The sequence below is a fragment of the Ascidiella aspersa genome, chromosome 3, assembly GCF_963924565.1.
Source record: "Ascidiella aspersa chromosome 3, kaAscAspe10.2, whole genome shotgun sequence".
Lineage (NCBI taxonomy): Eukaryota > Metazoa > Chordata > Ascidiacea > Phlebobranchia > Ascidiidae > Ascidiella > Ascidiella aspersa.
In genome coordinates this window covers 21,115,324-21,236,058 of record NC_139449.1, presented here as the reverse complement: position 1 = coordinate 21,236,058, position 120,735 = coordinate 21,115,324, and the positions used below count along the sequence as shown (strand labels likewise).

At 36.6% G+C, this 120,735-nt stretch overlaps 10 protein-coding genes and 1 long non-coding RNA gene across 12 annotated transcripts; 10 read left to right on the top strand and 1 right to left on the bottom strand.

Moving 5' to 3' along the window:
* The first annotated feature begins 8,162 nt into the window (after positions 1–8,162).
* Positions 8,163–28,600, top strand: LOC146160765 (uncharacterized). Its single transcript, XM_083385013.1, has 26 exons — positions 8,163–8,453; positions 9,306–9,359; positions 9,541–9,667; positions 10,264–10,431; positions 13,798–13,967; positions 14,382–14,406; positions 15,410–15,529; positions 16,790–16,839; positions 17,369–17,531; positions 17,981–18,148; positions 18,926–19,214; positions 19,440–19,589; positions 19,821–19,938; positions 21,141–21,274; positions 21,622–21,722; positions 22,312–22,467; positions 23,069–23,245; positions 23,784–23,861; positions 24,285–24,440; positions 25,424–25,485; positions 25,557–25,688; positions 25,938–26,022; positions 26,572–26,930; positions 27,299–27,404; positions 27,478–27,624; positions 27,828–28,600. Exons 1-26 carry the CDS (start codon positions 8,163–8,165, stop codon positions 28,457–28,459), a joined length of 4,218 nt encoding a protein of 1,405 aa, XP_083241139.1. The 3' UTR covers positions 28,460–28,600.
* Positions 28,601–31,348: 2,748 nt separating this feature from the next.
* LOC146160764 (sorting nexin-8-like) lies at positions 31,349–43,660 on the top strand. Its single transcript, XM_083384153.1, has 15 exons — positions 31,349–31,378; positions 31,776–31,889; positions 32,529–32,656; positions 33,980–34,112; positions 34,413–34,600; positions 35,216–35,333; positions 36,302–36,423; positions 37,677–37,757; positions 38,051–38,211; positions 40,708–40,840; positions 41,097–41,165; positions 41,473–41,586; positions 41,758–41,793; positions 42,011–42,160; positions 42,569–43,660. Exons 2-15 carry the CDS (start codon positions 31,874–31,876, stop codon positions 42,677–42,679), a joined length of 1,560 nt encoding a protein of 519 aa, XP_083240279.1. The 5' UTR covers positions 31,349–31,378; positions 31,776–31,873; the 3' UTR covers positions 42,680–43,660.
* Positions 43,661–45,887: 2,227 nt separating this feature from the next.
* On the top strand, positions 45,888–49,240 carry LOC146160763 (chromodomain Y-like protein). The gene is made up of 9 exons (XM_083384744.1): positions 45,888–45,947; positions 46,017–46,161; positions 46,231–46,410; positions 46,490–46,593; positions 47,705–48,109; positions 48,187–48,365; positions 48,434–48,644; positions 48,717–48,860; positions 48,956–49,240. Exons 1-9 carry the CDS (start codon positions 45,915–45,917, stop codon positions 49,112–49,114), a joined length of 1,560 nt encoding a protein of 519 aa, XP_083240870.1. The 5' UTR covers positions 45,888–45,914; the 3' UTR covers positions 49,115–49,240.
* Positions 49,241–50,236: 996 nt separating this feature from the next.
* LOC146160762 (COX assembly mitochondrial protein 2 homolog) lies at positions 50,237–51,894 on the bottom strand. The gene is made up of 3 exons (XM_083385587.1): positions 51,748–51,894; positions 50,750–50,821; positions 50,237–50,681 (listed from the first exon to the last, which is right to left on the bottom strand). Exons 1-3 carry the CDS (start codon positions 51,817–51,819, stop codon positions 50,562–50,564), a joined length of 264 nt encoding a protein of 87 aa, XP_083241713.1. The 5' UTR covers positions 51,820–51,894; the 3' UTR covers positions 50,237–50,561.
* Positions 51,895–54,364: 2,470 nt separating this feature from the next.
* Positions 54,365–82,689, top strand: LOC146160761 (unconventional myosin-Va-like). Its single transcript, XM_083385422.1, has 42 exons — positions 54,365–54,519; positions 54,825–54,947; positions 55,184–55,355; positions 55,540–55,684; positions 56,219–56,375; positions 57,137–57,280; positions 57,457–57,538; positions 59,017–59,124; positions 59,189–59,301; positions 60,273–60,404; positions 60,505–60,638; positions 61,048–61,129; positions 62,209–62,349; positions 62,457–62,587; positions 62,699–62,777; positions 63,387–63,389; positions 64,503–64,673; positions 64,773–64,870; positions 65,373–65,486; positions 66,060–66,195; positions 67,027–67,184; positions 67,468–67,657; positions 68,323–68,439; positions 68,700–68,789; positions 69,584–69,808; positions 70,193–70,286; positions 70,537–70,664; positions 71,275–71,397; positions 72,072–72,218; positions 72,676–72,789; positions 73,191–73,310; positions 73,537–73,655; positions 74,682–74,781; positions 75,103–75,274; positions 76,183–76,368; positions 76,850–77,004; positions 77,281–77,370; positions 77,765–77,915; positions 78,432–78,565; positions 79,598–79,755; positions 80,643–80,817; positions 81,403–82,689. Exons 1-42 carry the CDS (start codon positions 54,493–54,495, stop codon positions 81,649–81,651), a joined length of 5,487 nt encoding a protein of 1,828 aa, XP_083241548.1. The 5' UTR covers positions 54,365–54,492; the 3' UTR covers positions 81,652–82,689.
* Positions 82,690–84,484: 1,795 nt separating this feature from the next.
* LOC146160760 (uncharacterized) lies at positions 84,485–84,934 on the top strand. The gene has a single exon (XM_083385012.1). The coding sequence runs from the start codon at positions 84,485–84,487 to the stop codon at positions 84,932–84,934; it is 450 nt and encodes a 149-aa protein (XP_083241138.1).
* Positions 84,935–86,534: 1,600 nt separating this feature from the next.
* Positions 86,535–90,377, top strand: LOC146160759 (uncharacterized). Of its 2 annotated transcripts, none has more exons than XM_083385612.1 (4): positions 86,535–86,675; positions 87,871–87,979; positions 88,441–88,538; positions 89,725–90,377. In XM_083385612.1, the coding sequence occupies exons 1-4, from the start codon at positions 86,669–86,671 to the stop codon at positions 89,988–89,990; spliced, it is 480 nt and encodes a 159-aa protein (XP_083241738.1). In that variant the 5' UTR covers positions 86,535–86,668; the 3' UTR covers positions 89,991–90,377. The 2 variants fall into 2 exon arrangements, with proteins under 2 accessions (XP_083241738.1, XP_083241737.1); XM_083385611.1 differs by lacking the exon at positions 86,535–86,675 and adding an exon at positions 87,434–87,636 and having other exon boundaries at positions 89,725–90,375.
* Positions 90,378–93,282: 2,905 nt separating this feature from the next.
* LOC146160758 (contactin-associated protein-like 5) lies at positions 93,283–97,912 on the top strand. The gene is made up of 8 exons (XM_083385011.1): positions 93,283–93,510; positions 93,609–93,702; positions 93,871–94,026; positions 94,246–94,362; positions 94,535–94,689; positions 94,997–95,132; positions 96,620–96,802; positions 97,867–97,912. The coding sequence occupies exons 1-8, from the start codon at positions 93,295–93,297 to the stop codon at positions 97,869–97,871; spliced, it is 1,062 nt and encodes a 353-aa protein (XP_083241137.1). The 5' UTR covers positions 93,283–93,294; the 3' UTR covers positions 97,872–97,912.
* A 2,671-nt stretch (positions 97,913–100,583) lies between these two features.
* On the top strand, positions 100,584–101,253 carry LOC146160757 (uncharacterized). Its single transcript, XR_014494688.1, has 3 exons — positions 100,584–100,698; positions 100,935–101,028; positions 101,121–101,253. It is a non-coding gene; the product is annotated as an uncharacterized LOC146160757 (long non-coding RNA).
* A 117-nt stretch (positions 101,254–101,370) lies between these two features.
* Positions 101,371–106,188, top strand: LOC146160756 (contactin-associated protein 1-like). Its single transcript, XM_083385010.1, has 6 exons — positions 101,371–101,427; positions 102,421–102,565; positions 103,252–103,406; positions 104,128–104,266; positions 105,439–105,621; positions 105,942–106,188. Exons 1-6 carry the CDS (start codon positions 101,371–101,373, stop codon positions 105,944–105,946), a joined length of 684 nt encoding a protein of 227 aa, XP_083241136.1. The 3' UTR covers positions 105,947–106,188.
* A 3,794-nt stretch (positions 106,189–109,982) lies between these two features.
* Positions 109,983–117,501, top strand: LOC146160755 (uncharacterized). Its single transcript, XM_083385009.1, has 11 exons — positions 109,983–110,119; positions 110,507–110,672; positions 111,018–111,164; positions 111,500–111,629; positions 112,010–112,124; positions 112,687–112,831; positions 114,144–114,276; positions 116,025–116,150; positions 116,464–116,603; positions 116,696–117,018; positions 117,390–117,501. The coding sequence occupies exons 1-11, from the start codon at positions 109,983–109,985 to the stop codon at positions 117,499–117,501; spliced, it is 1,674 nt and encodes a 557-aa protein (XP_083241135.1).
* The last annotated feature ends 3,234 nt before the right edge of the window (positions 117,502–120,735 follow it).

Genomic DNA, 120,735 nt, shown 5'->3' with positions numbered 1-120,735 from the left:
AAAACGACGATCCTATAAATAACAAATATTTCTTATGGTAGTAGAAAAAACATAGGGCATTTATCTACCTTTTTCTATACTGATTTTTCGCCACCTAAACTGATTTCTAAATAGTAATTAAAATCCTGTCCTGTTTATATTTGCCTTTCAACACGGTCAACAAAGTAACAAAGCACTGAATTCTTTATTACTCTTACTTACACCATATACGACAGCTGCAAAGCACAGCGTTGTTCTATTGTCAAAATATTGCGAATAACGAGCTACCTTGCCTTAACAGCTGCATATTGCGACTAAAAGTGAGTCGGACTATTTCAAAGTGGATGAGCTATTCCTTAAATTACTACCGGTAGATGGCAGTATTGAACCGTTACGAAAGCTGTATTTTGGCGTGCGCAACGTTATTGACAGTTTTACACAATAAGTAAATTACGTATGGCGGCAAAATTCTAATTCAATTGTAGAAATTTTATTTGGACCAAATAAGATAAAAACAGTCTTACAGCTACAAATTATAAAATCGTATCCCGACTTGGCAGTAAGGTGTAGGGGTTTTAGGGCCAGTGCTTCGCACCTTGGATCCGAACACGTAAAACTCATAGTTAAAAACATGAGTAAAAACAGGATCAGGCTTTAGTTTAGAAGGAAAATATATTTCACCAAGTGACATCGTCAATTCCTGCAAGAGTACAAATATATAAATAAAATCAGAGCGCAGCCATCAACAAACTTTGTTTGCTTCTAAACAAAACGTCTGATCCTGTTTTTACTCATGTTTTGTACTATGAGTTTTACTTGATAATATACGAGTCAGCGAAGCATTGATCGACTGGCTAAAACCTGCCGCCGATGGTTTTGGATTCTATAAAGATACACCCTAATGTTGGATCCGCTAAAACCCTCATAGTTGTGCGTTAAACTAGTTTAACGCGCGATCAGACTTTTATATACAGTTGTATGTCCCACAAGAGATGCTTAGCGTTAATCTAACGCGTCATGTTGTGACATCACCATATCAGCGATTATGAATGCGTGCACTAAATTTTTAAATTTTCTGCGTCTTTTTCCGACGATAAATACCACGTGTCCCCCGCGGGCTAAATTTGCTAGTGTTTTCCTTTCATAGTTTTAGCGTTATCTCGGTTGTCGCCTGATGTCAAACAGCCTGGGCAAATTTAAATCGCGTCAACGATAAACAAATGTCGTAGAATTCGGGATCAGGTTGACAAGTGACGAAATTTGCCTGACAAAGTAGCCCACTATCTCGTCAATCGACGAACTTTCTCCCTTAAATCAGGTATCTTGTCGTTATAATCTGGTTGGCAATATTTTGCGTCCCTTTGGCATCTTCTTGCATTGCGTTGCGCGCAATATAGATTCTATCTGGATTTCTATCGCCTCAGTTGCCTAAAAAATATTCCGACTTCAAATGAAGACCTTTCGTACATTACAATAGTCGTACAAAGAGAACACTGTGCTGTCGGTTAGAAATCAACCAAATCATCTTGCACCGCGAATTTGACCGAGCTTGCCTTACTTATTCAAATGTGCAACTTGTATAACGCATAACGTTGATTTTTTATTGTATGCCGGCAGTCATGCAATCGAAACCTGATTTTCCCGGCTTCCAGTGCCGTTTAGAAATAGCGTTAAGGACACCTCTAAAACGACAGAGTATATTTTGATTACCTGCCCTGACACTTCGACCCTTTGTAACGTAATTGCGCATTCAATTATGAGCGCTTTGGGCGAAGGTAATGCTGTTTGTGTCGGTGCAAAACATGGCGGTTGAACAATTTCTGAAAATCGTCCGTGTGTTTGTCAAAAGTTGGACGCTACCAGTAAGGCTGAGCAGTGGTTTATAGTTTTAGCAATACCATCAGCATATATTTGCGAAATGCAAAGAAAGGCTCCAGTGTATAGAAGCTAGATTCGTACCTTGCAGAAACAATGAAATCCACAGGTTCATCAAAGTATGGTACCGTCTCCTAAACAGGTTTTCTTCCAAACTTGCCCTGTTATTTCTTACTGCATTGTTATAAAATCTGAAAGCTCAAAAAAACAATTATTTGACAAATATTTTGATGGGTTGACAGGTGATTTGGCTTGATATTTGCGACTTGTTGTCAGAAACAAAGTCAACCAGCCTTTCTACTAAACTCGGTGGACTTAATTTAGGTCTGACAACACTTGCAATCCTGTCTATCAATGTAAAAAATGTAACTATAGTTTTAATGACAATTTCTCACTTAGTAAGCGTTTCAATTGTGATTTAGAGGACTGCATGTCCTTAGCCAAAGACAGTGATCTAACAAGCCATTTTGAAATGACACAAGTCCAAGTTAAGTCATTTATAGCGAAAAGCATGATAAGGCACAGTTCAACGTTGTATGCATTTTCCAGGTTTGACCAACGTTGTAGCTTTGTTTATCGATTTCCTAGCAATACTCTGCCGAGAAAGTACCAGAAAAGAAAGAGCAATGACATTGTTTTAAGTTGACTTAGTCTTAAATCACCAAATTTAACTGAAATGTTTTAAATATAACACTTAAATATGAAATCAGTCATTTGCGTAAACGACTTATCTCCCTGTCGAATCATTTTGACCTAAATAAGTTAATTCAATCCATGTAAAAACAGTTACTTAAGTTTCCTTAAGGCAAGTCTTTGCAATACTGTTCGTTGGTGCGCTGACCAGTTTGGAGCTTGGCCTACGTAAATTTTGGACCCGGCGTTTGCAGTAGGTTTTAAACCAAGGTATGGGGTTTGCATGGCTTTTACAGTTATGGACTGATAATGTTCATGCCACCTCGTCACTAAAACATACAAGTCTTTGATTAAAAAACTGGCTTGCAGTTTCAAAAAGGGCTATAATGAGTTTATTTAAATGAGAGAAGTTCGAGATTAAAGAGAATTTTATGCAAACATTTGGTGCCTAAAGTTAGGGAGGGTAAATAAAACACTTAAGATAGAAAAATAGATATTAAGACCCATTGTTAATACTTAGTATCCCCTACGTCCCAGAGAAGTAACCTTATGACTTTTAGAGTCACATCAAATGTAAACAATTCGAACGTTATTTGTCAAAAAGGAAGATGTTATCGCTAACGTCTGAGAAGTGTTTCTTAATGCGAGAGTTTTATAAGATTTCTCGCTAAGATACTGCGATTGCGAATTGCACAATGCAAATAGAGCAAAACGTACCTGATATCTGTTTTAGAAATAAACTTTAGGTCGTTTAAATATTTAAATAGCATGACGATTTTAAGCTTCAAACGTGGGTTTGTTTGTCTTACACTTTGCATTGCACGTTAAACGTTGCGTGATGCTTCCATTCAATGATAAATTGTGGCAAAACACTTAAGCGGAACAGCAAGTGTTTAGCAAAATCCTTTCGAACAAAACATTGTTGATTTTTAATGCTACGAATGTCGTTTTTTGTATATAGAGGGGCATGATGTTTTTAAAGTACAAGCAATATAAGTATAGAAAACTAGCCTACGGTGGAAATGGATAAGTATGTATTTCCGCTACAGGAGTAAGATAGATTTGCACTCAGTTTGGTGTGAATGAAAATTGTTAAAAGTGGCAGAAACTTCCGCATGAAGTGATAGCCTTCCATGACGATCTGTGAAGTAGAAAAGGGTGCGGGTAAGCCCAAAAAATCAGGTTTATAAACCCATGCGCTTATAGTAAAAAAATACGCACAACGTCCTAAATATCGTTTGAAAAGTCATTAAAAAATAAATTTAAAAATCATATTTTGACATTTTAAATCAAGTTTAATATCCATTTGCTAATTTTGGTTGAGGGGAAAACAAACCTTTTTCTCTTACGCCAAACAATGAGGTCCCGTATTTACGGTCTGTCAGATATCTGCGTTACAAGAGGCGTCTTTAAAATGTATTGCGAAAGGCAAACTGTAGAACAGTAATAGGCTTAAAACCAAATTAGAGGCCAACGCTTAAAAGGCGGCTAAAACGCTTTGCATAGTTCGAACAATTTTATTAGGCTCGTTCGGCATTGTCTAAAATAAAATAGGCTGCCAAATCTTTATATATTTGTTTGCCAGAACGACAGTGGAGGAGAAAAAGGTGCGAGTTTTAAACGGAACTATATTGATTAAAGGGCGTCAACGAAATGCGTGAAAAATTAAGGATTAAAACAAATGAAAAGTGAGATGTAGCAAAGTTAAGTAAGTGAGAAAAGCACTGGTAAAAATAAGGTGGTAAGAACACACAAAGAAACGATAAATGAAAGTTGGACCACTAAAACTTGAAATACAGTGTTCATTCTAAGGCAAAAGTTATTTGGAACAGTTACTTAACATCGAAAGTGAAAAACAAGCATCATATAAAGGTTAACGGCATCTAGTTTGTGCTATGAAGGCATTTCAAATGTGATTAAGTGTTTGTAGCTGCGACAAGGCGTGGAAATTGGCTACCGCTAACGACAAATGGAAGCTGTTTCTCCTTGATTTTCTTACTGATGTAGATCGCTTTTGGGTGGTGTATTTGCGCCTGATGACTTAAGCAAACCAACCCAGATCTCGAGGCTAAACGACTGTTTAATGCGATTTGCAACAGTCACTGAGTTGCCGGGCACTTTGCCAGGCACGTATAAACAGCATCTGCCTTGCGAATTCTTTCCAACCTACACGATGTGCTTGCCTTGCATTCTATTATTTGGTAACTAATTAGCTTTAATGATTTCGATTTACCGTTTTCATGACTAGTTGTAAATAAAATAAACAAAATTGTCGTACAACTGTTCCCTTTTCAGAAAACACAACCAATGCTTTTAGTATTTAATCAAAAACAGTTCCTTTGGTAATTGTAATTTATGATCTGTTTTTGAATAATATTATGCCTGGTGTAGCAACAGTTTATATACTTTCAGTATTTATTTGTCACCCACGAAAGGAAAAATTTTACGCAGCTGGTGCGCAAAAATCTCATATATCCGTTACATACTTATCCGTCAACATTGCAATTTTTAGCACGTCGTACCCACGTGTGGAAATTTTGCCCGCCGTAAACTCGTAAGAGAGTTCGATCTTCGCGCCGAACTTGTTCTGCATACATAAATAATTCAAAAAGTCAAACACGTCTTTTCATTACGGTGTTTTTTGTATCCTATTTTTTTTTGTCAACGTTGTTGTTTTTTCGTATCGATGAGTTGTTATGCCATCATTCCACGGAGGATTATGGCGCGACTGATTTACAATAGTGCAGGGCTACTCAACTAGCGGACCGCGGTCCTGCCCTTTTCAGTGTTGAATCCGAACCTTATTTGTCTCAGTATTTACATAGCAATGCGATTTGATGAGTTTTGGTTTGGCAAACAATTGCTGCTGTTCATTGAAAACCCTTTCTTGTAACGGACATTACAGAATTCTCAGTTTAAGCGAAGGACATTATGTAAATTATATACACAATTCCATTTTGTGCGTCTGTAAATTATTTCATGAGAGTTATAATGGGCCTAAGAAAATTATAAATCTTTGTAACTGGACCTTTGCTAAAAACAGTTGAGTAGCCCCGTAATAGTGGCTTCAACGAAGTGGTGCAATAAATATGTGTTACCATTTGCTAAAAGATAACTCTTCAGTCTGTATGGTGTTCCGCTTCGTAGTAAAAATGACAAAAGCAAGCATGGGCGAACTTTAGTTGTCTTTCTTTCATTAAAATTTTCGCGTCGGTAATATTTATCGCAGAGGATCAAAATTTGTGCTTCTGACGTAATCTGAAGCGCGTAAGGTTTTGGGGCGTATACCAACAAACAAACAAGCTATGAAGCGTCATGCCCGTTGCGCTATCCGTTTTTACAATATGCCCACGGTCAGGCTCAGGGTCGGTCACATATAATTTATCGCCAACCGTGGTTACTATTTTGAGGTATGTGGGGCATCTCGGTTATTTGCTATCTTTGCTTTGCGTCACATATTCTGCCAATACAAGGTGTAAACTGTAAGGACGAGTGCGGTTTAAGCGCTTTGCAATGCACCTAACGAAAAAAGTATAGCGTTGAAACGATGCGATGACCTATGTCCGAATGTTGCACAGGCAAGATAAAAGTAAAATGGCGGAAAAAACAGAATTGGCGCTGTCAGTAAACAAGCGTAAACAGATGTTGGAGGAAAAGTTTTAAGAAGTTGTTGCGCTTTTCTGGACTTCGTCACAAACAAGTTGTTTTCCAAGCAAGAGCTCCAAAATTAAATTACGCCTAGCAGCCTAATTACAATCCGTTGTGAACCTTCGACTCAATCTTGTTGCTCGAGGATTACTGGTAAATCGCAGCATTTCTTGTGATCACACGCGCAATGGACTCCGTGGTACACCTAGGCTTTCTTGTGACAATAGCCGTTTGTTTGGGTGAAAGCTATTGATGTCTTTCTTCTGCGGTTAATTGAGATTCCATAATAGCACTTGCACCTAACTGGTGCAAAGAGAGGCAGAGGCAGAATTAAGAGCATAGGAGAAAGAGAAAGAAATGAGCAAGTTCAAACAGGGTCGCCATAAGAAGCGTTAATGTCAAATCATGTCATCATTATAGTTTAATATTATGACGCGGTGAACAAACAGAAATTAAATGAAATCGGTACCCGATTGTTGGTAAGTTTTAAACAATGATGAAAACACATAGATGATAAAAATCATTCACATTTTTTCTATATATTTAATCCATTAAATGATTTGTACGGACCTAACGGAAAGGCCCTCTATGCATATACCCTGGACTTATCTCTGTTACTGAAGTTAGTCCAAAGGTATGTCAAGCTAACTGGGAAATTGATAGAATCTTTGTGTGGTATGAATACCCCGCATGACAGTATTGTTGAGGGCAAGGAAAGAGTAATTTTGGTACAACCGTAGCAACAGCAACAGCAATAAATTGACTGAAGTTACAAAAACATCGGTGTATAAAAGACGATAAGTTAAGCCACTGTAAAAAGAAGCGTGTTTGCACAAGCAAAATATAGGTTAAGTAGATCGGATGACGTTTCGATGTTGTTACGCAGCTAACCCACCCAGGCTATAAGTTGCGAAGAACAGCGCGCCACTGTCCACAGTAAAAAAGTCAGCTCTGGCTCTTGTGAAGACAGGCTCAACACCAGACTATAACTGCCAATCATAGATGCACACTTTTATGACAGCAGACAGGCCGCGGCTGGAGGAAAACCGTTGTAATGAGGCAAAAGTGCGTGCTGCGCTGCACAATGACGTAAAGAAATTGCAGTGACATCGCGTTTTGCGAAGTCACAATGTAAGTGTTTTCGTATGTGGTTTGCGGCGTTTTGCGAGAAAAGCAGCGGTATCCGAGAATTCTTGTTTCAAGTAAAAAAGTCTTTTCGCCATAGAGAAAAGGGAAGAACGCTATAAAACAAGGCCGCATATATACCGCTGCTGAGATTGGTGGATCCAAAACTAGTTACTGCAGCGTATGCGCCCTATACTACGAAGACTAAAGGTTGTTACGTTATATAACATTGCAGGCAACAATTTACGAACAACCATTAATTTGTAAGTTTGAAAATATCGCGTTTCTTTTGTTTAAGCATTAAGCGGATCAGGGAAAAAAATGTTTGAACTGTCGTTACGTGCCTCTGGGTGTGTAAATGAATGCTGAAATATGACAGGCGGCGTATGAATAATTACATCGCGTAGTAAACGTGTTTGGCCTTTTTGTCCGTTTCTTGGCATTGCCATCTTTGGTTCCGGAACAGTTTTTAGTTTGAAAAAATGAAAAGCTAACTTGGGCGGGGCGGTGCGGTGCGGTGCAAAGCTGACAAACGAATTTGCAAAACGCAGCAAATTGTTTTTGTTTCTGTTTTGGGCAGCTTTATCGCAAGGAATATGTTCGTTTAGTTTAGTGATTGCGGCAAGGTGTTACAGTAATTTCTGACTCTCTGTATTTGTAAGTTACGGATAATAGTTTTAAATCATATTTACAATTTAATCCAGTTTTGTTCAATAAATCGACTGTTCGCACTGGTGAATTAATCCTTGATCAATTTTTTTGTCAATTTTCTGCATATGTCTTAAATTGCATTCACTTGCAGGTCACTTGCGCGTTAGAGGAATAATTTACCTAATATTTCAATATATTATGCTTGATTTGCAAAAATAGAACTTTAAAACAACAGACCACAGGGAAGCGACATGCAGGCCATCGTTGATATTACGTTGTGCTTACTATTGCAAGCTTGCATCGCCGTTGCAGCAAAAGTAGACTCTAATACGCCACAAGGCTTCGTAGAGATCGGTTTTGTTAGAAAAGGCAAGTCTTCGGAAGTTAAGGATTTGGAGGAAAAGCTAAGTTTCGATGCAGATCCGTCACTGGAAACCATTAAAGTTGACTCGTTTTGCTTGGCCCTGTCGCGTGGCAATCGTGCTGATAGCTATCTTGATCAGTGGGATGTAATAACTTGTTCCAAGCTCCATGCACGCAAGGTATACTACTATCAAATTTTTATTGTATCGGTGAAACAAATATTATAAGACATAATTGTATTAAATCGCATTCATTTTTCGCATTAATCACGAGTGTGTCCATCCACGCAGTAAACATAAAAGCTTTTCAAGTCGCAATAAGAATATCAAAGCCCTTACAGAAGTAGGTATTATTTTGAACGTTTCGAATAACTCTTTATTCATTTTCAACATCGATGTTGAAAATGAATAAAGAGTTATTCGAAACGTTCAAAATGATACCTTCTTATGTATGGGCTTTGATATTCTTATTACGTCTTACTACAACCTCCAACCATTATGCTCCAAAGTTTATTTTCAAGTCGCGTTTTAAGGTTTTGGAACGGTTCAAAACGTCGCGGATCAGCTAAGTTTTGAAGGCCTTTAAAATATGTTTTACAGTCTGTCGTCACATTATCCAACCGGAATAAATTGGATTGTTAAATAGTATTTTAAAACTTAAATAGTTTGATCCCACGTTTCCACGCTAGCTAATAAATTGCAATTTAGGCAGAAATTGCCCAGCCGGGGCGATTACCGTAACTCGTAATTTGCTGCATTAAGTTGAAAATTAAATTAAAAGTCATTCCTTAATTACTTATCAATGTGCAAAACGCTCGGGTGTTCCTGTTATTCTTGCACATGGCTTATTAAGAAGATCTTTGTTTTTGTTTCATTTTACTATAGTTCTTGCAATTGCTAGTATTTTGATGTGTGGTTTGGTCTAATTGTATTAAAGTCGCTTTATGTTAAATAATATTTATTGTCTCGCATTTGTGCGTCAGTTTGTGTTGCCCCTCGCAAATACCTTTATGAACCCATTTTTTACTGCAGATCGACCACCCCTTCTCACACAATATTGTACGACTGCCAGTTCGACATGACAAAGTAAGATTTTTGAGCCGCTGCAAAGTAAATTGCCTGCCTAATGGCTGTTGTATGGTAATTAACAAAATTAGGAAATTCCCAACAAGACCTATTTCCGTACGAATTATAAAGTCGTGATTGTAACTTGTACAATTTTTGCGTCACACATTTCACTTGGTAAATGTTTTTTTTTTCAATGTAGAAAGCTTGGTTTCTGCTGGGTGTTGCATTTCGGTTGTCAACAAAACGGCCGAAGGTCCTATTGTCATCCGAAATAACCGAACAGATTTCGTCCACATCACAAGTGTTGCAGATGAAATCATCCGAAGGTAAATCACTATCCTTATCAGTATACCCGAACTATACCCGAACAACCTTTATACGCAGTGCAAGCTTCAAGCTTTTACACTCTATATTTAGGCAAAAGTGTTGATGCGATTCTTGATGCGCAATTCACATTTTCTAGTCTCAATTAAAGCCTGACTTTCGATAAGATAACTGTGTGCAAAGTTGACCTCACTTTGTTGTCCGCTTATCACATATAGTCTCGATATCTTCGTCACGACTTTGTAATCCACCAAAACCGCGCGTTTCCATTGGATAAAAAAACAAATAGCCCGCACTACCTCGGATGCTGAGCGTCCTTTTGCAGAAGTTTATTTGTGTTTGTTTTTCGGGTAATTTCTAACGAAGCGTTCGCCTGCAGAAAAACGTTTCGCAGGATTGGGGTGCGGACCATATCCAGATTTCTGCTGTTTTTACGTCGTTTTTGCAAAACTAGATTAACTGGTTTATGAATGGCATGAAATTTGTGGAACACTAACGCAAGTTTGAAAAGTTAGGCCTGTTTTCTTCTGTGCACCCTTAAACACTTAGGGAGAGGTGCCGTTTGACATTAGTTTAACCTTTAACCATCGGTTAACAGGAAATACCATCGTTGCGGCCTTTGTCAAGCTGGTGTGCAATCGTGACTGGTTCGGACCAACTTGTACAATGTTCTGTCAGCCAGTCAGTGAACAGCACGAGTGCGACCCTATCACGGGGGCGATGAGATGCGTTCGCGGAAGAACTGGGCATTCGTGCTTAGACACAGGTGGTAATTGTTTTATAACTAAAAATGTTGCTGTTTTGCGTTCTTATTTACAGAAGTGAATGGGACTACGCGCCTTTTTTTCTGTAAATGATCTCTTAGAAACTAAACCATTACAATACGCATTGTTTTAAGTCTGACGAACGATAATGACACACACGCATATTCTATTATGGGCCGCCGAAGGGGTAAATCCAGTTTTTTATTTATTTTGGGGATGTATCTTTGGGGAAAAAATTAGAGATGATGTCACAAATTTACGCCATAACGCGACGTTGCAAGGTTACATCGAAACGTGACGTCCTAATGAAGTACTCTTTATAACACCACACACTGCCTTGATATAAATCGAATCGCAAAGGTAATGCATGGACTAAAGGTCTTTATATCGTTTTAAGTTGTCAGAATATTATAATTTCACGTTTTTGTGCTATTATGTTTTTTTTTAATCTAAGATAAAACACTAGAAGCAAAAGCGAGATTCTCGCGAAGCGCGAAAATGAAAGAAAGTTGTTAGGGGGATGTGGCAAGCTCCCTTGGGGAACTCGTGTTTCATATGATTTTCTCAGATCAAAAAACAGGGTTTCTATTGTTAACATTTTTTTCTAAAAATGCAGATGATTGCAATTAATTACTTTTTTTATTGCAGCTTTTTCGTCAAAAAGTGGTATTTAAGACTAAAACAAAAACTCAAAATGATGAATGACCCAGGGTAAACAACATGCATATCATTTGAGTTTGAAGTCAACATGTGTAAAAGTGTGTAAAACGGGCCTCTCATAATGTTAGGACAAATAAAATTTAATAAACGAAAAAGCTTTCAAAAAGATTACATGTGTGTTTTATAAATACAATATACACAAGTTTATCCTACATTTTTAATAGATATGTTCCACAAACACATGTTGCAATAAAATCCAAAACTTATAAACCGAAAACAATAAGTGGAGTATTGTTAAACGAACTAATAATTTTTCGTAATGCTTCTCGTTGAAAACATTGAGGGAACTACATAATGTTAACATTACGTTTTGATGGATAAAAATAGTGTTGGCTGAAGTAATATTTAAAAGGCGTGTCGCTAAACTTAGGAAACAACTTATCGGTGCAGCATGTAAAAATGCGGAGCTGCGCTACATTAGGCAGTCTAACAGATCTATGACATGTAGTTTCAATTTGTATCTAAACAACAAACTTATGATGTTTTACAACGTAAACATCTTTATAAACACTTCCTAAAATTAACCAAAAGTTCAAACGCGAACTCAAACAACGACGCATAATACGAACGAACTATACAGTGACAGTGCATTTTTTCTTTGATTGTCGTCTTTTGGCGTCGACTTGGGATAAGTCGAGTCTTCGATTTTCCGCTTTAATCGTAATCGACCTTCTTTAATATTATTTGGAAAATGTTTGACCTAATAATCAACATTAGGTAAGGTAAAGGTATAGATGGAAATATTTTGCAGTACACTATAGTTGTACATGTGGAAAAATATCTTGAGTTTTTTTGCTAGGTAAATAGTTTGCACATTTTATCGCCTACACGGGGTTGGAAGGACAGTAGCCTACGCGTTTCTCTTTTTGTAATTCACAAAATTCCATACAATAGAAACAATTCTTCTATCACAAAAGAGAAAAGCCACTGCTTTTGCAATGCCGTTTCTCCGTTCATGCTCGCAATAATTCCCTTTTGAAGTTTTCCCGTTTGTTTATTGCTTTATTTGCCCTGTAGCGAACCTAAAGCGGGTTCGCATAAAACACCGATTCATCTGTCCTTTGGAGAACTACGCTTTTCGGTCACCCACTGTTTCGTCACAAATTCAAGTTTGAGCATAAACAAACGCACCTTTGATTGCCAATCGCATTTCGTCGGCCGATGCTACACTCAACTTGGGATTAACCGTTCTTTTAAGCTTTAATCTCCGTCGCAAAATCCCGCTCGGAATGCGAAAGGCAATTTCACTCTACCACTCACAACGACCAGTGCGGCTTCGTGGCTGTAATGTTTCTAATGCGGAAATTTATAGGTGTGAGTGGGAGTCAGGCAGTGACTCTTAGCTGAACCGTGCCTATGGTTTTAATTCTGGTAAACAAAGGCTCATCTGCGGTTCACCGCATCACGCATCGGGTTGTGACATTTTACATCCCATTTAAACCTTGCCTTTATTTTATTTTGATTGAAAAAACGTAAACCGACATTGGGCATGTTTTTGATTTGTTTTGTCAACTTTTAAAATTTTCAAGCATTAACGTGGCCTATCCTGTGATGGAAGGTCATGTTTACTGAGTGACTCTACGTTATGCAAGACATTAATATAACTATAATCCATACTTGCTCATACAGAAACGTATAGGCTTTATATAGCACAGGGGTCCTTAAACTGGGGTCCATGGACCCCTTAGGGGGAAAGAGTTTAATTAAAAATAAAACGTTTTTGCACTGAATGTCTCTATTTCTATTTTCCTTTTCACATTTTGTGGACCGAAAACTGCGGATTTTAAAGTCTGTTTGTATTGTGACGTCAATTCATGACGTCATTTTATTAAATTTCTTGCTTACCGTGGTCCACGTGAAGCAAAAAAATTTGGGGGGTCCGCGGTGAAAAAAGTTTAAGAACCCCTGATATAGCACCTAAATATCGTAATCTGAAGTATTGTATTGTTTAGTAAAACCTCAATACACTTGCCCATGAATGTGAAGGAAGACTAAAATGATTATTTAAATGTCACCCAGTTCGTTAACTGATCGAATACAGAAAGGAGATTTCCGTCCAAGTCTGGTTTCCCAACGATCCGCAACGGCTATAGGCTGTCATCATCACAATCATCCTTTTTTTTCTAGAGAGATGCGAAATAATTTGGGTCGTTTATTCTCGCGGTTTTACGATAGACATCGGAATTTGATATAACGGTACTACCGGCCACGGTTTGTTTGTGCGTAATAGATTTTTTATCACGATTTGTCCGTTTAACCGAAGTTCAAGTAACGGAATATAATAAACTTTGCGGAAGTCGCAATAGTGCATTGTTTGTATCAAGTTTACGCTTATCCCCTTTTTCATTTTTTGGAATATTAAAAGGTGAGAGGGCTTACTGATTGTTACTACCGATGCAGTCAAGTCTCCCAATTTGAATTTGTATTAACACTATAGTCACGTCTCAGCAAGCGCCAGCGGTTTAGTGTATGCTATATTGCACCTTTCCCAAGAATGTTTTGTCTTGTTTAGGCCTTGAGAAACACGTTATTTTACTCGTTACCTTAAACTGCCCGCACTGCAAATTTAACTAGGAGAGCTAACAACGTTAAACCAAAAAGAGGGCTTCTAAAAATGAGTGCCTTCAACCTAGCCCATTTTATTCCAGTGTTCCTGCCCCGCCATGTTGCCTCGCAATTCATCAAACGACGTCCGAAGCGGGCCAACAGCTGGCACAGAGCCGAGGAGGTTTGGGGAGGAGATATAGAGCGAGAATGTGAGGAGGAGAGCTGCTCCAGGGAGGAGGCAAGAGAGGCCTTCGAAGATGACGCTTTGACGGTAAGAGTAGACAATTTAAACATAATGCAAGGAAACTACTGAACTGTAAAAATATATATTTTTTTTTTTTCAGAAAAGCGATATTTTAAGTTTTTGTACGACCTTGTTGTTTGTTTTCGCATTGACGATAAGGAGAACGTTCGGCTTGAATAGCCTTATTTACAATAATTTTCTTGGCTATTTTTTATGGTTTTACACACTTTTTTACGTGTTTATAGACTGCAAAACCTATGCATGATATGTTTTTTCAATTAACCGCAATGGTTTTGACGGAACAAATGATGTTTTTAATTGTATTAGAATACAACGATTCCATGATAGTCGTGTGTCATATAATACAGGTTCACTATATATATGTTATATTAACTCAAATTCATAATGATTTAATCAATTGATTATGTTTTTTATTTTCAGGACGAATATTGGAGACGGTACATAGGTAAGATTATAACTTATCATGCCAATTATATTTAAAGGCAAAGAAGAAATCTGTGCATTTAGGATGGCTATTAAAAATCAAGCCTCTTGGAGACGACGCTTTTAAATCAATATTCGTTGCCAGCTTTACTACCGGAAATGTTTTACTCATTAGCGATTCTGAGAAAAGAATTTCACACCCCAGTCAAAACAGTAGCGACTCGCTATCATGTTAAATGCTATTCAAAACAAACGACTCGATTTTTATTAACAGAATATGCTTTAATTGAAAACATGTTACACGGTCGAGGCTGAGTATACTGCCCGACGTAACTACTGTAAATTATTACAATTTTGCGTACGTGGTATTGCCTTTTGAGTGACTTGCTGGTTGCCACGTGTCTCGTCTTTGCAGTTTGCCCTGTCCTGATGTGGCGCGTTCTGCATTTGTCTTTCCGCAATCTGAGATAAAAAAACGCTTTTATTTATGAATACGATAATGACCGACACTGTCTGACGTGGCTCTAGTCTTGTCTCCTCTTTAATCAACATGCAGCTTGTAGTCTTTTTACTAGTTGCGAAAGACACAACGACTTTACTTAATGCATAAGTAAACAGAACAATGTCACGCATGTAGTAAAATCTAAAGTTCGCGTATTTATTTGACAACTATATGGAAAATATGTTACAATGCATTTATTGTTCATATTCCATTTAAAAACGTACGTGGCGGCGCAGCTGGGGAGCGAAGCAAGCGCGAACTTTTTTGTTATACCTGTAAACTGTGTTCTTTTCTAATTGTTTGCAATTTTTCTAACATAGGCTTCATAGTGTCATATCTTGAAAGTACTGTGAGATCAATGGTCTAAGGCGAATAAAAGAGTGAAAAAATATGTGTTTTATAGATTAAAATATATTTTTTGTTTTTTGCGCGCGGCGCACCTGGCAAATTTCCATGGCGCATCGTTAAGAAGCGCTGGGATAAGCTGGGATAACCATCAACCGTACGTTGCACTGCATTTCAGATCCAAACCAATGCGATCCCAACCCCTGCTATATGGTCAACACGGTACGTTGTGAGGATAGGCTTGCCAACTACACCTGTCACTGTAAACCTGGCTTTGAAGGAAAGAACTGCGACCACAGTAAGTTGTTATGTAGTAATTTGCGACCAAGAAGGAAGGGGTATTAGAAATATTTTCAACTGAGTGACTCTAACTATTAAATTGTGCTGGGTGCGAAAGTGATGAAACTGCAAAGATTTTACTGCAAATGTTGAAATTAGTCATATATCAGTTTCATTCATAGCGTTTCAATGACTTCTCGGCCACACAACCAAAACACTATTTGAGCCTTAACTTTAACAATATATTGATCAGTTATTAGTTGAAAATTCTAATGAACTCTTTTAGCATGGAATAACTGCAAGTTCATACTGTTCGTTTTTCCTAAAGGCTCTCGCGCCAAAATTGTAAGATCGATTTCGAATTCCGGTTATTCTCATCGTGTGTAGTGGCGGCGGCGAATGCGCTTTACCGCCCTTTGTCGTAATAGCTGGCTGTCGTGACGAATCATTATCGCCACGAATTCTGCACGAATTTCCTCTAATCTGGTCCGACGCGACCTCGCCGTCAATTTCCGCCCACCCTATCTGGAGAACGTTTTCTCCTTGTCGCTTTGTGATTTTACGGGCGCTGAATTAAAACACGTATCGTAAACAGATGACCGACCAATGCTTGTCCATTGCGATCGGACTTCGAGCCACCCGCATGTGACGGACGCGATCTTAAGACGTTTACCTTCGCGTCATAATCGCATTTTGCTTTGCCCGCAAATGGATTGTCTTCTAACGTTAACGTGCATGTACTCACGATTTGCACCGCTTTCCTCGGGCGAGAATTCGTAACGCGCAGAACGAATGCTCATAGAGTCCTGATAAAGATTGACCGCACATTCGCACGAGATTGTCACACGCAGCGCTCGTAAATGGCGACTGTGTGTTATTGTAAGATTTTGGCAGCTCAATAATTGTGGCTAGCATTTTGATTTACCACCTTGTGTCGCCTGTCGGCATAGGCTGAACCTGACAAGGGTCATCGCCATCTATTTTTCCCCCAACATTTATTTTGAAATATACACTTTGTGTTTTTATTCAAATATAGGTGTGTTTCAATTAACGTGTTTATTACAGTTGTGTATTTTTTAAAGTCTTTTATACTTCTTGCAATATCTCCAAAGTTATTCTCCAAACTTTCTGCAATATTTATGCCAAAGTTACTTATGGCGACATAATCACGCCACTTTTTTGACAATGTAAACGTGTATGTCGTCACAGCACGTACTCGGTAAAACAAGCCACATGTTTCGCGACCCATTCTAATTTCCGTTTCTTTTTTTTCTTACAGTGATTGACGTTTGCCAGAGCCAGCCTTGCCAGCACGGAGCCCCTTGCACCGTAAGTAAATGGCGCCACCCTTTAGAGATTTTTGATTGGCACTTCAAAACGCTAGACACTGCTGTCTGAATATATTTCCGGGATGGAAACGTTATAGGCTGTGAAATTTATCCAAAAAACCTTTGAAATGAGTTTCTAGCCGTGTAATTGTTTTGTACATGGTATACTAATTAGTACCAGAGCTTCCCAAACTGGGCATCGAGCATTTTCTAGGGACAATAAGCATGGTTACATAAATTTTACACTAACTGCTATATTTCTATAAATTTTAATCATTTGCGATTTGATATGTGCTGTTTGCTCACGTCAAATATGATGCAAAACACCTAAAATCAATAAATGCATGACAACCAAAATACTATTTTTTAATTTTCAAACCTAGAGGTTCGCGAAAACTTCAAAAAAAATTAAATGATGTCAAAAGTTTGGGAAGTTTTTAACTACATGATTTATTGCATTCCTGAGAATACGTGGATCGCTATGCGTTTCAGCTGTCAACACGGTAAAGATTTGTATATTGATGTTGCAGCGGATTAGCGGGACCTCATTCTCATGCGCATGCGCGAGCGGTTACCGTGGTCACGTTTGTGACGTGAACATCGATGATTGTGTGGAGTCGAGTTGCGGTGAGAGCGGAACTTGTGTTGACGGAGTAAACTCGTACAGCTGCCAGTGTGACTCGGGATTTACCGGTGAGTAAAGCGTTGTCCAACCTGAAGGAGTTAGACCTGGTTTAAATTTCAGGTTTTATGTTGTGCAATCGTTAAGATATATTATTTAACTTGCAAGATCTGTGTCGGTCATTCCATATTGCCTTTATTTTACCACCTTTGCTATATTGTTTAATGAGTTTATTACTGTAACAAATTAGTTTATATGAAAAAAACGCAATACATTGTATAACATGCTTGATTTAAAAAAAGACTTCATTAATACTATTAAACAACAGACTTGGATGCATCAGAGTAACAGAGTTATACCTTACTTCTTGGATAAAAACAGTTGTAAAAATCATTTTTTTGCCTGCAGACCTTATTATAAGATACAAATGATTACACGTTAATTAACCTTGAATTTTTAAATATATCACGTAAATACAACATGGTTTGCGACAAAGCTACAAATATACAATAACACTCAGGGCCACGATGCGAAACTGACATCGACGAGTGTGTGACGTCACCTTGCCTAAATGGTGCGAATTGTAGCGACCACGTTGGCTACCGTACCTGCAACTGCACCGGCGATTACTACGGAGTTGACTGCGAGAATCGCCACAGCCCTTGCCGTAGCGATCCTTGTAGTAACGGTAAATAAAAATAACTTATGAATTGATAATACTTTGTGAATTTGCATATTCCATAGATTTATTTTATCCTGGTAATATTTATTAATTTGCTATTCAAACTTGACAGGCACTATACACTAGACTTCTTGTAACTGTTGAACGTGTTTCTAATGATACGTGCCGAAAATTTATTTTTGGGACATATCTTGTTTAGTTTTTTTATTACATGCCCCGAACAAACTAAAATTACCAGTTGTTTTTGTCCCACTGTGTTTTTGTTGTTTTATATTTTAGTAAATTTTAGTGTACAATTTATCAGCAGAAAAGAGCATAGAAGTTAAACAATTTACAGCTGTCAGATATTTATTTAAACTGTCTTAACGTTCAGTTCTAGTTGTTCGATAGTTGCCGAATGTATTTTAATCAAAACGAATTTGTCTAATAATTGGAAAACATACCAAACAAACTTCAAACTTGTAAACTGTTAAAATAAGGTTACATTTTTGTCAGAGGTTAGTTTAACACATGCAAAATATACCAGCTGTTACATTATAGTAGACCACGGTTAACATGGCCATTGTTAAGATCCCATTTTTCAAACGTGGTGGTGTGCTTTCTTCACAACTTTTCCGATTTACATGATCAACACTTAATTTTTTTATAGAAATAATAAATGTTCGAGGTTAAAATTAAAAGGTCAGGGTTGGTGTTTTCCGATTGATCAAAAAGTTGTGGAAATCAGTCCTTTATGAGCAATTTCACAAGTATAAATTTAATTTATACAATTTTTTCTTTCAGGCGGAGCTTGCATCATGCAACCAGACTTCTCTTTTGTTTGTTCGTGCACCCCTGATCACACGGGGGTGCTATGCGAACACGAAGTCGGCAGCCCATGCGCATATGAGCCGTGCCAGAATGGCGCCAGCTGTTACGTCATCAACAACAACGTCACAGAGAACGACTTCATGTGTACCTGTAACTTCGGTTATGGCGGAAAAACGTGTGACGTTGCGATTGGAGCGTGCGAGTTTTCGGGACACCCCTGTCCCAAGAACGCCACCTGCGTCGACCTGGAAATGCAGTATTTGTAAGAGTTTGTCGAAATATTGATGTTCTTGTACGTGCGCAACAAACAATCTGTTTCTTCTAATTAGCCAGGCTTAGAACACAGGTCATACAACGCAAGCTGGTATTCGCCATTATATTGTTTCATTGTATTTTAAATTAGCTTTAGTATCAGACGGGATATCTTTAAAAAACACTACAGACGGGGTATCTTTAAAAAACATTTTATCATCTTATCGCCTTGCAGATGCGTGTGTCCACTTGGATTTACGGGCGAGTTTTGCAGCGTATCGGGAAACGACAGCGAGGCACTGGAGAGGATTTTCTGTGAGAACAATCCTTGCCAAAACGGGGCGCGGTGCATTCACAATCAAAACAAAACTACCTGTGTCTGCCGGTAAGCGTTATGCGTTATTTAGAATGAGTAAAGATGATTATTTGCTTTCTCGAAAATCATGTTGGAATTATAAAGGAAAGTGTGTATAAATGTGCAGATCATTACCGCTATATTACTGCAATTTGGAAAGATAATTAAATTACAGCCATGCAGATTTCCTTTATTGTTGTAGGCCTATAATGTAAACAAGTAAATATGATGTGCGGTTGATGTATTTTGTTGATTTGGCAGCCTTGGTTTTAATGGGACACATTGCGAGAACGAGATCAACTACTGCAACAGCGATCCTTGTATTAACGGTGGATCTTGCCTTCCCAGCCCCGGTACATTCATGTGCAATTGTGCCAAGGTACGACCTGATAGATAACCTTTGAATGATTAGCTTTTTTATAGTTATTCATTTCCACATTTTGTAAAGGTGTTAGTGCTTTCTAAAATACCCTTTCTTTCAATCCAGGTGGATCCACGAGACCCCTTCTAAAACTGTTTGCTAACTAATCTTGTTAAAGTTTATATTTTGGGGGAATTTTCGCAAATATTTTGCTCGAAGCAAATTGCGCTCATAAAGGATTTAAAAACTTACACGAAATTAACAATGATTTTAAATGATTTTCCATGAACGTCGTTACACTGGGATAGTATTGCGAGTATATAGTGTTGCCGCGTCCACTAAGTTTAATCCAGATGTTGTATGAATTTTTTAATATTATTGGTAAAACAACTTGCAAAACTAGAAACGGATTTAGTAGAGTTGGTGACCATATTCTGCTTGATACATCCTTTGCACTTTTTTTGGTTCAATGTGGATGCTATATGTTTGTTGTACTTATGTTATATTAGGTATGATATGTGTCTAACGGCAATAATAACTTTGGAGCTGTTTTTTTTTCAAAATACCATACACATTACACAATGAATTGTAGCTAATGGTTATTGTCATGTCAAGATATTCCACAAACAAATTTTCTATTTTTACAGCAAACCGAATACAAAAAAGGCTATCATGAAATATAGTTTAGCTTTTAGCAACAGGACTATGGCATGTTCCTAGGATGCCTGTTTCTCAGTTTACCAACAATATCACTTGTTTTTATCCCACTTTCCAGGACAGCTTAATTGACCTCGCGTGCCACCAGCCAAAATCCTTTCTAGGAGAGGCTTCCACAAATATACAACGACCACACTTAGCGATTTTATCGCCAACAATGGGCCATATACACCACACTTGTTAACGAATTTTATCAGCCTAATCTAAAGTTTACATTACTGATTATTGCAACAAGATCGCCGCCATCGATAGCATGGCCTTGTTGTCAAGGTTCTGAATTCCATGAAGTCTAAGTCTGAATACTTGTGAGAATTGTTCACCCGTAGCTCTAAAATAATTCTATTTCTTATTAGTTTGTACGCCAGATAGGATTTAGTGTTTCATTCATTTTTAAGTGTTTTTAAGGTTAAAATAACGTATTAATCGTAAGAAAATAAAAATTCGCTATATTATATTAGGTTTAGCGAATCACTCACAAGTAAAGACGTGTATTTTTTTGGTAGGGTTTCGAGGGAAGATATTGCGAGTTGGACGTCGACGAGTGTTCATATCCGGTTCCAATATGCCACAACAACGCAACTTGCAACAACATTATTGGCTCATTCCAGTGCCTGTGCGGACCGTACCATATTGGAAGGTGGGTTTATTTAACAACTTTTTAATATGTCGAACTGCGAAGTTATTAGAACTCAAACTAAAAATAACGTTGTTTAAAGTTTGACGACTTCTATCTGTGGCATGTAGTCCACTCGTTTATGTACATAACTGAATGGTACGTTTTTGTGAATACAGTCATAAATTTCATGGATTGCCTTAAACTACAAGAATAAATGTGATAAGAAGCTCATATATTGTAACATACCTTATACGTTGTGTTCCTTATGCGTTGTAAAAAAAACGATTATTTGCTGAACCGTTTCTTAAGCCTTATTTTCGTTTCAATCAGCATAAACATAATATGTAAATCGTCTTTTTCCTTCAAAGATTATGTGAAACCGCATTTGATCCATGCGTTTCGGAACCATGTCAACATGGCGGGAAGTGTGTTCATGGAGTTGATGGTTTCGAGTGTCAATGCGTCATCGGTAAGTTATCGCGATCTACTTCAGTTAGATTCTTTTTGTAGACCTTTTTTCTAATTACGGAACCAACGACTCTGTCATGTTAAGAAAGCACGCCATGTAAGACTCAGAATCGAGACTGTTTCGCACGCTCAAATTTATGTAAAGCGTTGATAAATCAAACAATCTTTGATATGTCAAAGAACAACACAAACTGATTTACACTTAACAGACATAATAAAATATAGCTCTTGATACAGAAATATATTTTATGCGCTATAAGATATGTTATGCGCTATGAGGTCATTTTACCGTATCTTAAGTTAATGACAGTTGATCAGTTCATCTTAGTTGGATGTTTTCTGAATAACAGCGATAAAATAAATGTCAACATCAAGTTAATTTGACGACTATGCGAGATTTCTATGCGCTAGATGTTTTGAAGGGTAATCTGCCCTTTACCTCCGTTTGGTGACAACAAACGACCCTGACAGATTTTTTGCTCTTGAAAGCACCAGGAGTATTTTCCTTATATCGATGCAAAATATTAAATCATTGCCTTTCCACCTCGTCGTTTATATACTTTCTTTTTTACGTTATTTGTTTTTCGTAGGTTATGGAAACACTACATGTCAGGATGTGATCAAACCTTGTGAAGATATTACCAATCGGTGTGAGAACGACGCGACATGCACGCCGAGAGAAGATGACCCGAGACAGGCTAACTGTAACTGCACAGTGGGATTCTTCGGCCGTTTCTGCCAGAAAAGTAATATAACTATTCAATTTTTCTCATTTTCGAAATTAATTTATTAGGTGAAAATTTAAATAGCTGTATCCAACCGAATAAGCACCTATATGAGATGTGGTATATGGCCTACTGGTTGCTGATTACATCAGGTTAAAATGGATTTTGTCTGGGCGACACTTGTTGTTGGAATAAACCAACTCGTTATTTATATTTATAGGATGATTGAGTACGGTAACTGATAGCATCACCCAGTGTCATTAATAACAACGTCGCTGTTATAAGGTATGTCGCCACACAACCAACTACTTGCGTCAAGTAAAACAAAACAAACTTACAATGGATAATGCAGTGAGTGAGGTATAGGATTTACTAAACATTTCATACGATTACGCGTTATGTGGGTAACGCTGCAGAACCGAGATAAAAATCAAGCCTGGATGATTTGAAACAAAATGGCGTGGAAATTGTGAACCGCTTAAAAATATTATTACCTTGATGAACCTCTTTATTTTGTTACCTATATATTTATGCTGTTAACCACCGGAAACGCAATCTCATTTTTTAAAACGCGGTGTGTATTGTATCGCTACTTACCATCCGATTGTAATTAATTACGCAGAAATGGATTTTTGTGTTGTCCGTGGCAACGAGACCAGATTGGATGACGTAACAGGGGAGATGGTCCCGGTGCTGGTGCCCCGGACCGACTGTGGTGAGCAGGGCGATTGTGTGAACGATAGAAGTGGCTTTCGGTGCGACTGTTACCCAGGCTGGGTGGGAGACAGATGCCAAACAGGTGAGATGGATATTTCTAGCTTCGGGGATACAGTTTTTTCACACCCAAAATTGTTCTTATGAATTAACATTTTTTTTTCTGTTTCTGCGTTATGACTTCGACACTTGACTAAATCTCCGTGTCGTTTTATCGATGCCAAAAAACCTCCAAATCATTTTTATTTTTAAACGGAAATAAAACCTAATTAATTGTTTCTTTTGGAATAGTACAAACAATATAAAAACATTTTTCGACAGGTTAAATCAGTGGTTTCCAACCTTTTTTGGATTGCGGGACCCTACAGAACTTATAAATAGTTCGCTGAACTCTTGCTTGTTTTTGCGCTGGATATTACTGTAACGTTACCATAAACGTGATTGACACACCACATTAACTGTGCAACACGGTTGAAAAAAACCTTTTTAATATTTGGAACTTTGCCGGGACACCCCGCTTGAGAACAACTAGGCTAAAGGCTAACTCAACGCACCGAGTGGTTTTATTTAAAAAAAAATAATTTACAGTTAGACATCTTTAGCGCATTTTGTTTTGTTTCTAGCGTTTGAACCACCTGTGGTAAACTGTACTACCGAAAAGTGCCAGTGCCCTTCTCGACTCTTAGAGGAATTGCGAACCGGTAAGTGCTATATAATAATGTTGTATGAGTAACTATTAATTTAACAAAAGCGAATTACTGTGGTTCAGCGCTTGCCAATCCATTTTTCGTCGATGTGCATTTTACCAACTGTGTACCACTTTAAACACCTATTTTTTCACGAGCACCCCATTTTAACTTTCATCCTGCTTTAACAAAAAAAGCAAAATCTAATTAACAAAAAGCACAAATCGTAATGCGTGACGGGTATATCTTTAACGCTAAAAGTACCTCGCTGTACGGAATGCAACAATTAGCCAAATGGTTCAATTTTATGTTCGAACAGTTTATGACTTTGAAGTAGCCCAGTATAAAAAGCACACGCCAACCTGAAAAAAGCGTTCTATCGTTAGCACAGTTTTAGTTCCTGTTTAACCCCAATTTATATGTTTATGTACGATTTAGAACACAACGTGACGTCACTGTCGTGTCAGTATGCTCACTATGGCGAAGGAATCTGCGAAACTCCGGTGTGCCTTATTCCGCCGTGTAACGAGTCGAATCTTTTCTGTTCATGGAAATCAAACTGCCTCGACAAATACGCAGTTAGCAAGATGTCAGGTCTGAATCAAAGTTACAATTTGTCTTTATAACATCTAAACCAGCGGTTCTTAACCGGGGTGGGGGTGGGGGCGTAGGGGGTGCCCCCCCCCCCCTAGGGGGACGCCAAGCAATTTCTAGTGGGGCGCGAGCTCTAAGCCAATATCAAATTTTTTTGCAATGATTCTAATGGTTTCGTTAGGGTTGTACACCACTCCTACAGCGCTGTACAAGCTCTGTTTTGCCAACTTTACGATTGAAACTGCAAAAAATTTTCGCGCTCCGCGCGAAGCGTCTGTTATTCTTTTATTTCCTACGTTCTATCCCAAAGTGCCATTGCATGTTTACATAACATCGAAGGTATAACGGCCCCTCTAATTAATAACAATTTTGATAACTTATTGATAAACGTTAGAAGTGATCCCCTATTCGAACTATTTTTTATCAATATTTTATATAGAGTAAGAGGCTAGCAACAGGGGGACTTGAACTTTTTTGCGCAAAACTATAACGTTTTTGCAATATTGCCGTTGTATTGTGTGCCGTCACATCTATTGAAACACGATAACTTAATTTTAAATTTTTGCGCTTGACATTTTAATTTGCGCTCGACATCACCGCCCTACAACTGTGGTCCAGTAAATACCCTCACAATACGTTTGTCAATACCAGCTCGATAAAAATCAATGTGTCGAGCACGAGCAATTTGTTGTGTGTCCAATGTGAAAAGCCTTGTGAATTTACAGTTTAGCGCCAATTCAACCAATTAAACCCAATTTTTTTCGCGATTCGCGCGACCGACAGCTAACTTCACTATTTTCAAGTTTGCTCAGTGATATTTCATTGAAAATGTCGAACTGCTTTTCGTAGGAAAATTACCAAAGGGGGGCGCGGCTCAAAAAAGATTAAGAACCACTAATCTAAACTATGAAAAAAAATTGTTTGCATTCTATATATGATTTGTAATATTTCGGTTATTCAATTTTGGCGACTATTTTATTTAGATGAAGAACAGGCATCCTGTCCTATTCTAGAACTGGTTCTGAACGCGACTCGATTGAAACAGGTAGCGTAAAACTTCGTAAGCCAGGCTTTCCCCCATTGCATATCACAAACGAAATGTTGTAACTATTTCAGGGCACCACGGTTGGTTTGCTATGCGATAAAGTGCGCCGTTTACCAACCACACATCGTTTCCATGATGCAGTCATTATCCAATGCAAAAGTTCTTTCCGAAATGAAGCCAACGCAATAGTTGCTGTACAATTCGTAAGTTTAATAACATAAACGGATGACTGCGAATATTTGGCGATAATATTTGATTATGATATATTGGTAAGTGTATTGGTTGAACTTCCACAGATGTATGTAATGTTTCTGCAACAAGATTTTTGGCAATTTTAGTTTTAAATGCAGATGACAACAAAAGCGTTTTTAAACAACCCTAATCACTTGTCACGAGCACTGGCAAAACGATAATTAATATGTAAATGCAATATACTGTGTTTGGTAATACAGATCAGCATCACGTCGGAAGTGGATGCTTTCGTCATGGCTGTTGACACTTTCCAGCGTTTGGAGGAAGAAATTGGAAAGGACATCGGTATGTGCTTCTAGTTACAAACTTATACTTGTGTGCATTTCAACTGTTTGAAATGAGGCGTGAATCATAGCACAGAGTCCGATTAGCGGCACTTATTTTTGGAGCAACCTTCGATCAGTAGTAAATTTAGGTATTATATCGTATGTTGTTGTTTCTAACGGGGTCATTGACAGTTTTGACTTCGGTGTTCGTCACACCAACGTTTTAGTATCATTGGTTAACACATAATAGACATAATTGAACTGAACAGTTGTGTAATTTTGCATCATTAAGCTGCTTGATAACGGCATCACTCGCAATTTATTTATATATGATGTTTGGTAGGTACTAGAAATGGCATAGGTGCTACACTCCCGTTGCTTTTGTCAACTGCTTCTGTGCTACCCATGAATTGTACAGTATTAAAAAATTATCTATTTCATACCTGTTTCATTTTAACACATAGTGAAAACGCCAAATACTGTATTACTAATGGTGTTACAAACGTATAACCCATAGTCTGCGGTTAAGCGACACTCTCCGAGCAACTTTACTTTATTTGCAATGCAGCTGTTCGAATTCTTGGCGACGAAATCGATCCCTTCTTCGCTCGTACTCTTGTGGCAATTCGCTTCGGCAGGCACCTGGGCCACCTGCAGCGCCACGTCGACAAAATGGTGGACGATCCTGAGCGTAGCGCTGCTTCAGCAGACAACCCATCCGCATCATTGACCGGACCAAACCAGCAAGATCCGGTCATCATCGGAGTGCCGATCGTATTGATCTGTCTGTTTTTCCTGATGCTTTTGTTGCTATTGTTCGTGCGGCGCCGGCGCCAGAAGAAATTGGTGCAGATCAACTTGGTCACCGACCCAGAGTTCGTCAATGATGTTATCGCTGGAGACACAACGTCACAGGACAGGATCGCGGTAAGCCTTGTTGGAAGCTTGGAAAAGTAGTATTACAGATGACAAAAAGGGCCGCATGATAAAGCTTTGTTTAAAAGTTATTTGAGTAATCTTCAGTGGAAAAAGAGTGGCCCAAATAAATGATAAAAGATCCATTATTTTATTTGCATGCGTTTCGGCAAGGGCTTTTGCCATCTTCAGTACGGTAAAATTTTAATTTTTTTTTAATTTTACCGCACTGAAGATGGCATAAGCATCATTTATTTGGGCCACTCTTTTAACTGAAGATTGTGAACAGATCCGTGTTTAGTATTCCTTATTTGAATAGGTGTGTTATTATATTATCTCCGATTTGTTAGCGTCAGAATTATGTAGTTTTTTGATTACAGGTTACCGAGAATCAAGCAATGTGGTCCAAATTTACTGCTAAAAAGAACAAACAGAAGTCGAAGGAAGCTAAATGTTTCGACAATCCAGTTTTTGCTGAAACATCTCGTAAGTTGTAGGATCAATACCCAGGTTTGGTATCGCTATGCATCAAGGTATTTTAATAAATTCTCGAATTTAGATTTATCATCGCGACCAAGTATCCAGAGTAATCCATACGAAAGTTCGGGTTCTCCTTCTCGGGAAAAAATTACAAACGAAAATCCGCTAAAAACGGTAGAACAGTCGACTATTACATACAGCGTCCAGAGTTCACCCACATTTTCAGGTATACTGTTTATTTTTAGGTGTTGCTGGTTTACGAATAAGGTAGAGCCTTTTTTTTGGTTCGCCAGGAAAACCGAAATTAGAGTACAAATTTCAAAGTTTCAAAAACTTCTATTATTACACAATTATTTGCCAATAAAAGCGACATAGCAATCTGCCAACAATATTACGTATTTTTTTAATTCTTATTTTTTACATTTTCAGCCAGGAGCCCTGAAGAGATTTACGCCCAAGGCGACACCGTACCTTACGGCGCCGTTACTCTCGACAGATCAGAAGATTCGCCAAGCAAAACGGCCACCCTGGGACGAACCGACCCCTACGACGTAATCCTTGACTCCCCATATGATATGGCCCAAGACCCAGGCGCGACGGCCAAACCAAAAGATCCGATGCAGCTCGACCCGAAAAGCCTTTACAGCGTTGCGGGCGACGTCTCTCCTATGCGTGGTTCCCCAAGCCTAAGTCCCAGACACGGCTACAATGAGATCGCTAAACCTGGAAGTGGTCGATTGTCGCGAAAAGGCTCCCCCATCGCTATTCCTGCAAAATCGTCCCCCGTCGCCTCTCCAGATCGAAACAGCACAGCGTCGTCTTCCGGTGTCTCCGCTGCCGATTCCGAAGCGAAGGCGAGCAGCTTTGGTGCGCTAGACAGCGTCGATTCAGGCGTGGAAACTGCAAACACTAAGGTATTTTCGGAGGCCGGTGAGTCGGGCGAAAGGTACCAGTCGCCGAGGTCGATATTTCCCGAGCACGGCCACCTGTTCTTTCCAGCCAAAGAAACCGAAATTCCTGAAATCTACCAGGTTCCGCGAAAAGCTAACCCAGTAGACTGAGAATTGATCGATCGTATTTACGTACATTAACATACGTCAAAGTTTAACAGTGCATTTTAAAACATAGCAGTGTTTGTTTTTATCAGTAAACCTGGCAGTTTTGTCTACAAATAGATTCAATAAAAGTATTTCTCCTAAACAACTTCTCAAAACACCAGCAGTGTTCGCCAACTATAATTTTTGATGGAATAGTTTAATTCTTTATTGCAGGGGTTCTTAAACTTTTTTTACCGCGGACCCCTAAAATTTTTTGGGGGCCTTGCGTGGACCACGGTAGGGGGAAAAATTTCAAAAATGACGTTATAAATAGGCGTCACAATACAAATAAACTTTATAAATCTGCTGATTTTGGTCCAAAAATGTGAAAGTGAAACGGAGTCTAACTACATACAGTGCAAAACCGTTTTATTATTAATTAAACTGTTTTCTTCGAGAAATTTGTAACTTTTAAAATATACACTAATATTTCACTTAGGCCTTCACGGACCCCCTAAAACTAGTTCACGGACCCCCAAGGGGTTCATGGACCCCAGTTTAGGAACCCCTGCTTTATTGTATACTGATATTGATGTAAATTTTGGCAAATACGTGTTTGAATATTGTCGATATGGTATGTATCGCTTGCAAATATTTTTTTAAACGCAATTTTTGTCTGCTTTTATTGACATGATGATTAGCCTTTATCTGACGTTGATGTTTTGTATATACGTTCGATGATATAAAAATAGTGCCTTTGTGTTATTCCATTCGTCATCTTGTCCTGCTCTTTTGTAAATTTTCACCACAACTGTGTCTGCTTCGTATTTATTGCTTTTGTGTCGATATCTTCCATCGCGCATTCTCTACTATGACACCACGAGCACTCAAATGAAACGTGTATTATAGGGATTTTTACGTACCTCGTCTTTCCGTCTTCTGTTTGTTTCCGTTTTCTGTAGATTTAAATAAGTAGAAATGTACAGTATATAGTTCGATAGTGGGCCTGTAATGAATTACCTAGTCCTGCACCTAATTTTACTGGTGTACTTAGTTTATCATGTTTCATTCCCTCTTGTTAGGTTGTCGCTTTAGTACTATACCAGATATTAATGTATATGACAACATCAATTGTATTTTGCACGAAACTTATGCGTTAAATGATCAAACATGCATATTATAATCACTTCCACCTTCTCACCATTTAAGCATCATTTATGAAGTTTGAACACATCACGATGTTTTTTTTTGTTTTTTTTTCATATATCGTTTCAGACGTTACAGCAACTTTTAAATGACATCCTTTGTACTGTCCCGTATCACCCAATGGAATAAAAACCGTAAACAGTTTGGTCTTAAGATAAAAAAATAATCCAGAGTTGGTCACACTTTTTCATCAAATAAATTTAGTCAATAATAATGAAAAGCCCGAAGTACAGTAGGCTCTATGGCATGTTGCAAAACGATAACTTTCTCATGCAAATAACCATTTACAAACTTTGCTTGAACAGTGAAAAACCATATATATTTGGCTATGTTTTTATTTTTTATTTTATTTAAAATTACATTCAAGTGTCAGAAATGAAGCCTGTTAGGCCCATATGTGGTGCTATCACCGTAGTTTTGTCCAGTTTTGGTTTAACTTGAGGCTCTTTCCCTCTAATTTTTTTCTTTATAAATGACGTGGATCAGGGCCCCAAAAGACCTCAATCCTTGAGACTTGTGTTACGAGTCCTTATAGGAATGAGCGCTGGGTTAAATAGGTAAAACATAAAATAGACGAAGTTTGTCATAAGGCGTATAAAAATAGCTCGTTGCTCTATGTGGAATTTACCAAACTGATTTTGGCAAACACGCCAAGGGCATTAGGGACGGAATGAGGATTTTTGTTTGTATACGCCCACAACAGCTTTTTCGGTATAAGGTCACACGTTATGTCATAACGTGACGTATAAATTCACGTGCTGTTCTCGAACTAAAATTGATGCGCAATTATGCAACTGAAGTTACTTATTCGCGAAAGAATTGCGTTTATTTGTTTTTATTTTTTTAGACGCATTAAGCACATTAATGTATGTAGTCCTACCCGTACCCTATTGACTCGACAGCTAAATGACTGGACCGAAACCACAGCAAAAGTATATATTGCGCTTATCTTGCTGTACAATTGAATAGGTGTTACTTTAGTTTTACACAGGGAGTCAAACTGTTTGACTTTTTCGGTTCAGGTTCGGTTCGGGTTCAAGGATTTTCTCAGCTTTGGTTCAGTCCCGGTTTCGGTTTCTAGCAATTTAAAAGTTCCAGTTTAGCTCCGGTTCGACCATCGTCATTTCAAAACCGGTTTATAACGTTCCGGTTTGTATACAATATAAGTTGCGTTAAATCTAAAAATGTGGGTCAATAAATGTGGAGAATAATTTTTGAATTGGAAGTCATTTAATCTAAGTTACGTAACTTATTAAAACAATAGCACTCATTATTGAAATATCTGAAAAATAAAACAAATTAACGCTTTATTTAATCAATATTCATATTTTTCTCATAAAATTTCGAGGATGGCGTAACTTGACTCTTTAAAATACAAGTTGTTACGTCATGCTGGAGTGAACTGGTTTTGTTTACAGGTTCGGATTCGGTTAAGGTTCACGTTGTTTTAAATTTTTCGGTTCAGTTCTGGTTCGACTTCTTAGAATCTTACAAAAAACGGTTCAGGTTCGCTTACGGTTCGGAAAAAATTTGCCCAAAACCGGTTCATAAAGTTCCGGTTTGGTTCCGGTTCGACTCCCTGCTTTACATAATATGATATTACATTTATCATTTCTATGATAGCGCTGACATAAAATGACGCCAATTTGCGTAACTATATATCATAATTAAACCTTGTAACTGCAAGTTTAAGATGTGATAAGTTCTCATTTGCAATGTTTAACAAACAGCTTGTAGGTAAGTCGTATTTAATGCTAGGTATATAAGTTCCCAATTATTGCATCATTGTAGTATTTTACTACAAAACAGGGTGCTAGTCTAGAATCCCATGTATTTAATAATATTGCTTAACCTACCTAAACCCAAACGCTAGCCCGCACCCTAACTAAAATAATGTTCATTAAGGTAGGATTCTAGACCAGCCCGGAACGCTGTGGTAGGATTCTAGACCAGCGCCAATTTTTTTGCACGCTTGAATTAATGATTTGGACACCTTATTAAAACTTGATTTGTGCTAGTTTTCCGAACTTCAGGCTTGCATAAAACCTTGATTGCACACCTCACAATTCTCAGCGTGAAGTGCCATGGAATGTTGACTGGCCAACCCCTAGTAACAAAAATATGTGTTTTACAGTATGCCATATTTAAAATGGCTTGCAATGGATAAAAACTGATTAATTGAATTGAAGACATACAATTTTGTTTAAAAAGGCTAAAATTTTACAGCAAGTTATGAATGACCTTACAGGTAAGACTATTATTAAAAAATAATCAAGTTTATTTATAAAATTGCTTACAATGTGTATATAAGATCCTGTATTTATAGAGAAAATATTCATTACAAATGTTTGGATCATTTTTTATACTCTATACTGCATTTCATAATTTTTGCTGCTAAAGATTCAGCACTTGAAAATTTGTTTTTTGTAAATCATGTGTCAAAATTCTGCCATATATCTTCAGGCAGGCTAAAATAACTTAATTTTACTGAAATGTATTCAATTAAAGCACTTAAACATAAGTCAAGTCATTTGCTCAAATAACTTAAGTTCAAGTCAAATCATTTTAAACAAACACGTGAATCAAGTCAATTATGCATTTGAAATCGATGAGTTAAGTACCCTTAAGTCATTACAATACTAGGAGATACTATGTTTCAAATATTGTTAATTGCCTTTTTAAAGTTTTTGACAGAAAGGGACTGGAATTTAATTTGGGTTGGTTTTCCTTAAGCCAATGATTTGAGTTGGCTGTAGGCCTATTATAAGTGTTGTAGGCCTATTATAAGTTTTATAAGTTTTAGTAAACTTTCAAATGCATTACAAAAACTTTTAAATGTAAGAATTATGCCTCACAGTATGTTTAAGACATATCTTTGTTTTCACAGCAAGCGTTCCACCATATTACAGGGATGTGTATGACTCCCTGTGTCCCAATCCAGATGACCAAATTACACAGTCTCTTATGACACAGGTTTTGGCCAAATCTGGTCTTGAAAGATCGATTTTAAGCCAGGTAAGTTAAAGTACATTTAGGTTGTTATTACAGCAAATCCGATGATTGACGACTCTACTTTGTTTAACATATATGGAAAACAGTACACATGTAGACTAGACACTTTTGGGATGTTTAGACCAGGGCTGCACAGCTCAATTCAAGTAAGAAGACTATGTGTAGAGTCCTGAGCGAGACATGCACATGCGCATTGCACAGGACCAAATTTTAAACCAATAAGGCAGACTTCTAAATTGTATAGGTGAATTAGCACTAGCATATAGTGGAATATTCCCCACCACAATTTGTGCGCGGATAATTTGACAGAACCCTTTTAGTGAATTGTTGTATTATGCACTCTGTGTCAATTAAGTGCATGTTTTAGAGCAGGGGTCGGCAACCTTTTTCTAGTCGCGGGCCAAAACCAAACTCAGAAAGGTCTCTGCGGGCCGCACAAAATGTTAACTAATAATTGTGTTTTTAACATGTTAGAAATGTGAATCAGGCAGGCCTCGGATCGTTTTTGCACTTAAAAACGTGTTTAATTACATTTAAGGAGGCAGTAAAGCGTTGACGCAAAGCGCGAAAAAAAGCGTTTGTTTGGTTTAAAATTAGAGTTCACACGTCGTCATCCGTGCAACGAATGAAAAGTGTAATAAAACTACTTTGATGGAACGCGATAACACTTCATCTATAGCTCAGTGTTTGTTAACCTTTTGGGTCAAAGTAGACCTGGCGAGCAAAGCGAGCGCGATTTTTTTTGTTGTATAGGGGCATTTCTTTTAAATTTCTTGCAAGTTTTCATACATTGCCGAAAATGAAAAATAAATAAAACGTTAAAAAATATATGTCCAATATTTTAGAATAAGTACGTTTTTTTCGTTTTTCCGCGACGAACTTGGCAACCTTCCACGGCGCAACGATAATAAAGAACTAATCTAGTTCAAAAGACAGCATCAAAACGTAAACAAACCGGCCGTAAAATGGTCATTCGCGTGAAGCGCGAAAATTTTTTGCTCTTACGTAGTTAAAATAGTCAAAAAGTATGTGAAATAGACTCCTTTCTAATTTATCAAAGAGGCGGCGGCCGGATCAATTTCATCGGCGGGCCGGATCCGGCCCGCGGGCCTTAGGTTACCACCCCTGTTTTAGAGCCTGATCCAGACTCTGGACTCTGCAGAATTGTCAAATTGGCCCGAGTCAGACCAAAGTTTATTTTTTAAGCGAGGCTGACTCGGTCTATATAGTATATCGACATTTACTACAAGTACTATTACCATTATATCATAATAATTTTAATAAACTATTTCTTACAAAGTAGGTTTTTATATTTTTTTCTTCTAGATTTGGAACTTTGTAGAATGCAAAAATGGAACAATCAGTAGAAGTAATCTTTACAAAGCACTTGCTCTTGTTGCTTTTGCACAGCAAGGAAAAAGCATTAGCGAAAAGCTTTTGGATAACTTCTCTGGACAAGGTGTGTTAGTAATATTTTTGTAAACCTATTCCAAACAAATGAATACATAATAAGTTATGCATATTTTATTAAAAAAAAAAAGTTTTTCTACCCAATTGTAATAAAATTTAACTGTGTTTAGGTAATAAGTATATAAATTGAATCAAGGCCAGGGGCAGCATACTAAATGACTTACTAGATGACCCTGAGAAATAAGAATGCCTCTAATATTTTAAGATTTGGCATGTTTATAATGTGATCCCGAATTAAATTTAGGTTGAATTATTAAGTGCATTACCCTCTTTCTTATTTTTGTTTTAGAATTACCTCGTCCAAACTTGGGAGATGTAAGTAACATTCGCTTATTAAGCAACAGCAACAAGAAGTCTCCTACAGAACTACACACCACATATGCAGATTATTGTGGCTATGAAACCATTCAAGTTACCTTGGTCCCAGAAAAGAAAGGAATATTCCTGAAGCACGTTGAGTATGAAGTTTTTAGTAAGGTAAGATATTAGTGACTTCCGGACACCTTAACAAAATTATATAAATATGTTAAGATTTAAATAACTGGAATGCAAACAATAAAAATCTATATAACTGTAAGCTGTCGTCAATTGATTTATGTGAACGAAAATATAATAGAAATTTAAAAAAATTAAAATTGGTAAGTTTGTTGTTTTATTTTGGCAGTTTGATTAGAATAACCTTTTTTATAACCTACTTGATGTTTAAAATTAGAACATGTGTTTGTTATTAATTCTGGTCTGTTTTTAAACTGTACTACTTTTAAAACAATTAAGAATAATTAATGGTAATTGGTAAGATACAACTTTTAGGTTATTAAGTTAGATAATGTTGAAAATTGTAATATTTTTATTTTTTGTATTTGGCAAATGAGTTCTGTTTTATTGTGTTAAACAGTTTCTGTATATTAATTTTTTTTGCTTTGTGAAGCATTTCTGGATGTGTTTATAATTTCAACAGTAAAATCATTTGTGAATTAAAATCATTTAGAAGAGACTCTCTAAAACACTGCCAGCCTAAAGCATTTTAAGCCTACTGGGGTTTAAATATTCTTGTACTTAATCTGTATAGCTAAAACTTGCATGTTTTTTTAGCGCAACAATAGTACAGTCAAAAGAAGATACAACGACTTTGTTGCTTTCTATGAACTAATGCAGCAAATCTTTCCATACCGAGTGGTTCCCAAACTCCCTCCAAAGAAATTGATGTCTTGTATGTCATTATATCTATAATATTCTTCAACTTCTAATTTTTTTGGTATCTCCATTGGTTTGAATAATTATCTGTGTGTAAGAGTAAGAGAAAATCCATACAAAAGGTCATTTAAGATGATTATTTTTAGTGAAAATTTATTAAAAACAATTAAAAAATGCAAAGCTTCCTCAGTTTTTGTGGAAACTTTCCAACATTATTTATTATTATTATTATTATTAAATAACAACCTGTCTTATGTTGACATCTAGACACGAGAGGCAGAACATATGATTTACTTTTGATAAGGTTGTTTTTTCAATTTAATTCTATTTACTGCTCTGATAGTTTTGACGACTGATAGTTCACAGAGGATATATACTTAGTTATTTAATTATGTAGTTATTGAAGGTGTTTAGATAGTAATGTGTGTCACTACTTACGGTGTGGCTTCAAATGGTTTATTGCTGTTAAAGGTGTATTCACAATTTGAAGCATTTCTGTAAATTTACTGACAAAAACTTATTGGTAAATAAATATGTGTTTTATAATACAGTAACTTAGCCTTTTTTACAAGTAGCTGCAATTCAGTGTGAATTTAAGTTTGTAAAAATTTTCCCAGTTGAAAAAGTTGTATTACTGAGTTGGGAGAAAAATAAATGAACTGCTTAAATGTCAAATAAATGTACTACTGGTAGCCTATTGATTTGCTATCAAAGTGATAAACCTCATAATGTTATTACACCAGAAGCTGTATCAAAATATTAAAAAACTTATAACTTAGACTGAATTCTTATCATTACAGCCAGTGTTAAATACCACTGCTCTATCTTTATCCTTTACCGTTTTATTTTATAACTAAGACTTTTATTTTAGTTAATGACAGAACAAGTAACCTACAATTTAATCAACAAACTTAATGCAATACCACTTTGATCACATTTTTCTTTGATATAATATGGTGATTTGAAATGCGTTATTTTTTTCAGCTGATCGTGAGTTTATTGAGGCAAGGCGCAAAGCACTGCGTCGCTTTCTGCAAATTATTGGCCGGCATCCAGCAATGTATGACTGTGGAGTTCTGAGGTTTTTCTTGACATTTACAGGACATGTAAGAAATTCTTTATTCTAAAAACTGCATGACTGACATGTTATATAGTTTGATTTGTGAGTTGGTGAGTATGGTGTTGCTGTTTAATTTGCTGCTGCATTTTTTATGTCTGTATTTGTGAGCTTTTGCAAGCCTCGAGTGGTGTTAGCCTTTAATGTTTGTTTTTTGTAAATCATTAAATCTGCTGGCATATAGAGCAGTGCTGCAACCTGTTTTTGAGAGCACAGTTACGATATTAATCAATCATCAATGCAGATGCATTACTCTTGAAACAAAGTTAGAAATACTATAACTACATTTATATTTAAAACATATTTGTGTAGGTCTTCATTTAGTTATTATTATCTTTACCTTTCTATAACTGATGCAGAAATTATTATCAAATACACTAGTTGAACTTAATGCAAATCCTTTTTTGTATTAATGCAAAATACATATTTGATATGATGTTTCCTTTATTTAGACTTAAAATGTCATGATTTATCATAGTCTAGAAATGTGCATGTCTAACATGAAAGTTAAAGTTTGGACTCTATTCAAATCCTGAATATTTTTTTGCTTTCAATGTAACATTTAGTGTGCCTAGGACTACCCAGCAATAGGCTATTGAACCTATGCCAAAGCAACTTGAACTTAACAAGAGTAATTGACCCACTTGTGTTTGTTAACTGAAAATAGCCCTTGTTAATGTTGAAGCAATTTAGCACTTTATTTATGTGATCTATCTATGTAATTAACCTATGTACATTTCATCTGTACCAGTAAACACACCTACCTCTTATGTTGGTATAAAATATGTTAGTATTATATAACTTATATTATTTTTTGTATATGCATTTATCTTTCAGTTATTTGTCGATTTCCCAAAGCCTTTGCCTGGTATTACATAAAGTATAATTTGGTAGTCAATATATAGCTGCTAATTTTAACTATATTTTCTCAGTTTATCCAATACTACTAAAGAGATTAAATACCAATTCACCAATGTTAAACTGTGCACTTTTTTATATTAGAATTCACAGATGATTTATTTTCTAATAATGGTTGAATTCAAGTTTAATATAAATTACTTTTTCTTTATTATTGTATTTTTATTGTAACCAATTTCTAGAAGGCATTCTTCCTTTATAATAAATAAGTTGCACTAAGGCAAACATTTTCCAATATATATATGCTTTGATTAACTGGAGTCAGTTTGCATGGCTAATGTGATCTCCTTCCTACAACAATATGAAACCCATTTCCTTTTACAGGAAGTGTCCCACAAGCTAAAGGAACAGTTTCGAGGCTCTCCCGATGAATATATGACAAGTCCACTTGCTTCTCAAGCCAGGGTAGGACTTTTTGTTCAAGTTTATGCAAATGAATGCCTAATTCGTCATATATATATTCATATATATATATATATATATATATATATATATATATATATTCATCTTTTACAAATAAATTTGGCTAATTTGGTTTTAATTAGTTACATTTTAACTTTCATTTGACCCAACTAGGTTGTTGATAAATGTGACTCTGAGTGTTCCACCTAATATAACCCCTAGATTACTTTTATGTTCCTCACACATTTTTTTAGTGTAAAAATACATGCATGCTTGTAAATCCAACAAAATTTTAGGAACTGGTACCCACTGATACACAAATGGAATTTGCTTCCAGCAAAGAACAGATCAGGCAAGTTACCAATCATGTCCGAAAGCTGAGAGACATGGCCACCCGAGTTGCCGAACGTTCAAAGGGAAATGCGCTTGATATGCAAGGTTTTGGAACAGAATTAATGTAAGCTACCTATAAAATGCATTCCAGACATTTAGTTAATGCTTTGTGACTAAGTCAGGGTCAATATTCACTGCAATGATTTATTTGAATTCATGCAAATAACTCTGAAAACAAAATTTGAACTGAATTTTCATTTTCGTGGTCCTACCATGTTCCTGACACTGTAGGTGAGGTAGTAAGTTCCCTTAACTCCAAAGTAAATAAAGTGTTCTAAACAAAGTAAACAATTTATTTATTTTTAATATTACATTTATCCGTCTTGTAAACTATTTAAAAATTTGCCCTCAATAAAAGCAATTTACTGCTACCCACACAATAATTACAGGGTTGGTCTTCCAATTAAAATTTGCACTTGCTAGTGGTTATAAATACAGACCTCTGTCTGTGAATTTTCATCCTACCAAATTATCCTCACGTCCACAAGTAAACAAGTTGACTAAATATAACGATATTGAATCTATTTATCAATCCTTGTAACCCAGTTATAGATTTATGGTCGTTACAAACATCCCTAAAACCGTTTTATTAAACAGGGCGTATCCAGAAACTAAAAAAGGGGTTCTCAAATTTTCAATTTAGGGAATTTCCCTATTTTCAGTCTGACGTAAATGAATAATGCCGTCATGACGTCATAAAATAATCAGACCCAGCCAATTAACGTCCAGGAAAAGCGAATCTTTAACACGCAAAGTGAACACGTGCGTCGAAACCGCTTAGTGTGCAATCGTTTACTTCGTGCGCAAAACTACATCGAGGCCATGAAAAATGCGTAATTGATTTTGGTAGAATTATGTTTAGACTATCAGCAGCACATTTTCCTAAGTTTCATCTGCGGGACCACGCTAAATTACACGCATTTCGCCACCTGCAATATTAAACGAAGATCGTTTTTTTAACGTGATATTATGCCACGATTAGTGCAACATCTGCGCTGAGCAGTGTGCCAAGTCAGCTAAAATACAAGATGCGGTTGGGAGAAACTCAGTCAATCTGAATGAATAGTCAATCTGAACGAATAGGCCAATCTGAACGAATAACGAAAGGGGAAAAATAAGAAACATCCTGCGTTTACGGTCGACCAAATAAGAGACGAAAAACGCCGTTTTGCTTTTGATTTTGGTTTCGCATTAGCTTAAGACTCGTGGCCCAATTACATTAGAAACAAATGCCCCCCCCCCCTGGATACGTCACTGCATTGAAATAAGTTTTCTTGTTGTGCTTTTTCGATTAGCAATATGTTCACCTGGTAAGTATGTAATGACACCACCAAACTTTTTGCCCACAATAACATTCCAAGGCCCACCGTCTTGTTCATCAAGGGTGTTTTTCACATACTCTGCCTTTTCTTTGTCTGTCTGTTAAATATGCATAAAAATTACTCTTTCAATTTGACAATAAAAATATAAATAAGTTATCCATAAAAGTTACTGTTTCAATTTGCATTAGAAAAATATTTAAAACACGAATATAAGTTATTCATAACAAATTACTGCTCAAATAATATCTAGTATTCTGTCACGCCCAAAACGTTGCTTTTTACTTGGTTGACTACATTTGTTTGCTCTACATTTGAACCAACTGAATGTCTAGAAACTATATATTGCATCTTAATGCAATTCATATCTATGCCATACAAAAAACAGTAGCTAAAAACCAAACATTAAACATTTATTTATTTATTTTAATACGATTACCTTGAAATATTTTTCAGCGTTTTTTGCCAGACCGATAATGTTTTTCTGCTTTTGTTGATCTATTTCCTTTTTTCTAATGTCTAACTTCTTTACTTTACTTGAGAAAAGCATATTTGTTAAATTAGCAAGGGTCAGCAAGTTTTTTTAAAAGGTGTTTGTTTAACAATTGTTTTTATGACATCATAAAGAATTACTTGCTTGAGGTAATAGTAGAAGATGAATCGATTTGCCTAAAAATTGGCTAACCTATACTTACAGTATATATTTATAAGGCTAGTGGCCATGCAAATTTACTGTGTTATTTATAGAATGTACAGATAACCAACCATTGTTGTTAGTCAACTCTTTTAATGAGTAATTTTTTCAACATTGTGCTTCCAAAACACTTTCACTCTTAACCCTTCACTTTCAATATGGAAACGGTTGCAGTCGTTAGGTTCCTGCATTTCTTTTTTTTTCTGTGAATTCTAATATAAAAAGTGCACAGTTTAAAACAAAACAAAAAAATTCTCTTTAGTAGTATTGGATAAAACATTTTTTTGATTAATTTACAATGAAAGTTTTGGTAAAGTGCATATCTTGGCACCTGTTTTAAAAAGCTTTTAGAAAGATATAGGTATTCTCTAATTATTTATAAATGTCTTGTGTATCTCCCAGGTCACATATATTGCTGTAAAACATCATCCATGGAGTGATCTATTGTGTAAAATAGATTTGCCATATTGCTAATAATGTTACCTTAAAAACTAACCCAAAAATTACATTGCCTAAAACACTATATTTTGTAAATAAACTTTTACAGAGCTTTGTCGAATGACAGCGCCGTTGCATCGAGATGGGCAACCGGTGGAAACAATGGCCTTAGTTTGTTAAAACAATCTTTTCGAAGTCTTTCCGTCGAGTTTTCTTCAATTTCTGAAAAACATTCTTTACAAGTACGTTAGTGAAGATTTATCTCTCAGTAAGAAAATATACCCTTAGACAACTAGTATTTTTGTATTTTTAATCTTCTAATATTGCGTATATGACTAAAAATAAAGCTGTCACAAAAGAAATTTATAGTATAAGAAAATAATCACAGCAAATCAGTTTATAATCCAAATGTAAAATATATGAAATTTTGTGCTGCACCAGTTCTGATAACTTGGTATGGTTATATTTTTCTGTATTAATTAAATTTCTGTGTTTTAGGGTATTCGTGAAGAAGAAGGTGTTGTTGACCAGCTAAATATGCTTTATGATCTACTTGTAGGCTATCACGTAAGTAGTGGTCTCTTTTTGGTTTGCAGTCTTTTTTCGTTCATGACAAAGAAAACTTCAACCCTGATCATAACCTATTATCAAAAAAAAAGTGTTGACATTTTTATGCATTTACTTTTTTAGAACAGTAGTTGAAATCGATTTTATTTGTATTCTGCGCGTTAATTAAAAGTCCCTTAAAACCATATGTTTTCAAAATCTTCATATAAAAAAGAACTTAAAACGTGTGTGTGTTTGCTAAAATATGTACCTTATGTAGAAAGATTTTAAGTAGAACCCAACAAATTTTCGCTATTTTTTCCCATAGGATCTCTGTGAGAGACACGAACGTGGCGTTTTGCGAGAGCACCATTCAGCATTAAAAAAGTATGGAGCAATGAAAAATAAAAGGATGGCCGCCACTGTAAACAACATGGAACAGGCATGTGTGATTATAGTGATATTTTTTGTAACTGTTTGGTCATTAATGATTTTCGAGCTTTGTAAAGTGAATTTATGTTATGGAAATTTTTATCTTTAAAAAAAACACTATTTTTTGGTTAAAAATAACAAAAATATATCCAAAATTTTATTGGTTTTATATTAATTACAGGGTGGAGTGGACAAAATTGAATCCAGAATTCTTGCCGTAAGTGTTATAAACAATAAAATACGAAATATACACCTAAATGACTACCTTATGCAATACATTCTATGTTATGTTGCAACACCATGTGAAATGATTTGTGTATCCTAGAGAAGGTAGCTATTTGTCTATGTTAATTAATTAATTATTATAACATTTTCTTTGCCGCTATAATCCGTAGTGGTTTGGCCGCATTAAAGCGAAGTGCTCTTTATTATAGCAAGAAAACGAAATCGTTACGAGGGAGAACCGCAACTACTTTTCCTTGCATTGCATTCATCTGGAAACGCAGTTGGTCTACTCCAATATGCAAATATTATCAGAGGTTATTGCAACTTTAGTAGCAACACAAATTAAGGGACACCAAGAGGTAAGTAATATGCTGAATTTTGAACTGGTCCTTTTGCGGCTTGCTACCCCCCCCCCCCCCAAAAAAAAAAAATACTCGTTGTAGTAGATTGATTAGTTCGGTCCTACTGTACTAGTGCTGTCACTTTTTGAGTTATTCAGCCCTTCCTGGTCAAGCATAACACAGCCTGGCGCCTATATTTTATTTAGTAAATAATATTTGTTTTGTGAATCCCTAATGCATGCATTAAACCGGTTAAACTGTTTGAAATTAATTCCACTTGCTAAAGTCCTAAACATACTTCCTGCATGACCTTTTTTCAGTTGTCTCCCAGTTTGTCATAAAACTTTATTATCGTGTTCTGTGATGTATAATAGTACAAGGTTTTGCTTTTTAACAATGTATATAAAGTGCACAAAAACATTTTAGCTGTCCAAATTGTGGGAGGATCTAGCGCCGAGGGTTAGTAACCTGTTGCCATCACCAGAGAAACAAAAAAACGGCGCATCAAGTCCAGCATCACCATCCAGTCCACACTGAAGCAAGTCAAGCATATTCTCCATCACATGTTCTTGATTTTTTGTCCCCCTTTGTTCCCTTCAAATTTGTTTGACCCTCAACCAATCTTTCAACGATTTTTTTGACAATATGTTTAATATAAACGTGAAACTCACTGAGACTCCGTGTGCCATGGTAAAAACGCGTGTAAAAACCTGACTGCGTATACCAGGAAGCAAAGAGCGGACGCAAAGTCGAGAACCTTCGCTCTATCGTTTATAGTATATATATTTCATATAGTATATATTTTCATTCATTGTTAATTATATATATATATATATAGTTTACTCCTACATGGACTGAGGTGCATATTCTATACATTGCATGAAGTGTAGGATGTAAAATCTTTCTTTTAACAAACAAATATGGACCTGTATTTTCATCGCGGTGTGTAATTCAGTAAAATGTTTCTTCCATCGTTTGACTATCAGCTTTACGTGATTCCAGCTTCGTATTGTGTGGCGTCCTGCTGCCAACACGAGTTAGTGCCAAGCAACACAAATTACTGAATTGAAATATTGTAGGATACTGCATTTTAATTTGTCATATTCAATATAACATAATTTAACCACAATTAATATAAACGCATTTATTTTATATTTGTGTGTCAGAATAAATTTGACAATCAAAGAATGTACGTCCTAAGAACGTGAATTTGTGTGTATTAACCTAAATATTTACAAAATGTTACACTATGGATGTCATATTTTAAATACCGTTGCCATGTGCAATAAACCATTGTTTGCATTAATATTGTTCGAAGTGCCTTAATTTGTAGTATCTCTCGAAGTGATTGGAAATAAATGTCTATATCGTAGTAATTGTTTATTTGCTACTTTACTGCTGTCCTGCAATATTTGAAATAATTATACAGTATATATAGTAATTGTTATATAAAACATCATATTGCGTTATCAATTCGTGTTTTACGTTTCATTTTTGTCTTGATTACAAACCCTCTCAGCGTAATGGAACAATGTGATTTAATTATTAGATAAAAATATGTAGTGCCATTTACTCTTTTATTTCAATCAACCCGGCGCACTGCAAATTTATCGGGCCTGTTATGAAAAAGGTTTGGTGAACCCTGGTCTGAATCGAAGTCCCAGTCAAGTCATGATAACAGCGAGTTAACCACCTATTTTGTAACAACTTAATGTAATTTAAGACTTTTGGGTAAAATGATTTGAAGGATTTTTGGACAAATGACTTGACTTTAATTAATCTGTTGGATAATTAATTTGGGTTCGAATGGAGTGATTTGAATAAGCATTTCTTTATAAGGCTATTTATCCTTAATTGTACATTTTTCTATTATTTTTTATTTGATTTATTGCTTACTATCGGAAGAGTTTACCAATTTGAATAGACCTTTTTATAAACTGGGGTTGACTTGCTCTAGTTATGACTTTACTTCGGCAACAGATAACTAGGGCTTTATACCATAAGACTTGACTTGGACAAGCTAAGTTGTATTGCAAAAGGTCTGACTAAGATTTAAGTCATTCAAAAATTAAAATACTGTTAACTACAAGTCGAGTACTTGATCTAAAAATGTAACATTAAACTTGCTAAACTGGCTGAATCATGAGCAGTAACTCAACCTATGATAAGCACACTATTTCCGTGCAAAACTGAGATAATAATTGAATTCAAGATAATGACCCAATTAGGAATCTTATTTAAATAAAAATAATGCATTTTAACCTCAGTCATTCAACTTAACGAGTTAAGTCCAAGTCAAGTGATTTGTCCAAAAGAGCGTAATCAAGTCATTTAAAAAAGAGTGACTTGCGTCATTAAAACAATGTTACCATAATTTACGGCACTGTTTTTAAAAACTCTCTCTGTTACGGCCTCTGCAGCACACTATTCCAGCGTGCTGTGGCGTGGCAAAACTTTATCACACGTACGACACTTTATTAGGCTACTGTACCTGAAACGCGACTCGAGCTGATAAGTTCGTCCACTCCATATCATATTATGTCACATGTAGAATACATAGGAAACAGTAATTTGGCATTTAACGTAGAACTTGTACCACAATGCATTATTTTGAACGTCCCAACCACCAGTCACAATTGACAGGACAGAACCGGCTGGCAACCCTTGTTTTTTGCTTGCAATTCATGAGATTGCTTTCAGAAAAAGCGTGATTTAACTAAATTGATATAAAATAGGTATGTATGTGTTCCTTAAGTTAAACATTAAAAAAAATAATCGAGACAAATAATATGTTTTCTTTTTACTGAAACGCAGTGAATGTAAATTAAACTACTTTCCGCCATTTCTGTAATACTCACGATTGTAGTTTATTTACAACTACAAATGGATTCGCCTTAAAGTTCTACGCTTTTTAAGCTGTGCGCTGTTTAGTATCAATTGAGTAATCTCTATTACGTGCAAAATTTAATTTGATGGTTTAGATTTAAATAGAATTTGTATTAATGGCAGCGTAGTATAAATTAAACCAGACTGGTTAAGATTAAATAATATATTTTGTAGTTCTTCTTAGTAGTATGATTTTTATGTGACATAGTGTTTAGCGAAGTTCCAAAATATATTATTTTGGGCGTTTAAGATATTGTTTAACGGTAATTTATTGCTTACATTCAAGTAAATAATGATATTCAGCCACAATGATTTCATTGACTTCCTAGTTTGTCATACAAGGCTACCTTGAGCTATGCGGTACAACTACCAGTTGTCAGGGTACAGAAGGCTAAGGCTGCTGATCGCTTATTTAGGATTTAACAATGATTTCTTTAATCTAACCCTTGAAATCCTACTTAAAAATGCACCTAACCCAAAATAAAAAACATTAGTGGACTAATTAAATGCTCTAAATAAAATTGATGTATAAGTGTACGAGGTGATTTGTATTGGTCATCGAAACGTTGGAGAACAAAAATAATTAGCCTACCAGATGAGCTGTTTTATTCAATAAAGTTAATGCGATCCAGAAAACTTGTGCATATTTTAATAAACAGGTAAAACGGTAATTACCTTGTTATTTATAGCTTTAAATATAGGAAAGCATCTGTAGATATATGTTTTTTTAACACTATGTACTCTATTTCACCAAGGCGTATTTGTAGTTAGCTTTAATTTAATAACTGGACTTTAAGATACTAACAATCAATCAAAACTAAGTTTAATGGAAGTTTAAGTAAACTATTTATCGTTTTATCGTAAATAAGCCAAACAAACGACAAGAATGTCCCCAGTGGACACCGACGAAATATACGAGGTAAGGCAAATCAGTTTGTTGTTAGATGGCCTAAATACTACGGTTTTCAATTTAATAAACTGTCCGTAGGTTGAAAAAGTGTTAGCAAAGCGAAAACGTCGTCGCCGTGTAGAATATTTGATACGCTGGAAAGGCTATTCAAGCAAGAACGATTCTTGGGAACCACTTTCTAACTTAATCGGATGCAAGGAAATTATAGACCAATTTAATGCCAGTAAGTTATTTATTTTTTTGCGTTACAAAAATTTAAATTTACGTAAGACAAAGTACGATCAACATACAGAAGAATTACAAAATCGGCGAAGGATTAACACCAAACAAGTTTCGTCTCCTACTGTGCCAAGTCGACAGTTCTATAGACATCACCAGCACCCGTACGTTGTGCCAAAAAAACGATGCCTTCCTCCGAAAAAAACTACAGCCACGAGTGTTTTGATCCCGTCAAAGAAAACAATATCTTCAGGTTGTGTACTCTTATGTCCGCACTTAGGATAACTAGCTTAAAAAATAAAACAGCCGGACATTTTGTCGTTTGATTGCAGAGGCGCCAATTCAATCTGATCCTAAAAGAAACAACCTCCAAAACTCGGCAAAAACATTTCATGTTATTCTGAATCCCGAAACACATAAGACCTTTGTCGCCAAGGTTAGTGAAGTTTCCATTGGAGAGATATGTAATTTTGCCGGATGTCGCAGCCTACCAAGTGATTGCGATTCCTCCCAAATTAAATTGTTTTAGAATTTCAACCAGCACTTCTTTATCAATGCATCAAGGAAGGTTGCCAGATGCGCCGTAGGCAAATGGAAATCATGTTTTTCTTAGTTTGGCTTTTGGTTTGGCGTATTGATGCCACAGTGCAGGCCTATGTCGTATAAACTTGCAAGCAATTTAAATACCGGTTTGCCAGAAAATTTTGTACTATCCAGGCACGCCCTGGGGTAAAAGGACAACACAGATCTAAACGATACAAATGTATGCAAAATTTATTAAAACTAAGCATGTTGAGCGGTATCTGTGTTTATTAATATTACAAGGTTTTACGTGTACTACATGCAGTTTACCTTTATTTAACGAGTTCGACACAACACACTGACATTTTGGCATTGTTGTTATCAAGTTATAAGTATTAGTCAAGTAATTTGAAAAGTAACTCAAGTTCAAGTCCGAGCCAGCAAGTTAACTTCAAGTCCAGTCATTGACAAAAAGAAATGTTATTAAAACTCGTCCGATTAATTGTAAATAATAATAAAAAATACAAATAAAGTCAATTGTTTTACGTTCAAAAATTGAGATAAGTAACCCAATTTTATTAAAATTGTTGAACGAAAACAATTAATAACCGAAGTTATTTGACACAATGACTTGAGTCCAAGTCAGACGCATCTTTTGTATCCGCCTTTTAAAATGGCTAAAAAATTTCATATCTAAACGCTAAACTATTTTTGGTGACAGGTCCTTCGATTAAATTAATTTATTGCCTATAGATGTGGTTGTGTAGACTTGCCAAATGACATTTTTATCAAAGTTAGTATAGCGAATCTAACTTTGATCTTAGTTCATATTTTTTTCTTGCAACTAAAACCCAATAATGTAACAAAAATGATAATTTCATATTCCATATGCCTATATTTTGTTGGCTAAAAAATATTATTTCGGGGTCCGCCTGAATCCGTCTTGGTCTTTCACCTTTTTTGCCAGTATGTTATATTCTACCAATCTAATTCTCCATCGACTTAACCAATCATATACATTTCAGGATTGTGGACTGTTAAGGAATTCCTTATTTCAATCCAGCTGTTCTAACATTTCGAAACCAACAAAACCGTTCCCAAATAAACTAAAGCCGATTTCTACAAAACCACCTAAAATTTTCTTGGTTGGTGATCAGAAGGACTTAATCGACAAGGTCGAGGTGTCTTACTCGCAAAAGTTCAAACCGACGAGGGACCACGATTACATCAGTAGTGGCCCTAACAAATTCTTGTTTAACACCGAATATCGACAATTGTCGGAAACTGAAAGAAAGCAAATATCGGAACGCAAATCAGTTTTGCGCAATGCAGGGCTGCAAACGGAACGCTTGTTATATTTACAGTGGCGTGAAAACATGGTTGAAATTATTTTTGCAAATCGAAAGAAGGGGAATGCATTAAGTCCAAAGGTATATTAAAGAAGATTACGCTGTACTCGTGGAAATATCAAATAAAACAAATATTAAATAAACTTTTTCATCTACAGTTTCTGAATGAATTTGTCAATGCCTTTGATGCGATATCAATCAGCAACTGTTCACTTGCAGTTCTAACAACCCTTGGTGACAGCTTCTGTCGCGGCTTTGATCTGGAACTGTTGCACAAAGCAGTCACCTACTCTGATCCTGGCAAAAACACGCCTAAGAATATTTCACGTTTAATTAGGTAGAACGCGTCGTAGTTTTCCAAATTTTGTGTTTAAATTTCGTTACAACGTTACTTGTTTATTTCAGAGCATTCGTAGATAAGCTGATTGAGTTTCCAAAACCTCTATTCGCAGTGGTCCAAGGACAATCTTACGGTCTTGGATGTTCCATGCTTGCACATTTTGATACTGTTTATGCGTCGGATCGAGCTAGTTTTAGAACACCGTATGCAGCTATGGGACAAACGCCTGATGGGTGTGCTTCTTACATGTTCCCGAAGCTGATGGGGTTGACCAAAGTAGGTTGTTTGTATCATATTTCTCAATGTTTTGCCGTTTTTCGGCATTTTCGAAACAATGTCAATGCTTAGGCGAACAACTTGTTAGTGAACGGCGAATGTCTGACCGCCCTTGAGGCAAGAGAGGTAGGTCTCGTGACCGAAGTTTTTGCCCACGATAGCTTGAAACAAAACGCGCTGGCAAGGATCCAAAATATTGCAGCACAAAACTCAGAGGTGAGATGATTTAAACATATTGGAATTTAGGTCCTGATGTACATAATCAAGTGATTCATCAATAAAACCCAAAACAATTAAATGTCATTATGCAGGCAATGAAGCTCACGAAATCGTTTTTACGTGGTGCCATGGTGGCCGATTTAAAACACGTGAACGAAGTCGAATGCAGTCAGCTGACGTCTATATGGAGCTCACAAAACATTGGAGACATTTTAAAAGATTTTATGAAAAAAACAAGTGACCATATATAACACACTTTTTCGTAATCGCGGCACTTCACTGTTAATATTTTTATATTGAACAGAAACATTTGGATACAAGTTATCTGTGTGTTTGTTTTGTTGAACTACGTTTTTAGTGCACATTCACAGATAGTGGCACACTGCCTTTGTTTTATCAACATATTTTCAATAATTTTATTGAAAAGTTTATTAAAAGTTTTTCTAAATTTTAAATACAGAATTGCCTACTTTGTTGTTTATAACGTATAGCAAGTCGAAGAAACTTTTATGATTACAGTACAAGTCAAAATAATAGCAATTTTAAGTTTAGTACCTTGTATAAAAAATATATGCTATTCGGTAAGTAAAACAACTTCATTCCCAGCAAAGTCAATTGATTTAACTCACAAAAGTATAGGTATTTAGAATAAAATATACTAACAGCCTTAAGGTAACCAGAAGTTGAATTACCTATAACTTTAAAGCAAATGTCAATAATACTGATGATTAGCTTATTTAATGTCAATCCATAAATTAAAATTTTACCTCTGGTAACCTAATGCAGTGCGAACACGTTTTTAAGGCAACCCAGTTTAAAAAAAAAATTTTTTAATTGATATAATCTTGCGACCCAAGCAAATACAAGATTGCGTTGTAAACAAACTGCACTACAAAAGCAGTTACTTTTTCTGAAAATGATATGTTTATCAAATCACTAATGAGATAGCTGTGCTCGCTTGTTCTCAGTGAGTTTAAGAAATCAAGGCGTTATTTTGCTTGAGCATATAGATGCATGTCAGCTTCAACTTCCGGCCGGTTCCGCTGTTTAGTTTTCATATTTTGTGTTTATGATTTCCAGTTTTTTGATATCTTCAAGTTTTAAATTTTTTATGGTTATTTTTCGCCTAAGATACAATATGCCTCAAAAATAATCAGGCGACCCAACTTTGGGTCTCGACCCATGCGTTGGAAACCACTTACCTAATGTGCAATTTTAGGTCTTGCTATAAATGTTTTGGATATTTCATTCTTTGATATATACATCAATAAAAATAAAATTGTTCTTATTTAAATAAATAAAACATAACTAATGAAGAAGTACGAAAAACTCCATTCCATATTGATATTGTTTAACTTATCTGATAAAAAGTAGTAATAATTTTACCAAAATTGCATTTAGCTTTGTTGTATTTTTTTCTTTTCAAGCAGTTTAAAACGTTTTTATAAATTGCAAGTACCAGCACAAATAAATTGAAACATAATGAAACAAAAATCATAAAACACAAAGGAAAAAACTACATATATTTCATTGAATTCGCTTTTAAATAAAAAATCCAAAATATTAGTTATATATTGTTACACAACAACTTAGTTATTTTTAGTTAATTGCAATGCTTTTAGGTTGAACAAATAAAAGCAATACGTATGAGACCATGTTTATACTAAAGTGAACCAAAAAAATGTTTTTACACTGATGTTATCTTTGGATTTTTGATTCATAAACCTTCTTAAAACTTTCAAATTGCTTAATTTTTTCACTTCTTGATCCTTTTACTTGTTTTGCCATATCTTGATTTGCCTTTCTCCTTTTTAGTCGCTAAAATGGATTTTAAAAGATTTAACACATAAATAAATACAATGCCCCTCTAAATAATTGCTACTAACCTCTTTTTTTAGACAAGCAGCTGTTTGTATATCTAATTCTGTACAAGCTCCCAAAAACTTTCTAAATGGATTCTGCAAAAATTAATTATATATGTACTTTTAATTTTTTTTAAATAAAAACTCTTGTGGAGTATATTTATAACCTATAGTGATTTGCCACTTGTTCAGACATAGTACAATAAACAAATTGCTAATTGAGCCTTCTTGCTTATTTAAAAATAACAAACTTGATTTAAAATATAGGTTTTATAATTAGCACTTGGCTATATTTTTATAAAATAAAACACATTGCTCTGATTAATAATTTCTGATAGTTTCATGAGTCAAAAAAACCTGATTAGACTATTGTGACAAAAAAAAATCAATTTCTTTAAAAATGCAGCTACCTTTTTGTTGATATAGTAAAAAAACTTTCTTTTAAGGTGTTAAGTGCTTTCTCCAATTCTTTAATCACAGTAAATTTATTATTGTGCATAATTATAAAAGTCTTTAATGAGATTATTATTGGTAACTTTATTACCTTGACATGTAAAACTCCCAACAATCAATCCTTGTTAAAGTATGTTTTTATGATTGGACCAACAAAGAGGATTATAAATTATCTAGCTTTAGACATTCTTCTGTTGAACTTGATATCAAAACGCTTTGTGTGCCACTTTGGAAACGATGGAAAGTGCACCCGTGAGTTTTTTTCTACTTTTCAAAATTGCACTCCCTAAAAAATCTGGTATTTGTGAATTGTGGGTGTCTGTCAGTGGTATTTGACACTTTTCTTTAAGAAACAAAATTTCATGTGTGCAATCAAAGGTGTTATACCAACCATTGGACATCCTACCTCTTACCAGATACATACTAAGTGTATCTTTTGCGAAGTTTATTTGCAAGACCTTGCTTTAAAACATCTTTGATGTAAACCATGCCACAGAATGCAGACTGGGGTGAGTAGTATCCTGTAAACTTAATATAATTTAACAACTTATTAAAATACGGTAACATACTTCTTTATAACACGTCATCAAGCTTGTGGCAAGTTCGATACAATCTTCCGAGCCTGTGATGTTAAAAGCCATTTTTCAAACCAATTAACAAAACGCGACTATTTCAACTTTCTGTCACATGATTTGCTTCACTGAATGCGAGGTAAACATTGAACTACAACGCAAGATGTCGCCACCTAATTAGAGAGATGATAACGAAAAAAATCTATTAGTGGATAAGTATTACATCTTTTTCCTAATTAATTTTATTTTGGGTGAAATACCAAAACAATAAATACAAAATAGATAACGAAAAATATGTAATATTATGTAGTATCGTGTTGTTCATTAAAGCATGACGCAAGTTCATTTTCGCAACAAAATGCGACCAGAAGTGATGTCACTGTTAGGTGGTCCGCAACTTCGTGTACGCTTTGTTTGATGAAAAGATGTCTACCAGTTGCCACAGTTCACGTTAATTTAAATTTGTTTAGTGATTAATTCATAGCTTATTTAAAGATAAAGATGCATTAATGAATATTTTAGGAATAGCAAGTTTGTTATTCTTTCTGAAAAAAGTTTAGACTACCACCCATTACAATAGAACGCTTTAAACCAAGGATTCCCCTTTTCCCTTAATTTGAAGTTGTTTTGACTGTGTGATATGTTATGCAAGGGAAATGTAGGATTCTTGTTTTAAAGGGCATGCAAGTTTTTAGGGTAACTTAAAAACAATATGTCACAAAACAATTAGTCTAAAAATACCAGCTGTTCTCCAACGACCTAAAGTGTAAAATGCAGATGAAACCCAGTTAAATTGGTGTAGCTCGAAAAGCTGTGTTTATTTGGTTTAAATGGGAACTTTTACAATTAAGGCTGTGATGCATTGGGCACATAAAAGAGATTCACATAATTGATCAGTACTAGGATTCCTCTTTTTCCCGGATTTTTTCACTTCCGGGAAACGGGATTGAAAAATGAAACTTCCCGGGATTCCCGGGAATCCCAACAAAAAAACTATGCATAAAATTACGTCATTTTGACGTTTGTATTTTATTTTAGCTCCAAACATTTAGTTAGGCTCATTTATGGGCGTTCTTTCACTTATGTACGTGAAAAGTTATGCAAAAAATCAAAACAAAGAAATACCGCATACCATAACGCATATTGTTTGGGTTAGGGTGCGGGCTCGCGTTTGGGTGAGGGTGGGTCACATAAGTATTATTATGTTTATTGTTAATAATAACGCTTGACCCACCCTCACTCCAATGCTAACACGCAGTCCCGCATTCTAACCTAAATAATTTGCGTTGTGGTAAGCCGTATTTAAAGACCGTTTTTTTTTTATTAATTTATACGTTCATAACTGAAAGAGAGCCAGACCTTCTCTAATACGAGTCAGGACCCTTATTTGTTTTTATTTAAAAAAAAGCGCATGCATGACGCATTTTTTTGGTTGGAATATATTTAATTAGGTTTTTCTGCTGGTAAGCGCAAATAAAACAAATGAGGCTACGACATTAGCATGGTTGGTAATATTTTTTTCTTTATATTAGTCAAAAACGGCAATATTTTTAAAGTTTTGCTAGGTTGCCGAATACCCGGGATTATGGTACACCGAAAAGCCATCGCAGACTCGCCGAATCTGTCGATCTATGATGCAAGCAGAGCAAGCCAGAAAAACAACTGGCCTGCAGTGAGGTTCGAACTCACGACCTACGGTCAAGCCGGGACCGTCACTCTACCAACTGAGCTATGCAGGCTCAGAGAGGAGCGAGTCGAGAAACAACCATGCGCCAATACTTGCACATTTTGTTAGTACAAGCAACTTCACACTGGGGGATCATCAGTCCGTATCAATCAATGAAAGACACACACAAACATATGTGTTTAATAACATCTGTGATCTAGCCCCTCGGAAGTTGCTTTATGACCAACGATTACGGCTTCCGTATCAATAGTACACCTGTTTTTCTGGCTTGCTCTGCTTGCATTATAGATCGACAGATTCGGCGAGTCTGCGATGGCTTTTCGGTGTACTATTGATACGGAAGCCGTAATCGTTGGTCATAAAGCAACTTCCGAGGGGCTAGATCACAGATGTTATTAAACACATATGTTTGTGTGTGTCTTTCATTACCCGGGATTATCTCGGGATTCGGGATTGTTAATTGGCGGGAAATCCCGGGAATTTTCCGTCGAAACATTCGCTAACGGTTTTCAGTATAGTACTCTATTTTCAGCTGTTCAAATTTTACAAATAACGTTATTACAGCCGCGCAAATTTGGGCGAAAATGTCATTAGAGCCGCGCAAGTTCAAGCTGCAAAATCGTTTCCATCGCGCAAAATCTAAAGTTTCCAATCTAATATCAGTATAAGCTAGAAGGTATTTGCAAAAATATACTTTGGCGTGCCTGGCCAGCTGCCTCTATGGATTTGCCACTCGGTATGTGATACTAAACTGCACTTTGACCTCACAAGAAGCATAATCGTTTGTACCACGCCCTATCACATCTATTCTTTTGATTCACATGAATATTGGCGCACAAATATAACATCTGTACTTTAGGGAACCATTCCATACCGTCCAGTGCTTCTCTTGTTTTATGCTATATTGTTTTAATATTTAGATTAGCAATTTAATATGTTTAAATATATAATTTCCATGACTAGTTGCTAAACTAAAAGAAAGATGGTGTTATCTTATAACAAAAAATAATGCTCAATTTTGACCTGTCAAAGTTGCACTGTTACCTGCTATCATCATGAGCACAATTGAATTATATACAAAGGTAATATTGAATTATATATATTAGAATGTAGTGCTTGATAAGGTTTTACTATTTTAAAGTGTGCTTTGAGGATTTTTAATGTGACTACATACCACCTTGTTCCACAAAAAGCGGTAATTTGTCTAAAGTTAAGAATCTCTATTTAATCAATTACCATTTCTTACTATATATTGAACTAATAAGTTGAACCTCAAAACAAGTTACAATGTGAGCACTCTTTTATTTGTGAGAAAAACAGGACCTTTGCACACAACATACTGGAAGCCACTCCTTTAAAGGTACTAACATATCAAATATGTTTTAAGGATGCAAGGGTATGGATTCCAGATAAGGAAAATGTTTGGAGGGCAGCCTCACTTCAGGGCAATTACAATGAGGGCGATAAGGAAATCAAAGTACTCCTTGAGCCACTCGAAGGAGAAGATATTGTAAGTGGGGATTATATTATATTTATAAAGGAATTTTTTTGAATGGTGTTTTCTGTATATATTCCATAATTATTTTTAACTATATTTTGTATAGTTTTACTTGGATTGAACAATGTGTATTGTTTTTGCTAGTTGTTTTAAAACAATGTTGTCTGAGGTAATAATACTTTGTACATCATACTTGACAAAAATAGTATGTTTTTTTCACAAAAATAAATTTTCACATTCCTGTTTAGTCTGAAACAAAAGTAGTAAAAATCACTAAAGAAGGCTTACCACCCTTGAGGAATCCGGAAATACTGGTTGGTGAAAATGACCTTACCTCACTCAGTTATCTTCATGAGCCGGCTGTTTTATACAACCTCCAAATTCGTTTTGTAGAACGAAATGCAATTTATACCTATTGTGGTAAGTAAACGTTCTTTTTTCGTTACCAATCATTTGTTTTAAATTTATATACACCTTTTTAAATGTGAAAAACTTAAGTTGTTTGTTTCATGGTTTTACAGTTCAAGAGTTAAAAAAAATATTTTTTTATCATATTGATTTTATTGTAACAACTATTCTTTTATTTAATAACATGTGTGCTTAGGGATTGTTTTGGTCGCAATTAACCCTTATGAAGACCTAGCCATCTACTCCAATGATTTTATACAACTTTATTCGGGCCGAAATATGGGTGAAATGGATCCTCACATATTTGCGATTGCTGAAGAAGCATTTAAGCAGATGTCAAGGTGATTTTAAAGGCTTTTGTTCTTAACCTAACTTAAAAGCTATGTCATGACTCAAACAAATTAACTGTTTATCCAATTAGTTACACATGTCATGCTTTTCAACATTTTATTATGTTAGCACTTAGGTGACATTAAACGCATTACTAAAACTAATACTCTTTAACTAATAAAAGTTTAAGAATGAGAAATATATAACTTTTTAGTAAACTTACTGCTATAGTTAAAACATGTGCCAAGCATTTACACTTGAAAGAAGCACCCCAGAATAATGTATTCCTATAGGCCCCCACAGTATGAGGGTGCCATATTTTTTAGGTTTTTAAAATCATTAATACCAATAAACAGCCCAAGGATAAATGTTGTCTTAAACTATCAGTCAAGTGTTTCTAATATTATACCATTTTGTTACAGGAATTTATTTCTAAAATCATTTTGAATATTTTTTATTTTATTTGCAATAATATTCACACTTTAATGGCTTTTGCAGCAACAGTAATCAAATGGTTAATTCTATTGATTTTTCAACTCCCACAGGGAAGAGAAAAACCAGTCTATTATTGTAACTGGAGAGTCTGGTGCTGGCAAAACTGTATCAGCCAAATATGCAATGCGTTACTTTGCCTCAGTTGGTGGATCAAGTGAAGAGTCTACCATTGAACAAAAAGTACTTGCATCTAATCCTATTATGGAGGTAATAAAGTGACCTTCTCTCTTAACCTTCAGACTGTAGCCAGAGCTTTGTCTTAGCCTCTGTGGGATTTTGTTGTTGACCAAGTTAGCCTAATTGAATGTTTGAAAAGATAATTAATACCTATTTGTTCTTGCGCCACTTTGAAAAATATGTATAACCAACAAATTTAATTACACGTGAACATGGAGTTATGGCAAAAATCAATTAATTAGGCAAAGTTTGTTGCAATACCCTATTTTTTATTTAAAATATAGATTTATGGTATTCTGGTTATTCCCTATAATATAAACCACAGAAAGTTGGTACATAAGTTATACCATCCTAAATTCTCGTCGACCCATTTAAAAAGCACTTTCCTTATCTCGAATTAATGACAATTGAGTCTGCCCGCCTTGTATGTAAAGCATTTTATGTAATTAAAAAATCAAAGTTCTTTATTTTCTGAAATTCTGTACAAGCTGGCAAACCAGTACTCTATGCAAACAATCTTGGACATCTGTTGTCAGACATTGTCTTATAAAATATGTATGACAAACAGTTAAGACTGAGTGTACCCAAGTTCTTTTGCACATTAATAGTACAAAATAGAAAATCTCCAAGTCATTTACAATAATGCAGATCTTTCGTTTCAAAATTCGTTTTTGTAACAATTATGAGCAACAAAGCTGCTTTGTTAACTGAAGCCACATAACTTTTTTTGGCAAACGTTATCAAATGATAGATTGGAGGAGTAACTACTATGTAAATACTGGGCTTTTTAGGCTATTGGCAATGCAAAGACGACACGAAATGACAACAGTAGCCGCTTTGGAAAATATATTCAAATTGGATTTAACAGAAGGTATCACATAATTGGAGCCAACATGAGGACATATTTACTTGAAAAATCCAGAGTCGTTTCACAGGTGTGGTGAAATATCCAAAAGTTAAAACCTCATTATTGTCATACTTTGTATTTGGGCCAGTGTTTAATTGTACATAATGCTAATGTTGTTTCAAGGCGTGCAGTTACATTATAGAAATCATGTTTGCTTTCATCAGATATTTGCACAATTTAAACTGAAATTATTATGTTTCACAGGCACCAGAAGAAAGAAATTACCACATATTTTATCAACTTTGTTCTTGCTCTGATTTGCCACAGTTCAAACCACTTAAACTTTGTATGTCAATAATTTAATATTAATATAAATATGTCTGTATAGATTTCTTTAAGCTTAAATTTTACCCAATTATAATATATTTATCAAACTACTTGGGTTCTGCAGTTGGATAAAAAAGATTTAAAAAAACATATTAGAAACAAATTAAATACTTTAATAACAGTAGCTAGTTGCATTTGCATCTTCTAATGCTTGTTTTTAACTAATAACAGTTCACCAAACAGGGGCGTATCCAGAAATCCAAAAAGGGGGGGTCCCGAATTTTCAACTTCGGGAATTCCCCGTTTTTCCGTCTCACGTAAATGACGTCATAAAATATTGACAGATATGACGTCATAAAACAGCGATTGTAATGACGTCATAAATAATAAAAAAAATTATAAGAAACAGCCAATTAACGTCCAGCAAAAGCAAACTTTTAGACGCAAAACACAACGTCACACGTACATCGCTGACACTCCTGCCAGGCGCCAGCTGCGAAACCGCTTAGTGTACAATCGTTAACTTCAGGAGAAAAACGAAAACAAGTCCATGAAATATATGTGATCGATTTTGGTAAATCCATTTACGGGACTACGTTAAGTTAAAGCACGTCTTTCGCCACCTGCAATACCAAACGAAGATCGCTTTTCCCCGGTGTTATTTCATTAGCGCAACATCTGCAAAAACGGCACTTCAATAGTTAATCTAGTTCAGTGTTTTTAACCTTTTTAACTGAGTTCAGACCTGGCGAGCGAAGCAAGCGCGATATTTTTTGGGGGGGAAAATGGCATTGTTTAAAATTTCTTGCAAGTTTTTATTACATTGCCGAAAATAAAAACAAAGGAAATGTTGAAAAATATATGTCAAATATTTTTGAATACGTTTTCCGTTTGGCCGCGAGGCACTTGGCAGCCTAATCTAGTTCAATAGACAGCATCAAAACGTTTTGCGCGAAAAATTTTCGCACTTACGTAGTTAAAATAATCAAAAAGTATTTAAAATGGACTCGTGTATAGTTTGTTAAAGAGGCAGCGGGCCCGATGAATTACAGCGACCGCTTGATTGACTGTTATTAATTGTCGAACACCCACTTGTTCATCAGCCAACCCGAACGAATAACGAAAGTCGAAAGACAAAAAAATATCCTGCGTTTACGGTCGACCAAACAAGAAACGAAAAAGGATACGCCACTGTGATACGCCACTGTCACCAAACCCTTTTATAAACATAGTAAATCCCATTACGAGTAAAAATAATGTATTTGAGGTTGAATTTGATCAAATTTAGTTCTTTAATTTCAAAACAGCAAATTTTAAACCTTTTGTTCATGTGTTTTTGTTGCTGTTATATTTCATTTTAATGTAAGAAGTATTCCTTAAGTTTCACATTCAGTTGGCACACCTTGTGTGTGAGAAAATCATTTAAACCAGAAAATAGAACATTTATTTTTTTATTTTATGCTCTTTACAAGTTTAATTAAACATTTTCATTTTTAGTGCCAGCTGATAGCTTCGAGTATCTTCGTAATGGAAACTGCATCAGCATTGATGGAGTCAATGATAGGAATGAGTTTCAGGAGACTGTGCATGCCCTGACACTGTTAGGTATTCTATTTGTACTTGATATTTTTTTGCTTGCAATTAACACGTTAGAAATTGTACATTTTAGGTGTAAGCAGCAAATACCAGTCACTGTTGTTCCGAATCATCTCAGCCATTCTTCACATGGGAAACATAGACATCTTGGAAGGTGCAAAAGGAGATGATACATGTGTTGTACAGGTTTGTGTGTTACCTATTTTCTTTATAAAAGATAAAAACCTTTGCCTATGTTTTGATATACACAAAGTATGTGAAACTGCGACATCCACATATTGTCTGTTGTGTCACTTATTTGTGACTGGACAAAATTCATTTTAGTATAAACTTAATGTATGTTTATAATCATAGTTAGGCCAGTGCTCTTCGACCTTTTTTGGTTTGGTGAACCCTTAAAGTTGTTGTGACGAACTCATGCACCCTGTTTGCTTAAAAAGGTAAACTGAGGTAAAAAACGGTATGAAAAATCATTATGCATATCAATATCATAATGTCAATTTAACCGAGCGAATCTGTGGCAGCTTTACACACTGTCGGTGAGAGTTTGATTGTGGCTGCAAGCTGCTTGCGAGTACTATTGTATGTCATAAAACAGCTTTCAAACAAACTTTAGAAAATAGCAAAGAGACTATTTAAGGACTGTTTTGTCAATAAATTAATGGTTCATTGAAAGTTTGTGATGCACCCTTGTATACATTTTCGTAGTGGTGCACCCCATGCTTATTTTGGTGCAACCTATGGTTCACCGTGCACACCGATTGAAGAGCACTGGTCTGGGCACCAAACTTTCAAAATTCAAGGGCGTTATTTAGGCTAAAAAAAGGCACTAGGGTGAAAATAATCCTCAAAACGATACTTACTGGATACACAAATATTCGCGCAAAGGGCAAAAGAAATACATGTATGTAGTTGAAATGCCCATGTGGGGAACAGCCTCGTGATAAAAAGGTTAATAATTACATTGGCAAGCCCTGTCAAAAATTTAGGGCGACAAAAAACGCTCTTTTAAAAATACAGAATTTTACTTTTTTGAGTTTTAATTTTATAACCTTTTGCAATTTTACAATCAAAACAATTCAGTGAACAACTATAAAAATGCAAAACTTTTGCCTTTTAAGCGTTGATCTTATTTTTTGTTTGAAAAATTATTTCAGTTGGAGGATGAGCATCTTAATACAATGTGCGACTTGTTGGGAATTGAAGCCAAGCAAATGGCACAGTGGTTGTGCAATAAGAAAATTACTACCATGGCTGAAGTGTTGGTGACTCCCCTGACGTTAGACCAGGTTATACTATTATAATTGTCCATATGTATTTTAAGTGATAAATGCTTTTAATTGAATATGGCATTATCAACAGCATAGCTTACTTATGTCGCTTTTTTAGGCCCTAGTCTGTAGAGATGCTCTTGCTAAGCACATGTACTCCAAGCTGTTCGAATGGATTGTCAACAAAGTTAATGTGGCACTGGTCAGCCCAACCAAAGAACATTCTTTTATCGGTGTACTGGATATTTATGGGTATGTATATGTATAATCATGTTTATTTTTTATATTTTCTGAGATAAATTTATTAATAATCATATGGATGTGCGACTGAAGAAAGGTCCTTTGTCATAATACCTATTAAACATTTTTTTGTTAAATCACTGTCTGGTGGCTGGAAATTATAACTCACAATTTGGTGTTCATCTAAAAATGCTGGACTGCGTTTTAACACTAAATGCCTGGATGCTGTAATTAATTTCAAATTAAATTTATTGATGTCAATTGCCGTATAATGTTAAACTTAGATATGTTAACTACTGTTTAACATTTAATTGCTTGTTACATTGTATATTTGCCATTATTACCCACCTAACTAATGGGGCCATTTTTGCATGCACTCACACTGCTCACATGGTTTTGCACTTTCTACTCAAAATGCCAGGTTCGAAACATTTGAAGTGAACAGCTTCGAACAGTTTTGCATAAACTATGCGAACGAAAAACTGCAACAGCAATTTTGCCAGGTAAAGAAATCTAAAAAAAAGTTGTGATTTGTGATTTTCTGCATTAACTTATTTATATTTTATTTACCTTAACTTTTCTTAACAACATAACAATGTATGGACTAGTAACCTTTAAAAAATATTTAACAACTAATTTGTTTTATGTGGTGTTTTCTGTGTAAATTGATGTTCTTTGGTATTTTTTGCAATAAATTTAAAACTTTAAAATAACATCTTAAAGCCTATACTTTGCTTTCACATTTATTATCTTTTATGTGTTAGATCTAATGTTCACAACCCTTGAATTTTTATTATTCCTAGATTAAACTCAAACTGAATTCCCAGTAGAGTGTTTCTCAATTGTTCACATGCAACAAATTTTAGCCAACCACCTCTTTAGGGTAAAGTTTCGAAAATAAGCTCCTCTATTGTGATGCACTTACCCATGTTAAGCACGCCTTTTGTTCACATTCGTTTTTGCCTGCTATCCCAGGGCTTGTCGAGTATCGTTTTATATTTAACAAACTGGTCATTATTTCACCATTAAGCTACTTTAATTCTATTTTTTATTTTGCTTGCTCAACTAAAGGTTCATAACCATAGCCCACATTTACTTGGAAAATAGCGTGGTTGCAGATGTTTTATCCATATGTGTATGTACTTAAAAATAAGCACAAACTACTGTTTATCATATCATTTACACCATTCTATACATGTGTTATCACTTTTTTTTATAAACAATCTAATTACTTATTTCACATGCTTTAAAAACATAATACAATAAATATGTTGTAAGTTGTAATACAACAAATTATATGTTGTAAGTGCGTTACCCATGTATGCACAGTTTGGTTCAGACAAAACAAATTTAAAGGTCATAATCATTATAAAAGTTAAATTTTTTGACTATTCTTTGGATTTCCGCCAATTTTTCTGGTTGCTATGTTGAAATGGGCATTATATTGATGAACATAACAGTGTTTATTGTCTGCTCTTATATCTGTTAGCAGGAAATTAATTGGTAAACAAATGACTAAATGTACAGCGTATTTATTGAAGTGCTTTTTTCTGACATTATTTTGTTCAACTTCTTCCAACAGCATGTTTTCAAACTGGAGCAGGAAGAATATGTCAGAGAAGAAATTGAGTGGAAGTTTATTGATTTCTATGATAATCAACCTTGCATTGATTTAATCGAAAGTAAACTTGGAATTCTGGATTTATTAAACGATGAATGCAGGGTAAAACCGACATGTTACAGATTTTATAAAAACATGCTTTAAGTAAAAAAGCTAACATAATAAGAATAGAGGGTTTCATGTACGAAATTTTTGTTCCAAATATGCAGATGCCCAAAGGTAGCGACCAGTCTTGGGCCCAAAAACTTTACACCAAGCATCTCAAGACATCTAAACACTTTGACAAGTCGAAATTATCTAACACATCATTTTTTGTTGTTCACTTTGCTGACAAAGTCAGGTACAGACTTTTATATATTTTTATATTAATTTAGCAACCTGTTTGGGATGCTGCTCTTTATATGAATAACATGTCTTTGATTGACTCATATGCACATTATGTTTTAACTAGATATGAAATTGAGAGTTTTTTGGAAAAGAATCGTGACACTGTTCAAGAGGAACAGATAAACATCCTGAAAGCAAGCCAGGTATTGTAAACTTTTTTTTTCAAACTGAGATGCAAGAGGTTTTGTCTAATTTTTTATGTCAACAATAATTTTGACAAAACCACCTAAATTGTCAGTCATAAAAATGTTACTCAAAATTAAAAGGCAAATTCCTGCTTCTAACTCTTTGGCTTCTTTAAATAATCGATTGGCCATTCAAGCTGTCCCATGCCATAGTGAGATTTCCAGTTAGTTGTTAAATGCCAGTGACATGAAGTCCAGCGTGACACAAAATATTATTTTTGTAAAGCATTATTGTATGGTTCCAAGCATTATTTGGTAACTTATTGAACATCAATAGCTGGCGGTTTCCTGTTTATCTAGAAATAAAGCGCCTACTAACTTCAAAGAGATAATTTAGCTGGTCAGTGTCACTATGTAGATTGCTTTCTAGGATTTATGTGCAAAACCATTTCTTTTTTTACTGCGGATAAAACTATTAACCTATGTCCAAATTGTTAAAAAATATCCACTTTACATATTTATATATATGTTTAATTTATTCTCTTTGTAACATATGGTTTATCAAAATCGAAAGATTATCTGTGATTGTATTTACTTTTTGCTTCCTGATGCAATGGAACTCAACAGAAGGTAACTTGGCATGTAGCACTTGCAAATTTGGTCTTAGCACTTGCATGTGTTTTTACTTCTTGTTTTTGCTGCAGTGCTAACTCCTATTTTGTTATAGCCTGGATAACATGTTTACCTTGAAATCTTACCCCAAACCAAACATTAGGAAACTTTATGTTCATCATACATACCACTTGTATTACTTGAATTTATTGTAAAAAAATAAAACATTGCTGTTTTATAACTGTGCCTGGCATTACTATTTATTTGACCGTTTTGTTTCCTCTGTGTTTCAGTGGTTCTTAACATGTTGGTAATTGCCCTTTAAGGGATTTTAAATGCTATATTTTAACTCTGAAAAGCAAAAAGTAAAATCCAGCCTTCAGTTCAAATTATCCAAAAGTTTTATGTTAATTGAAATACATATTATTAGGTCATTCTAGTACTTTTTATCAATTCACTGATGGCAATTTTACTGATGGTTAAGTTTTTAATTTTAAAGATTTAATTGGAACCAATTTTATTTTCGCGGGAAAGTGGTATGAAAATTGATAAGAACCCCTGCTTTATATGGTGCTACCATGTTGGTAAAACAAGTACACTTTTATGTTATCAATTTACTAACCCTATTGGTAAAGTTTTTCCTTGAAATATAACAACCACTGTTTCATTCAATTTATCCAACGCAAATTAATCGATTTATTTGCTACTGACATGCTCCAAACTAGATTTGTTGTTACTTTCCATGCACTTGGCAGCATTTTAGCTATGTTTTTGTGATGCAGAATGTTGTGCAACATGTTTACTTAGTACTTAACATTTGTTTATATTGCGCATTTAATACTTGTATGCTACACATTGCATGACGTTCATGCACATTTTACGGAAATGTTCCACTTTGAACTACACAAATTCATGCATATTTTCACCACTGCTGTGGACCTTCATGTTTTTTGTGTCATTTTCACTTCACCGTGCGGAAAGTAGTCCTCATGGCAATTTAAATATTTTCTGTGAGTTATGTCCGAAGGCAAAAACGAAAGAAATTATCTACCGATAAAGCATTCACAGGCCACCGCCATGATAAAACTAAGAAATATACGTAAACTTTTTTATTACTCTTTTCCAATGCAGTATGAACTGGTCAGTGAACTCTTCACCGAACATGTGGACGACGGTGCCAAAGAGGTGAAGGCGGGTGTGGGAAGACAGGGTACCAGAATGGCCAAGGTCACCCACTCAACTATGAAGCCCGCCTCGGGCGGAAGAGGAAAAAGAGAGATGCGAAAAACTGTGGCAAGCCAGGTTTGTTCATTGATATGACCTCACTTGAAGATACAACTCTTGTGGGAGTGCGTTTTTTTCTTTCTAATTCAACAAAAGACAATAAATTGCCTGTTTTAGTTTCAAGAATCCCTTGGTATGCTGATGTCCACTCTCAACTCGACCACTCCCCACTACGTGAGATGCGTCAAGCCAAACGACTACAAGCTTGGATTCACGTCAGTCTCTTTTTTTTACAAATGGTTAATGCTCAGCCAAAATCTCTCTCGGATTTTGCGCAGATCCTTGCGTTACTGGTAGTAAAATAGAATTTAGCGACACTCGTAAAGCGCTTGACTGAATGTTAAAATTGGAACCGCCCTTATCCCAAAGTAGTAAGGCGACCTTTGTGGGTTTTTAAGCCCAGGCTTATATTGCACTTAGACTTTTTTACTCCAGAATGCTGTAAATGTTTTAGTGCCTACCACCAGAAACCACACTTTTGCGCTGCCATTCGTTTCTCACAACTAAAGGTGTCGGTATTTGTCAAAAAGGAAATGTATTTTCGGGCCAGACCTTGTAATGCTGCTTATGACAAGCCTACAAAATTCTATGTGGTGTTAACAAATAAAAAAATCTTAAAATCCTTTCCGACAGAAGTTACACGAGGTTATGCTAGTCTATTATTAAGTATCGTTTTGTTGTCTGAAGTTTTAAGCTTTCATGTTTACAATCTGACAGGTTCGACGCCAAACGGGCGGTGCAGCAGTTGCGGGCTTGTGGCGTTTTAGAGACAATTCGCATCAGCGCGGCCGGCTACCCTTCAAGGTGGACCTACTCCGAGTTCGTTGGAAGGTCAGTAGCAGTATCTTATTTATCCAAAACTCTTCTGGTCGTAATATTACCTATGAAGTGTTTTGTACTGAAGGTGACGTTCTACTGTCCCCAAATAAATTGCTCCAAAGCCTATGTTTTTCAAGGCAAATATTTTGTTAGTTAATCCGAGTTTTGAGACGAAATTAGCCTGTCGGTTAACATCCGGAATAAAGTGGCAGTTGAGTCTCTTGCGATCGAACGTAAACGAAGCATACTGCCGCCAAACGCATTGTCTCACTCTCACAACTAGTAATGAAAAGCAGACATATTCTTAAGAATAGCACTGTACTTGTGCGTTAGGATAAGTGATAGAACAGCAGACACTGCAAACTGCGCTGTCCCTTTTTGTTTGCTTTTTTCAATTTCAATCATTTTTCATCTTAAACTTGCGTATATTTATTTTTCGATTGGATACGATGTGTAATAAGTTATTTGAATTCCATCGATAGATAAAAGAACCATCCTTGGACGACAATATTTCAATTTGAAATGACGTTTATATTTTTTATTCGATTCTGTTTAATGCGTTTTTGCTTGGCATGTGTTGCTCAGGTACCGAGTGCTGATGAGCAGTAAAGAAATCGGCAAGAACTATCGTAAGACGTGCGAGGCCGTGTTGGCGCGACTCATCACTCAACCCGACAAATACCAGCCGGGAAAGAACAAGATATTCTTCCGTGCTGGGCAGGTACGACCCTTACCCAATGAATATCCTAAAGGCTTGTAAATATACTGTTCTCTTGTAAAAATATTCTCTCACATGATCTGAGTTCATTTGTTAAAAATAGTGTTAAACTATAGTTGTTCTAAAACTTTTATTTCCAAACTAGGAAGACACTTATAAAATACGGTTGTTTGTTGCTTTAAGAAGTAGTTTACTTTCGCTTATAAAACAAAGTTTGCCTTAGTGACAGACAGACACCATTTGCCAATAACACTATAAGTGTAAACAGGTAAAACGAGAAGTTAAATACAAGAGTAAATCACACGATTCAAGAGAGTAAATCACACGATTTATTTAAAGGAATTTATGATAAATTGAAATCTGGAAATGATGTTGCTACCCATTCGCATTTAGTGAATAAATTTACTTCTGTTTTATAATGTTGTTACACCTTGGTCAACCATAAACCCGCTGCCAAGATTTCATAAGGTTATAGTATATTTGCCTTCTATTTGCACATAGTGTACGGCTCACGTTTGTCGCTTTTAAGTAATCAACTTTACTGATATACTGTGTGGTTCTTGATGTAAGCTGCGTTACTAGAAACTCGTAATAGCTTTGGTCTAATCCAGTGGTTTTCAACCAGGGTTCCGCTAGTACAGGCCAGGGGTTCCGCAATTGTAACTAATTGAGGTAGGTTTGTTACACTGGAGCTCCTCGAGCCAGTGGAATTATTGCACTGGGGTTCCTCGAGCCAGTAAAATGTTTCCATAGGGTTCCACTCCAACAAAAAGGTTGAAAAGCACTGGTCTAATCAAACGTGAACGCTTACCAATATTGGTCATTATATTTTAGGTGGCCTACCTGGAGAAGCTGCGGGCGGACAGGCTTCGAGCTTGTGCGGTAATGATTCAGAAGAACGTCCGCTGTTGGTTGCAGGAGCGCAAGTTTCTGCGCATGCGCAAAGCCGCTATCGCCATCCAGCGGCACGTGCGCGGACATCAAGCGAGAACGTGGGTTTGATGGACGGGAACGGGGTTACCTTTATTTTATTGCGAAAGGCTATATGTGGATGTGACGGCCTTGTGAGATTTAAGGAAAATCCCAACAGATTTTGCGTGCCTTATTATTTAAAAAAAATATTTTTTTGCGCTCCAAATTTAAACGAACGAAAAATTTCTAACTATCAATATTGAAAATTTGATTTTCAACTACTTTTTTTAAAATCAGTATTGCTCTTAGTTCTAACCTCCTTTTTGCCGTCTCCCGATAATGCAATGCCGCGTTAATTGACAGGCTTGCGCGATTTATGCGCCGCACCCGATCTGCCATCAAGATCCAAGCGATGTGGCGATGCTTTGTCGAGCGAGTGCGTTATCTGCGAATCCGTGGCGCCGTGGTAACTATTCAATCCTATGCACGAGGGCTCTTCGCGCGTCGCATCTACCGCGTCATTCTACGGAACGCCAAAGCCATTGTCATCCAGGTATAGACGGGATAACCAATTTATAGTTACCCGACTGACCAGTCTTAGTTTCCTATGTACATATTACGGTTTGCTATATCCGTATGCAATATTACTTTCACAACAACGGGGTAAGCAACTAGTTTTTATTTAGGTAAATTAAAAAGAATCATGTTGTACTTTGTTTTTTCCTGTCAACGTTTGGCGATTGACTGTTGCGTACCGCAACAAAGAAAACGATAGTAAAATAAAAAATATTAAAAAAATAGTTGAACAATAAGTCAAGGCAGGATATGTAAGGCATTTGTAAGGGATTGACACTTCGCCCATTGTTGTCTATACTTTCGCCCATTGTTGGAGTTTTTCTTAATATTTTACATTTTTGCTTTACCACTATGCATTACAGCCTTTCCATCAACATTTCCCGGGTTTTCCAGTTTAAACAGGCAATTAAAGGGGAGGAACATTTTCTAAAATGAACAAACTTCTATTCTCATTCTCCTCATATATACACATAAAGCAGGATGATTTATGTAAAACACAAAAAATGTCACTGGTTGTACAGAAAATTGTTTTTCGAATGAAGACAGTGAAAAAAATCCGAAACAATTGAAAATATCGCAGTTTCTATAAACCTTTCATTTGAAATGAGCATCGACTGAAATAATCAAAACTCCATTCTATAGCGCCACGTACGAGGTTGGTTGGCTCGCAGCGATTACCGCGCCAGGCTACGTGGAATCATCTACCTGCAGTGCTGCATGCGAAGGAAAATTGCCAGGCGACAACTTAAAGTCCTCAAGGTATGCGCGATTTTAGGTTCACGTCGTATTTTAAATAGACGTAATTGCCACGCGTTTTACGCACCTCATGTGTATTTGATGAATACGATATTTTTTTCAGCAAAGAATGGAAAATTATCCGTATACTTAATTACCCATACAGATGTTAAAAAAAAACATTGTTTATTACAGAAACTGTTTATATTTTAGCCATGCCTTTTTCTAAACTCTGTGACTCCCAAACATCGTGATCCAAGCCTTAATTTACGTTTTTTACGCAGATTGAGGCCAGGTCAGTTTCGCACTTCAAGAAGCTTAACAAGGGAATGGAAAACAAGATCATGGAGCTTCAGAGAAAACTCGATCATTCTGTGAGTTTGCCATTCAACGTTTGTGAGCTATTTCACGCATGTCGAAATTCCTTGAATAATATATCTAATCTGCCAAAGTAACCTACCCACGACGCCCCATACCCACGATGTTTTTCCTGGCCACTTTTATAGACCTTAAATTGGTAGCTCGCCTATAGGACTCAACTTTTTTGGGCGTTTATACGTGTCTCCGAATCCGCTGTTGGTGCAATGCTTGCTAACGCCCTAACATTTTACGCCTCGGGGCGGGATCGTGTTATTAAGCGAACTACGATTTACGTGTCCACTTGCAACCGCCTAAAACCAAAACTAATGTATACCTATGGGGGCCTTCATATATAGCTCGTAAACAATGCAAACAAGGAAGTCGCGTACAGGTAACTGGTCCCTGAGGATGCATTGTACCGAGTTCAGTAGAATCCTTCCCTTTGCTAAGAAAGCATATTCTTCCTTTTTCCGAGGGAAGCATAACTAAAAATAAAATAAATATAATGCTATTTACTACTTAACTACTACGTCCCCATTGTCACAAACAAACAAATTTTTTTACCTTCTCCCTTTGCGGTTTTTGAAGTTAGGCCCTACCTCCATGGCGGCACCTGCTCCCTAGTGGAGACAGGTTGCCAGACGACTTACTTATTCCCAACCACCATGGACATAATAAATAAAATTAAATTAAAATTACCTTTTGTCGGAATCTTTTTCCATACTAATTGTTTTTTTAATTTCGGTTCCACAAAAAAAATGTAAATAAAAAACAAGCGTAAATAACTTCATCGGCCCCATGTCCGCAGTTGAACGACAGCAAGAAGCTGGCGGTCCAGGTGGTTGCCATGGACGACCTTAAGTCCAAGCTGGCGGAGGCCGAGAAGAGTCGGAGTGTGGTGGATAAACTCCGGAGCCGGATCTCCGAGCTGGAGGCGGAGGTCGTCGACGTGCGCCACCTGCTGGCCGACTCGCAAGCCGAAACGAAGATTGCGCTTGAGTCGTTGGAGAAGGAGAGAACTGACAAGGACGAGGTAATTTTATTTTTTTTTAAGAAACTCTAATATCAAAAAGGGCATGATAATAAGCGTAAATGTTATAAAAATTTACAAACTCTTTTTTATAAATTTGTAAAATTTTGAACAAACTCGTAACTGTAGCAAGCTGCAGCCCAAAAGTTCACTTTATAGTTTCGTCGTAAAGATTGTTTATTTTCTTCTAAAGACTCGTTTTATTAGGAAAGTAGTCAACACACGTAATGGACAATTTTTATTGTGTGTTTAGTAGGTCGTGGGTCTATAAGCGTTTTTCACAACTGCGATAGTAGTTTAAGCTTTAAGCATAATAACTCTGTTGGCTTATGTGCTGTATGAAACCAATATTAGGACCTAAGTTTGTATTATTTGTTTCATTTTTAGATTGTACTCGTTTTAACAACCGAGCGTGATCAGCTGAAGGAAGACAACAAAAAAATTGAGCAAGACATGGAAATAAAAGAAGCGGAAATACGAAGTGAGTGTGAATGTAAACATGTTTTAATGGTAGTTGCAGGAATAAAGAAAAATAGTAAATTTATTTTTATAGAATATAAAAGAACTTGGCTTCTATAATTTCAATATTTTCTCGTAACTTGTAAAACTTGTATTTAAACCAAATGAGAATTTTTTTTTAAATTGACTACCATAACCAACAGGGTGTCCAATTCCATTTACTTAATTTAACACATCAAAATTTCATTTTTACTTTGACTTCAAATACGCAGAGTCCTGTGACGAAACGATTGCGTCATCATGTGCAAGCCTTGAGCACGAGTTGGAAGAAGAACGACTTCAGCATCAGAACCACGTAAAGGAATACAACAGACTGGAGACCAGATACGACAACCTAAAGGTATAGGGTTTTCCTGTCATTGCTGTTACACCAAAACCCTCATAGGAAATATAGAATACTTAACTTTGCTGTAAAATAACTTGCAGTTATTTACAGCTGTTCACTGCGTTTGTTAATTTGTTTTATGGTCAGTATACAGTTATGGTGTTAGGCCATGTTATAAAACAGTTATCATATAATGCTCTATACCACCGTCAGACTGATTATTTTGGATACTTAAACCAGGGGTCGCAAAAGTTTTCTCATAAAAAAGGCGTGTAACTGTAAGGCCTGACAATCGCGGGCCGGATAAAAAAAATGTCGAACTTTGTTAACTTAAATTATTGTTATACGAATAAAATATAAGCAACTACGCAATAACAACTGTAGTGGGCCTTAACATTGTACAGTTTAAAGTTTCATAAAAAAAATAGTTTTGAATTGCTTCTGGCCAGCGGGCCGTAGTTTGGTGACCCCTGGTCCTTACCACGGGACAACACTGTACTTTTAAAAGTAAATTGTACATTGACGCCGTTGATAGTTAGCAATTAGGTTAACTTGTCTACATCCAAACTTCAAATCCTAAAAATATGCTTAAAAGTCAATTGCAATGAACTTCTTGCTCTTCCAGGATGAGCTTGAGATGTTGCGGACCAAGGAGGAAAGTGAGAAGGAAGCGGCGGATGAAGAAGTTTCAGTGGAAATAAACCTCTCGAGGCCCAGAAGCGTTGCTGTCATGCAACACGAAATGAACGTGAGCGTTGCGGATTTAAACTCTCGGTTTCTACTTACTTACCATTAAATTTATCAGACTAAGTTGAAGTGCCGGTTGAATAAATATGAATTGATGCTTAAATCCGCCCATTTTTAACCCTTGGAAGTATTTTATGTACTTGGTACGAGGGTTAATGTGACTCTACCCGGACTTTATTTAATCAGCGTGCCTCTTCGCACACTAAATGTTTATAATTTTTTTTTAATATCGCTTTATTTGCACTCAGCTTTCAACCTCGTTTTAACTTTAGTGCGATTTATTTTCGTCCAAAGTTTGCTTTTCCAACAAAGCGATTGCTCATCTAGTAGATTTGCCTGGCACGAGCATTCAGTGGTTCTCACCCGCTGTGCCATTTCTAATACCCAAGGGTGCGGAGAGATATTTGAGAATCTTTTAAGAATCTGATTTTTGCTTCCTCTTACAACTTTTTGTGTAAGATTAGAGTGGAATAAATCCAAATAAAACTTCCTGTTGTGCAGAGTTGATGTGCGTTGTTCCAGCTCCTTTTATTGTGACATTTTAATGATTTACCTACGGAAAAATCCTGTAGGAGTGCCGCAATCTATTTATTAATTCCGAGGGCTGCCGCAAGGCATAAAAGGCTGAGAACCACTGCTGTAAATTCAACTTTGAGATTTCTATGGCCATTTCAGGGTGACTCGGAAATGTCAAACATGAGCGATGAACTCGCGTTGCTCCGGAGCAAGATCTCCGAACTGGAAGAAGAGAAGAAAGATCTCAAGGAGAAGATCTACCATAAAGCTCAGGAGAAGTCGTCAGACGTGTCTGATCAGATTAAAGTAAGAAACAAATAAATAGCCTTGGCGTATAACATATATACGGGTAGCTCTACCGAAACTGAGATTGGGCGTGATATTTTTTGTTTTCTGGGCGTGTTAAATTCTTGTTTTGGGTGTGATAATTTTGTGTTTACTTTTTTCGTCAATCTTTATTTTTATTTACCACTCCTAAATTGTTGTACGTTGGGGCAGTTTAAAAGTTTGTCGCGAAATTTGTAGGAGGATGTATCACTCCCTTATCTTTTATTTGAACGTGTACTGTCATTTTACAATTATTTAAGTTGTAAGTATTTAGGTACAACAATCGATTGTCTTTTATAACGAATGTCCTAATGTACCACTGTTGCGCTTAAAACAGAATTATGAAGCAAAAACATATATACAAAAAGCCCTCTGAAAAAAATACAATTAACATTTAGTAGCTAGTCCTGCCTTCAACTTTTACCTCTCTACTCAGTTAAAGGAAACACTGCTGACGAACCAGCAACTTCGCGAAGAATTGAGCAGCTTGCGGAAATCGATTGCTGAAAACGCGGAGGATTCTTTATCGAAAGACGGAACTGTGTTTAAGGTGTGTTTATTTTTTTTAAGCTTGTGATGCATTTAAGAGATCAATGTATTTAGTAACGCAACCTCTTAACGTTTGTTTAACATAAGTGGGGGGTGAAAGAGAAAAAAATATTTAAAATTTGTATTATGCAGTTATGTCAGGGATGTTTTATATTAATTAAAACTTAATAATTTATACCAATAATAAACAATAGACATTGGACAATGAAGCTAGGTGTTACCAACACCCAAAAGTGTGAACAGCATGTCCTTTAATCTCAAAGGCGGCTAGTAGACTGTATTAAAACAACACTAAAAATCGAAACTTACCAAGGCTATGGACATTACATTATCATTTGAACTGATTTATTTTAGCGTGTTTACAAAATAAAGCTAAGAACTCCCTAATTTTGTTCTTCCAAGGAACTCTACAACCAGATGAAGGCCATGGAAGAGGAGTTGGAAGTGAGAAGGTCTGAGGTCGTGCAACTTAAGTCATACGTTGCACAACAACCACCTCCTAACCTCGATGTATCCGATAAGGTGCGTGATACATAACATCGATTTGTAAAAAGTACAACTTCAATTTAACGTGTTTTGATTTTTTTGAGTTTAAACAAAACCACCTTTTTCTTAAAATTAAATGATTAAACTTGCACTTTATGTGACAAACAAATGCGTCTATTCTTTTGCTCGCTTTAACCTAACTTATTCTGCCTTATATGCACACCGCAATTTTTTCAATAAACCAGAATTTATGTTTGTTTAGGGTACAATGACGGGCACCGAGCTTCTGGGCAGTCGGAATAGAATGGAAGACATTAACCTGGACAAACTGGACAAGAGCGATCTAAAGGCGGTCCTCATCAAGGTCTATGACCACAACAGGTTTGTCACATTTCAAAAAAAATAATCTTCACTCATGACTGGCAAAGAACTGGGTTTAAACTGACTTTCTTACATTTGACTGAGTAAATGTGTTTAGTACAGTAAATAGGTGTTTAGGTCGATAAACGTCTTAAACTATAGCCCCTAAAGAAACAGGAGAGCAACTTTAGGCCAACGTACAGCGAGGTTAGTCCACAGCGTGATTGTCAAGTAATAGTTACGCTTCACTGGCAATGTTAATTTTGTATTTAACAGATCACGTTTATAGTAAAGTAAAACTAAAACATAATTCAATGTCTTATAAAACTGAGTGAATTTGTAAAGGATTCTTTGTTTTACATTGCACTCACTTGCACTCGGGCAAAAAATAGCTTTTGGAAACAACCTGGTCTTTCTATCTTGTTTTTTGTGTAGTTAGTTGTGCAACACAACTGCTTTGAATGATAGTTGCTAAGAATGTTAATCATTTGTAATTTAATTTCTGATTACAATATAGATATGTTAGTTTTGCGATTAATTGCTCCTTTGTCACTAAATGGTATAAATGATTAAACTACCCCAAAATAAGAAAGTAAAAATTAAAATATACAAGAATTTGTTATTCTATATTCAAAACCTATTATTCTAAAATACCTTTAACGTTGAACATCCTTAGCCATAATACAGCTGTGTCCAATATTTAGCTTATGACATTATACAAAGAAAGGTAAAATAGATTTCAGTCCCCTTACTAGCATTTTCAATTAGTGGTTTACTGAACGTCACATTAAACGGAGTTCAAACAGCATACATCAACTGTGTAAAATGTAGTAAACGTTTCTTGATTTGTTGCACTTTACCATAAGTAATTGTAGCAAGAGGCTTGCCAATAAAGTAGAATTAGAAACTCAAAAAAACAAAAATGTCCCTCGGCTACCATAAGAATTAGAAACGGAATACGGCTTACGACTGCCGTTTATACACGCTTCGGTAGAAAGCGTAAAGAAAGGTTCTGATCTCCTAACATCCCGATCATGTTTGTTCCAGGATGCTGGAAGCGGAACTCGAGGCTGAACGACGCAATCACGAGTTCGAGAGCGGCGAACTGCGCGAGAGCATCCAGCATCTCACCCAGAAGATGAAGATGGTAAGAGCCATTCGCCAATTTTTTCTCGATGTTTGCAGCCTCCCACTGTTATAAACCTGTACGAATGATTTCGGAGTAGTAGTGTTCGTTGCACTTTTTCCGAAAACCGACTTCACTTGGAATATTAAGGTCACTAAAGCATTGGCACGATTGTTGTTCGACTCTACTATTCAATGATCAGCGCTAACCTGTTTTACGCTGATTAACTAGCTGTTTGTTTTACGTTGGTCACAAAGGTGGCGCCGATATCCAATGCCATTTTTTTTTCAACATTGGAAACAGGCATGCACGACATCGCTTGATTGCTTGCCTCGTTCTCAGAATGGTTCCTTTGACGTCGCGTCGCCGTTCGACGGAAATATCCAGCACGAGATAACCAGGCTGTCGAGCGAAAACCTGGAGCTGCTCGCCAGGATAGAATCGATGGACAAACAGAACCGAAAGCTGAAGCGCCAACTGAAGCTCTACAGCAGGAGACTCAACAGCACCGAGGGTAGGAGACGCCCTATTGTGGCATGTATTTTTTTTAACTAGAATATTGTACGTTTGAAAACGTCAAGGAAAATATTCGATGTAAACAAATATTAGGTCAAACAGAGCAAATGATCATTAGGGTTCTTTATGGGTGTTTTTTTTAGGGTGGTATCTAAATATCTGCGTATACCTTTAAAATGAGCATCTAATTTTTTTAATTTAGTCAACGCTTAATTAACCCCCGACATCTGGCCGTTTTGGGGTTTGATGGACCATAAAGTCCTTCTAACATGTTTATCGTTTAAAAGCTAAATAGAGCATATAGCTAATGATGTTGATTGTGTTTTAGCTATAAACATGTTTTTTGCAATTATAATGGGTTAACAATTTTTTCTAACATAATCCTTATCCTAAAGCACACAAGGCACTTTCCTAAACACAAAATTGATTTATTACTTGCTAAATAGATAAGGATCCTAAATAATGTAAAATTATTGTTCTAAGGGATTTTTAAATATTTAATTAGTACAAAAATCAACTTCAGGATCCTCCTACATTAATCCAAATGATTGTATTGTACTGTCTAAAAAATTGTAGTCAATAGTTAAGTACAAAATGTCTGAGGATTTAATATCTGCACAATCCTCCTTCAAGGAGGATAAGGAATTTATTTGCAAAGGCCAAGGCAGTACCAAATGACTAAGTCCCAGAGAAACGTTCAGTTTTGAATGTGGCCAACATCAAAAACTAATTATAATTTACAGCAATTCATTGAAAAATTGAAATGCGAATATTTAAAAAACCTGATGTCCTAGGGAAAAATGAGGACATTTTCAGAATCAGCGCCGAAAACACTTTAGGAATCAATCAATCAAATTCATATCTCCGTTTAAAATTTGCTGTTGACCAGAGTTATCTTTCTTCCAGGCGCTCCTCGCTCCGATACGATGTCGACGCTTTCCTCATCTGCGATGTCCGGTAACCAGGATGAGGACGCACAGTCGATCCACGGACATCCAGTCCTCCGACACAAGGATTCGACCGAGGGTGGACTCGCGATGATCCAATTCAAGCAGGAAGACACCATCAAGATCGTACAGGCCATTGTCATTGGTCAGTTTGTGTTCGGGTTTGGAATGCGGATGCTAAATTGGGACTCTCTATAGCAGGGTTTCTTAACAAGGGGTGCTCGAGAAATGTTCCAAGGGTGTGCCGGAATGGTGAATCAGACACAGAAAATGTATTACTGTATTTTATTTATTTGGTCAGTTAAATGTGAAACTAACTCATATTTTGGTATTGTGTTACTGTGTTATCAGTTCATTGTGTAAATATAAAATTAAAATGGTTTTGATATTTAAGCCATTCTATAGCGATAATTGGTAGGTGATTTCAAAGCGGTGCAGCAAGGAAAAAGGTTAAGAACCACTGCTCTTCAAACGAAAATGTTCGTTCTCAAGTTTAACAAATCCTACTCACATCGACACGCGGCGATTAGTGTTGTAAAAAATAAATGACTAACTTCCAATGTGTGTTTAAAAAGTTCACTGATAAACGTAAAAAAACTTATTTAAAATGCCGCTAAAACTCGCAGACTTCAAGCCACGAGGGGTGGCGGTCAACATGATTCCAGGACTTCCGGCCTACCTGCTGTTCAAATTACTGCGCTTCGCTGACTACAGCAACGACGATAAAATGATTAAACATCTCCTGCATCAGGTCATCAACGCAATCAAGAAAGTGGAAAAGGTTGGCATTTTTATTATGTGTGTTTCATTATCTAGGTCTGTAAAAAGATTTTAAGTAATCATTTTATAGATACTCTATTAGCAGCAGCAGGGATAAACTGTTTCTTTAAAAAACGTGGCCTTCCTGAAAATGTTATACTTTAGAATGCATATTAGGCCTGTTAAAAATGATGAATTTACGTATGGTCAAAAGCCCATATACCGTTGTTGTGTTCATAATAAAACGAACCAAAAATAATGTCGGCTAAGATAAACCTTCCACTCTTGAAATGCGCAGAAACACGACGGCGACTTCGAGTACATTTCCTTCTGGCTTGCAAACACCTGTCGTTTCCTCCACAACATGAAGCAGTATAGCGGGGAAGAGGTAAGTGTATTACGAATAATAACGTGCAAAAGTTGTGTTTTGATGCAGCAGGCAATGGCGTTTCTGTCATGGTTACTTCTCGACTCGATCCTCTCTGAACGTGTCCTTTCTGAACGTGTAGCAGAGTTGGTAGAGCGACGATCCTGGTATGGCCATGGGTCATTGGGTTCGAACCTCACCACAAGCTAGTATATATAGTTGTTTTTAAGCGCGCCTTGCTTTAATGCCGACTGATTCGGTTCGTCTGTCGAAGGCTTCGGGAGTCAGCTGTTCTTTTTATCATTTTTTTCAGCCAACGTACATTAGCAAAATACCCAGTACGCATCTTAATTTAAATGCAGCGACCAGAGTATCGAAACTCAAACTCACAGGTACAAAACTTTTCCGTCTACAGGAATTCATGCGAAACAGCACTGACCTTCAACGACGTCATTGTCTGCGCAACTTTGACCTTGCCGAGTACCGCCCGGTGTTCAGCGACATCTCGATTTCACTCTTTCAACGGCTCGTGCTGACCATCGTCAAAAAGATCAAACCAATGATAGGTATATTGCCGAATGTTTTAAGATAATGTTATTATATATCGTGCGTTTGGCACCAGTTGCAAGGTGATAGCGATATTTTTAAAACATTGGTAAAGGCCTCCTTAACTGAGTTAGGGAACTTAGGGATTACCAAATTAGATTCACAAGCTTGAGCTACGAGAAAGTTTATATTGTTTGTAGAACCCTATACAGTACATATCGACTGTGTTAACAGCCGGTAGGGTATTTTTGCTTTTCCCGTTTTACATGTAGTCGAAAAATAATGCCGTTTTGTCCTATGTTTTGGGCTCCACGGAACTGAATGGCCATTGTGGTTCACGGACTAGAGTAGTATTCATATTATTATATTAAGCGTTGAAACAATCTGTTAAAACAAATTAAATGAAAGGTGAATTGCGAAACAACAAAAAAATTATGATTATTTTTCAAGATTTGCGCATTATTCCTAACATCACTATAATAAACTTTAATAGCATACTATCTATTTCCCTCACTGATTCCGCCCATGTTCTATAGTCCAAGCGATGTTGGAGCATGACACGATACAAGGACTCTCCTCCTCCGTCAAGCCGTCCGGGATGCGAGGAAGAAGCTCCAGTCGGGAGTCCGATCCAAGCTCCGACTTCACCGTCGAGATGCTGCTCAAGCAGGTTGGCCTAGGAGCCTGTAATATGTCAAAACTTTTTTCAATGCAAATTAAACAGCCGTCAGAATAAACAGAAACGCTATACTGATTCGAAATTGGTCAGAGTAACTGTATTTGTATTAATAAATACTTGCAAATATTTTTGATTAAGGATTGCTTCCGATAACCGCCTCGTGTAGCGAATGGTTAGCAGTTAGTGCAACTATAAATAGTACTGTAAATAAATTTAAAAAATATTTTTTTAATATTTGGAGAACTATATCTTGATTCCTCCTTGGTTTGCCGTCATGGTGTAACAGACAACTGAGTATAGCTATTGTACGTGAGCAATTGTGCAAAGGCTTGAACAACAAGAATCACGTTTCTAACTTAGGAGTTATGGGAGTACACTTGGTAAATGGACCGTGTACTAGCTTATTCGTAAGACACGAAGGAATCCGTAACATTTAACGGGTGGATCGTTTTACGCCGCAAGAACGAACCATGAAACACTCTAGATTCCTGAAGTTTTTGTCTGGGGGTAGGCTGTTTGCTTCGTCGTGGCCCACCGACAAAAATTATTCGCAATATCATCTCATTTTTATCACTTAGCTGCGGTGTACTGTTCTGTTGAAGATTTGGTTTCGTAAAGTTTGGCGTGCGATCCGAACGAACTATCACCATGAATATACCCTCTAAACCAGTAGAAAATATCACCTTGTTTTGTCGGTGAAAGTAAAAAACGAGCAAATAACATAAGATATTTCCTTTACTATATTGTTTTGTTCTTGTGCATATACCCAACTTTAAAGGCCGATTTCAATTAACACTTAATGTAAAGTGTTTTCTACATGTAACGATAATAACATATTTCTAGCCCCCATTTAAATCCTGGTAAAAGCAATGCAATTCGGCTACCCCGGATATTTATCTTGACTAACCTAATTTGAAACGAATGGCTACAAAAATTATTTCAAAAAATACGACAGACTGTACAAATAGGCCTTGGCCGAACAAACATTCTGTACTCTATATCGGTTTCTGTTTTGCAATTCAGCTGACGGTTTACCACAACACGATGGTACAGCACGGTACTGAGCACGCGCTCATCAAGCAGATCTTCAGACAGGTGTTCTACGCCATCACAGCCCACACGCTCAACAACCAGCTCGTTCGCAAGGAGCTCTGCAATTGGTCCAAGGCAATGCAGATCAGGTCGGTTTGTACACCAGCCCACCATGCTGCGCATGTATGTATGTATGTGATGGAATTTGAAAAAATGGCTATGTTTAACCATTTTCGCTAATGTTGGTCTGTTAACGAAATTGTGATACAGGCAATTTCGTTGTAAGCGCCAAGAAAGAGACTTGTTTTACCTTTATCCCGGCTTCTTTTACCACCTCCTGGTGGTGTTTTGTATGTCGTTATCTTAAGCTAAACATCCAGATTCCATAATGTGCATTACGAAGTTAAAACTCAATCTATTATGAATTAGAAATCTTACCAGCGAAGTCTTATTATTGGCAATATTTTGTATTATTATAGGTAGCAAAATGCTTGTCTGCTTTGGCTTTTACCTAGTGCGGTGCTTTTCAACCTTATTTCCACCCGCACTTTTTTATTTTGGAAAATTTCCATCCGCGCGAAACAACCTCAGTAAGTTTGCAACCTTAAAAAGGGTTTGTGTAACCGTGGGCCTAAGCCTTGACCGATATGAAATAGATAGCTTAAGCTGCAATGAACCACTATACGAGACTATATTACTGTACCTGTAACGTATAAGTGGGCGTACCAGCTTATTTGATTACTATATTACCACAATAAAAAATAATACCATGCACCATTTTCATCCGCACAAGTGCGTACCATTCCACGGGCTAAAAAGCACTGACCTAGTGCTTTTTAAGGAACCCAGCAAAGTTCGGTGAGCACATTAAGTTAACCCTTCTTCAAACTACATTATCGTGCCAGTCAGTTTTAAGAAAGTCTCGAGCGCCCACTTTACCTTTCCCACTTGATCACGATTAAGTACCTGGAATCCGAAACCTCAACAACCTATTCGAATCCGGGAAATTTTATTACCTCAAAATCATTTTTTTCAGGTACAACGTGTCGCAGTTGGAGGAGTGGCTGCGTAAGACCAACCTGGCCGACAGCATGGTCCGCGACACCCTGGAACCCCTGGTCCACTCGTCGCAGCTGCTGCAAGTGAAGAAGCAGTCGGAAGGCGACGCCGAAGAGATATGCAAGATGTGCACCAGCCTCAACGCGCAGCAGGTATGGGTGGTTTGAAAGAAACGGTCACGGTGCTGAATTAACACAAGGTTGGGTGGATAATGTGGGCTCGGCGCGGTTTACTGCATTTTCGAAAACGGCGAAAAGCGCTGAACTCCTGGTGTTACCTTTTATGAATCTGGATACTGCTACTCCAGCAAATTTTATAGATGTAGGACAATAGGAGTCAATATCAATATTTATTTCTTTAAATACGCACGTGCTTAGCGCAAAAACTTATATATACGAACCCCAAGAAAATGGTTTCTGTTTGCCACTTCTCACTTTGCTACTTGGCCTCGTTTTGTTTTTAACACCGATTTTTTTTGGTTACGCCTGTCGTTTAATATGTAAATCGCCTAAGCAAGGACAACTTCGAAAAAAACACCCTATTGGCTTGTAAATATTACTTATAAGGGGTATTGGCAAAAGGAAGTGATAGCACTTTGTATCCAGAGTCCCGAAGCGTGAAACAACATTTTGCTTTCTTGTCAGACGCAGTGATCGAAATATCGTTCGACGCGTCCTAACATTTAGATCACTGCGGGCGAGACACAAAGGCAGCAGTAACTTAAGTCTCTCGTGCAGATCGTGAAGCTCCTGCAGATGATGACGCCCACCAACGACTACGAGGAACGCGTCTCGGTCAAGTTCGTCAAGACCGTGCAGTCCAAGTTGCGCGAAGCGCGGCCCGGGCCTGGAAACGGCGAGAGCCTGTTAATGGACAACGGATTTATGTACGGTGTCACCTTCCCCTATTCGCCGTCGCCGCTTGGACTCGACCAGATTGCTGTGCCCGACAACCTGCGATGCGCCGCGCTTATAAAGTCCGTTTAGTCTGCTCGCAGTTCCGACGGTCGTGCGTTCGACTTCCGCAGATTCCGACGTTCCCGCTGTGACGTTGTCCTCGTTTTCGTACAATTTACTTTCCGCGATTTTAATTCTCGTCTTTCGTCCACTTGATCGCTTTTCTTTGCTCGGGTCCAAAGAAGATGCCTCAAATTAGAATACATAAAAGCTTTTCGCGGTGCGGTAATTAAACAAACATGTTGAGCGAAGATAAAGTTTTATTCTCAACGTTTTGGTTCCTTTCTGGTGTTTGATGGTATCTAACCACGACAACGTGTATATTCCCTTTCGGGTCGTTTAATTCGATAAATTAAGTCTTAGCGAGATTACCATCACGTTGCACTTTTAAGTTAAAATAATTCAAGCGGTGCGTACACATTGAAATGACATATATGACTCGCAAGTTTCTGCTTTCCATCCTGACTTCGCTCGTAGGTGTTTCTTCATGTTAAAGGTTCCGCTGTATTTTTTTCCGCATTGCTAGTTTTATTTCTAGGAAAGAATACGTAATGTGATAGGCTGCTGAACGTTCACTTAATTTTCGCTGTAGCAACTCATTTATTTTCCTATTTCCATGGTTCGAAATAGAACTTCGTACACACGGTACTCCCGAGTAATTTTGTTTACATCGCTATGCGATACATCACAAATTTCGTGCTAGTCTAACTCGAACGAAGACATTATTGGTGCATAATTGCATATATCACCCATGGCTTTCCACTTTTGGTCAAAGGAGACATTTCGATTTACGTCATAAAGAGGTATCGGTTGGTCGCTTTTGTCTGCTTTTACGTCACACTGTTTACTTCATTGCTGCGCGAAATTTGCACCACAGTCAATTGACTCGGTTTGGTCAGGTAGCAACTATTGTCCCCAGCTCTGTTAATAGTGTAATTTAACCATTCGCCGCATTTCATATTCCCAGCTAGCAAAGTATTTATTTCGCCCATCTTGTATCAAAACGTATGCGCTTTAATGTCGCGAAGGCCGTTAAACGCTGTTCGGATGCGTGTGATTTTTTTATTAGTTTGTTTACTGCGTGAACAACAAACAGCTCGCAATTTAAAACTGTTGTTCAATGCGTTTAGTATTTAGCGTTGTAATTGTGATTATACCAGAAGTATCATATTCGTGATTCCCTGAACGTAAACCGTAGCTTATTCATCGGCTGCTAATCCTGCTCGCTTCCTCTAGGAAAAGAAAACAATAGACTTACAAAAATTAGTCTAAATTTTGTCTTAACTTAATGTATATCGATTAACATCCTTGATTGCATTTTTGTCATTTATCATGTGTAGTTACTGTGTACAAGGTTAATAAAAATTGAAAGCCATGTCAAGAAAACTCTTAATACATGGTCACATATGCAGACAATTGTTTTTTATGAATTAAAACAAATTTTCAGATGGTGTATTGTCACTTGATTCAGTTACTTAGCGTTATGTCCCTTTGGTTGCTCTTTTCTTTCTCCATTAAAGCACTTTTCTACTTTCCGACGTTCCTTTTGTTTACCGTGTAACATATTGTAAACTTAAACCAAAGATACGTTCGTCGGCGCCGTAATATTTTTCAAATTCTAAAGTTTCCAAAATCACGACATTGTCCACTTTGAGGTGTCACCTAGTTACAGTAATTTCGTTTATGTCTCGATGAAATCAAAGAGGTGTTTCGTTCTTTTACAACTTGTATTTCGTTTGAGCGCCAATATTCGTGAAAAAAAAAAACAATTCCAGCTCTTAAAAACCTGACCTTTGTGCGTTTTGTTTGCATGGTGACCAAAATTGCGTGGTACATATCCCCAATTTCACTTTCTCGTAGTTTCTCGGTATAGTGCGTGTATGTCTGTCCGTGTTGTCGTTTCTCGCTGTAGCTAATCTTATTGCGAGCACCGAGAACGATTTTTGTCCGTGCAATAAACGTGATTCGCATGTCAGCGTCTGTTGTGTGTCTGTTTGGGTTGTGATATGCAACATTTAAGTCCCATTGATTACGGCATTTTTTAGCCCTCTTATGAAGACAGAAATATTCTATATAAAGCTAAAAATATATATTTCTATAAAAAGTATCAAATCAAATGTATGCAAGCGATAAACAAGTGTCCGAGATGAAACGTGAACAAAATCACGTATTTTCGTTCTTAAGTGAACCAAAATTATTTTTATTGAAGTGAAAACTTTAATGCGTTAAACAAAACATTAACTGCCATGTGTTTTTTGCGCTATCAATAGCGCTATAGGTTTATTATTTGCACAGATGCTTTTTAAAGTATCTCTTGAAATTTCCAGTGCCCTAAAGCACGGTTTGTTTTGTATTGCGACATGAATTTAAAACAGTTGTGAGCGTTCTGATATAAGTAACGCCCAAATATTATTAGCTAGTAGTACTACAAATAAAACGTGACTATTTCAGAAATATGTTTCAAGTATATTGCAATCAATAAATTGAATTTATTTTCACATTGTCGTTCAACACAGAAAATACCACATCGCAGTAGGTATAGGAAGTACAGTTTTGTTTTAACAAAAAAGGTAAACTATTTGGATAATTTGAAAATATTTTGTTTTTGAAAACAAGTGGCAAGGCATGTGGATAATTAATTTTATGTTTTTTAAATTGGCAATGCTCTGTAAATCAAAACGCTAGGGTTTTCTGTACTTACTCAGCTTTCCGTTATTAAGACTTCGCTTAATGCGGTTTCGTAACACTTTTGATTGTTTTTTGATAAGTTGCGGTTAATGCGCTTAACATGCATATTCTCTCTATTAGACAGGGTTATACGTAACATTAAGCTCCTGGTAGCATCTTGAACAACCAAGAAGTTATGTCGCTGGTAGTAAAGCTGTTTTCTGACCCGTCTAACCTCGTACTGGTGCTAATAGTGGGAGCCACACTGTGTATCGTTTTTCACGGAAAAACGATCGTCAAGGTTCCTCGCTACGGTGGATTTGAAGTGAAAAATAAGGTATCCGGAGAGCAGTTGTACCTTGGCGCCGAGTCTAAACTTTTGGAGCAAGACAATAAGCCACTTCGGGACCCGAGCAAAGAAATCGGCTGGGAGCCCCCTTGTCTTCCCAACGAGGCGCCCGACTATGAGGAGAAGAAAAATAAACTAGCAGAACAGCTGGATAAGATGGAGGTCGCAGATTTGCTTGGGCACCTATCCGACAAGCCGCCACCAAAAGAAAGTGGTGCCGCACCTTTGTCTGGGAAACAGGATCCGGAAGTTTATGACGAAGATGCAGTTGTCGAAGTTGTTGACGACTCGCCTTAAGTTATTGTGACTGTTGGTTTATTTTACAGTGTTTTGTCAAAAACAATTCGCAACACAAATGCGGCGTAAGTTTGTAGCAATCGTATTTTATTCTGTTTAAAAAATATTGCGAATTGTTGCCGTTGTATTTTCCACAAACATTAAGCATAGGCTAAATAAATAAGTTTACTTAATGCAGAAATGTTAAACCAAGCCTAAACACTTGTTAGTATAAGTCAGCACTTCGTTTTATTACGAAAAAGGGTATTACCAAAACTTATGTAGCCTCAGAGAAGACGTCACAAAGTTATCTCATAACAGGACGTCTAAAACAAATAACCTTACGAAACACGAGGTTACCTTTCGATTTCGTGCAAAATTTAAAACTGCAGTCTCAGTCCAAATACACTCAAGTTAGATGAGTGGATAGCCTGGTGCTTGCCTGGTGGCAATTCTTTAAGAGTAGGCCTACGGTATTATATAAAATTGAAAGTTAACACTGATTGTGTGCAAATAGACACCGCAATATTGCAATATTTAATTGTTTTATTTTAGAGATTAGCGTCTAAATTTAGCTCTGGTACTAACAATTAGGTTTAGAAGCACTGGCAATTTTCTGGCATGGATATAATCATTGGTGGGACTTGGATGTTTATCGCCCATTGTTTCTCTTCATTGGAAAACACAACTTAGCAAGCCTAAACCCTATTTACGCCACAATATGTGCTATATAATTGAGTGAAACATGACTGGACTAGATAAAAAGCCACTTTAAGCGCGTTTGTTGTTTCGGGCCGCCAAGTACGCTATGGCTGAAAGTTATTTTAGGGGAAGATATGCTCCACAGTATTCCACCACAACATTATTGTTTCTCGTAGCATTGATGTTAGGTAGGCTAAATAGACTTAAATAAGTTGTAATTACTGTTGGAGGGAGAGCAGCATATTTTGTTCCAACCACAGGCGATGAACTGTGCCCCAGGCGTTAGCTGATTGTAATGATTATTTCATGACAGGTTTGAATGCCGCCTTACGTCTGCGCTGATACGTTTGCCGAATGAACTGTCAACCACAGCAGTGTGTGATTATTATTTAGTTAAAAGTTTGAAATTAGGGTATATTCGAGCTGTGGGTTAATGCAAGAATTTGTTTTACCTAGTTTTACGCGAAAAGTTTTATTTTACCTTTTGCAAATTGCAATTATTTTTAATCATTACAAATAAGTAAAAATGTCTATATACCGATAATCATGCCATCCACCGCATTAACAAAATAACGCCATCTAAATAGTCATATTATGTGTGTAAAAACATCGACAGTTATTTGAAAAATGTGAATGTATTTACTATCTGTCAACTGAATATTTCATGTAGGCAGCAGTACAACTTTGCGTCACGTAGGCAATAGCATATCGTTGTGGCGAAAAGCTATGTGGAAAACCAGCCACACTTCGTAGGTGCTTGAGTTCTGCTGTTCATTTTGCCTTGTCTGTTGTACTGAGCAACCGCAGCCGTTCTCTTTAGATTCGCTAACACAAGTGCGTTTTGTTTTTTGCTTTATTTTGCTATGTAGTAATTTCAAGACGTTCTGACGTTTTTATTAATAATACTGTTTTCTGTTTCAGTTTACCAACTACTAAATACAACCGTCATTAATAATAAAAACATTAAAATATGTCATACAAATGAAATCAACTGATGATGTAACATCGCTGCTAAAGTTAAGGCAATGACATTCTAAGTAGAAGCAGACACCCATGGCAGGTAGTTGTAAAACAAAAAAAATATAGCAGGGATACTAAAAACATAGAAAAACTTGAGCTTCAGAGGTTACTGAGCCACGCGACCCCCTGGTGAACTTTTATTTGTTTCCAAGTTTGCATGCGCCACAATTACTAATATGTGCATTTAAATTGATTATTATGAAACTGTGACAACTAATTATGATTTAACAATCATATTTCTTAATTCTGATTAAGTTTGGTGCGAGGCAAATAAGGCCTGTACTTGTAGCACTGTAGCAGTCAGATATGTTGGGAAACGAGAAAGTGAATGTTGCAGCCAACGACTAAATAGAATCAATTGTTTGCATTGTTCATGTCGTGTGATGCACAGTTGCGTATTGCTTGCTTAGCTGTCATGTGTTTTTGCTACATAAATAGACAAAATAAAAGTTTTGCAAGTTATATAAAATTGGCCCGTTGCAATTCCAGCAAACTTTTCTAAAGCCTTCGCAAAGAAAAAAAGTTTCAAAACTACTAAGTTAGACCAACTTAAGGCAACTTTTCTAACTGTTAGTTAAGTTTCTGACTTATTTGTAAATTCTTATTTAACAAAATTGAATGATGTTCTATGTTAGCCTGTTTACCATGAACAACAGATAGCATTGAAAGGTTATGCTGTTTAGAGCAGAGCGTTTGTTAAAGGTGTGTATTGAATTATTTATATGTTTAAATCACCAAAATCATCTGCAGATCCCGCTGTGGCTTACAGCTTTAGAGTAAATTATCTTTATTTTCTGCTAAATAATTGTTAGTCTACTGCATTTTTATTAAGATAGCAGGTTATATATATATTTGAATAAATCTGAACTGTAGTTTGATAACGTGGAATGACGTAATAAGTGGATCAAGTTTTGTGAAACTTTCTATAAACTGGATGGCCCTCCAGGCACTTGTGCTTTTCCATGTACTTCTGTACTGCGCCAGTTTAGGCGTTGCGCGAGGTATTTCGTCAAATTGTTATTTTATTTTTTGTAAATAGTGGTTGCGCGATCAGCTTGGCATGAAGAAATTTAAGGCGAAAAAAAAAACAACGCACAAGGCACGATGCTCTATGTGTCTTAATGCGTTTAAAATGTTTCTTACAACACAAAGCGCTTTAATTTGTACTAGCCAAGGTGCCTGGGTTTATCTTTATAATTATATATACTAGTCATGTATTTTGTGTAAAATTTTAGGCCTGCGATGTGGTCAACGAACTTGCCCGTCACATCTAGACTACTGCTGCATTTCGTCGCCTTTGTATTCAACGAATAAGATTTGTTGCGCATCGATACATTCGGACTGGTAAGGGTTGCGTCAGTGGTTGTCAACCTTTTAAGTGGTAACCCCCGTCAGTTTCAAGGGCTTTCACACTTTGTTGCCTCCTTGCTCACGTTGTTTTACACTTTGTTGCTTCCTTGCTCACGTTGTGAAACGTGACAAAGGTGATCCTTGAAATCATAATAAACTCAAATTCTAGTTTAACTGGCTAATAATGTCAAACGTTGACTTGTGTAAAGCTCAGCTTATTTGTTTATTTCCCGTGGACAGCTATTAACAAAACATTTAATTGTCCGAATGCACACAACTTGTAACTAATGTATATCTTATGTCTATAACTTTTGCTTGATTTATTGTTTACCTATTTTGAAACCTATTTTCATTAGTATAAGTTGAAATGTAATAACTGTAAATAGACAGTTTTGTATTTGCCTATAAACCTTTAATTTTCTCCCCGTTATTATTTCAATTTTTAATTTTGTTAGGGCTTTAAGAGGCACTGGGATTGCAGTTGCGTTGACTGTATTGCTCTTACTCGCCGTCGCCCTTTGTAAATGCTACAGAAAGTTCAAGCGATCGAGAGGTATGTTTCTGCAGTTTGCAACACAATGCAGATTATGCGGACTATAGTAACTTGTTTTAGACACTGTTTGTATACACTAGTGATCGGCACACTTTTTTGACGCGGCCCAAAGTTCTCATACAAGACCTTTTGAAGGCCCGCTACGTAAAACCACTGCGACAATCGGGGCGAATTCAGGATGTCACAAAGTGACGCCATAACGTGACGTTATAAAACAATTACCCTTAAATTCACCTTACCTGTTGTTTTTGAGCGAACACTTGCGCAAATATCGGCAGCTGAAATCCAGTCTAATCGCGAAAAAATCATACGTTTATTTGTTTTAATTCAGTAAAACTTTAATAAAAAGAATAGGTGGCGCATGGAGTACATAAAATAATTCGAATACTGCTTGAAATAATGGAACATATAGTCTAATTTAACAGAAATAAAACTTTGTAGAGTTTATGAGTCACACAGCGCAACATGCTATGTATAGTGTACATAATGCTTTGGGCTGAATAAATTAAATAAAACGGATAAAAGTTAATACAATTGTAGTCACATAGTTATAAACTTGGCTAAAAGTGTAGTTTGGGGTGGCTATTGCCTTACCCTGTAATTGAGCAATGAGCGAAAACAAAACTCCTATCGTCACAGTGTTGTAAACAAGTCACTTTAATATGACAAGTCCCAAAGTCATAAAGTCAGTACTGTATAGCACCAGTACTATAGTCATTAGTCACACTAATTTTGAAAATACAGTTCAATAAATTTAGGGCTATCACGCAGCCCACAACTACAACACATTTTTGATATCAAATTTTCTTGTGGACAGAATGTTTGCATTACCCTACGGTCGCCAACTATTGTGTTTTTTCAAACACCTTCACGGCCGCATAAGCAACTGTCAAAGGCGGCAGGTTGTGCACCCGTACTCCTAACTTTTTATGCGGCACCACCCGACCAATTTACCCAACTTTATGTCACATTCCGCAATGTCTGTTGTTTATGCCTCACCACACAATAGATTTTTCCAGCCTAACCTCCTTTGGAACACGATTCTGGTTAGGCCAACTGATTTCGGTAATTGAACAAAACTCCATCTACCGCTGAAAACTATTTTGTGTAGGTATAGGCGTCGTTTTTTTGGATTAATCACGCCCCAATAAAACCATGTTTTAAAGAAACAACTTAACTTGTGCAGGTCAGACGCGTCGCACGGATGGCGACCTTCCACCGGATTACTCGACCTTAAAAATATCGGTGACGGAGGAGCCGCCACCGTATTACAAACTTTACCCGATTCCTGTCACCAACCCTGGTTGTAGTACGCCCTCTTGCGAGCAGATCACCGACATACCAAGTACATCCACCAGCCACGCTGTTTCTGACGCAAACCAATCACTAACCGATTTAAGTGATGATCATTCCTTGGGTGTCAATTGCGTTTCGGAAGCCCCAAAAACTTGAATGATGGACCGGAGTGTTTTTTATCTGCAACGCTTTTGTTTTAAGGTTGTTTTATGACGTTTATCTATTTACCTAATATAGCGCTGTAACATGGACCTTTTACTGATACTAACTAACTGTCAGTGGATTTGCTTTACCTTGCTTCTGCGACCAGTGATTTTTGTGTTTAAAAGTGATCTGCATCAACCGGTGTCAATCAACTATTTTACGCGTTGTTGCCTTGGTTTTACACTTTCTTACTCGTATAGTAAACTTATATTTTAAAAATGGTGTCAATACCTTTAGATAACAGGTTTCATATACCAGTCTAGTTTTCTTTTGTCTGTTAAACGAAGTATATAAGCCGGGTTGAAAGGAGTTTGCCACAAAAAAATATTTTTCTATTTTATGCGTAAAAATATGTTTGAATATCTTGGAATATTTAGATTAAGCTGTGTGATTCGCAAGTTACTTTCGTGCTAAATCAGGACATCTATATATATATATATATATATATATTTAGCGAAATAACCTTTTACTTGCATTACATGCAAAAAAAACGCCGACATTGCACATTTTCTCACTGATTTTAAATAAATATCTGCATCAAAGACAGGCAATATCATGGGCAATGGCTCTTTAAGGTCATGTGGCAAATGCGTTCTTTATGGCCCTTTTGGCAAACATAAACCACGGTGTTCTGTACACCTTCAGGTAGTGTGCAGCTATGCTAAAATTAATATGTAGAAATTTATGTAGCCACCTGCCATAAAAGGGGCAACGTAGTCGGCCAAACTGAAGCCAAGTTTTCCACACGTTGAAATGTAATGCGTAACTTGGAAAAAAACGTTTAATACACGGCAAACAACGATCGAGCTGCGCTTTTGCGGCACTATATTGCTATATACTTCAACGTAAACCGCGATTTTGCCAGTTTTTTAGGTTGCTTTAGTTCAAAAGCCGCGAGTTGGTCTTTTGGATATCTTTGAAGATAAATAGATCAATAATATCAAGGGTGAAATGTTTTTTTCTCATTGTTATTCACTATATATGTTCTTCTTTTTTTGCCCTGATTGTAGGTGAAAGGTGGTCTCATACATTTTACCTATTGGCTGCATTTCGATATTTTTTACATGTTTTCTTTTTGCGCATAAACCTACTCTATCTATTTTATACAGCGAAATATGTATTTCTGTAAATTTTAAGAAACTATTTCACGCCATTATACGTGCTTTTATTCAACAATCTAAATTTAATCTTAAATAAAACAAATTTGTAATTATCTTAAAACCAAACAATCACATTGCTCCCATAAACGTTTACGGCAGGGTTTCTCAACCGTGGCCCTCGGCTCCCCTGGAGCGGTCATTGAGGGGCCACGGGCATAACTCTCTGGCTAGATATTGCAAAAACTAAAGTGTCACTATTTTCAAAATTTACCAGTTAACTTAATTTTTGGTTTTTATTATGACTGTAAACCTTTCTTTTAACGTTTTGTAACCCATTTTACTGACACGTGTCTGACTCGTCAGTATAGTGATGTTTAAATTAGAATAATATTGGATCATTTTTATTCGTTTTATCGCGGAAAGTTACACCTAAATGGTCGTTCACGAGTGGCAAGTTCGGTTAAAGGCCTGTAACAATTACTGTTCTTCTTCATACGTAGCCATGCAGTGCGGTACAGGGGTTATTCAAATATTCAAGGTCATTTTTAGGCCAACATTCAGCAGTTCATGCACAACTTATTTGTCGAGTAGGCTAATAGTGACGGATTAACAAAATTAAAATCGAGAAATCATCTCGACGAATGTAGTGACATCGCTTGGCTCAGTACAAAACAGAGCCGAATATAAAAATACCTTGGCGGCGTCGAATACCAAGATTTGTAATGACTAACTAAGTTAATTTAAATTAAAATGCTTATATGTACAAGTTTTAAAATTAAGTGCATTTAATCGTTGATTATTAGCTGTATTTGTCATAAACGTGAAGAAGTTAAACAAGTAAATACGTTAAACAAAATGCTTGATATTTTTTTAAGCAGGAGGGCCACGTGGGTCGAGAGCCTTTCAAAGGGGGCCACGAAGCATAAAAGGTTGAGAACCACTGGTTTAGGGAAAGGCAATAATGTTTTCAACTATATTTTTGCTTCTGTGCATACAGCAAACTTTTACACCGTACGGCATACCTCCCAACGTATCAAGACTATTTTTTGTAGCAAAGATGAATCACTGGACACAACAGTACATTTAGTGTCCTATGTTAAGCAGCCACAATAAATATTTTAAGAAGGTGCAAGAAGGCCTCACACGTACATTTTGTTTAACCAAGCATAATGTGGGAGTTGCAAGATATCGCGGTGCTTTACACCACAGGGATAACGCCAGTAGGCTGATTGCGAGTTGGCTAAACGCCATTCATATATTGAACTGAAAATTAGCTATATGTATTTAGCCGTTGGGCAAGGTTGAATTAATAGTTTTGTTATTATTTTACAATCAAATAATATAGGGTAAGTCAATTTAACATGAAGAGGCTAATAAATTTGTAAAAGTATGAAGTACTTTGTACTAAACCGAATAACAAAGCTTAATAACAAAAACCAAACTACAGTATTTAATAAGGCAGCTGAAAATGTCCAAAGATTGACGTAAAATTTGCACAAAGATTAGATAAAAAATCGTGCAAAAAATTGAGAGAATGATAAATTGCCATTAGTCAAGTGACAACTCGTTTTCCGAATTGCGTTACAAACAGTGCTCGGTTCGGCATACTCTCACACAATTAGGTTTGGAGTATAAACATTAAACATTCAGCACGCAATGTTTACTGCAATTTTTATTTGGGGAATTAATTATTGTTTGAGAATACAAAATACAGAAAAATTACATGTAATGAATTAATTTTCAACATTTTGTGTAGACAAGTATTTTTGCCCTATGGAATTTTACTTAAAATTTTATTAAACTGAGGATGTTATGATGTGTTTGTTCAACTATTTTGAAAAGTATTATTGAATTTTAGGCTTTAAAGACTACCGTATATGTTTAATCTTTGTGTGGCTTAACACTACTTCGTGTTTATGTTGAGTTTTTGATTGGATGGTGAAGATCGAGTTACAGGATTTTATAAAGACAAACGTACAAACTTGAGGTAAATTTATTCTAGATTTTTTTTACTTCAAAACAAGTCCTTACATATTGCCCCGCTGCCGTTAAACTATTGATAAAATGCCGTTATTTTTCTCCAGGGCTAAATCGATTAGATGCGGTACGAATAATAATCAGTAAAACTGTAGTAAAGTAAAAACTGTAACACCAATATGATTGCAAACACGTGTTTGTATATATTGGGCTTCGTGATTCTGTTGGGCAGCGAATGTTTTGCAAGTCAAACTGAATGTTCATCGTACACAATCAACCATATTTATGGTTCCGATGGGCCAGCAACTCAACACATATCGAACTCGTCTACAAGGGGTGAACGTGGTTTTCCAGGCAAGGTGGGCCCGGCGGGACCTCCTGGAGTAGGAATAAAGGTAGTTTAAAATAAACTAAATAACGTTAAACTGCCTTAATTAAATTATAAATTATAAACAGTTAGGAACGTAATACGTTAAACGATTACAAATTTTAGGGGTCCAAAGGAGATGTTGGCCCACCAGGAATAAATGACGCAAATGCACTCAGGAATATTAACAAAAGGCTTAATGCAATATTGCAAAGAACAGGTATATTATATTTTAGGGATTTTCTCAAATTCCTGTTTTAGTTTTTATCATCTTTAAGTTAGAAAATCCTTAAAAATTTGACATGACTTTAAGCTAGTGTTTCTTTAAAAAAAAACGTTTGATGGATGGATGTTGTATTACATTGCATAACTGATTAAACTGTTCTAGTTACAAACAAGTGGACTCAAAGTCTGACCGGATGCCGCTGTTACTTTAACCGAAGTCGAACAGACTGCGCTTGTTGCAAGAATGGTGGATGTGCGTGCGGCGTTTTAAATCATGAGGAGTGTGTTCCTTGTGGCCACGCAGAATTATGTGGTAACGGTAAGCGACATTCCATCCATGTTACAGAAAAACACGTGCTTCAAGCTAAATTGCTGCACATAGTTACGTTTCACCAGGAATTATCAATGCAATACAAAACTTTATAATAACTTCAAAAAATAAGATACTTTTTGTACTTTTGAAACATTTGATGGACTTAAATATTCGATTAATTTAAAAAAGTTGGGCAGTAATTGCTTATGAAGTATTCTTTCACAGAACTGCCGAGGACTTGCGACGACATAGGCGGTAACAGGAATGGAATTTACCTGATTTCGCCCAATTTTAATCTGGTGCAACCCTTTTACGTTAAATGTCAATTTACCGGAAGTGGAGGTATAACGCGGGATTAACCCAAAACGGATAATAGGCCTACTGTTGTTAACTAGTTTTGTTAACTAAATTTAAAGGTGAGTTTTATTCAGACTTTTACATCAATTGGAATCGCAAGTTATAATTTTAATTAATAAAAAATTCGTGATTGTTATTTTATCTATCATGTTTATAGCTGTGACACAGGTGTTACATGACACTCTCGATGAATTTGAAGTTAGTAATATGGACCCTCCTCTCAGCTACAATCGAACCGTTAGATACAATGCCGATATGATTCAAATACGAGAGCTTATTGATGCCTCAGCCTCGTGCAAGCAGTTTATTAAAGTTAGTACAGTTGTGTTTGTTAGTTTATTTAAGTTCTTTTTTAGTTTATACAGAAATTAGTTGTAACATATTTCGTCGTATTTTTATTCCTTTGTTTAAATTTGATTTTTTTTAACTTAGCTAAATAGGCCTACTGTTTTTTTTTATAAATGCTTACTTCCAATGGTAGCGTTGTTTTGGTTTGGTCTGTATTGACTTAAATCTTCAAACACTGGAGAAATTATTTTTTTTCTTTTTACGGCATCGATCATGCAAAAAAAGTTTTGTTTTACTGTTAAAGAAACAAATATTTTATTCTGGTATGTAGTATAGATGCGTCGGAAGTGTGCTACTTTACAACGGAAGCCCCTATGCAGCTTGGGTGTCACGTGATGGAGAAGTAATGCGTTACTGGGGAGGGGCAACGTCAAAACGAGATTATTTCTGCGCATGTGGCGAAACAAGTAAGATCTATACGCCGGAATAATACTGTCTGTTAAATTGTAGGTGTGTTAGGGGTATATATAGTTAAGTTAGAAAAATGGTGTGATAATATTGACGCGGTCATGAAATGATTTACAAGAACGTCTTTATTCGAATTTAGAATAGTGATTGTCAAAACTTATAATATACTTGATTCGACAAGAGTTTTACTATATATCTGCGTGGAAAGCCTGACAACATATCACTTAACCATAAAGAGGGTTCTTCCGACAATTATTTATATATTGCAGCAACAGTATATTCATATCACTTAACATCAGAAATTGTAAGAAGCAATCGTGTAAGACTGTAGACCTATGATTTTAGATAGATAAGGCTTTACGGCTGATACCTTCTAGATTTTTTCAGCGCATATAAGCCTACATGTTATGTCAAAAACTTGTGTTTATGTTCTTACCAGGGCGATTATTTTTTGACTTGTCAAAAAAAGTTAACATTTTGTCAAAATTTACACGTTAGGTCAAAATTTGTCAAATTTCAAAAATCGAATAAAAATGCACATAAATCGTTTACAAAACGTGAATAAAAGGTGTGAATAACGACGCCTATAGGTTCTTTAAATCAATGCATTTCTAACAGGACAAATTAGATCAAAATTTCTTAATTTTTGGTCAAAAAATAATCGCCCTAGTTATTGCACGATAGGTGCCAAAGCACATTGAAAAAAGCTTGATTGCAAAATTAAGTTGACAATTGTTTTTTATAAAGAAATTGGCAATTTAGCATTTAGTTTTAATGTTTCGAAATTTAATTTCGCCATTGAGGCCGACATCAATTTTTATTTTTCTAAAGCTAAATTAAAGAAGTTGCGTTATGTATTCGTGATAAAACGTTTTGCTAAAGAACCCTTTCTAACATTATCTGCACTGTAGTAGATAAACTAAAAATCACTAAAGCTATAGTATAGTTGTGGTCAGTAATGTCACATTGTTACAAAACAGAAAATAATAAAAAACTTTAATGCGAGAAAATAGCGTCAAAGCAAAACGTTGGTCACGGTTGAACGATTTATTAATGTTGCAATAAGTCATAAGCTTGCGCCTTTGAAAAATAAAGTAAGTTTACTCTAGTTTGAATAACCTTGGTTTCGAATCTATAGATCAGGGTTTCTTAACCAGGGTTGCAAGAACTGCTCCAAGGGGTGCAGCGGGGCTGAATCAGACACATAAAATGTATTACTGTAATTTATTTCTTTTCTCATTTAAATGTAAAACTCAACTCACACTTTGGCATTGTTTTACTGTGTTATCAGTTACTTGTATAAAATTAAAATTACAACGATTTTGTTATTTAAGCAATTCTAGAAGTGGTTGCGAGAATCGGTTGGTGATTTCAAAGGGGTTTAGCAAGAAAAAATAATAAGAACCACTGATCTAGAATCTAGATGAATCTCAATTATTCTATTGCAACGGTTTTATTTTTACATTTTTATTATGTTTTTCTTTAGACACGTGCGTGGTCAAAACCAATAAGTGTAACTGTGACAAAAATAGCGGCCCCGAAACTGTCGACGAGGGATTTCTGGACGACAAAGCAAAGCTCCCGGTGACTAAACTCATGTTCGGTGACACTGGCGGCGGAGGCGAAAGAGGTTGGCACACCCTGGGTGAACTTCGATGCATGGGAACCGGTGAGTTTGGAAATTGGACGGTATTTTCGTATTTTTCTGTCTTTTTTCACCAAGACAATCAGGCGACGAAATCCTTAGTGGCTTGCTTTTGTTTCCTTCTGTAAGTCTAAACATAGTCAACGTAGAATTAGGATAACGCGCTTGGAAAAAAACAAAAAATATTGTACAGAGTTTTACCCAAAGCGCCCGAAGATCGGGGCACCGCGCTGCTCGTCTTTATGGCAATCCTATTATGCCACGTATATAACCAAATACTTCTAAGTCAAGAAAATGGCTGGGGGGGGTGTCTTAAGATCACCACATTTTTTTTAATGTTTCTTTGGGTTTTGTGTTTTTATGTCAAACAATTAGAAATGGTAAGCTAGTTTTATTAATGTAACGTACTTTCTACAGTAATACCGAATATACTTTAAAAAGTGTTTGCCTGTTAAAAGCAAAAAAACGAAACATGCCAAAATAAAGCGATACAGCGCTTTTTCCATCACATCGATTCAACAGAATACCAATAAAAAATCGTTGACGCGCATTAACTGGCTGCCTAAAAAAAGGACGTCCCAGATGGAAATTGTCCATGAAACATGACAGTTTGGAAATGGCTTACGTTTTGTGTATGACACAGTATGACACAGGAACTTACGTTCTCCGGATTGTGCGAGATTTTCATTATTTCTTACTTGCGGAGTTATTTTTTGTGATTCCACTTGAATGATAAGGTAAAACGTTAAATGCCTCATTCATGCTGCAAGTATTCAGTAAGTTCTTGCCGCTTTTTAACCAATGGCCAGCGTAAACTCAACATTGTTGATCATATATTGCTATAAATTTATTTTTGATATAAATTTAAAGCATATAATTATGTTCTGTGTATCTGGTAAACTCGTTTGTTTCGTAAAGCAATATTATACTTAAAGATATACCCAAAACAAAAATCGTAAATCAGCAAAGTTAGGGTGTTCTCCCTAAATGAGTACTATAATAAAATTAAAATTAACCAAACTTAATTACAGTGGTCGGCGTAAGACGTAAGTCTATAAAACACGTAATTAATGCTATTGTTTTTTCAGCATAAGAATGCAAAATGGATCCACAAAGAAAACCACCTTTCTCGACACATTTTAATCATTTTGTTAAATTTATTGTCGCATATATATGTTTGTAAATATATACCCAAATTATTCCATATATGTTTGTCAAAACATAATGTATATATATTGCATAAAGTTTGGTGTAGCCAAATCATCACTGATATAAATTGTTGCAGCCATACACGTCTTTAGAATTCATAATATCTCCTATAAACATATTTGGAAGTTAACGTTAATACCGAAATCAAATCAGTTAATTTAAAAACTAAATAAAATCAGAAATCTTGGGACCTTGACGTTTTTGAGGCCGTCGGCAGCTATAGGCTACCGACTTAGCAACTTAGGCTCAGAGGAGGCAATTGGAGAAACAATCATGCCATGTTGCTTGGTTCATTGATGATCTTATACGATAACTTAGTAAGGAATTCTGAATTCTAAAATATAAATGTATGATCGACTATGATTATGCATAGTAAGGTGTGGACATTGTTTACCAGATGTATATATACATGCAGTTGGCGGATTTCGGACCACACTCCTTTCATTAACTAATTTGACCCGACATTTGTAAAGGTACAGGGAAAAGTAAAACTTTCAGTTAAAATAATAAAATCATATAATTGCTTAGTTTCTCTTAAGGTCCTTCGCTGCACAGAAAAATAAAAAAATCGCTGCAACTAAAAGTTAGTTTGTAATGTATACTTTACCTTAATGTCGCTGTAAATGTGCAACATCCAGTACAAAACTAACATCGTAAACAGTGCGCGAAAGCCACCCCCGAACGGTTTAAGATAACTTTTAAACCTATCAATGATTTACAACAAAGCTATTTATAGTGAGGTGTTTTAAGAAACTTCATTGGATAAAACATTTGCAAACAAAGCTAGCTAACGGCTAAAATATACTGCTACTAGCGTTGTAGTATATTTAAGGTGGTTTGTAAAGACACGTTGTTTACTCTAATATATTTTTGAGGCTTCATTGCTTCCGTATACAGTCCTTTGGTGCACCTGCCCAAACGTTTTACGAATCAAATGAGCAAAAGTGAAGTCGAAAACAGACTGTAGAACTATGGTGGGCTAAGTTCCTTATCGCACGTTTTCTCATCTCTGGAAACCTAAAAACAGTATTTTTTTTTTCAGGAGACAAAACATAATATTAACTTTATGTTAAATGTATCATTCCATGTGTTTCTACTCATTATTTTATGCTGCAGTAATTTTTTTTAATTTTACCATATAAAAGGGATTTGCTATATGTTTAGTTCTGGCTAAAACGACACTTATTTGCTTTGCTTTTTGGTATTAGAACGTGGTAGTCTTGTTTAAAATTAACCTAAATAGCACGGAACGCTATTGAATTCAAACTAAGCGGTTTGCCTTTGTCGAAAATGCTTAACCGTGTAGGACAGAAGCTCAAGTGAAGATGCGCTCTTTGTCATTGTAAGAAACCACAGAGTGAGAGTTAAATCGCGATTGGCCACTGCTTGGAAGTTGGGTTCGAATCACAGACGGAAAACATGTTTCGCCATATGATTCGGCAATTCCGTGTTGGATGTTGTTCAACAATGTTGTTAACATCCCCGAGCGATAGCGCTTTCCTCTGAGTTGTAGGCTGCATGTCTATAATACAAACTTATGAAGTCTGTGGCAGGTACACATTTACACGCCAAATTTATTAACTTTGTAATTTTGTGCACCGCTGCTAAAGTACATTCATAGGCCAAAAGGAACATACATTAGCTGCAAGGCAACATAAATATTGCAAAACCAATAGGCAGCAAAGTTAAAAAAAAGAGATAATATTAATGCATTGTATATATAGGTAACCGAAGAAATTGTAAGGTGAGCGAAGCATATTTGTGACTTGAGAAGCCGCCATAAGCATCTTCTGCGACCAGAAATATGGACTTAAGCAAAAGACTATTGTTGCTTTGTAGGTCTAATTTAGCGTTTCCCAGAGATAAATCTCGAGTTGTAGACAAACCCTATAACATTTATGAGGCGATTTTCATCTTTCAACGACCAAAAAATGAAAATAATGATAAATGTATCGAACACTGCTTGCTGTTTCTTTTTTCGATTTTGATTTGTAATTATCCCACTTTCTATTTCGATAAATTGTGGGGCGCCAATTTACGTAACTAAAACAACGTGGATATTCAGCAATCGAATTATAGGGGTGTCGTATAATACATTCACTCACAATACATGGTTGGAAATTGTTCCACCATGTGCTATTCCGCCTTTACAATTTACACAGTTGGCGGCCATATCACTTTTAAAATTTGCTACTGCGCATGCGCATGTCGGACTCGGGACTCGGGTAGTTTTACGTGGTCTTCTCGAGTCCCGAGTCGCGAGACCGACTCCGACTCCGCAGCCCTGGTTTATAGGTGCAAACTTCTTCTGTCTGTATCTAAAACAAATATACCGATATAAAAAGGGGCGCAGACCCAAGAAGTTTAAGAACCCCTGATTTAGAGCTTAAATAATCGCTTGCATTTTCGCAGTTCACTTAATCGCTTGAATTTCGCAGTTCAAATTTACGTTTGCTAATTTCGAATAAGCCTTGTGGTGTAAAATGTTAACCTTAAGGAAAATCCATTTCTGTTACATTCTGCTTGCGATCGTAATGTTCGTCCAAGTCAGTGTGTTTGCAAATCCAGAAAAGTGTGCAACTTACACAATCAACCACATATATGGCTCTGACGGGCCAGACTCTCAACGTGTTTCCAACTCTTTTACCAAAGGTGAACCTGGATCCCCGGGTAAATTAGGCCCAGCAGGACTGCCCGGAGTAGGAATTAAGGTTAATAAAACTTGCATGAGACGAATAAGATAAGTAGCCTAACAATATAGATACTTGTATATGACCATTTTGTAGACGAACAATCTAAGTTTTTCACTATTATTAAAAAACGATTTATTATTAAAAATTTTCTAAATTGAAACTTCAAAATTATTCTAGGCCTAAAGCTATAGTGGATATTTACAGTCGACAGTATAGTGCACAGTATTCGGTAGCGGTAACATTGTAAATCTTAGGGTTCAAAAGGAGACATTGGTCCTCCAGGAGAAAACGATGCAAACCAACTGCAGACTTTCCATAACAACTTGAATGCTATATTGCATAAAACAGGTAAACTATACATACTTGTGGTTTTGTAGCAGACGTCATTTAGCAGATCACTAAATTCATTTTACTAAGTATCGCTTTTACGTGATGAGCAGTGTTAAACAAGTGGACTCAAAGTCTGACCGGTTGCCGTTGTTCCTTTAACCGAAGTCGAACAGACTGCGCTTGTTGCAAGAATGGAGGATGTGCGTGCGACTCTCCGCATTATCAGAAGTGCGTACTTTGCGGTCAAGCAGAGCTCTGCGACAACGGTGAGGCATATAGTTCATCCAGCAATCGCCCGTGTTTATTATACTCTTGAGTTATTAATAGTTAGGTTAGCTGAAGTCTGCCCTTTATGAAAAAATGGTAACCGCTGGATGCCTTCATCAGGGAATGGAGCAACACCGCGCCCAAAACCTCGCAAAATAAAACGACACTAGGAAAGGAGATAAAATGCGCGATTGGTATAAATCACGCCCAACATGCGCCGCAGCACAACCCTGGATATAAGGCAACGTTCTGCGGCGCATCACGCGGGACTCCGGCGTTTCAGTTGATACAACGCCTATTACCACGTTATGCAACTTGTCGCATCCTATAATGACCCAATCAGCGTCAAAATAGGGTGTGGTTTATACCATTCCGTGTGGCGATTGTCCTATGGTTTATATTGTCAAAACAGGAAGGCCATGTGACACACAGTGGAAGAAACACATTAGCGACGTGAAGAACAACGACGCTAAGAGGTCAGCTTTGGCGCAGCTACCGTGCAAATTTCATCACGATATTAAATTTTTCTGGTGGCTCTATTATTTCGTAAGAAAGTGACTATCGTAAACATATTATTAGTGACTCCTGACATAGCCACCAGCAGCAGTCGGATGACAAAAACGTGAAAACGGTTTTATTTTCACCTGGATACGTTTCATTTTACGTGGTGTTGTTACATTTTCTGATAAAGACATCCTGGATAGTTAGCCGAAACTCCAGATAAAACAAATAACTACCGGAAGAACTTTTTCAGTATATTGACGAGCTTTATGTGTTAAATCCACATGTGAGAAGGATTTGACTGGCAGCAATATAGGATTTTTAGTTAACCAGCAGTTTTTGTGACGTTATTTTTAAACATCTACCCCAAAATATCTAGATCTACTATAAGCTGAGAAGCGCCCAAGTTTGAACCCCCAAAATAAGGAGCCCTTACAATATTTTGCACTATAGGTAATCAAGCTTGATTTATGCAGTGTCTTATTGAATATTTTGCAGTGACTTATTAAACCCTCATACTCATGTTATATTAGCGTTTTAAGCCTTTTTAAATCCACAGAAAATTGTGTTGCTTTTGTAATTTGCGAAAAACTTTAATGATTCGACCGATATGTTGCTGGTTAAGGTTGCTGTCCATAAAAGTTTATCAACTTTTATTCTTATTTTTCAGATATTCCGCGGACGTGTGACGACATTGACGGTAATAGTAGCGGAGTTTACTTGATTTCGCCCAACTTTGATTTAGTCCAACCTTTTTACGTCAAATGCGAATTTACCGAAAATGGAAGTAAGTACAGCACGGCAAAAGCAGTGCACAAACATTTGATGATAAACTGCACGTTAAATCGTTGATGTTACACAAGTAGTTGTATATTAATAGGCTTACGATTGGCGCAACAAATTTCAAAGAATGCAAAATATCAATTAGCAGGATGGTGCACTAAAAACGGCAACCAAGTTAATCCAAGATATACTAGCAATAAGACCAACGGATAACAACAATAAAATAAGGTCCAAATCGTCTGAACAAGACCTAAACATCGGAAAAAGTCATGGATTTTTCGGTATAATGTCTAAATACCTTTGCTGTCGACGTTTTTCGGTGGCCTAGTTTGAACGGCGCCTCTGGGGCGACGCTGTTTTGGCACCAAAGTGTTAGACACGTTTAGAGGTACGGGCGGTTAATGGGTGGGGGTAAAAATGGGTAAGGGTTGAAATTATCTAGGAGGTGTTAGTGATAAAGTTTGGGGTGGGGTTTGGGGTAATGTATAGGAGGTTATTTAGGCACTATTCTGGCCATTTATGTCTTATTTCGACGGTTTTAGGTCTTATTTCGATTTAAATGTTGTTATTGTATTAGTCATATTTGCCTTACTCCGAACTGTGTTTTATTCCGACGTTAATAGTGTTCTAATTTTGGTCTTAAGGCTGGAGTCCAACTGAATATATGGGCCTACTGTATATCGTTTTTAGGTGTGACACAGGTAATGCATGACACTCTTAATGAAACTGAAGTAAATGGCCATGAGGGTGAACTCAGTTACAAACGAACTATTAAATACAATGCTGAAATGACCCAAATACAAGCACTCGTCGATGTATCGGCTACATGCGTACAATTTATTAAAGTAAGTCAATTTATTAAAGTATAAAATAGGCCCATATGTTTTGTAGCGACCTTCCCTAAAATTGTTAATTGGCTTGCATAATTATAAGGTTCAGCTAAAATAGGCCTTTGGTTATCGGTATATTTGTTTTAGATACAGACAGAAGAAGTTTGCACCTATATAAACCAGGGCTGCGGAGTCGAAGTCGGCCTCGGGACTCGGGACTCGAGTAAGACCACGTAAAACTACCCGAGTCCCGAGTCCGACATGCGCATGCGCAGTAGCAAATTTTAAAAGTGATATGGCCGCCAACTGTGTAAATTGTAAAGGCGGAATAGCACATGGTGGAACAATTTCCAACCATGCATTGTGAGTGAATGTATTATACGACACCCCTATAATTCGATTGCTGAATATCCACGTTGTTTTAGTTACGTAAATTGGCGGAACACAGGCTGTAGAGTCAGGGCCGGTCTCGGGACTCGACAAAATCGCACATTTGATCGGAGTCGGACTCGGGTTTATTTTTTTGGCCGTAGTCGGACTCGGGAGTCGGACTCGAGTTATTTATAACCGACTCCGCAGCCCTGATATAAACTTCCTTTGGTAAAACTTTAACTTATGAAAATTTTAATACCTTTTCGTTAGGAGTTTGTTGTAAAAAAACGCCCGCTTGAATCAACGGGTACAGTTGAAGTGAATTTTTGCGACTTTTTACAATATACCTTATTCAATTATTTAGTACAGATGCATGAATAGCGTGCTGCTCTACAGTGGCCATCCCCAATTTGCGGCCTGGGTGTCAAGTGACGGAGAGGTAATGCGTTACTGGGGTGGGGCAACATCAAAACGAGATCGGTTTTGTGCATGTGGAGAAACAAGTAAGTTAAATAAATATAACTATCGTTGGTTTCCTTGAAATAATCGTATTGGGCCGAATATTATAGGTCTGAAATGATGTTGACCGTTGTAGCCTTCACACATTTCCCATATTTATTGGCCTAAAAAGCCAAATATATTGCCGTCATTATATTTTTTGGCACGACGCTTGTCCGACGGATATACAGTACCAGGAATGTAAGCTGTGCCGAAGAACCAGGGGGGGGTCAGCATATTTTAGGTTAAATTTAAAAAAGATTATTCGTGCTTATACTTTTGCTTTATTTTTAACTGACTTTATAATATCCGTATTTTTCACATTCTTTTTGAAATATTAGAAACAAGTGTTTTTCAATTGACTTGTGATATTTGTATATCAACCGAAAAAACGTTACAGCCATATTGCATAGGGTAAGGCGTCAGATTTTTTAAATGGCCGCCACGCATGGTCATATGTCAAATCACCATGCCATACAACAAATGGTTTTAGATGCTCAAAATTGTTATTAAATTGCGTAGAACAAGTCTTTTAAAAAAAGCGATTAATTTATTTTCCTTAAATCCTTTATCCGGATATATTGCCGTTTCGCAAGGTTTTGTACTCATTGAAGCTGTGACATGGCTTCCAGTGAAGTTCAATTAAGTTGTAAAGAGACACCAAGGCATGTACGTTGGAAGTTACAGTAAAATTTGTTGTTTATTTAATTGCACTAGTTATTTAGTTTAATGTTTTCAGCATAAGATGCGAATTTATTCAAGCGGAACAATAATTTGTTAGCTATGATGGAAAACGCATCCTCCGAATAGTCTTGTTAGAAACATGTGTTTACACAGTAGGGCTAATTGGAACGCTGTGTTTTGCTTAAGCGTTTAACGGTTATTTGCATTTTGCAATATGGCAGTCACAATTTGCGATGTAACATTTGCGTTCGTCGATTGAGATATACGGAAACGCTTTAAAAAGCGGGTATATTCAGAGTATTCCAGTCGTGTGTTATCAAACTATGATATATTGTGATAAGTTACCAGGCTTGCGTACAGTTGGTTTGAAATAACCCGTGTCCGGCTCCTACCACATATCCCTGTATTCCAAACATGGGACGTTACGCCAGAAAATGTAACTGGAGGAGTTTTTGAGAACTTAATTTGGTGTTTTGTTGTCTTATCATTCCAGACACATGTGACGTGAGTCAGCTAAAGTGCAACTGTGATAAAAATGGTGGACCTGAAACATCTGATGAGGGTTTTCTTGACGACAAAGCAAAACTTCCGGTGACTAAACTCATGTTCGGTGACACTGGCGATAGAACTGAAAGAGGTTGGCACACCCTTGGCGAACTTCGATGCATGGGAACCGGTGAGTTTTCACGACGAAGATGTTAAAATTCGCTTGAGTTTATAAACATCATGGTGTAATATACAGACATTATGAACTGTTTTTTCATAACAATATGTCAGATGTACCTACAATATTTTGCACTGTGTACCACTTTGGAGATCTTGAACTACCTATACATACACTAATATTTACATACACTAATATTTTTATATATACATACACTAATATTTTTATGAACTTGTTACATGGAAAATAAAATATAGCCAAAACCCTACGATAAGTTAAAATCCAACTATATTAAAAATTATAATGTTTTTTTATTATTTTTCTTTTTTCAGCTTAAGCACAAGGATTGTCAAGGAAGCTTAAATCGCTGAATAAATATGTACAGTATTTTCAAAAGCATTTTTTGAAAGGGTTTATATCTGGTTCTTGAAATTTTATTCCGTTCAAGGTTGGCCGAAATTCGGCACCGATAACACCTTAGTATTCGACGATCGAGTACCGATGCTTCTACTGGGCACCGGGTACCGGTTCCGATCGAATATTGTTGTACTCTCCGTTTTTTATGTACATTGCATGTGGCCTGAAATCTTTACTAAGTTGCATAGTTTAGCGTTATTATAAAACTTTCCGTTATTTTTTGACAAAATGCATACCGGTACCTTTACGACTTAATGTTTTCCATGTGTCCATTTAGACTCAAAATATTTGACAAAACTGCAAAATCCTTGTAGCATTTTTACCCGCGCTCTTTTGACAATATTAAACAGAATATTTCTTGTGGTCTGCTTAGGCACGCATTTCTTACAAGTGGGGGAGCTTTGTATTAGTTTTGACAATTACATATAAGAAAGTTAGAAAGATAACTAAAACCTATAAATTTAACAGATTATTGAAAAAGGTATTTTGGGACGCTTTAAATAGTGTTAAGTTTTAGTTTGGACAGGTGTTACTTTAAATGCAAAAACTATAACGATGATTCATCCGCGCAAAGCGCAAAACGTCTTTAAATCGTTTAAGTTGCCCAAACTATTTTCGATGTTGCAATAGGACGTATGACGCCTTTGAGCTAAAATAATTTTATACATATTAGGTAATACATTCCATCAATATAATTAGATTCTCGCGGAGCGCGAAAAAGTTAGCAAGTTTACTTAAAATAGGCCACAAATACAGATTTTTGGGGAAGCATGGACACGTTATTGCCGGTGATTTACAGAATGATTGTGGATATTCAACGTGTATCCGAAAATAAATGTTCGGTGTTGTGTCTAAAAACACAAAAACCCTTATCAGGATATACGTCTATAGTGTGTTAACAAGTAACACTAACAACTGAATAACGGCGCTTGTCGTTTCTAAAAAATACTTATGTTTTGTGCCAAATCGTTATCGGGTACTAACAAAGAGCCGCTAACGCAAACGCCCTCCAAATTAACGAAACCCCGTGATATCTATCGGTCGAGAATCACAAACAAACCTAAAACTGTCCGTGTGTTAGCAGGTACCTGGAATCTTTTTGTTAAAGTATTGCGACCGTTTGCACGAGACATTTATGCAGGAGTGGGCAATTTTTTAACAACGGAAACCGCTGTTTAAATGTATAAGTTTAAAGAGCTAATAAAATGAATACCATCGCGTGAGAGTGGGCTCTGTAAGCCACAACAGATTTTTTTTAAACATGGTATTATGGAATTTTTGCATGCTGGTTTGGTTCTTTGAAGCAACAAAGCCGCAATGTTAAATCACAGGGAAATCTAGTTGATAACACTGTGATGTCAGAAATGAAACTGTTATTGTTTAATGAAACTGTAATTGACTTGTTTTTTGCACTGATTATGGCATGAGGTATTGCTGAAACATCTATGTAGATTTTATCGAATATAATGGCTTTAATATTTTTATTGAAACTATTATAAAAAAAAAAAACGTAGGAAAACAAACTTAGTTCAAATAGGAGTTAGGCCTAAATGTCTCTTACGATTTTTTAAATTTACTTTTCTAACAGAATTGCCAAAAAATTGTATCAAAGAGCCGCATCTGGCTCTCGAGCCGCAATTTGCCCACCTCTGCACTAGGGCCACCCCTTCTCATTTTCCCCTCTCTTGCTATACGAACGGAATGCGGAGTGAAAAAACAAGCCCATAATGTATTTAGATAAAACGCGAATATTTTGATGTGAATATTTCTGGTGCGAAAGATCCGTGTTTTATCACTAAAGATAAAAATACATTCTTTTATTAGCAAACGTTTCGGCAAGTGCTTTTGCCATAAAAAAAATAGTTTTTGTTTTCTAACCACATCTTAGTTAGGCACGATGCAACATATAGTTTTTATTCATCATGTTAGTCTAGAACAGTGCTCTTCAACCTTTTTTGCAAACAAACTTGAGAAGTCAAATATTAATGGTTCATTAAATGTTTGTGATACACCCTTGTATACCTTTTCGTAGTGGTGCACCCCCTGCATATTTTGGACCGTGCACACCGGTTGAAGAGCACTGGTCTAGAAGACAAAAGTGGAGCCACTTGTAAACTGCAAATATAAAAGAGGTATGTAATGATTTACTAGTAACAAAATAGCTACACTTAAAATAACCTATACTTTTTTCCGGTTTATAGCGACACTGTGAAAAATAACTTCTTCTAAATTCTTAGAAATAACACTGAATTTCTCGATGAATAACGAAATTTGACGCAAACCTAATTATTTTAGTGTTGTTGTATAATTCGGTTTGATTATTACCAATCAGATTAGGTTTGATTAACCATTTAACATTTTTGCCAAATGCACCTCTTGATACTTAATATGACGTCATAAAAGTTATTGTTTTGACTCTCAAACTGAAAGAGTTTGAATAAAAACTCTTTGGTTTGATTCTGGACATCTAAGCCAGTCTTGTCAATTTTAATTTTTTAAAACGATAAAATTTACGTTAAAAATAAAGTTAACTAAGGTTAGTCTCCTGAAGTTAGGCAGGTGCGGCCAAAAATTGCTTGTATAAATGTATAGTAGCCTAATCTGTTATACACTTCCAAGTGAGGCCGATGAAATGCGCCCTAAAGACTGCATTGAATTTGGGGTTCAGCTATATAGTTCTGCTCTATACAAAGTATATACACGAAGACCAATAGCACCATCAATTAAAGACGGGCAAACAACACAAAATGCATGAAATTTGAAAAATTAAACGAAATGGAATACGGTGATTGTTCAAAGCTCAATATTCAAACGTTACTGTCCAGTACAATGAAGCTTTAGTTTCGTCCACATATTTCCAAAGCTCGTAAATTTCTGTCACTTTATATGCCTAAGCCACCGACGTCACAAAGGCAATATTGTGAGGTAATAAAATGGCTTAGTGTGTAGTTAAAATGCTCTGTACCTTTTAAACGACATGGGTAGTGACTGAACAGAAGGGCCATGAAGCTAAAGGCAGCGTTGACCACGGTCGACGAGAATTACATGGTTTTTGATGACCACAAGCGTCTGACGACTAAGCGAAGTCAATGTGATATTGTTTTGCCGGACATTAGCAACGTCGACGTTTCGAACAGTGTTGTAATCAAGAGGTTACAATTTAAGCCAGGTAAGATAAAGTGTATCATATGCAAAGAAAGTACGATTAAATTAAATGGTCTGTTTAAAACAGTATTTTAGCTTATTGGAGAATATTAAAAACGATTTAAAATGTGCATTGAAACGTTTCGTTTGCAGCCATTCTTCGAAACTCGATATGAAAACCATGGAATTGACTTTCGTATTTTAAAAGTGTTACCTATACTAAGATGTTAGTTATAGTTATGCGAACCTTATTACATATACATACAGACTACGCTCCAGTGCCATCAGCCGGCGAAATAAACAAGGGCTCTGGCGAAACACCAGATGACGAGGACGACCAATATGACCAACCTCCACCAAACGTGGGTATAATACAGTCTAATATACCGCTAAGCGTTCAACATAGGCATAACCTGCAAAGTGGCCGCCAGCTTTTTGGACCAAGTAATTTTGATTAATATTCGCCTTTAAAGAATAAATCATCGTAAACGTGATTCGTCTTGCTTCAGTAATCGAATGAGACAGTTTAAAAGCCGTGAAGTGCAAATAAATGTTGTTTATTTGTGTGAAATGTTGTTTGTTTCTATAACACCACATGTGAAGTACATCTATATACGTCACTAAGGCAATAAGAACCTTATAATAAAATCATTAAAGCATAATACGAGCGAGCCTATGGCTATTTTTTATTGAACGACTGTTCCTCGTCGTTTAAAGAGGCACAAAGCGTAACGTCGCTCTACATACACAAATTACACACCTTTGCGGCGAAGTGTTAAAATCAACGGTGTATTTGTCAGAAAAATCCGTTCATGTCCAATTTGCGTGGCCCGAACACTAAGATGAGCTTCAAGAACGTGGTTCGGGCGATCATTCGAGCGAGAAGATGGCAAATTCCGCTCGTTACTGTAAAAGAGGAACACAGCACCGAGGACCTCAATAAAACCTGGTAATAGAGTTACGTCTCTTCCTCTATACGGCAATGTTTTCTCAACATAGAAAAACTTTATGGATTTCTTATGACCTGCCAGCATTGATTGAAACATACAGTACTAAAATGACTAGTAGTACTTAAATTAAATAATAAAAAGTTTAACATTTCGTCGTATGGATTCTACTTTTTGATTGTTGGCGGACACTTAAATCTTATATCGTTGTAAACATGACCCCATAAAATTCTTAAACTACGCCATTTGAGTCAATTACTCACAGGTTATAAGCCACTGCTCTATATGCTTTGAATTGCGACTCCATGTTTTAATTAGTGCGTGAAAAGTGTGCACTTTGTTAACTTTATGGCCGATTATACAAGAGACAAAACACTTGCTGCGTCAAGGTACGAGGACCAGGACACACTCCACTTCAACGTGAATGCTTTCAAGGCGGGAAGCTCCGGAAACGCGGGCCTGTCGAAGCGGGCTCGCTTTATTCTCATGAAGAACGCCTGGGAGCGAACGGAGGAAGAGCTAGAACTCATTCACACCGTTGTCAACCAAATGAAGGTGTGGCGATATTAAGAAAACCTTAAACTTCAGCATCGTTGTGTAACATAAAATCGATAGGGAACGTCTTGCGAATAAATACAGTCTTCGCGGTTTTAGATAGAATTTTCTGGTAATCTGAGGATAGCATACCTTTTTTCCTATATTATATTAACATTTGGCGGATTTCTATGTCAGTCTTAAATAACAACAGCATTACTGTTTTCAAATAATTTATAAGTTAAAAAACGTACTTAAAACTAAAAAAAGGCATTGGAATACGTACTTTTGTCTTTTATATTTACAATATAAGCTGTAACAAAAGTGTATACTTGAAACATATTTTTTGTTCAAACAATTCTCCAGTGCTTCGCCAAGTATTCGAGCATGGTGCGAAAGGAACTGGCTCGTGCCTTGAATTTTGAGACCTTCGAAGACGGTCGCGTGATCATCCAAGAAGGACACTTCGGTTTCTCGATGTACTTTATCGTGTCTGGGAGTGTGATTGTGCAGGTTTAACCGTTGGTTGTTTAAGAATTTAGAGCAAACTCGTTTAAAATTTGCTACTTCGAACGCAGAATAAAGGCTTTTTCTAGTTAGGTAAACATTGTCGTTTGGTAACCTAACATATGCCTATTGATGGTGATTTTTTACAAATATGGTACATAGAAACTTGACTACATGGTGTTCTTGCAATATTGACCAAATATAGTTTTTAAGGCAATGTCAAAGTTAAAACACTTAAAAAGGCTTATATTATACAATAAGTGTTTGATCGGAACGACTAAATTTAATTTTTAGCTATTTTCAAAGAGTCCCCTTTTCTAACCTTGTTTTTATATTTCAAGGTCAGCCAGACCGACACTCGTACGGGGGAGAGAAAGAGTCACGTGGTCGGGGAAGTCCCGGCCGGTTCCTCGTTTGGCGAGCTCGCTCTCATTCAAGATTGCAAACGCACAGCAACCATTGTTTGTAAAGGTAAACATACTGGTATACTTATACTGTTTTGCGATCCCTGCAAACAAAGATCTACTGTATGCTAAGCCTTTTATGCAGTTTATATCGTAACCTTTCAAGGGTCCGGCTTCAAACATTTTTGCACATATCGGAATTTTATTATTTGAAACTGAAATTAGTATACACATTTCAGGCTTCGCAGTTATTTTTCGACAATACTTTGTAATTAGTATCGCGTCTTACTCTAAAACATTTTTTGTGCCGAGAAAAGTATCTTAACTAAATCCTATGCTCTGAAAAATGGACATCGCAAAATAAATTTCGCACCGCGACCCAACTGACGAACTTTGGAAAAGTTATGTGTTTTAAGATAATGTATAGCTTAAAATATGCTTGAAAAGGGACATCTCAGTTTCTCCGGGTGGACAAGCCTGACTTTGACATGGTATTGAGGAGGAGTTATGAGCAGGAATGGCAGGATCGACTAAAAATGCTTAAATCGCTTCCGTTCTTTGCGTAAGACATTTGGTTTATATTTTAAGTTACTGACTTCATTAACGAATAACTCCAAACGGCACAAAACTAAACTATTTTTTATACATATGAATAACTATTTTAAGCGTACGTGTGAATAAATATTTTAAGCGTGTGAATCATTACGATCATTTGTTGTTCTGCGGACAACCATAACGGTACGTGTATTACTATTCCACCGGGTGCCTTAAGGAAGCCAACTCACAAGAAAAAGGCGAATAATAAAGAAGTAAAGAACATCCATATTAATACTTTTTTGCAATGCCACGTTATACGAATTAAAACAAACGTATGACGTTCGTACACTAATTGTAGCCTGAATGTACAACGATTTTAAATAATTATTATCGCTGTTTTGCTAGCGACTGACAATCAATTTTCAATGTATATTTATTTTACTTAGAAAGGTTGAAAAGAATTTAGTCAAATATTTCGAATAAGGGTTACCAGTCCGTTTACACAAAGCTGCTGCCCACGACCACTTAGCAAACCGACACGACCTTCGGAAGATATCACGCGCAACACTTTCTTTTCGCGCTTTTAGGAAATGGGACGAGTTCGATTTGCGTCACATCAACCTCAACTGCAAAGTTGTGGAGTTTCTGGTGGACTCAACCATTGTGGGCGACACCAGCGAAACACCAGAACACTTCCACTTTATCGTATCTGGCTTATGCAAGATTATTCGGGTCAGCTGTCGCCCGGGTGCGAACGCGGCGCGCAAACTGTCGAGACAACGTTTTTTGCAAACACGGTTTGGGATTTAGGAGAGAAAAGACGTGTATAAGTATACAGCACTATTCTCTTCGGGTATTTGACTGTAACTGTTTACGAATAGCGGTCAGGGGATCGGCAGATAACTCAGGTATCGCGTAGCTTCGAAAGTATCACATCACTTTTACGACATACAGCGAGACACGTTTACAACATACAAGTTGAAACCATAAAAAATAACATCTTTTTCTTAACAGGACTTTTTTGTGCCTAACTCGTACAGTCCCGTCTAAACCAAAATCACAGCTAAACGAAATTATTATTGAATTGTTTTAATGTTTTTTTTAATGGGTCTCCCCTTCATTTCGTATCAGATTTCCGTTTGTAAGTCATAATTGTATACGACGCGACCTTAGTATTCCTTTTTATGATGTAAGTAGGTTAAATACGATATTTAGGGACACAATTAAAAAAACGTGTTACTGTTTTATTTTGTTTTTTTGCGTGGTTTAACTTACTTACAGGCTGAGTATATACCCCAAGCCACGAACTTTTTTTTTTCATTTTATGTATAATACCGTCCCATCCCTAGCAAGTTTGCTATTACTGGAAAGGAGAGAGTTTGCGTTTACGTCATGCTATTTGACGCAAAACCTCCTTTGTGAATGTAAAACAACAGTTATTCGAGTTCAAAAGCGAAACGGGTGTTACGCTTTGTGGTGCTATTTGGACTAAAACGACCTTTCGGAACTTTGTTAGTCATGATCTTGTATATTCGCTTTAGGGGGACAGTCTGATTAGTATTTACGACTGGGGCGGATCGCAGAGACGATGGGTCATACATAATACTGTTTACGTAATAAAACAAATAAATTCTGAGACGATCTATAGTACATACTAAAGAGTTCGTTTAAACTTTAAACCCTTGTCTATTTCTAAAGTTTAAGATCAAATAATCTTAAAATTTGCATTATTCTATGTTTCACATCTTTACCTTATGAATATTATATCGCGAGTGAACCACATTATTTTAATAATTTTGGCAAACTTAAACTATAGATAAACCAAAAAAATTATCTCACTTTGTAACATTATTTCAAATCACATTTTCTACATATCCCCCGTAATTAAAAATCGACTGAATCTGTAAAGACAATGCAATACTTGAAAGCCATTTAGATGTTTGGTAAATAACACAATTTTTTTCCAAAATGGTCGAGCCGAGTGCCATTCTATCGAAGTCTAAAGCTTAGCCAATTTAAACAAATAAATCATTTTATTTGGCAGAAAATCACCATCATGGAAACTATGTCGCATCTGGGAAAAGGCCAGACAATGCTTTCCTTGCCACCTCCAGGCGACGCTTTGCGTTCAGTGCAAAGTAAAAGCAAGCAGCTCAGCAAACGACTGCTAGTAATCGGTACACGAGTTGAGAATTTTTCTATTGGAAATTGATACCTTTGATTATTATCTTCATAAGTTTTGTATCTAGTATTAGACAAACAGAATGCAGCCTTTTATTCGTAAAAGTTTGGGCCAAACGAAAGCCAATTTTATGGGTGTTTACAGGGGCGCCCGCAAAAAACTTTCCAGGGGGGGAAACCAGGGGCCTAACCAGAAAATCAAAAATGGGGGGTCCTGAATTTTCAACTTAGGGAATTTCCCTATTTTTTCGTCTAAAGTTAATGAATAATGACGTCATAAAACAGTGACAGTATGACGTCATAGAATGGTGATTGCAAGACGTGATAAAATAACTAATTAGAAACAGCCAAATACGTCCAGCAAAAGCGACCACGTGCGTCGTCGACAATCCTGTCAGGCGCCAGCTGCGAAATCACGGTGTGCAATCGTTAACTTCAGGCAAAAAAAAACAAACCATGACCGTGAAATATGTGTGATTAATTGTGGTAGAATCACACATAATTCGACTATCAGCAGCGCATATTTCAAGTTCCTTGAACGGAACGAGCGCTAAATTACAAGCACGTCTTTCACCACCTGCAATACTAAACGAAGATCGTTTTTTCCGGGTGTTATTATGCCACGATTAGCGCAACATCTGCGCCGAGCTGTGTGCCAAGTCAGCTAAATTACAAGCTGCGGTTGAGGAGAATAAGTTGTGTCCATTACACACTTAGCACATGGTCTTAGAGTATGCTTAAAGAGCATAATTTTGCGTTAACCATCATTACTTAAAAATGAAGACTTTGAAACGCGCACGACAGTCACCATTATACCTCCTTTTAAAATCTTGCTTCAGTTAAACAAATGTCGATGTTACACCAACATCGGATATTAGCGCAGAGACCGAACAGCGAGGAACATATTGCGTATAACTCTACGTTTTTCAGCGAGAAAAAAAGAAAGAAGGTTTGACTTAGCGTTGTCAATTGTCGAACACACTAGCTAATCAGTCAACCTAAACAAATAACGAAAAAGAAAAACTTCCAGCGTTTACGGTCGACCAAACAAAAGAAGAAAAACGGCGTTTTGCACTCGATTTTGGTTTCGCATTAGATTAAGACGCGTGACCCAATTACTTAAAAAGCACGCTGCTTCTAACAGTTTATTAAACCATGACAAAAACAAACAAAAAACGATAATATCACTTACAAAAAGGGGGTAAGAACTCCCGCCCACTGGATGCGCCACTGGGGGCAATGGATAATGTATAATAGTTTTAACCTTCAAAGGTAATACATATTACACTTATAAATAATACTAATAATCGCATTTTGAAATTGCAGGGGGGGGGAGTGCCCCCCTTTGCTCCCCCGTGCGGGCGCCCGTGGGTGTTTACCCACCTATTGGACAGGGTTTGGCGAGAATGAGCGCCGCCCTTTTGGCGCCCAAACGTCGGAGCTTTCTCGTTTAACAGCGTTTTAAACAGTCATAAAATCTAGCTGCAGTGTTACAACGGGCTATACACACAGAATCACACATATAACACCACAAGGAACGCTTCCAATTGCCCACCTCGCATATCAATGAGAATAAACTTCAAGCTGAACCCGGGTGAAGGGAAAAAGGTCTCGGGAACTCCATCCTCTATGTAATGCTTCAGACATAACATGAACTAGAATAGCTTTACATTAAAAAGGTCCGGTATCATAGGATCGGAGCTCATACTCAATGCCTATAATTAGATTAAATCTTGTATTTAAGGTTACCTTGAAAGGGGCGACTACTTTGGCATCGGCGAGAACTTAGAGTCAACTTACATCGTGGCGACAACGAGGGTCGAATGTTTGGTCATACCACGACATGCAATGGTAGCACTGGAGCGCATTTGTGAGTATGTCAAAAAAAATAACCAAAACTTGTTTTTCTGCCTGATTGGCCGAAATATGACCAGAAATCTCGAAGGCATCACCAGGTTAACATATGCCGTTGTTTCCGTTACGCCCTACATAACAATAAAAAATGGAACATTGAAATCACACATATTGATCTATTGATTTGTTACTCTAATTAAAAATCGTAGACCACGAAAATACAAAAATTGGCACTTATTACAGGATATCTTCAACGTTTATAATCTATTGTAAAATCAATTCATTTATGTTTTACCATTTATAGTACTCTTTTTTTAATTAATACCCAGTTTCAATGGGGCGCAACGATGCCACCAAACCCATCACTATAAAGGAAATGCTCTATACCGCTAATACGAGGCTTCTTTCGGAGGAAGAATCGTTCGAGAAGTGGATGACCAATCTGAGATGGAAAAACTACAAGAAAAAGGTATAAAACAAAAAACGCTTTCCTTAAAAGACAGACATGATTTCCCAGCAACGACCTGTGTTGTTTTTTCTATGTAATGTTCATCTACGAAGATGATGAGGGACATTATCGGAAGAAAACCGGTGCGCCTTCCACGAAGAGCCAAGAACAGCAGAAAGGACGGAAAAACTCGATTCAACTTCAACCTGCGTGTAAAGTTTTCTGAGCTCGGTTACCCGGTCGCCGAGAACAGCGCCTCCCCGTGTCCGGTTTACAGGAGGGCCGGTTACCAGCGCCGCGACCAACTCCGACTCCCGCCGATCGCCAGCGAACCGGACGCGAACGAACCCGAAGCCGAGCAGGCGGGCGTGAATGGGTCATCAGGAAAAAGACGGGCGACTCAGCAACCAACGAAATCCAACAATTTTGAGACCAGGTGATCGAGTGGATTTCAACAGACACACCGTATTGTTGTTTGAAGTCGTCATTATAGATTTATCAATATAATTTAAGTACACCGAAAAGCTATCGCAGTGAAGGGCTAGATCACAGTTGTTAACACACATATGTGTGCGCATCTTTCATTGTATACTTAAAGCACATACAAAACATATGAAGTTGATTTGTGTTTTGTCCTGGTCAGAAAAAATAAAATACCGAGGTGATGGCCAAAGGTTTAGCAACCAACAAACAACGATGGGTTGTAAATTACAGCCGTCGTCAGACATTAAAACACGACGCTGTATAGTTTTCCGTAATAGGAAACCTTTTGAGTAAACTTTCTCAGCGAGCGATTTTCTCTTTCAGATTGAAGCCGCTAAAAATGAAGAAATCGCCGCCATCACAGGTGAAGGTTCGAAGTCGTTTCGTGGGTATGCCGGGCAAGACCAAACAGTCGACCGCTGCAACCCTGTGCTAGCAGCGACCGACTAACCCCGCTCGTGCTGTTATCACAGATCCTTTGTGACTCGGAAAATAAACTTTCTTCGTCAGTGCGTTTGGAAATTTGTCCCTTTGCAAAGAAAACAAGAATGACGTTTAGTCTGCTCTGGTAAATATCATTGTGGCTGCAACTATTTCGATTTCGAGACGTGCTTGTCATCCTTTTAGGTAGATTTATTTTGCCATTGGCGAAACTTTTGCCGCGAGGTCCAGGTGCATTTGTTTATTAAAATTCTATGTTGAACTGAAAGTGGTATCGAAGCGTCCAAAATTTGTCAAACTTGTAATGGTTTTGGCAAAATGTTAAAATATTTTTGAGCTGCAATAAAATGTCATCAAAAATAAAAAAGGAGGACGGCGCTACTGTCTGTGCAAAATGAAGGCCGAAAAGCTTTAAAATGCAGTTCATGTTATTTTAACTAATGTTCCTACTCCGTTAATCTGTGATGCAATCACTATGTTCGCTATGTAATAAATAAACTTGTGTGGATACTGTTTCGTTCAAACAAAACCCCAAGTTCGGCGATCGCTTTTTGTGCTTTTTGCAAAGGCGGTGTTTTTGAAACGGTATCTCAAGCAGAAAATCAAATCAAACCCAACATGTGGCAAAGACAGGCGCGCGAGTTTGTTTTGTTTGGCGAATAGAGGATTAGCGGGCTAAAGCCATCGAAATCGCCATTCACCGTGTGGCAACTTTCATTTATTCGGGTTTTTCGTTTTTTCAGGCCCAACGACCCGGCAGCTTTATAAAACGAGACTAAACGCGAGCAAACACAGGTGTTAGTTGACGAGTAAGTAAGTGCTATATGTATTCGAAATCAAATACTTTGCAAGTTTAACTGGATTTGCGCATGGAACAGAAAGAGTTCTAAAACATTCAGCCACACACATTTTTGGTATCTTCAAAACGAACAATTACCTAACCCAAGTTATTTTAGGCGGATGTCCAGATATTCAATTTTTGTTTTCTTTGGAATTAACCTAAGACAACACTAAGCTGTTCGAGTGGTTTAAAAGACTTTCTTGGATAGTTAGGCGTTTTCAACCTACTGACTGCCTGAGGATCTGTATTGCAAAAGCACAGGTAGGGACAAAACTTTATTTATTTGAGCAATCGTCACGTTGCTATAATCGACTACAGAACGGTGGCGCAGTCGAGTGGCTATATATCTTCACATAAACCAGTGATTATAACCTGGAAATCTTAAAGAACGTTCTAGGGCCCCGGAATATTTTCTTTAACATACAAATTAAATTGGGTTAAGTACATCTCTATTTTTGAGTTTAATGATTCCAAATTTGATAGCATGTGTATATTGTCTAGAGTGGAAATTAAAAAATTGCTATGAGCTTTACTTGTGCAAAATAAATGCAAAAGAGTAAAGATAAGTTTTCCTGGTGCGTGGCTTAGTTTGCCAATAAACGTATTTATTACAATTCAAAAACTAGCTCTAAAGGATATTACATGATCGGGCATGAAAGAACATTGACTTAGTCAACTAGGCAAATCACTTTCCTGAATTATATTTGAAAAGATAAGTCATTTCCCGCAACGTTTTAGGCAAAAAACAAACAGTTTCCCTGGCTTCAGTTTATTTGATTTAGGCCTAACTTAAGAGGGAAAAGTGGCAGATGTGACTTTGGCTATGGGTGATTTCAAAATGGGATATTTGTGCAATCTATACGGAGTTTAGGTCAACTATTAATGGCCCTAACAACTTTTCTGCAAAATCACCTTAATAAATGACTTTATATTGAACAAAATGCAAATATGTTTTGTATGCTTAATGCTTAACATCTTATTCTAAATAAAAAGTTTGGTAGCCCGTTAACCCGAATATTAACCCGAAAAAACGTATTTTTGCGCTTCGCTTATACTCGGCTCGCATTCAGTTGAGTATTGTTTGTGTGTTCGACAACAGGAACCTAATTACCTAATACAGAGTTGGGCAAACTTCGGCGCGCGAGCCGCGTTTTCTATTTAAAATAGGCTATTCACCATTTGTTACCACGTATCAAAAATTCAGAGCCCAATCTCACAATATGAAATTACACCAAACAACTTTATTACATTTTATGGTGCTCTTTACACTCATTAATGCTAAAAATATTTCCAACCGCTGAACTAATATATATATATATATATATAATGTCTAGCAATTCAAAATGTAAACATCCTTTAACTCAATTTATCTTTCGTTGAGATCACTTGTTGAAATAAACGTTGGATACTTTTTAAGTCAATGGTTACTTCAACTTGTAAGTTTAGCCAGACCTCGGACACATTTGATGAAAAAGTGTGTTTTGAGGAGGGTTGCTTGCGCCAAAGCGAAAACCTAGGGTCACGCAAATAAGCCGTTCGACCATCAAATGATAACCAACAAGGCGGTGCAGCCAGACAACACACCCAGCCTATGCTTGCCGATCGCGGATCGTGAACGGATTGGTCGACAGCCTGCTGAGCGAATCTTTGGCTCGTTTATCATTCGGTTACTGTGTGCAGAGTGGCAGGTTTGAGTCAGCAACGAGCAAACGCAATCGTTCGCGTCTGTCTACCCAGTGAGCGCGCTTGCGACCCAAAGCCAACACACGAGCTTTGTTTTAATTAGCGAGGTGTCGCTGTGCAAATTAAAAACAGCCGGTAAGCACTCAAGGCGGTGTTTATCACTATTGGCTACTGTTCTGGCAACGTGCAACGCAAAAATGCCGTCGCTACGTTTTTTATGACCCTTTCGAGTAATCGATATGAGGTACTTCGGTTCTCATCCCCAACGCAGAAATATCGGAAAGAAATACGAACCCTCTGTGTACTAAGTGTAAAGTTATGTCCGATTTACCTATGACGGATGAAAACCTTTGCGAATAAATGATCGGTTACAACAAAAAATGTCTAGATTCTAAAACAATTTGTCGCTGTTTTTTTTTTTCATTTTACAGGTTGTCAAGAAACGGTGTGCATTGTGCAGGTTATTTGATATTGGAACAAAACTTAATTATTAAACCATGTGTGGGCATAAGATTTTATAAATTATTGAAAGTAACAGATATTATTTGGAACGTCATAATTTTATTTTTTTTTGCCAACAAACCTTTTCAATTTTTTAAGCCCATGGCTTGGGCCACGTAAAAAGATTTAAAGCCTTTATAAAAAGCCTGATTGGGCCTTCGCATTTTCATATACCTACAAATTGTTAATCCATTATAATCATTC

Coding starts and splice junctions, on each gene's coding strand:
- LOC146160760 (XM_083385012.1), top strand. CDS start 84,485: ATGTCGCTGGTAGTAAAGCTGTTTTCTGACCCGTCTAACCTCGTACTG.
- LOC146160755 (XM_083385009.1), top strand. CDS start 109,983: ATGTCCAATTTGCGTGGCCCGAACACTAAGATGAGCTTCAAGAACGTG. Junction 110,673..111,017: donor CCGTTGTCAACCAAATGAAG/GTGTGGCGATAT, acceptor ACAATTCTCCAG/TGCTTCGCCAAGTATTCGAG. Junction 112,125..112,686: donor AAATCGCTTCCGTTCTTTGC/GTAAGACATTTG, acceptor TCGCGCTTTTAG/GAAATGGGACGAGTTCGATT.
- LOC146160765 (XM_083385013.1), top strand. CDS start 8,163: ATGCAGGCCATCGTTGATATTACGTTGTGCTTACTATTGCAAGCTTGC. Junction 9,360..9,540: donor TGCCAGTTCGACATGACAAA/GTAAGATTTTTG, acceptor TTTTCAATGTAG/AAAGCTTGGTTTCTGCTGGG. Junction 19,939..21,140: donor TCATGTGCAATTGTGCCAAG/GTACGACCTGAT, acceptor TTTTTTTGGTAG/GGTTTCGAGGGAAGATATTG.
- LOC146160759 (XM_083385611.1), top strand. CDS start 87,570: ATGGCCCTCCAGGCACTTGTGCTTTTCCATGTACTTCTGTACTGCGCC. Junction 87,637..87,870: donor CAGTTTAGGCGTTGCGCGAG/GTATTTCGTCAA, acceptor GTAAAATTTTAG/GCCTGCGATGTGGTCAACGA. Junction 88,539..89,724: donor AAAGTTCAAGCGATCGAGAG/GTATGTTTCTGC, acceptor TAACTTGTGCAG/GTCAGACGCGTCGCACGGAT.
- LOC146160756 (XM_083385010.1), top strand. CDS start 101,371: ATGGTAACCGCTGGATGCCTTCATCAGGGAATGGAGCAACACCGCGCC. Junction 101,428..102,420: donor AACACCGCGCCCAAAACCTC/GCAAAATAAAAC, acceptor TGTCCATAAAAG/TTTATCAACTTTTATTCTTA. Junction 104,267..105,438: donor TTGTGCATGTGGAGAAACAA/GTAAGTTAAATA, acceptor TTATCATTCCAG/ACACATGTGACGTGAGTCAG.
- LOC146160763 (XM_083384744.1), top strand. CDS start 45,915: ATGTCCCCAGTGGACACCGACGAAATATACGAG. Junction 46,162..46,230: donor TATAGACCAATTTAATGCCA/GTAAGTTATTTA, acceptor ATCAACATACAG/AAGAATTACAAAATCGGCGA. Junction 48,861..48,955: donor TTGCAGCACAAAACTCAGAG/GTGAGATGATTT, acceptor GTCATTATGCAG/GCAATGAAGCTCACGAAATC.
- LOC146160764 (XM_083384153.1), top strand. Junction 38,212..40,707: donor GGTTTTGGAACAGAATTAAT/GTAAGCTACCTA, acceptor AAACTTTTACAG/AGCTTTGTCGAATGACAGCG. Junction 42,161..42,568: donor AAATTAAGGGACACCAAGAG/GTAAGTAATATG, acceptor AAAACATTTTAG/CTGTCCAAATTGTGGGAGGA.
- LOC146160762 (XM_083385587.1), bottom strand. CDS start 51,819: ATGGCTTTTAACATCACAGGCTCGGAAGATTGTATCGAACTTGCCACA. Junction 50,822..51,747: donor TGATGACGTGTTATAAAGAA/GTATGTTACCGT, acceptor TAATTTTTGCAG/AATCCATTTAGAAAGTTTTT. Junction 50,682..50,749: donor CTGCTTGTCTAAAAAAAGAG/GTTAGTAGCAAT, acceptor AATCCATTTTAG/CGACTAAAAAGGAGAAAGGC.
- LOC146160758 (XM_083385011.1), top strand. CDS start 93,295: ATGATTGCAAACACGTGTTTGTATATATTGGGCTTCGTGATTCTGTTG. Junction 94,363..94,534: donor TCAATTTACCGGAAGTGGAG/GTATAACGCGGG, acceptor TCATGTTTATAG/CTGTGACACAGGTGTTACAT. Junction 95,133..96,619: donor CTGCGCATGTGGCGAAACAA/GTAAGATCTATA, acceptor GTTTTTCTTTAG/ACACGTGCGTGGTCAAAACC.
- LOC146160761 (XM_083385422.1), top strand. CDS start 54,493: ATGAGCACAATTGAATTATATACAAAG. Junction 56,376..57,136: donor CATCTAATCCTATTATGGAG/GTAATAAAGTGA, acceptor TGGGCTTTTTAG/GCTATTGGCAATGCAAAGAC. Junction 67,658..68,322: donor CCAAAGCCATTGTCATCCAG/GTATAGACGGGA, acceptor TCCATTCTATAG/CGCCACGTACGAGGTTGGTT.